General features: G+C 42.1%; 1 protein-coding gene across 2 annotated transcripts; it reads left to right on the top strand.

The window, feature by feature from the left end:
* Window positions 1-10,647: 10,647 nt before the first annotated feature.
* On the top strand, window positions 10,648-107,077 carry tdrd3 (tudor domain containing 3). 2 transcript variants are annotated; one of them, XM_084307591.1, is made up of 14 exons: window positions 10,648-10,816; window positions 22,130-22,214; window positions 26,830-26,895; window positions 42,004-42,164; window positions 46,032-46,173; window positions 52,108-52,179; window positions 56,312-56,461; window positions 59,042-59,203; window positions 66,150-66,327; window positions 69,416-69,541; window positions 72,114-73,543; window positions 100,669-100,794; window positions 105,285-105,444; window positions 106,803-107,077. In XM_084307591.1, exons 1-13 carry the CDS (start codon window positions 10,779-10,781, stop codon window positions 105,399-105,401), a joined length of 2,853 nt encoding a protein of 950 aa, XP_084163717.1. In that variant the 5' UTR covers window positions 10,648-10,778; the 3' UTR covers window positions 105,402-105,444; window positions 106,803-107,077. The 2 variants fall into 2 exon arrangements, with proteins under 2 accessions (XP_084163717.1, XP_084163718.1); XM_084307592.1 differs by lacking the exon at window positions 105,285-105,444.
* The last annotated feature ends 37,102 nt before the right edge of the window (window positions 107,078-144,179 follow it).

Raw genomic sequence — 144,179 nt, forward strand, 5'->3', positions numbered from 1 at the left:
TTTCGAGTGGGAGTTTATCCTGGCCGCTGTGTCAGTTCCTCTCCTGGGCGTGGACTTCCTGTGCGCGTTCAGGCTGCTAGTGGACATTACAAACTGTCGGCTAATCGATGCTGTCTCCTTTGCTACCTACCCGTGCACGCTGAGAGCGGCAGGGACACTAGGCCTGTCCAACATGCTTGCTGCCGGGGATGTATATCAGCGCCTCCTCATGGAGTTCCCTATCCTCACCACGCTTACATTTTCCTCAGCAGTCGCTAAGCATGGCGTGGAGCACTATATAGCCACTGTCGGTCCTCCGGTCTATGCACTCGCTCTGCGCCTTGACCCAGCTAAGCTCTCCATTGCCAGGGAGGAATTTGCAACCATAGAACGCCTCAGAATTGTGCGCCGTTCGGACAGTCAGTGGGCCTCCCCCCTGCATATGGTCACTAAGGCTGATGGTGGGTGGCGCCCCTGCGGCGATATCCGACACCTAAACAACACCACGACCCCGGACCGGTACCCCGTCCCGCATATACAGGACTTCTCCGCCCACCTGGCAGGGACCACCATCTTTTTTTAATTTTTTTGATCCACTTTTTCTTAGGGATGTCCGATATTATCGGCCTACCGATATAATCGGCCGATATTGGCATTAAAATGTGATATCGGAAAATATCGGTATCGGAAATTAAGAGTTGGACAATATCGGTATATCGGTATCGGTAAAAAAGCGTTTTTTTTTTACATTTCTATAACCTTTATTTACCCAGGCAAGCAAGTAAGAACAAATTCTGATTTTATTTATTGTCAAAAGTATGCATAATGTTATGTTAATTCCACAACAAGACATATGTAATGTTAATTACCTGAAATTATAACGTTTTTTGGGGGGGGGGAAACCCTGCATATATCGGTATCGGTTGATATCGGTTGATATCGGTATCGGAAATTAAGAGTTGGACAATATCGGTATATCGGTATCGGTAAAAAAGCCAATATCGAGCATCCCTACTTTTTCTCCTTATTTTCCATTTTTCTCCCATCCCAATTTCGCCTCGCCAATTCTCCCTTCAATTCTCCCCTCCCCTGTCTCGAACGTTGCTAGACTATTCCTCCCACTGGTCGGCTGCAGTGAGGACCAAGCCTTGCATCACGTGTCCCCTCTGGTACACGAGGAGGCAGCTGTCGCATCTTTTCACCTGAACAGCGCAATCTCTCAGTGGCGAGGAGTCAAGCGTGGGAGGCTCACGCTGTCCCCGATACTTCCTGATTCTGCTGTACAGGCGCACCAACCGACCTGTAGGAGTCACTGTCCACAACGTCCAATCCCCACCCACCGGCTTTCCCACCCTCTAACACTGCCAATTGTGTTAGTATGACGACTGGCCAAGCCAGTAGCAACGCAGAGAGCTGGGCTCGATACCAGCATCTCCTGCATTAGTGGCGAGCGCCTTGCCCACTGCGCCACTCAGCCGCCATGGACTATCTGACTCTTAATAATAAACACTGCATGGACTCTGGTGCAGTGTGCTACTAAGGTTTGGACCATGTATAGCCTACCATCATCACTATTACAGGGTGTAAAGTACTTGAGTAATTGTACTTCGTTACAATACTTAAGTACTGTTTTGGGGGATTTGTACTTTACTCAAGTATTATTATGTTTGTATACTTTGTACTTTTACTCCATTACATTTCAGAGAAAAAAAACATACTTTTTACTCCTTACATTTAAAATGCAGACCTACAAAGTCCAAATCTCACAGGTCCAACAATTTTAATTAGTATTTGAATTGTTTATCTGGCCGAACTAACGTTAATGTTATTAATCCAGGTAAACAGCCAATCAAATCCCCATCAATGGAAAATGAACCCGCCCATACCCATGCTGATTGGTCCTTGTGCAAGACTAGAAAGCGGGGATCTTTGATTAAACACCTGCTATCAGAAGAATAGACAGTCAGAGTGACAAGCCATAGAAGATGGCCACAATGAGTGATGAAGAGGACGAAACGGTCGGCGACGGCGTGGATGGACAAGACGAGCATCCATGGCCCTATCTACATAAACTGATCTCTTTTGCCGCAGTCAACACTGATTCTTATAAAATGAAGTGTCTCCTTTGCCTCCCCCGATCCCATGAAATCTCTGCCTTCAAAAATTCTCCATTGAATTTGAAGAAACATGTCGAGGCAAGTTTGCCAGTTAGCTAAAGTGTTTCCTGTTTTACGTTTTAACATTTTATTTTACTTTACTAATGTAGCTAGCACAGCACTAAGTTCGTTTTGCTAATGTAGACAACATTATCGATTCCAGTAATGTTAAAGTCATTAAGAAGATTAACTTGGCTAACCAGCTAAACTAATTCTAGCTAACGTTAGCTTACTTAGCAGGATGACACACATTTTCATGATTTGTCCTTGCTAATGTTAGCTAGTAACGTTGTCTAGTCCCTACTAGCCGCCCATATGATAATGACACATTAGCTAGCTAGCTAAGTACACTAATCTAATACTGTTGGGTTAACACACTCTCCCTCTTACTTTGTTGGATGCATTAATGATAATTTGTGAATCATTTAGCTAGTGAAGTTATATGTATGTAGCTATCTAAATTTAGAGGAGTTACATAACCCTTAGTTTAGGTTAATGGTTTTCTCAACTGATCAGTAACATTAGGTAGACCACATTAATTGTTTACTCACAATATATTGTTGAAAGAATTATGGTACAAACTGATTCAGTCTTAATCTATATGTCTCAACATGATTGAGACATTTATGGCTCGAATTATATTATGCACAAACATTTAGATGACACTGTTTTACAAGCATGCCTCTTTTTTACAGTTTCAGTGATATTACTGAACAGTCATAGCCTATAGCTACATTTAGTATCAAACGTATTTAATTTTGGGCAGAGTGTATGGATTGCAGCAGCTAATTTCACTAATTAGTGCACCTTCTTGGTTGTGGAGGTGAGCTAATTTGTGAAATCAGCTGGTGTATGGTATAGGTTGAAACACAAACCAGCATACACTCTGACCAAAAAAGAAGAAAAAAAAGCTAAGAAAACTAAATGTAATGTTTCTTTTTTCTTGGTCTGACCATTAAAGTAACTTTCATTTTTTGTATTTAATTTTTTTATTATTTTTTAAACAAACACATAAACAAACATGACAACACACGATAAGATATACAAGCATTAGTTGTCAGAGCACATCCAATGAAATCACATTATAGTTAATTGTCTTATATAAGATATACCCCTAATACCTGTTATCTAAAAACCTACACACATATGCTCCAGCTCGAACCCCCCCCTCCCGGACCCCACCTTGGGTAGTACCTCCATTATCCCTCGCACCTAACCAGACACTACCATTATAAGCTAGCTTTTATTCTCTCCACCACTTCTAACCACATTGACATTTTGGATTCATTGAGACCCAGAATTCTTGCTGTAGATATTTCTTGATAAATCACATCGAGTAACTTTCATTTAAAGTGTTTACATTTCTTTTTGGTTTTGCAGAGAAAACACCCACATCAGCTGGAGAATTATTCCAAACTGACTTCTGCTTCAAAAGAAAGCTGGAGACCAGTCACACCTCCAACAGCAAGCAACTGAAGATGGACAGCTTACCACCCATGTGTCTCAGGCCACTGTGGACAAATCTGTGTTAAGATACAACATAGTTCAAGGACTCCAACCTTATAGTGTTGTTGAGTTGCCATCATTCAAAAACCTGATAAATGGTTTGCGACCAAGCACTAACGTCATTACAAGGCCCACTGTCCGCTCGAAGATCAGCAAAGCTGCTCAAACCATGAAAGACAAAGTCACTACTGCTATGAGTGAAGTTAAATGGATCGCGACAACAACAGATTGCTGGACAGCCCGAAGAAGAAGTTTAATTTGGTTAACCGCTCACTGGATCGACACTGAAAGCTTTGAAATGCGTTCTGCTGCACTTGCCTGCAGAAGACTGAAGGGCTCCCATATGTTTTGGTCAGTGCCTTAATTAAACGACATTCACTTGGAGTACAAAATCCGCATTATGATGTGGTTAATATTGTGATATTATTCAGGGTACTCCAGTATTCTGTCTTTAATATTGTGATATTATTCAGGGTACTCCAGTATTCTGTCTTTCATTGAACGTCTTTTAAATCCCCCCCAGTCCTACAAGCAGTCGCTCGCTGCCACTAAAGATAAGTGTAATGAGTTTGCATCCTTTTTTGATAATAAAATTCTTAACATTCGTGCTAGTATTGTGAGTGATGCTCTTAGCACAAACTCTCAAACTACAAATGCCGCTAGTAGTGCTATATGCAACAGGATAAATCGCTCCAGGGGAAGTCTAGCATCGTTCTGTGAAATTGATGAAAAGGAACTCCGCAAAACCATATCGCAAATGTCATCATCCTCCTGTTCTTTGGATGCCATTCCCACCCCCTTCCTCAAAGAGGTTTTAGACAGTGTGGTTGGAGATATCCTTAAAATTGTAAACAGCTCTCTCAAATCAGGCATCTTTCCAGACTCACTAAAAATGGCTGTAGTTAGGCCCTTACTAAAGAAACACAACCTTGATCCCTCTGTGTTGAGTAACTATAGACCTATCTCTAATCTCCCTTTTTTGGGCAAGGTCTTAGAAAAGAAATTTTTTTATCAACTGGATGCGTTTTTACAGAAAAATAGGGTCCATAACAAATTCCAATCTGGTTTCCGGAGGGGCCATAGCACTGAGACAGCACTTGTAAAGGTAATTAACGACCTTAGGGTGTCTGCGGACAATAAAGAGGTATCCGTTCTTCTACTCCTAGATTTAACGGCTGCGTTTGACACAATTGACCACACAATTCTAATGCACCGCCTCGAGTATTGGATAGGTCTGTCAGGCACGGCCTTGTCCTGGTTTCATTCCTACTTAACAGGTAGAAGCTACTCTGTCAATCTAGCGAATTATGATTCCGACAAACACACCATCTGTTCTGGTATCCCGCAGGGATCCATTCTTGGCCCTTTATTGTTCTCCCTGTATATACTGCCGCTGGGTGGACTTATTACCAATCATAGAGTTAACTTCCATTTATATGCTGATGATACCCAGCTTTACCTCTCCGTAGCTCCAGACGAGCCCTGTGCTCTAGACCCATTGTTGACCTGTTTGTCCAGCATAAAAGGCTGGATGAGTGAGAATTTTCTCAAGCTAAATGAGGATAAGACAGAAGTTCTCATAGTGGGGTCTAGTGAGCAGAGAGAACTGATAAAAAGTAGACTGGGTAACCTGAACGTAGAAAATAACACTGCAGTAAAGAACCTGGGGGTTATTATTGATTCTGAATTGAATTTTAATACACACATTAATCATGTCACGAAGATTGCCTTCTTTCATCTTAGAAATATTGCACGAATTAGAGCCTATGTGTCCCTGGATGATGCAAAAACGCTAATCCACGCTTTTGTTTTCTCTCGGCTTGATTATTGTAATGCACTTTATTCTGGCCTTCCAAAGAAAACAACTGACAGATTACAACTTGTCCAAAATTCGGCAGCCAGAATTTTAACTAGAACTAAGATGAGGGAACATATTACTCCAGTTTTAGCTTCACTGCATTGGCTCCCGGTTGTCTTTAGGATTGATTTAAAAATTCTCCTGCTTGTTTTTAAAGCTCTTAATGGTCTGGCACCATCTTATCTCTGCGACTGCTTACATAGATATGTTCCAAACCGCCCCCTCAGGTCCTCTAGTGCGGACCTGCTCGAAGTGCCTACAATGAAATATAAAAAATATGGCGAAGCAGCCTTTTGTTTCTATGGGCCGACGGCGTGGAATAATCTCCCACTACATATAAAACAGGCACTGTGGATAGCTTTAAAGCACAGCTCAAGACATATTTTTATACTCTTGCTTTTAGCTGATTTTAAAATGCCTGTTGTCATTTATGCTTTTTAGCTATTTTCTTAATCATGTTTTGCTGGTCTTAAAATCCTGCTTTTCTTTTCCTTACTTTTTTTTTTTGCTTTATTGTAAAATGTTGTGTTTTTATTTCTTTGCTCTGTTAAGCACTTTGAGCTGCACTCCGTGTATGAAAGGTGCTATATAAATAAAGATTATTATTATTATTATTATTTAATATTGTGATATTATTTAGGGTACTCCACTATTCTGCCTTTAATATTGTGATATTATTCAGGATAATCCAGTATGCTGTGGTTAATATTGTGATATTATTCAGGATACACCATTCTGTTTTTAATATTGTCATATTATTCAGGATACTACAGTATTCTGTCTTTAATATTGTGATATTATTCATGCTGTGATGTGAATGCCGTCCATGTTAGTTTACCTTCAATGGAGAAGTGCATTAAATAATTTTTATGCAAAAAAAGTGTACTCTGTTCTTTCATTTCAGCATTGTCTATCGCAGAAACCATTCCATTGTGGGCAGAGTGTATGCTTGGTTTCATTCCAGCCTTGCCTAAACACCAGCTGATGATTTCACTAATTGGCTCACCTCTTCAACTAACTCACCTGGTGCAATGTATAGTTAAAATGAAAACTTGGGCGACGATGGAATGAGTTTGAGGTCTATCCCTTTAAAAAAAAATACTTTTACTTTTTAGTACTTAAGTACATTTAAAAGTAGGACTTTTTTACTTTTACTCAAGTGTGTTTTTAGCCAGATACTTTGACTTTTACTTGAGTCAGATTTTGAGACAGTACCCATACTTTCACTTAAGTATAATTTCTGGGTACTTTTTACACCCCTACTGTCTGATTGAATCCTGCCATTCACTACACTGTTCACTACTGTTATCACTATTATCACTATCATCATAATTACTTTGCACTTTTTTCTATGCTCTATAATAATAATAATAATAATAATTGTTAAAACTATTCTACTGTAACTAAGGAAGTTCAAAGTGAGTAAGAAGAATGAGAAGATCCTCAAGAACTTCTACTCATGCACAATAGAGAGCATCCTGACTGGTAACATCACCTCCTGGGCCCCGTTCCCCGTACGTGGCTAACTGAGTTAGCCGGATAATCTTCAGGATAACTTGACATAAGTCAGGCTTTTCGGTTCCACAAAGCAGGTTTGGCTAAATCACTATGGCAACAGATCGAAAAATTTGAACCTGCTCCAGCGCAGGTTTAGTTAAGTTAGCTGGATAAGCTGGCCACTCCCTCGGAACAAAATGGCAGCTCCCTTCCTCAGAGATTGATTGATTGATTGAAAACTTTATTAACAGATTGCAGAATGGGGTACAATACAGTACGGCTCAATACATACAATTGTTAAGGGGATGCAGACCCAGAGAAAGACTTTCGTCTTGTTTACATCAGGGTCCCCCATTTTCAATTCATAATGACATTTATGACATACACAACATGGGCGGCTACGTGGTGCAGTGGGCAAGGCGCTCACCACAAATACTGGAGACTGGGCTCGAACAGGTTCGCCTCCCTGTTCGAGCCCAGCGCTCCACATTGCTTTCAGTTTAGCTGGTCGTCCGCACTAATACACATTGGCAGTATTAGGGGGAGGGAAACTGATGGGTGGGGATCGGGCGTTGTGGACAGCGACTCCTACAGGTCGGTTGGTGCGCCTGCGCAGTAGAATCAGGAAGCGACGGGGGCGGGGCCCCTCCAAAGCCCAGACCCCTGACGCTGAAAGATCGAGCCGTGCAGGTGGAAACATGCGACTGCTGTTACCTCGAGTATCGGAGGGGACTCGTGCTATGTATGACTTAGTCCACATTGCAGCCGGCAAGATGATTTCCAGAATGTATTGATATATAATTTGTGAAATAGGCCTATAATTAAAAACAATTAAAATACGGGCGGTCAGGTGGCGTAGCGGAGATTGCGTTCGTCACCAACACCGGAGACGCTGGATTCGCCTGTTCGAATCCAGCTCACAGCTCCGGCGTTGTCACCAGCTTGGCTGGCCGTTCACACTAATACAATTGGCTGTATTAGAGGGTGGGAAAGCTGGCGGGGTGGGTCCAGGTCGTTGTAAACAGCGACTCCTACAGTTCGGTCGGGGCGCCTGCTCAGCGCGGATATGATCTAAGGGGGGTAGTGTGATCCTTCCACACGTTACACCCTCTCAGTGAGAGTCCGCGCTGCCAGGTGAAAAGAAGCGGTTGATTGGCTAGACGTGTGTCGGAGGAAGCACGTGATAGCCTCCACTCTCCCAGACCGACTGTGGGGGGTAAGTGGGCAGCGACCAGGAAGGGGATTGGGAATTGGCATAACGACTAACATTGGGATGGGAGAAAATCGGAGGAAAAAGGAGGGGGAAAAAGATTAAAAAAAAAGAAGAAAAAAAAAAGAAATTTTTTTTAAATACATTAAACTGGTCAAATAAATGCTTGAAATGTAAAATAATAGACCTAAAATGCTGATAATAAAATCATATTCAGCCTATGGATTTCCTACATACTGCACAACACCTAGTTTGAGCTGCGGGATGAGGCGCACTTGTTCCTGATGGAGAATGCGTGCCAGGCAACTGAGGGGGAATACGCACAGCTATCTGCCATTTGGATCTGCCTACCTGTTCGAAAAAACATTCTCTACACTGACTTATATAAAAAAATAAGTACAGATCACCTCTGAATGTGGAGGATGATCTCCGAGTTGCTGTCTCCAAAATTAAACCCAGACTGGACTTGTTGTGCTTCAAGCATAGTGCCCATCCATCTCATTAGGTGAGTTGAACATTAGCCTTGTAAATGAAACGCGCTATATGTATTCATTTTATGGTTGTTTGATTATTGTTATTTTGTGTAGTTATTGTGCGTGTTAAAAGCCTTCAATGCATATGTGTGCGTGTGAACATTTAAATGTTTCAACCACCTCCTATAATAGTGGGGGTTGCGGCTCTCTGACACCGTTATTTCGGGGGGTCGCGGCCCAAAAACGTTGGGAACCATGTATTTATATAGTACATGATACCTACACGTATACAGTACATATATCCTCATAAGTATCTATTCATTCGTATCAATTTGATACTCTTTGGGCTTGTTTTTATCTACTTATTCTGAAAGAGTTGAAGTAATTATTTTCGCTATAAGATCTCATTCGATTATTCATTCCATTAAGCCTACTGCCAGCAGGCACATTTAAAGAAATATAATCTGATTGATTGGGGTAATGAGGGACTTAAAATTAGCCTATAGATATGCATTTAACTTGTCGGCGAGGCTATTGAGCCATACTGTATTGTACCCATTCTGCAATCTGTTAATAAAGTTTTCAATCAATCAATCAATGCCGTTAGAAAATCAGGTTTTCGGCGATCGACATCTGCTGCCTTCTCAGGTGAGGCAGCCACGCGCAATTATCCTGAGTACTCAAGTCTGGTTCGAATTAACAAGTGTTTCAGCCTTCGAGGAACAGGGATAGCCTGGTTTCAATCATCGGGTTAATTGAATCTGGCTAATGGGACTTTTGATCGACTTAGTTGAACCAGGTACGAGGAATAGGGCCCTGGTTTGGGAATAGCACCGCAAATAGCACCGCAAACCAAACGCACAATTGGAGGTGGGCTTCCCACTCTCCAGGACATTTACACCAAGCGTTGCAGGGCCAAGGCTAAGAGAATAGCCAAAGACTCTAGCCTCTCAAACAACTGCCTCTCTGCACTGCTGCGGTCAGGCAAGTGCTACCGGAGTCTCAGAAGGAGCTTCTATCCCCAGGCCATCAGGATGATCAATGACTCTATGTAACATCAACCCATCCATCTACACTCATTGCACACACATCCACATGCACACACTCACTTTAAACAAACACTCACCTTAACACTCACTTTAAGTTTAAACACTTTAACACTACATCATATTTATCTATGTATTAAAGAGATTTGCACTACATCCATACCTCATTTGCATTTTGCACCTTGCCTTTAAATTTGTTTTTTTGTACTTCATTGTCTGCATTTTGTACCTTGTTGTCTGCATTTTTACTTCATTGTAGGTTGTAATTTAGTTTGTTTATTGTATTTTGTATGGTGTTGGGACTTTATGAAGCACATTCTCAGGGGTTCATACAGAACCAAGCATTTCACTGTAATGTACATGAACTTTATACGTGACAAATAAAAACTTGAAAACTTGATCATCCTTTTTACATATCTCTAGATACTATATCTATATATGTACATACTGTATCCCTTACATACTCCCATTTTCACTGCTGGCCAGTATGACTTACTACCATAGTATATAATACTTTTATCACTATATTAATATTACAACTCTGTACATACATCTGATTTGCACTATTACTCAGTAGTACTAATTTAGATATTTTATACCCAGTTTAATCACCTGTACATTGTATATTGATATAGCACTTTACTGATATATGTGCCAACATTATATAATATATAACATAACATTATTTTCATTGTGCTGTATAATGACAATACATTTTAATCTAATCTAAACATAATATAACACATACAATTCTTCCTAGGATCTGCCATCTCCTCCATGTCTACATTATTTGTAAATTCAGAGTTAACCAGTAGAGGGCAGCAATACAATAGGCCTCGACGCGCATGATCTGAGAGACAAACTCTGACCCGGTGACGTTTGGAACATGAGGTCATCATCATCATCGTTTGTTGCAGACAGATATAGCTAGGGTAGCAACCAGTGTTAAATCGAAAATATGCATTATTATATGAGCGCTGGATATTAGCAAATTATTGTGCATTTAATTGATAGGTGCCGTGTGGGTTTGCACGGTGTACAACTCTGGAGAAAATGACCGACTTGATAGCAGCTCTGACCAAAGAAGGCTGGTATGTAAAACTAGCTAGCTTTGTAGCTAACGTTACAGAGTTTGTTGTTGGCTAACGTTAGCTAGCCAGCTAGCCGCCGCCAAAGAGGTAATCCGGTCTGAGTCGTGGTCGCAGAGTCCGGTCACACAGGGACCGACCACTGTCGCCACGGTCAGAGAATCGGACCGCGGGTTTTGATTTGGACCAACTTGATTTAGATGTGGATTCACCACCGTGTTGCTAGTTTGTAGCGGGCTAAGTGAACGTTACTTAGCACGGTGTGGCCAGACAAGCGGCGCAGTCTCACACTGTTAATGTCATGCTTCTGACATTTTATTAGATTATAATCAAATGTAGTGTCATCATACAGCACAAGTACTAGTACAACGAAAATAATTTCGCCATCAAACCAGATTGCAAATGTAACAGTAAAGTGCGATAGTACAGTGTACACGTTTTAAACTGGGTATAAAATATATAAATTAGTACAACATGCAAATCAGATGTATCAGAGTTGTAGTATTAATAAATGATACAGGTACAAGACACTATGGTAGTAAGTCATACACTGGCCAGTGGTATAACTAGTAAGAATAGGCAAGGGATATTATATATATATATATATATATATATATGTGGTATACAGCATTAATACCATTGTTTTATGTTCCATCATACTGAATTATGTGATTATATGCAGGTGTATTCAGACAGATATGGAAATGTATAAGTAAATATATATTATGGTGTATACAAGTTTCAAGTTTCTTTAATAGTTGTCATACAGAAGTACAGAATACTTTCATACAAAATGCTTCTTACTGTTACGCTCCAGAGACTGTGCTAGACAAGATAGTATCAAATAACATAGTATAGCATGTAAATTAGAAGTAGAAAATGAGGTCACAGTGTTCAGTATAGACATAATTTATGTACAATGTTCGATGCAGAATAGACGTAACTGAGACGTAACTGAGTTACCATATAATATTATTGTACATGCTATCATACACAGTTAGGCTCTATGGGTATACTATAGTTCCAGCTAGCTAGTTATGATGCTTCTCTTGTAGAGATGTGAAAGCTGCAGTTTTACACTCTTAACTGGTCATTTCTGTCTGTGAGCTCCTTACTGACCTGTATCTACAACATGTAGGAGATGGTCTTGGAAAATTAATCCACTTGCTTTCTCTGTGACACGAGTAACGGGTCATCCATTGTTGTGTTTAACGTTACAGCTGTGAGTGCACTATATATGTGCTTCATCCACCAGTAACATAGACTCTTGCAGGGAAACTCCTATTTTTGCTAAACTGAGCATTTTTGGATGCAACGTTTAACAGTGCTCTCTTGTGATAATGGGACGACAACTCCTCTTCCTAATGAATCCACTTATCCACTTAGTGTGAATATGTGGGAAAAAACTACTAACCTTATTGTCTTTTACTATTATGTACTTTGCTACTATAGTCTACTCTACTATCTAGCGTGCCTGTTCTACTATACTATGCTAATATTTCTATACTACTATACTATGCACTCAAGACTAGCACTCAAGATTGACACCGTTTGACAAACAATATCAAGTCAGTCAAGTGTTCCTTGACTATCCAGGTAGGATAGGTAATAATAATAATAATAATAGAACATGGCTACCAGAACCCTTAGCTGCCAGAGTTGTACCCTTCCTGCTGACTTGTTGCACATTTTTAAGTTGCTTTGGATAAAAGTGTCTGCTAAATTACTACATTTAAATGAGTGTCGCTTTGAGTCTGATCTAATCTAAAATTACATGTTAATATTCTTTTGACAAAGTGCCCAGTTACCGGCTGGGTTGTGTTTTGAGTGATGATTGAGTAGCTCTTCTCTTGGGTAGAATTTAGGTCATGTGATGTGGGATTTCCCATGATTAATATTGAGCCAACACCAGTATTACCGGTGACACCGGACATTTTACAAAGTGTAGAGCATTTACTTTGATTTTCCAAAATGTGTTTCTAGACAGAGTTGACGTTAGGTTCTGAATGATTAATCGATTTTAAATCGAAATCGTGCTTTGGAATGATGCAATTATCAAATCGCAAAACATTTTAAATTTTATTTTAAATGTAAATTTTTTAAAATGTATTTAACCAGGAAGTCCCATTGAGATACAAGATCGGTTTTGTGAAGTTTAGACTTCAGAGAGGGAGAGTAAAGTACAGAAAAAAAAGGTACCGTTGGGTACCGGTATCGATTCCCAGGTAAAAAGAAACATTTTCAGGCTCAGTGTCCTGAAAAGACCCACCGCGTAGGCCAGATGCAAGCCGCATTTTACAATAAACCTCTGTGGGGCTGCTTAAAAAAATAATAATTATAATCGCAAATTTAATCGCAATCGCAATATCTGTCAGAAAAATCGCAATTAGATTATTTCCCAAAATCGTGCAGCCCTATAATAGGTTCTAATTAAAAACGGACCTTCCATCACTTTTCTATCTGTTCATTGATGCACGGACCAATGTAGCTGCAGCCTTTTTTTCATCTGAGCTTCTCTCCAGTCAAGCTTTCAGGGTTTAATCCGAATCCTTCGCTATCGTTGTGTAATATATGTCGTGTCGCTTTTAGAGCATTCTTTTTCTCCTTCACGTGAAGTTAAAACTAAGTGAAAGTGAAACCTAAAAAAGCTGCTGTCCACACGTTCAGTTTTATAAGGTTGTCTGATTTACCTGCTTGATAACACATTTAGCACCCTTAGAAAGAGGGACTAGCGACGTTTATGAAGTACTTAGAAAGAACGGAAGGGAGTGGGGAATGTGTGTGATGTCAGTGATGGAGCCGCTCCATACACCGGGGGGGGGGGGGGTCAAGTAATGTACTCGGTGGATGCCTGAACAGTGAACACTAGGGTTGGGTACCGAACTCTGTACTTTTAAGGGTACCGACGAGTGTTGTCACGATACTGGAATTTCGAACTTCGATACGATACCTTGAAAAGTATCGATATTCGATACCATTTTCAATACCACAGGGAAAAAGGTTCAATCTTAAAATGTAAAGAAAAAAAAGATAAATATATATATATTTTTTAAATACATTTTGCTTTTGTTGCTGGTTGATTCTCCTCAGCTTCTCTCTGGTACTATAAGAGAAGATAAATATAACACTTTTAAAACCCTTTGTTTATCTTTAGATCACACATAATCAATCAAAATAACTAAATGATATAATCTTAGAAATTAAGTAAAGTTAATAGTACTGCGTGTTAAGCATAACAAGTTGATTGATTGCAAATTGTATTAACAGATTGCAGAATGGGTACAATACAGTATGGCTCAATACATACAATTGTTAAGGGGATGCATACCAGAGAAAGATGTTTGTCTTTCATCATATGACATTTATTTAAATTTTTATCAAATTTAATTTATTACCTTTTTTCAACTGCAAAGTAAAACTGTCGACATATTTTATCTATAAAGTTCAGTCTGTTCATCCAAGAGGGGGTCCGGGAGGGGGGGGTTTGAGCTGGAGCATATGTGTGTAGGGTTTTAGAAAATAGGTATTAGGGGTATATTATATACTAACATTTATATAATTGTAACTTCGCTGGATATACACTGTATACGGTTAAAATGTTATTATTGACTATTTTTGTTTTATCCTGTTTCTGTACTTGCATATATTTTAACCACCTTTACTGAAAGTTTCATTATACATTGTGTGTTGAGTACTGACTTTTAATAAGTTTTGTTTTGCAATAATAAAAAAAATTAAAAAAAAAAAGAATTTCAGTCTGTTCATCTCACTTCAATCATTTTTATTGCAGAACATGGTATTTTCTCAAGCAGACAGATGTAAACACTGTAATCTGTGTTGCATGTACCTGACAAACTCACTGAACTGTTTGTATTACAGTCATATTCCAACTTAACTGAATGCACGTGTGTGTGTGGACTACTGTACTATTACAGGTATTGAAATGAACAATGCAACTTCCTTAAAATATATATTATGAATAATTAAATGTCGATATTGCCAGAAATGAGTATTGAAACCGTTTTAAATATTCAGAATCGATATGTATAGAAAAATCGATATTTTTGACAACACTAGTACCGACCGAATTACGAGTATCGATTCACGTTAGATCAATCGGTGCCACATTTCGGTACCTAAGACCCACCCAGTTAATTGTCATTTCATTATAGACACAGACCAGCACAGACCTTCAATGACATGTAATTGTCATTTCATAAGACACAGACCAGCGCGAGTAACGGATCCAATGTGTCTAAAATGCTTGGCATCCTCGCCATTCCTTCCACGCGCTAACTAAGCTAACTAACGTTACTGCACGACACCAGTGACTCCATGACACCAGTTCCATTAGTGAGGTTATATCGACGAGGCTTGACAACAGAGGTTCAAAGATAACTTCACATTTATTGGCTGTTCGTTTCTATATATCGCTTCATGCATCGGACTCCTTCAGGTTCCAACTCTGTGTGTTGACTGGGGGGGGGGGGGGGGGGGGCTCTGAGTCTCTCTCGCTCTCTCTACGTTCAATGATTTAAAGTAGCCAAACGTTACACTATAAATACTAATTGGATAGTTGATGATATAAACTTTTAATTTCATTATCTGAAATATTCTAAAATCATTAAGTCTGCTATAAGCCATTATCCCTTTCAGGGCTCTACGCTAACCTTTTTCACTAGGGGCACAGGTGCTCCTAAATGAAAAAATTTAGGAGCACACAAAGAAATTTAGGAGCACCCAAAAATATTTAGGAGCACAGTGAAAATATTTCAAGTAACAGAGTTTATTTTTTTTTTAAATAAATGTATATTTGTACTGTGCGTGCATGTGTGTAAATTAGCTCTTGCTACAACCCTGCATGTTTACATTTTGTATTTTGCACTTGATGTTCATTAACATGTGCTGTCCCTATCAAAAAAACTATCAAATCAAACTACTGCTACAAAAGGTTCAGTCACTTAACTTTAGCCCCTTTTATGCATACAATGCTTATGTTTTGGCTGTGTTGCTCTTCTAGAAAAATAATCCTTTCAGGGTTGCCTATTGAAATACTGTACACTTTCCTGATTAATTGAAAATGGGGGACCCTGATGTAAACAAGACGAAAGTCTTTCTCTGGTCTGCATCCCCTTAACAATTGTGTGTATTGAGCTGTACTGTATTGTACCCATTCTGCAATCTGTTAATAAAGTTGTCAATCAATCAATCAATCACACCTCCAGTACAGAAACATTGTTTGAGTTTGCGTGTCAGGTAGACCATTGATTGACAGTCGAGTCTGCCAATTACATCACATCGCTTGCACTCCGGCGCTGCAGCTGGACCCATTGCCCACCTCTGCTGTTGATAACGCTAGCCAAGTTATTATACACACAGATACACAGTGGGCCAGTGACTTTGGTGTAGGGGTGTAACAATGCATCGATCCTAAGGGGGAAATTCAACTGCATCGATTTGAAAATGTTAGAATAGATTATCGCAATTTTAATGTGTACACGTTATGTTATTGTCATGTCCGTTACAGCCAACACACCGACATACGCTACTGCATCAACGTTATGATTAACAAAGCAAGGCATTAGTTTTGTTGCATTAACGTTATATTACTATTGCTATCGATAAATCTAGGTGTTCTAAAATCTATTGCTATTGGTAAGAGAGAGACTATAATAAGTTGGTGTCTCGGAAAACGAGAGCCCTGATCGCGGAGTTTCAGGAAGTAAACAAGCAAAACGAGAGCTTCCGAATCTTGGTCATTTGCTTTATTTCCCATGAAACCAGTCACTTCACTCTACTGTGATTGGACCGTTGGCTTGAGTGCAATGTGGGACTTGTAGTTTTTTAACGATCTCGCAGCGGAGGAAAAAAAAGACGAGAGAGGCTATAATCTGTATTCGCACAGCGTGCGCGTAATTGATTTTTACGGTTCGCATACAAATATTTTTAGGGGCATATGCGAGCAATTTGGTCGCACTGTAGAGCCCTGCCTTTGTGTGTGTGCTAGTGTTGTCACGATACTGGAAGTTCGACTTTTTTTTAACAAATTTTGCTTTTGTTGCTGGTTGATTCTCCTCAGCTTCTCTCTGGTACTATACGAGAAGATGAATACACTTTTAAAACCCTTTGTTTATCTTTAGATCAGAGAGAGAGAGAGAGAGAGAGAGAGAGAAAGAGAGAGTGGCTGCTGGAGATTTGAGGTCTACTGAGCGCACCTTTCTAGTTATGACCCGAAAACGAGGGTACTTGAGAGAGAGAGAGAGGGAGATTTCTCCGGAGCTATGCTCGGAGCATTTATTAACGTTACATTTTCAACAACATTGCTGCTAATTGGACACTTCATGGAGGCGGGGTAACGTTGTGTCGAGTTCATGCGTGTACTAGTGTCGGATGGGCTCGGCTTGACGTTACTCCGTTTCCATGAAGTAATTATAAAGGTGGCCAGCTAGCTAGCATAAGCTAACGGAGGAACGACAGCTAACGTTAGCTAATAATAGCTTTGTTTACAAACTGAAGACAGGGCTGCCCGGCTGTGAGGGGGAGGAGGCTGCAGCAGCTTGTGTCTGTTGCCGGTCTCTGAGGAGGAGGAGGAGGAGGCGGAAGGGCAAGCGTGCTCTGGCAGCGCGTCTGTCTGTCAACAACTTGCGGGAGCAAGCCAGCTGGTATCGGTACTGCAGAAAGTATCGATACTTCGGGAAATGAGTATCGAAACCATTTTAAATATTCAGTATCGATATGTATCGATATTTCGATATTTTTGACAACACTAGTGCAGGGCTGTACGTTAACTTTTTTTGCACATAGCACTGGTGCTACAGAGGTTGATAGTTTTGTAGCACTGGCCAAAATCTTGTAGCACAAGTATAAAACGTGTTATATTTGTAACAGTTACAAATGTGCCTATTGTATTTGTGTTATTTAGTTGCAGTCAGGGAACAAACTTAACTTTTTGACTTACCAGCCATTTGGCTGGTAGATTTAAAAAAGGCAGATTTTTTACCAGCCAAAAATTATAAATAGCTTTTTAGTATATCGCCATGTGTTATTATTACTATAATACTCTCATATGCTATTTTCAATTAATATCATAAACAACATAAGGAATATTAGCATAATTTTGAGTGGACTGAAGGAATGAGTCAGCGTTAATAGTTTTAAATGCAAATAATTTATTGAAACATAGAAGTGGGGTCGGTTGGGACACACACACACACACAATGGGGGACCCTGATGTAAACAAGACGAAAGTCTTTCTCTGGTCTGCATCCCCTTAACAATTGTGTGTATTGAGCCGTACTGTATTGTACCCATTCTGCAATCTGTTAAATAAAGTTTTCATTCATTCACAGACCGCTGTTGCTGTAGCACGTGCAATATATATGTCGCACTGTACAGCCAGGGAGCGAAATTAACTTTTTGACTCACCGGCCAGTGGCGGGTAGATGGGAAGAGTCTACCCGCCAAGCATATTTCTTACCTGCCAACATTTTTTTGATTAAAAAAAAATATATATATATTTTATATAAAAAACATTTTTTTTAATAAAATATATATTATATAATCATACTTGTAGTTGTATTATCTGAGCTAAGCTAGCTAACGAGGGACCGGAGGTATTATGCACTCGAGTAGACTATTGCTGGAGCATTTGTTGATATCAGCAGCTATCAGTAGCTAGACTGGGTCATTGTTTAAACAGTAACGTTAGACTCTTGGAGGTCCGATATAGACTAGAGCAGATGGAAGTAAACAAGCCAAATGATAGCTTCCGATTGGTCATTTGCTTTTTTTCTCATGAAACCAGTCACGTCACTCTACTGTGATTGGACCTAGTGCGATGTGGGACTTGTAGTTTTTTAACGATCTCGCGGCGGAGAAAAAAAAGACGAGCGGCTATAATCTGTACTCGCACAAGAGTATCGTTATGAAGTTATGAACTACACGTCTACACGCCACACGGCGGGCAGCCCTCTAAAGGCGCTCCCATAGTCCAGCAGACTGTACACAGAGCAGACTCCGCGGAGGTCCGCGCGGACTCTTGAGCTTTGATCTGCTCTGTGTACAGTCTGCTGGACTATGGGAGCGCCTTAAGTGTCATGCGCCAAAGGTAAAAACAGCCCGCCCCTGGCGGGCGGCGGGCTTTAGTTTCGGTCCCTGTGTACAGCCCTGCACTAGTGTGTGCGCACATGTCCCATCTCTGGTCTTTGGAAAGACCAGATGAGGTCAGAGGATTTTGATAGTATTTACTGAGGATGGCCAGATAATGCTGATATTTAAACTTAAAAAATAATAATACATAATAAATGTAGAGGGAGGGATTTTAGTTTGTGTGGTGTGATAACTAGGGATGCACGATATTGCTTTTTTGACACCGATACCGATAACTTTATGCTCCTCAAGCCGATAACCGATATCGATAACCGATATTTATTGTATTATAATATTTTTTTAATGTATATTTTTTTTCAACATGAAACAAAACATATCACAATACAATAATAATACATAAAAAGACTTCCCAGGACAATAACTTAACACCAACTTAAATGTGACCTAACCAGACAACAGAAACAAACAAAGTGACCATATTTATTTTTCCAAATAAAAATTCACAATCCGTCAACAGCTTGTGGTGCATCCAACCTAAGACGCTCGAAGCTTTTTGTTCTTCTTTTTTCAAAGCGGAGCCTTGAAAAAGAGGCTTTGAGTGGACACATCACCACCTCACATCACCACCACAACAACGGGTCACCTGCGGCATCACCACCGCCACGGTGTTGGGGGTCGCGACAACGGCGCGAGCACGCTTGTACCTATTGACGAGTCGTTTGCTAAATTAAAGAAGTTTGAAAGCCGCTAGCTTTTAAGCAGTCCTTGGTGGTGCAAATTAACCTGGCTACTACGGAGCAATAAGTGACTGCGTATTCAACCAAGGGTTGCATCACAGCCACGAAAGGGGCTAGCTTTGCTTAGCTCCTCGCGTCGTCGTGGGCTTCTAAGTTAACACAATAACACACCGTCGTGGCGGTGGTGATGCCGCAGATGACCCGTCGGGCTGGATGTATTGCAAGTTGTTGCCCTTTTCCCTCCTTGTGGAACTTCTGCATTGCATTTATTACAAATAGCAAGCGAACTTTTTCCTCTGAAAATCCGAGTACCGACGCGGCCATCTTTGTTGTTAAAACGTCCGCGCTACATCCAGAAACTTGCGTGGTTACGTCACAGCCAAGAAAGGGAGCGCTGGATTTGTGTAAAATGCCCTGTTCCTAAACCACACGCTGTCAGTCGTACCACAGTACTGATACAACGGGAGGAGCCTACAGTCAAAACAAACGCACTTCATTCCAATTCACCCACACCGCATTTTTTTTTACCAAAAAATATATTATATTATCGGAGCTATTAATAACGTTATCGGGTTTATCGGGATGACGTCATAATTGCTGATATCGGCCCGATAATTATCGTGCATCCCTAGTGATAACAATGTTGAAATTGAGAAGTTTAGACTTTAGTTGAGTTTTACAACAGAAATAAATCGTTTGTTATAAGGAAAGTACCGAAAAAGGTACCGTCAGGTACCGGTATCAATTCTCAGGTACTGGTTCAAATGTGAACGGTACCCAACCCTACTGAACACAGAGTAACACCAGTATCACAGACTAGGGCTGGGCGATAAAACGATAACGATAACTATCGCGATAAATTTTTTCCTCGAAATAAACATGAAACGTGGTCGCAAAGTTTCGATATATCGATTTTCCAAGCTTGGATATGAGCACACGCACTAACAACCAATCAGTGAAGGAGATGGCCGACAGCGGAAGGAGACCCGGAATCTAGGACTCCAGTAGTCAACAGGCTGGCTAGGATAATTAGCTTGCACAGCGCTATTTTATAGTTTACCTGCCGAGTTGGTGTGTGTTTTGAATTCTGAGGGTAACTGTTATAGTAGTGTGGGCATACGGTGCACGTCGTTGCAATGTATTGGGGCGGAACAGAGTATTTTATGGTCATATTTAGTACATTGTCATGGAATACACCGCTTGGAAACGAGGCTGGCTAGGATAATTAGCTTGCACGGCGCTATTTTACAGTTTACCTGCCGAGTTGGTGTGTGTTTTGAATTCTGAGGGTAACTGTTATAGTAGTGTGGGGTATACGGTGGACGTCGTTGCAATGTATTGGGGCGGAACAGAGTATTTTAGGGTCATATTTAGTACATTGTCATGAGATACTCTGCTTGCTCTGGCTAACTGCTAACGTGTGCGGACTGATGACGACATCATCTCGACTCGAGACATTCGCAGCAGCAAAACAAGTCTATTAATAGCCCGTCCATCGGCGCCGGGCATAAAAAGTTAATTAAACTTGACAGACATTATATCGACGATAATTATCGATATCGAGTTATATGAAAATAATTTAATAATTTTATCGCAATAACGTTTTTGGCCATATCGCCCAGCCCTATCACAGACTACCGCGGCAAGTCTAGTAGAACTCTTGTTGATCTTCAGACTTGTTGATGGAAACGTGACCAGCTAGTAGGCCTGCTTGATTATGGCAAAAACCATAATCATCATGATTATTAGAGTTTCAAGCACGAAGAAATGCAAAAATTCCTGTGAGATGGTAAATGGTAGCAACATGAACTTTGACCCATTGATTGGAAGTTGTATGCAAATGCTCTCCAACAAATATGACCCCAATTGGCCTAAAGGGGGCGCTATAATTATAGGTCAAACTTTTGATCTTTGAAAGGTCAGACCTCCTACGCAGTGAGTCCGATTTACACAAAACTATCTTTGTTCTATCTTTCTCCTTTTATCTATCCCCACTCTAACAATTTGCCTCTAGGACCGCCATATTGGATTTTCCACCAGTTTGGATTTTATGTTTTTGATTGCTATTGAAATCACAATTATGAAATGATTATTCATTGATTTGAGAACATCATGTGATGACAATCAAATTTGTTTTACCTTTGGCTTTCTTCTTGACCAAAGGTTGTCTTTCTGTCATCTTCTTCAAGTTACCAAAGACGTTACTGGAAAAACGCGCCGTGGCTCCCTCCTCCCTCTCAACACGAGCAACGGGGCATGCTGCACAATAATCGTTTTATCTCGATTATCTTGTTTTCATGATCGTGGGAAGACTAAATCGATTAATCGCCCTGCCCTACCGACTAGGATTTCTGAGTGTAGGCTTATCGTACTGTATCGATACAACTCGGTATGATGTTTGGTAACCTAGTTACTGTTGTGTTTGACCTCTCTTCCTCCTCATCACATCTCCCTCTTGTTCGTCATACAGGTACCTCACTGATGAAGGGATTGAGGAACTGAAAGGCACTGTTGAGAAAGTAACACACAATGACATCATCCGCATCGCACTCAATGTAAGTTAGGTTGCCTCGCAGGAATCTTTTATACCCTGTCAGAGTTGTTCCTTGCCATTTTGTTGCCAAAGTTGTCCCTCTCACCCCATTAGGGCTGTCTTAAATACTTTGAAGCTTCGTTCGATGGGCATGGGATTCGAATATGAAAACAAAATTCGAATATATATATATATATATATATATTTTTTTTTATTTAACTAAAAAAAAAATTGTGTGTGCAAAATCAACTCTGCCTCTCTTTGTTAACTACAACAAGCAATGCTGTTTGTTATTTAAGATGAGGTCGGACTCTGCACTGACAGATTTGTGTTCATTGTGCTGCTTTTATAAAGCCTCAAATGACGGCTTACAATATTTCATGAAAGCAAAGTGTTTTAGTTTGTGTAAGATTTTAAAAGGTTTAAACTTTACAACACTGACAAAGTTGAACAAAGTGCTGTACAAGTCCCACAACATTAAAAAAAAAAAACTTTATAATATATATAAACTCCTCAAAAAAAAGTTCGGAAACGTTATTTCGGTCGATTATTCCTCCCCTTTAATAATACCAATTGGTATTGTATTTTATATCTTTGGAAAGGCTGATTATTCACCTTTACAACGAGGTACAACTTGTAAGGATTGTGAATTCGTGGAATGAGCAACACAGCTAACCGTGTGGGTAGCGGCCCAAAGAAATTTGCCAAAATCCCCTGCAATATTCTTCTGTTGGTATTCACTCTCGTTTTGAGCTTCAAGTGCTGGCAGGTGTATGCCAATCACAGCACATTTTTATCGTGTTAATTAGATGAATTAATTACACACCAAATTATCGCGTTATGAAAATTAACTCAAAATTAATTAAAACATTTTTATTTAATTTTCTTTTTAATTTTTATAATTTTGACTTTTTTTTTTATCTCATTCATTCCATTAAAACGTAGAATAAACATTTACAGGCTTTTATTTAAATGGTCCATTTGCATGTTCTTGGTATCTGAATCTATGGATCTCAGGGAATGTATTGTACTATTATACTGTGTCTGTTACTAGGCTTGAGTAAATTGTAATGAACCAAATGAGAATATCAATTAAATTATTTTTTTTTAAAAAAATTTTGACTGTGAATAACACCATGCTAAAATTTACCAGACCTGAAAAATCTAAGCAAATGAATAAAGGGAAGATGATTAAACTGAAGGTTTTGTAGATACAGTACTTAATTCTGCCATCCGGACACATGCAATTTGAAATATGATTATAGAATATAAAATATCAGGCCTAAAATGGTTATGCGATTAAAATGCGAATAATTAGATTAATTCATTAAAAATCCTGTAATTAATTAGATAAATTTTTTTAATCGCCTGACAGCACAATTTTCTTTTTTTATCTCGAAGCTTCGAATTAGAATCGAATCTCGGCCCCGAAGCTTCAAATTCCCCAAAAAAATTCTAATGTCAGCCCTACACCCCATGATTCTTTTTTAAAATGATTATTATAAAAATGTATTTATTTACAAACGTAACCACATAACGTACACCGGGACGTAACGGCTTGGGACTGCATTTTTGGCAGAATATAATATACCGTTCGAAAGATCTATTTGTTGCCATTCGAACGCCACCTCACTCGACCAAATCTCACTCGACCAAATCTCAATCTTGGGTTTAAGCGACCTTGGGTTTCTTGAAAGGCGCTATAAAAATGTGATTTATTATTATTGCTCCACTTCTACAAGGTCCATTTGCATGTTATTGGTATCTAGGGACATCTATGGACCTCAGGGAATGTATGTATTGTGTCTGTTACTATGCTTGAGTAAATTGTAATAAACCAAAGGAGAATATAATTTTTTTCCTCTTTGATGGTGAATAATAGGGGTGGGACGATACATCGATCCAGATCGATATATCGAACTATCAATGATCCAATAGGATCAATGCTAGGGATGGGTACCTTCACATTTGAACCGGTACCGGTACCTGTGAATCGATACCGGTACCCAACGGTACCTTTTTTCGGTACTTTAGTCTCAAGAAATTTAATTTACCTACCTCAGTCGTGAGAAAAGAAATCCAAACTTCAAATAACTACAATTTCGACAGTTTTCGGCTTGCCATTGCTCCGACTGCTTTGTTGTTGAATCGAGTCAAATCCTAGGTAAGCATATATTGTGCGTGTGAACATTGACATGAAAATAAAAAATAAAAAATGTCTCTCTCTCTCGGTATCTCACTTGATTCGATACTCGGTAGTACCGACGTGTTTCGGTTCGGTACCTCAAAAGTACCGAATTCGGTACCCATCCCTAATCAATGCAACATAAAAAGATTGGTTCATATTGCGATACTCTTATTTTGAAAATCCCGTGGTGAGTATCCGCCCAACAGCACAGCAGTAGCGTCTGAAGCGTCTATTTTGTGACCCGAAATACATTTTTGCTGTTTTATTCCACAACGGGTCAAATGCATTTAACATGCTTTGCATCCTCGCCATTCCTTTATGCCCGCGTCGCGCTAAAGACCGAAATTAACGTTACGTTAGCGTAAGCTAACAAGCTAACCCTGATCAGAGCAGCAGAGGTCCATTATTGGGGACTGTGGAAGGGGGAGGGGCATTCTCCCTTTCTGTGTGTGTGTGCGTGCGTTTGGAAAGACCAGATGAAGTCAGGAGTATATTATTGATAGTAAATTTGGACAATGTTGATATTTAAACATAAAAAATACAATACATAATAAATGTATTCATGATCATCATGCAACATAAAACAATTGTAGGAACGGTTTGGGAGAGGAATGGGTTTTAGGTTGCGTGTTGTGAGTTCCAAAAATATTTACTTAAAGGATAACTCCACTTTTTTTTTAAATTAGCTTATTTAACATCTTCCCTGGAGTTAGACAAGAAGATGCATACCTTTTTTGTCTCTGTGCGTGCATTTTAGCTTTGGGAATAGACGCTCCGTTAGCATAACTTAGCTTCATCACTGGAAGTGGGGGAGGACAGTAGCCTTACAGTGCCTTACAGTGTATTGCAAGGTCTGACATTGACCAAACTTGATATGCATGACCTTGGTGGGCTCTAGGTCAACTCCTGAAAAGGGGGTCAATGTCAGACTTTGCAATCAAAAGTTAGGGGGCTAATAACCCTTGCCATATTTTCAGTGCGCCCCTAACTTTTGATTGCAAGGTCTGACATTGACCCCCTTTTCAGGAGTTGACCTAGAGCCCACCAAGGTCATGCATATCAAGTTTGGTCAATGTCAGACCTTGCAATACACTGTAAGGCACTGTAAGGCTACTGTCCTCCCCCACTTCCAGTGATGAAGCTAAGCTATGCTAACGGAGCGTCTATTCCCAAAGCTAAAATGCACGCACGGAGACAAAAAAGGTATGCATCTTCTTGTCTAACTCCAGGGAAGATGTTAAATAAGCTAATTTAAAAAAAAAGTGGAGTTATCCTTTAAAGTTTAAAGCTCAATATATCCAAATGTGGCACTTTACAGTGAACGGGAGGTCTATTTGTAAATGTCTGGAAGAGCTCAAAAATAAAAATGTCAAATGATATTTCCGTTGCCTTTTTTGAGTTGATCTAAATGTTACTGATTCTGTTAAATGGGCATATAATATTGTCTCATATCGATCGCAGGCACCTGAATCAAATCGTATTGTATCGTGGCAGACTTTGTGATATCGGCAAATATCGTATTATTGTCCAAAGAATCGATATCGTATCGTGATGAAACTGGTGATTTCCACCCTAGTGAATAACGCCATGCTTACATTGACCAGACGTGGGAAATTGCCACTGAGCTTAGCTTATTCAGCACCTTCTTGAGATCAAGTGTACTAAAAATGTAAGCAAATGAATAAAGGGCAGAGGATTTACAGGGGGTTTTGTAGATACAGTACTGAATTTTGGCCTAGTCATACATCTATGGATCGGGCCAAATCTCCTCTTTCCAATGGCGGAGTTAAATCTGGATTTACTACCACCAGGCGCCCGTAACAGGGCAGCAAAGACTGTGAATGAAATCTACTGTAAGTACAGTTACTTTTTTATAATGTAAATAGTTCCACCATTTTTCATCAGATTGAGATGCAGTTTTTTTTCCTAGACATTCACAGAAAGGTAAAGAAACAAACTACATTTAATTTTATGGCAATAACATTCAGGTTTGTTCGACCCGTGAGATATCACAAAAAGAACGTCAGAATTTTTCGCTAATAATATTTTCAACAGCTTTGACAGAGGCTAGGTGTAGTTTTATTTTTTTGTCCATCGGACAAATCTCGATGTCCATCGAAAGCCTTGGGTCTGGGGACAACAACGTTTTCATGACACGTTACTTCCTCGCGTCTAATTAATCCGGTTTAGTGCCAAGATATTTATAAACTCATATTTCATTAATAACAATTAAAATCATTGGTAAACAAATGTAGTTCTGATTATACACTTTGACTGCTGTTTTAATAGGGTTAGGGTCTTTACTCTTGCCTACATTTGAAAAAGAAATGCAACATTAATTAATACGGACGGTATTGATCTATTTATGACGTGATATTAATTTTGTACCAGTACCAGACCCAGGTTCGGACTTTGATTTGCTGTTTGTTCTCTTGTCTCTCCTCTACAGAGTGATCTTAGGCCAATTGGCAGAAAATGTCTACCATCGGAAATCAACAGTGGACGGGTTGAGAAGGTGAGTGGTCCAGTATTTTGTAGGCTGTATGGCAATTTGTGTATGAACTGTGGCCTATTTATAAAATGTATTTACTAGGGTTCTGTTTATAACCTTTATTTACCAGGGTAGATTCTCTGAGCACAGATGCTCTTTTTCAGCAACGCAATGTTTCACGTTCACACAGTTGCATACATTGGTCCTCATTCTCGAACGTGTTCGTAAGTACCTTTGTAAATATCTTAGTAAAATTTTCGTACCAACAAATTTACAAAAATCCTCCTCCGGATTCCTGAACGTGTGAAACGGTCTCTGTAAGTGGCCAAAATCTTCGCAGCTGGGTCCCCATGAATGAAATACGTAAAAATTCTTAAACTGCAAAGCGCATTCTCGTTCACCTGAATTTGCATACAGACACGCCCCGCCAGCTCTTTTATAAGGCAAATGAGGCGTGTGCGGCAAGGTCCGTTTGCAAAACGGCGAAAGGTTCGGCATTGCATCTGCACCACTGCTGACCCATTCAACAGGTAGCAAGGAAGCGATTTGCAACTGATCTCAAAATTAGATTAGATAAAAATTAGGGGTGGAACGGTACGCATTCGAACCGTACACCGTTCGATACGACCTCCACAGTTCGGCGCATGTGTGTATTGTTCGGTTATAACGTAGCCGCAAGCTAGGCTAACGTTACGTTTGCCGCGAGCTAACTGGCATTAGCCGCGAGCTAACCGTGGAGTCACTTCGCTGTGTTGCATTAGTTCCATTAGTGGGGAAGGGGGAGTATATTGACGAGGCTTGACAAGAGCTTCAAAGATAACTTCACATTTATTGGCTGTTGGTTTATATTATATCATCAGGTCTTCTCCTTCCAATGCTGTGTGTTACTGTTGACTATTTACTTCCTCATGTCAGACGTCACTTCAAATACGGCTACCAGGACACTCAAATAGCAAAAGCGAGTCGATTAGGTACCATGCAGTGAAAAACGGCATACGAGAATACTTCATAATGTTTCATGCAATTTAAAAGTAAATATATATTTAGTACACATGATTTATTTATTTTAAATAACAGTGACTTTTCCTTTTTGATAAGAAAGTCTAGTGCTGGTTGAGCATATTCATACTTTATGTTGAAGGCCTTTGTCTATAATGTGGCCACAAAAATAGAAAGGGTTTAATTATTTTGTTTGTTTGCACTAAGTTAATACTTTGACAAATGTTGCCTATATTTTTCAGTCAGTTCGGTCTTTGTGTGCCAAACATTATTAAAGGTAAACCTTTTTTTTACCAAATAAATGAGAAGCATGTTTAAATCAGCAATGCTGATATCAATATCTTTAGGCTATATATCTTATGCTGATGTATATGTATATGTAAATCCTACATAAATCCTACAACGAATTTACAATACGAAGCAGTTCGAGAATGCAGAATAAGTACGTAAATCGAGTTACGAAGGAATTCCTTGGTAACTTTTACGTATGTCCATTCGAGAATGAGGACCATTGACACTTGGCAGCTGCCCAGTACAACCTGTCTGAGACTGTTGACCACTAGGAGCCACCCAGTACAACCAGTCTGTCACTGTTGACCACTAGGAGCTGCCCAGCAGTCTGACACTGTTGGCCACTAGGAGCAGCCCAGTACAACGACAGTCTGTCACTGTTGACCACTAGGAGCTGCCCAGTACAACCACAGTCTGACACTGTTGGCCACTAGGAGCAGCCCAGTACAACCACAGTCTGACACTGTTGGCCACTAGGAGCTGCCCAGTACAACCACAGTCTGACACTGTTGACCACTAGGAGCTGGCCAGTACAACCACAGTCTGACACTGACCACTAAGAGCTGCCCAGTACAACCACAGTCTGACACTGTTGACCACTAGGAGCTGGCCAGTACAACCACAGTCAGTCTGACACTGTTGACCACTAGGAGCTGGCCAGTACAACCACAGTCTGACACTGTTGGCCACTAGGAGCTGCCCAGTACAACCACAGTCTGACACTGACCACTAGGAGCTGCCCAGTACAACCACATTCTGACACTGACCACTAGGAGATGCCCAGTACAACCACAGTCTGACACTGACCACTAGGAGCTGCCCAGTACAACCACAGTCTGACACTGACCACTAGGAGCTGCCCAGTACAACCACAGTCTGATACTGACCACTAGGAGCTGCCCAGTACAACCACAGTCTGACACTGACCACTAGGAGCTGCCCAGGCCTAAAAAAAATAATGGTTTGTTTCCGGTTGCCGACCGACCCTGCCGGTTTAGGTGCGACCCAATATATTAAAAAATAAATAAAAAAAATAAAAAGTGTTCAATTTTTTTTTATTTTTTTTTAATAACGTTTCATAGAAATCTTAGTCAAACCTTTAGTATTATGGATATTAAACATGCTGGCAGAGTACATGCATCCATGTTGTTGTGAACATTTTAATTAAATAAAGAAATTCCCTATCCATAGTCGCCGTGGGAAAGAATAAAATAAAAAAATAAAATAAAATAAATTCCCTACCTACCCATGGCCTTAACTGACAACCAACAGGAAACAAACAATATTTTTTGTTATGACCCAGTACAACCACAGTCTGAGGGCGCGGATCCACCTGCCTCATATTTATGACTGCACGCGTCTTTTTTCAATGTATCCCAATGGGGAGAGAGCGCATGCGCCGCCTATAGGAAATGCGCTGCAGTCGGCTTCTTTTTTCAGCTTTTTTGTGCGGCCGAAAGTTGAAACTTTCTGTACTTTCAGAGCGATGTGCTGAGCTCATTTTCAGACAACCAATCGCAGCCATTCATATCTACCACTCTGTTTGTAACCTGACACCGGAGCTGCCTGCCTGTCTTGGCTGTCTCCCACAGTAGACGGGCCATTGAGATTTGCGACAAAACACAAATACACTAATAATAATAACTACACGAATACACTACTAAAAAGCTAATAAAAAGCAAAGGGCGAACTGTGGTGTCAGGCAATAACTATATATATAATTAATATACAATAAAGTTATTAAAATATGCTATAATATGTGCAAAACCGCGGCAGGAAAAAACGATAAAAGGATGGCTGTAGATTTCTTTCTGTCATCTACAAGATGCGCTTCATGCCAGCACTGCCGGCGCACTGCCAGTGTTTTTGTGAGATTGGTGGACGCGGGCCCTGACACTGTTGGCTACTGAGTAGCAGCGTGAACAGAGTCAGGAACCGGTTCACAAAAAAATTGGTAAGGACCCGCCTGGAGGCACTTAATCTCTACCAATCTTCTCCAAACTCACCATAGATGGTCCAAAGTCTCCTCTTCCCAAAAGTATTTTAGTCCATAATGAATTGTTTGTTCACTAGCTCAGTGTTGTCATAACCACACGCTTCTGATCAACTTGGCGCACATGCACTATGATGAAATAATGCACCTGGCAAAATCTGTGAAACGACCCAGGTGTTTTATTATTTTGTTGCAGTTTGCATTCTCCAAGTTGAGTTATTATACAATTAGAAGTGTGTGGTCACAAAAACGCAGAGCTGGTGAACAAACTATTCATTATGGACTAAAAACGCGACTATTTTTGGGAAGAGGAGGCATTGGACTGTCTGGTGAGTCTTTGGAGAATATTGGAAGAGATGAAGTGCCTCCAGGTGGGTCCTTACCCATCCAGGGACACACAGGGTTCACGCGGGGTTCACGCAGGGTTCACACAGCCAGCCACTGAGCAGCCCCACTGGGGCTCGTACGCAGTGGGTATCGAGGGAGGAGAGAGCGTTATTCATTCACTTAGACACGAGCCCACTTCTCTCACAGTGCTGTGAAACGTTTTCACCTCCTATTAATAATAACTTCATTTTATATAGTGCCTTTCAAGGGACCCAAGGTCGCTTTACATAGGGGGGGGGGGATAACAAAGTAACAGACAGTGGACAGACACAACATATACATATATATATAAAGTGAGAGATTAGGGGTTAAAGGCCAAGTTGAAGAGGTGGGTTTTGAGTAGTTTTTTTGAATGAGTCCAGAGTTGGGGCGGTGCAGAGTTCTGCGGGGAGGGAGTTCCAGAGGGTGGGAGCTGCCACACTGAAAGCTCTGTCCCCGAAGGTCCGCAGTCTGGTTCGGGGGATGGAGAGCTGACCAGTGTCCGTGGATCGTAGGGAGGTACTGAGGTGCCTGAGTGTGAAGGGATTTGTAGGTGAGCAGGAGGGTTTTGTAGGTGATGCAGGATTTGATGGGGAGCCAGTGGAGGTGGATGAGGGTGGGGCTGATGTAATTATAAAAAGAATGTCTTACGCCGGGAACAGACCTGGCTGTTCGCAGTAGAGCAGTAGTCTGGCTGTTCACGGCAGCAGTAGAGCAGTAGTCTGGCTGTTCACGGCAGCAGTCAGCAGTAGAGCAGTAGCCTGGCTGTTCACAGCAGCAGTAGAGCAGTAGTCTGGCTGTTCACGGCAGCAGTAGAGCAGTAGTCTGGCTGTTCACGGCAGCAGTAGAGCAGTAGTCTGGCTGTTCACGGCAGCAGCAGTAGAGCAGTAGCCTGGCTGTTCACGGCAGCAGTAGAGCAGTAGCCTGGCTGTTCACACCAGCAGTAGTCTGGCTGTTCACAGCAGCAGTAGAGCAGTAGCCTGGCTGTTCACGGCAGCAGTAGAGCAGTAGTCTGGCGGTTCACACCAGCAGCACTCTTTTATAATGACAGGTGGAGCTGTAGGTTAAATCAAAAGCTTGATAACTGTTGTACATTTTAAATCCATGATTTGAAACCATTCTGTCTCTGTTTGTACCTGTCTCTGACCTGAGAAAGAAAGTGTCTCTCTCTGTTGTATCTCTCTATCACCTTGTGCTGTTCCTCTCTTTTCTGTCTCTCCACTGAGTCCACTCGCTGTCCCACAACCCCTCCTCTCTGTGTGTGTGTGTCTTTCTCTGTAAAGCACATCCTACCCATCATCTGTACCTTCACTGATATACAATTAACATATTAAAACCGTAATAATGTATTTGGTTATCCAGTTTTGATGGTTTTCTAATCTGGTATATGTCCAATTCGCTCTGACTTAATCTAGATTTTGAATGTCAATGAAAAAATGGTCTTGTTTAAATTTGACTTTTGTTTTAAAAACACTTTAGTCTGGCTTTGCTTGATGTGCATAGGCAGGCTATTCCATATGGAGATTGATACCAGTGTAATTTTTTTTGTTTCTGGCCGTCTTACTCTTTACACCAGGAACACAGCAGGACATAATGCTGGCTCTTGTGTTATGGTGTTGTTTATTTCTTATACACATTTGAGGACATGTAATCTGGGTCTCTACCATTACTAAATACAAAATGAAATGCAATTCAGGCAACCTAATATGAGGTTTTGTTAAAATTTTCTTTAAATAATTTTTTTGTCCTCACTTTTTCTGTATTTTGTTCCCATCCCAATTTAGTTGTTACGGAGGCTGTAGAACTACCACATGCCTCCTCCGATACATGTGGAGTTAGCCAGCCGCTTCTTTTCACCTGACAGCGAGGACTCTCACTCGGGGAATGTAACGCGTGCGGAGGTTCACACTATTTCCCCCCGATCCCCTCCCTGCTGAACAGGCGCCCCAACCGACCAGTAGGAACCGCAGATTACAACGACCAGGACACATCCCCCACCGGCTTCCCACCCGCTAACACTGCCAATTGTGTTAGTAGGGACGACTGACCAAGCCGGAGGTACCGCTGACCGCTGGATTCGATCCCAGAGTCTCTGCGGTGGTAGGCGAGTGCATTCTCCACTGCGCTACCCAGCCGCCCCCAGGTTTTATTTTTTAAGTAAAATGAAAATTAAATTAAAGTACTAGCCTTCTGTTCTAAAATCAGTTAACCATCTCAAAGTGAAAAATAGAAGGTTTTAGCCTTGTTGATCACCATGATCTTAACATTAGAATAATATAAGTCCTCCTCGGGCCTTGGTTTACTAAGCCTATTTTTAACACTCTGTAAAGATTACAATGTGCCGGTAGATCATCTGACATTAACACTGCTGTCTCAGGAGCTGTAGAGTCCTCAGTTTATAAAGAAACTCCACCCCCAAAAATAAAAAAGCACATTTATTATACCCGTTAATCCCACACATTTGCCAAAACTACAAACTGTTTTGCACAAATTCATTCATCTTGAGTGTTTTAGTTAGAGTTGGAATGTGTGACATCATTATGATGTCACATATTCCAGGAGACCTCACACATTCCAAGAAGTGTTAAAAACAGTTTAGTGAAATAAAAAAAAATTAAATAAAAAAAGAACAAAAGCCTTTTCGCTCTTCCAATTAATCACTCACCAATGTATTGATGTATTCTTTTTTCATTTTCAGCATTTCACTGATTAATACTTACTGCAACATGACACTCTCCCAACTCTTTACTCAATAAATTGCATTGGGATATGTGTGTGATTAGGGGGGAAATAAATGCGCTTTACTTTATTTGTGTTGAGTGTGTTCATCCAAATATAAAAGACAATTTACCCAGAGTGCCATCTACCCATCAAGATATTTTCAGTATGGGGCGGCTAGGTGGTGCAGTGGGCAAGGCGCTCACCACCAATGCAGGAGACGCTGGGTTCGAGCCCAGCTCTCCGCATTGCTATCAGCTTGGCTGGTCGTTCATACTAATACAATTGGCAGTATTAGGGGGTGGGAAGCTGATGGGTGGGGATCGGACGTTGTGGACAGCGACTCCTACAGGTCGGTTGGTGCGCCTGCGCAGCAGAATCAGGAAGCGACGGCGGCGGCGTGCCCTCCAAACGCAGACCCCCGACGCTGAGAGATCGCGCTGTGCAGGTGAAAAGATGCGACGGCTGCTTCCTCGAGTACCGGAGGGGACACGTGATGTAAGGCTTCGTCCACATTGCAGCCGGCTTGTGGGAGGCATGGCCTAACAGCGTTCGAGACAGGGGAGGGTAGAATTGGACGATACGAAATTGGGATGGGAGAAAAATAGAAAATGGGACAAAAAGTAGATGCAAAAAATGCAAAAAAAAAAAAAATGTCAGTATGATTTGCGTAGTTTTGGAGATGTCTGCCATAGAGGTGTCTGCCGTAGAGGTGTCTGCTGTCAGCCTAATGCAATGGAGCCAACTTGGCAGTTGGGTGAAGTTGAACTGCCCCTTTTAGGCTTAGCACAATATTAAACTAGAGATTGTGAGGACTCCATAGATAACAACCATTTCATACTAGCCTACCGAGAAACTGACTAAATATCACTCCAAATGAAATCTTTCTTTCCTGCAACACCTCTCAATCTAGACCTTGAATACAACACGACCGCACTTTTTCGACTGCACTTTTTCAGCCAATACTGTAACTGAAAGATGAATATGATTTTATTGTCATCAAATTCTATTGTGCTAGTACTCGCATCTTGGAAGCCTTCACCGATACAGAGTGCAAGTATTTTAGCCTGGTATCAGACTGATATCTAATACCTCTCATCGTTTATTCTTCTTTCGAAAGTCAACTCCGGGTAAGTCATGTTATAAACCTCATGTACTTGTTTGATTCCTGAATTGATGAAGGCAAAAGGTGTCGGCAAAAAGTAAACTGCAGGATCTCTTTTCAAGGCTTTCCCTGACGGTACAGTCTTATTATATTATTATTATTACAGTCTTATATCTTGACATTATGGACAATGTGTTTAGCCTACCGTTGGTCTGTATGGATTTGACAGTCTCAATGGTTATTTAGAAGCTGGGAAATGATTAGATACACCCTGCCATTTGGCCAGGCTTTGAAGTCTTCAGACTAACACGCCTAAAACAAGCTGTTCAGAATTATCACAGTTTGTGATGTCAAAGGGGGGCGGGGAGGGGCACAAGCAGTGAATTAGCTTCGATGAATCAATTAGCTGTATTTTTTTGAGCCAGGCAGGAACACTGCCTACCTAATGTACTGCCCAGTTTGTAAAAGTAATACTCTTGGGTGTGAGGTAGCCAGGCAGGGAAGGAAATAATGAATTTGGTGTGAACTACACCCCAAAAATAAAAACCTAAAATAGAATAGTGCATTCAATACAGGGGAAGAAAAATCTGCTGGAAAATAAGTCATTTAAATTAGATTCAGACAAGTTTCTTTAAAAAAAACTTCTACAGATTCAAGGAAGTTGTATACAGGTGTTAAAAAGATACATACTATGTCTCCTTTTCTGTGGAACCACATTTCCTTTCAATATATTTTAACAGAAATTAGGAGCATTTCCATCACACAACAGCTGCCCTTCTGAAATTATTTTCTACCACAAGAACCTTTTGCAGATCCTGCTAATTTGAACCACTGAGATGCGATTCCCATGAATACCACTAGATGGCTCTAACATACTGACTAAAGACGGATGAGGACTCCACATCCTCTCACTTGTGGACCAGGCTTTTTGTAATTGAGTAGAGAGAGAAATGTCACAGATGATGGCAGAAGATACGGATTTAATTTGTATGTGAGCTTAATAACCCCCAGGTCCTCTTTGGCTCGGGAATGAAATATTGCATACTTCTGTCATGTAGGACTCTATATGTCTAGCATGGAGGGAGCCATTAAAGCTGCTAACTTAAGTCCACCATAAAGACAATAGTTCGTTTTGACTTTTCCCACCCTGAAGACTTGGATGCACTGTATTTACAAATTGAGTACCTTAGACGAAGAACTGTATAAGTCTGTTTGATGTTTTCTGAGGAACAATGTTCTCAAACTTTATTATCTGAAGGTGGTGAGTTTCGTTCATTCATAGTTAAAGACTGTAGAGGTACAGTCTGGTGATATTTCACACTCTAATATTTTATAACTGCAAATGCATGTGCTGTTAAAATAATTGATTAAAAACGGATCTATATGGTTCTTCAGTGCAAGGGTTCAATTATTAACCTCTTAACACTTTGACAACCGATGGGCTTAGTCTAATTAGTGGCTAGAGGACCGGGGAATGTAAACAGACATGTGGGTTTTCTAACAGCTATATCTATACTTTATAGTGTTGCTATCTGTCCATTCTCATTGTCAATTGAGTGCATAAACCGTCCCTTCAAAATGGCTTAAAGAAAAAAAGAATCCATCGGTAGGTTGTCATTTTATAGCGCCGTGAATATAAGCTTTATCGCAGATAAATAACAATGCACTCCTGATTGGAAAACGACCTATAAGATTCCCTCGATGGGAAAAGCAAGGCATACATACATTAGGAGATGTTTTCAACAAACAGGGTATTTGTAGTTATGATGAAATAGAAAAAAAAATGTATCTCACTGGTTCCACATATTATTTTTACGCACAATTATTGTTATGTTTGAAGGCTCACTGTGTTCCATTAAGGATACCAATTGCACACCACAGATACCACACATTATTCTATGAAAGAGAGACATCGAGAGGTTTTGTATCAGATTTTTATCATCAATTACTAACGGCCTCGTATGAAACCCTCCACCTAGACTCTATTTGGAGGAGGGATATACCAGACCTGGAAATAGATTTTGATTGGCAAGAAGCCTGGGCAAATGTTCGACTTGCATCAAGGAACCCGGACCATCAACAAATCAATCTTAACTATATTCATAGGACATACTTGACTCCTATAAGACTGAACAGAATGGGTCTTAAACAAGACTCCAAATGCTCATTATGTACAAATGGGGACGAGGGGACATTTATGCACATGTACTGGGACTGCCCAGCAGTTAAGATATTCTGGAAAGAAGTGACCCAGCAATTATCAAATCTCTTAATTCTGAATATACCTGTACACCCCTCTGTATTACTGCTGAATGATGTTTTTGAGTATGCAGTACCTATACAGCTAAAGATATTGGTTTTATCTGGTATTACAGTGGCTAAAAAACTGATAGCATCACGATGGATTCAACCGGAAAAAATTTGCCGAAAGGTCTGGATTCTTACATATCTCGATGTGATTTATCTAGAAATATCTACAGCAAGAATTTTGGGTCTCAATGAATCCAAATTGACAATGTGGTTAGAAGTGGTGGAGAGAATAAAAGATAGCATATAATGGTAGTGTCTGGTTAGGAGCGAATGATAATGGATGGATTACCCATTGGGGGGTCCAGGGTGGGGGGTGCGAGCAAGAGCATATGTGTGTAGGGGAATAGATAGCAGGTATTAGGGGCATATCTTGTATAAGACATTTATTTAAACTGATTTAATTTGATGTGCACTGTTAACAAATTTAACAATGCTTGTATATCTAATCGTGTGTTGTCATGTTTGTTTATGTGTTTGTTTAAAAAAATAATAAAAAAATAAAATACAAAAAAAGCTTTATCGCAGATTTAGTATCATCTATTTTCTGGAAAGCTAGTTATAGAGCTAAAGGCTACTAACGTTATATTCAACGGCATTTCCGTTTTATATATGCTAATGAAATAACACAAACTGCTTATGATCCGGACTATCCCAGAGCATCTATGGATGAAAGGGGGGCGGCGGGGGACGTCGATTAGTATTATTGATTACCAATACAGTGTCAATGTAAGTAGCCACATTCACAGATCGATTGCTTGCGTTGCACAGCAAGCTCAGATCCGGCTGTGAATTAGGTGATACATGTCTTACCGTCAGCCCGTGTGATACCCGGCAGCATTTCCCCGTTATCGATCGGCATCTGGTAGATCGATATGTCCATTGGTTGATTATAAATCCCCTTATTCCATGGTGAAATCTCCGCTTCGAAACGTGATACACGGTGCATGCTGTTGGTTTGGAATCAGAGTAATATGATACTCCGTTGGAGGGGGGAAAAAAATATTCCATTCGCCCACAATGATACTGCAGTGGAGCGATGGCGCCCCTAAGATGATCTGCCCGGTATTGCATGTTGCCGATTCCACAGAGGAGGGTAGATCTGCAGAGTCGATCGGGGATCTTTATCCGGTTATTAATATGGAATAAAACAATAACAACTTGCCACGGCTATATACGTGCCTCTGGTCCACAACGCATGGCACCGAAACACGTATATATACGTGGCTGGTCCTTAAAGTGAGCCCTAGTAATATTTTCAGAAAATCTGCCTAAAAATAGTAAATGGAAGATTGCGCCACTTCTACAAGGTCCATTTGCATCTTATTTGTATCTAGGGACATCTATGGATCTCAGGGAATGTATTCCCACCCAGTGAATATTGTGTGTTACTACTAGGCTTGAGTAAATTGTAATGAACCAAAGGAGAATATACATTTTCTTTTTTCCTTTTTTATCTTTTCATCTTTGACGGTGAATAACACCATGCTAACATTGACCAGATGTGAAAGACTGCCACTGAGCTCATTCAGCACCTTCTTGAGATCAGGTGTACAAAATATCTAAGCTAATTAATAAAGGGCAGATGATTTAGAGCAGACTCGATTTCATTGGCGACCCAAAGAAAAATTGCATGTGTGTGGTGCCGCCCATCGCATGTGTGTGTCACTGCATGTGCATGATGATTAAAGACTTATTCAAAAGTCCAGTTATAAATATACAATTTACAGGTTTTTTTGTAGATACAGTACTGAATTTTGCCATCCGGACACATGCAATTTGAAATATGAATATATAATATATAATATCAGGCCTATAAATGACCTTATTATGGTCAAATCACACATCTATGGATCGGGCCAAATCTCCCCTTTCCAATGGCAGAGTTCAATCTGGATTTAGTACCATAAGGCGCCCCTGACGGGGCAGCCAAAACCGTGAAAGAAATCTGTAAGTACAGTTACTTTTTTATAATGTAAATATCTCCAAATAACTACGTTCTATTTTATGGCAATAACGTTCAGGTTTGTTCGACCTGTGAGATATGATCCTAAAAATAACGATAAAAGAAAAAGCTTCGCGCTGGAAGTCAGATGGTTGACGGGGGCTGGCGTGAGCTGGGAAGTGTTGTTTTATTAAATTTGAAAGACTTCTTTTAAAAGACTACATGCATGTATGCCAGCTTCCTGTATGGCCGTTAACATAACATTATCATTAGGGATGCTCGATATTGGCTTTTTTACCGATACCGATATACCGATATTGTCCAACTCTTAATTTCCGATACCGATATCAACGATATATGCAAGGTTTCCCCCCCAATTTTTTTTAATAATTTCAGGTAATTAACATTACATATCTCTTGTTGTGGAATTAACACAACATTATGCATACTTTTGACAATAAATTAAATCAGAATTTGTTCTTACTTGCTTGCCTGGGTAAATAAAGGTTATAGAAATGTTTCTCCCATCCCAATTTCGCCTCGCCAATTCTCCCTTCAATTCTCCCCCAAATACAACACACAATTAACTTGTTAACTGTAAGCATTTCACACCTACTAATATGATGTGATAATAACATGTGCATTTTATCATTTATATTCCAATTTAATTTAAATGTGCGTAAGTTCAGCAGCTGATAACCCTAGACACCACATGGCCTCAGTCGGTTTCCATACGCCGTCACCATTCCACAGGAGGTCTTTTATTCCACGTTTTGCCAATCTCCTCTGCGCAGGTGGTCAGCCGAGGTTTAAATTGTGTTCTGTGCTGTAGTTGTCTGCTCTTCAGGTGGATGCTTTGCTGCATCTGCACATTTTGAATGGCAGCGAATGGTGTTACTCTGAAAAGTCCCATCGCCTCAGACAACCACCCCAGTGTCTGTTGAATGTATTCGGCAGTAATCCACCGGCAGTAATCCAAAAACATCCAAGACAAGATAGATGTGGTCATGAGTTTGAAAAATAAATAGTTTTTGCTTTTTTGGTGGCATGTTGAAGAGAGGAATGGGGCGATGGTCACATATATTGGTGCTTGTTGAAGATGAGGATTGTGTACCAAATAGTGCTTTGATGAACTTTGAAGCCCTACTGCCTTCACTGTCTTCAACTGCCTTACATTGTAATCATAAATACCTACCTCATCCTATAGTCTACCCATATAACTCTGTATGATAGCATATACAATAATACTATATACCGGTATATTTATTTATAATTACCACATATATACTGTATATCCTTGTGTCTGAATATACCTTTTAAGCATTTAATCCTTTCTATATACCTATTTATAGTACACCTGCATATAACTGTATGATAGGCTATAGCATGCACGTCGCACGACCATGCTGTATATACTGTGTACCGTAATTCCTCTAATAGTAACCGGGTCTCAAATACAAGCCGGGTCTCTATTAATGGCCGGGTGCGCTCTTGAGCTAAGCAATTATAAGCCGGCCTCCTAATACAAGCCGGGTTACTAATATACTGAGCTGCATACTGAGCTAGTTACTTGATTTCACTTTGAAAACGTTGAAATGACCAGTGACCACCTGTAATTGCACTGTTTACTATTTCATACAGTACTTGGTTTCAATAAATGAACCCAGTACATTTTACTGGGTTCAAACTGACACAAAATGTTGATTTATTCATTATGATCCGTTTGAAAATTTGAAATATAGGCCTCCCTCTTATACAGGCCTCCTCCTAATACAAGCCTGGTACCCGCTACAGTTGAAACAAATACAAGCCGGGGTTACTATTAGAGGAATTACGGTATATAATATATATATATACTTACTAATATATATATATATTTAGCCACATCTGTCTGTATATACCTACATACAATCCTTTTTACATATCTGTAGATACTATATCTATATCTGTACATATCCCTTACCTATTCTTATTAGTGATACAGCTGGCCAGTATGACTTACTACTAGGGGTGTAACGATGCATCGATTAATCGAAATGCATCGATTCTAATGTGATGATTCAACTGCATCGATTTGAAATTATGTTAGAATCGATTATAATCCAAATTAATAATTAAAAAAAAAAATGTTGTTGTGTGTATTGTTTTTATTTACCTATAGTCCATTCATGCTGAGTGAATCAGTTCCCCCAGCCACATTTGTCTATTAAAATTTTTTGGGGGAATTAACTGATAGAAAATGAATAGAAAATGAATCAAATGGAATCTAATCGAATCGTGGTCAAATGAAGAGATTTCATGATGCATTGAATCGTTGCCTGAATAATCGTAATTGAAATTAATCGTTGTGAGGTTGCATCGTTACACCCCTACTTAACTACCATATTGTCTTTATACCTGTTTCACTGTACATAATAATACTATAACACTGTACATGCATCTGATTATCACTATTACTGTAGTACTCATTTATATATTTTATATCCAGATTAATAACCTGTATATTGCTATTGCACTTTACTGTTACATTTACACTCTGGTTGGATGCCATGCCATTGTCATTCTACTGTACTTGTGCTATATCAGCGGTTCCCAAACTTTTTTGGCCGTGCACCCCCTGTCACCTCCCGACCTAGCTGACGCACCCCCCAATGGGTTTCTGTTAGAATTTCTTTTTGCTGGTCTCCGTGCACAGATGAAGCACACCTGTGTCAGACACGCCCGAGACATTATTGTTTATTATTATTATTAAAACTTACGTTTTTTATTAAAACGTTTCTTGAATTTCATGATTTACACAGTGAAAATCCCCATTTGAAATAATGTATATTAGTTATATTTATTAGGCATAAAAAATAATATTGTTTGGTTCCTGTTGGTTGTCAGTTAAGGCCATGAGTGGAATTTATTTTATTTTATTTTTTATTTTATCTCTTCCCACGACGACTATGGATAGGGAATTTCTTTATTTAATTAAAATGTTCACGACAACATGGATGCATGTACTCTGCCAGCATGTTTAATATGCATAATACTAAAGGTTTGACTAAGATTTTTATGAAAATTTATTGTAAAAAGAATTATATATATATTTTTTTTTACCACCATTAGCCTTTTCATGTCACGCACCAGCTAGAGGGCGCTCGCGCACCACAGTTTGGGAACCACTGTGCTATATGATGCCAATACATTTTAATCTAATGATTTATTTGTAGGACCTCATCAATACATTTTAAATGAGGACACGCAATCACAGCTGTGACGCATCATTGCCCAAATAACTAACTAATATGTATGTAAATCTGCTGCCAGACGAATGAAAATATTATACATGTATGTTCGTACGGCCGATGTTGGGCAAGGGTTTTCCAGACCCTTGTTCATCTGTTGTCTCTCTCCCACGGCCAGCTGGACGGCCCATGTGTTCTGCAGGTGCAGAAGGTGAGGAATATCTCGGCCCCCAAAGACCATGAGGAGTCCCAGTCCGCTCCCAGGATGCTGCGGCTGCAAATGACCGACGGACACACCATCTGCGTCGGCCTGGAGTTCAAACACCTGTCCAAGATCAGGTAACCTAACCGGCCACCATTTATGATTTAGGTTGGTTTTATCAAGCTTAAAAACGTAATGCCTAAGAAAACATATCTAGATTCAACAAGATCAATAATAGTTTTAATATCTCATTTAATTCCAAACCTTTATTTAAACTTGAAAGGTAACTGAGGCTTCCCTCGTTCAATCGAGTGTATATATAGTATAATAAGCATAAAAGCATAAATACAATCACACAGCATATAAAATCATAACAATGAGACTATAAGATAAAAGCTATAGGATAACAAATCAATTTAAAACATGTACAACTTGATTGACAAATGTTGGGAGTCAAGGTTTTAAACTGCAACAGAGGGGAGAATCTGAAGCTTTAAGGACTGTTGGAGTTAATTCCATGAGCATCATAGCAAAATGCAGATTTAGCCTGTTCCGAACAAACTCGAGGGACCTTAACACTTTGAGAGCCAGTCCGTGTTTTCCTTTTTACCCCCTTGAATGCCCACATCCACTCCAATGTTAACGTTAATATCGCCTAATCTATGTTTTAAATTATGGCGATGTGTCTAATCTGCCCGTCGCTTATCAAAGACTCATTTTCCAGTCAACATTGTCATGGCAGATTGTTTTTTTATCGCTTCATTTCCGTTTTCTAGCATTTTGAAAATCACTCGATTTCACGGAAAAAACAACACATCCCATGATAATCGCCTTTTACTGGAATATTCTAGAACATTGTCATTGTTCGGCCATGTCATGAATCGTTTTCAAATAAACGCTAGATGATCGATATATGTGTATGCACGCACGCTCTTGCGGCGAGCCGAAAATCGAGTCTCCTATTTCCTGACGGCGCGCAGAGTCAAACAGCCTATCACCATAATCACATAAAAGCTTATATCTCTGTGAAAACGAGTCTGATTATCCTAATACTGATAACATAGATTCCTTACCTGAGATCAGATGGTATCCAAATGGTTTATTCCAGTTCCCGATCGCCATTCGAAAAAATCGCTCATTTGATTGATCCATCATGTATACAGTAAAACACATATTTGCCGCGGCTCCGATGCTCCAGAGTGAACTCTGGTAGACCCCGGTTACATGAGTGAGAAGTAAAATGTGGAGTGCGGGTTTTTTTCCCCGTTCATTTTCATTGAGTCCAATCCAAAAGGGTGATTTACCATCTGGGCGACGATAGGGGCCGCTTTTTTCACATCTAAGCGCCTGGGGTGACTGGATCTCCAACGGTAGGGACGCTTGATGCAATATGATTTCAGATCGCTAATAAAAAAAAAACTAATAAAACGAATATTCTCGTGAGTGGGCATTCAACCCGCGGGGGGTAAACACGAGAATATTCGTCCGTGGCATTCAAAGTGTTAAGGACCAGCCAGTCACTAGAACGGGTTCCATAGGTTCCAAAATTCCATTCCAATAATGATGTAGTATAAGGAGGTAGCTTAGCAGTAATGATGTAGTATAAGGAGGTAGCTTACCAATAAGGGCCTTAAAAATGAACAAATACCAGTGTTGTCTGTTAGAGAGGGCCAACTAACCTTCTCATAAAGGACACAGTGAGGAGTGTCGTATCTATCACGTTGTTAGTTTAATGAATATATTTAATATCCCCACTTTTGAGAAGCGATGTCCTAGATAACATCTAAGATGAAAAACTGATAACGTTTTGGATTAGTGTGCTTCCTCCTTGTAGACTGTCCTATGTATTTTTCAAACCATGCCTACTCCTCCAGCCCCCCCCGCCAACCCCATCACCGCACCACATGTCTCCATTTTCCCCTTATCTGCAATATCCACTTGGTGGCAGCTGATCTTCCTCCCCCCCCCCCCCCCCCCCCCCCCACACACACACACAAACACACACACACACACACACACACACACACACACACACACACACACACACACACTTAACAATTCCCGGTCTTAATCACATCTCCATCCCGGATAACGGTGGCCGTGGTGACTGCTGCCATGGTGACCAGCCATGTCTGTACAGGTGGAGTAGCCAGCGTGCCGGGCCTAGACTTCCTGATGGGAAGAGAGGAGAGAACGGAACAAATCCCCTCTTTATGGGCGACACACACACAGAGAGACACACAGAGAGACACACACGTCACACACCCATGCTGCAGCTCCGCTAACACTGGTTAGTGTTTGTCTACAGGAACATCCATGAGTGAGTGACAAAGAGAGGAGGAGATGGATTACAGGCAGGATGGAGTTTGTGTCAGGGTTTGTGTGCGAGAGAGCGTGAGTAAATGAGAGAGAGCAAGAGGAACAATTAATTAGCAAGATTGAGCAGCGGGCAGGTGGTGTGTTTGTGGGAGTGCCTGTCAAGGTTATTACAACTAAAACTAGGAGTGATTTTTTATTTTTTTATTTTTAATAGAAACTTTAGAAAAAACTAACAAACTATAATGTGTACTTGTGTACAAAATTAACTAGAATATAATAATCTTTCTTTGTCAATGTGGTCAAAATCTATCAATACAGCAAGCATGAGGAGGCATTGGTGCATATGATCATTGAGTCAATTGCCTTCACAAAGTAATGTTTATATTACACAATACCTATTCTGAACACATTAAAATAAAGAAACAAAAATACTAAAACTGAAACTAATAAAAATTTGTTTTAAACAATAGAAACTAAACTGAAACTAGTAAACCCATGAACTGAAAGTAAACTGAATTGAACATTTTAATTGAAAAACACAACCATAATAACTCTGGTTGCGTGTTGGGAGAGCCCCTCATTTTCAACACTGCCCCATATCCCGCGTGCGCCCTGTCCAGCCCAGTGGGTTGGAGTCAAATCCCTAATTGCTGCTTTGGCATCCGGCATCAGTAGCTGGAAATCCCTCTTAAGTCCCAGCGCTTTCCTAATGAGAGAGGCAGGGGCCTGATCAGGCCTGATGAGATAGAAGGGCTTTTAATTTACCACGAGGACGGCTGAGCAGCTGGGATTATTCATAGTCCCTGCTAGCTTCGCCATCCATCCCCTGGCACCACTCCATGTCATTTTGAAAATGAGGAGGGATGGGATGTAAACTGGCCTTTTGACAAATTTTGGCTTTGTCACGGCTTGCTCGCTATGTCCATTTACTGTACAATGGAAATAGTTAACATTGCTGTGAAAGGTAATGGTCAATAATATTAAATACACACAACAGTATATGGTGAATAATATTACCATCACCTTTTATAGTAGTAAATAACAATACAATTCAGTTTATTCCAACATCTGTGGCTCCTACAGGTAGAAATATACTTTTGACACACTTAATTTACAAAGAATTATGCTTTTGAGTAGGGAAAAATTAATAATAATTAATTTATATATATATATAAAAGGTAGTACCGTAATTCCTCTAATAGTGACCCGGGCTTGTATTTGCTTAAACTGTAGCGGGTACCAGGCTTTTATTAGGAGGAGGCATGTATAAGAGAGAGGCCTATATTTCTATCAAACAGATCATAATGAATAAATCAACATTTTGTGTCAGTTTGAACCCAGTCAAATGTACTGGGTTCATTTATTGAAACCAAGTACTGTATGAAATAGTAAACAGTGCAATTACAGGTTGTCACTGGTCATTTCAACGTTTTCAAAGTGAAATCAAGTAACTTTACCTTAGCAGCTCAGTATGCAGCTCAGTATATTAGTAACCCGGCTTGTATTAGGAGGTCGGCTTATAATTGCTTAGCTCAAGAGCGCACCCGGCCATAGAGACCCGGGTAATTGAATACCGGTCACTATTAGAGGAATTACGGTATATAACTCAAATGTAACTCCTTCTCAGATCATTCTGTGTAACTTTTAACAATTCACAACAATTCATAAAATTTACCGTTTTTCAGTCTAAACACTCCTCCAGGAACCAAGGTAAAGCTGCTGGGAACCATCCCAGTTAAGAATGGTCTCCTGCTTCTGGAGGACTCTAAAATATCCGTCCTCGGAGGGGAAGTTGACCGCATGGTGGAGAAATGGGAATTGCAAAGGGTGAGTGGTTTTCATCTTCCAGTGTTCATATAGGGTGAGTGGTGTTCAATCTTCCAGTGTTCATATAGGGTGAGTGGTTTTCATCTGCCAGGGTTCATATAGGGCAGCGGTCTCAAACTCAATTTACCTGGAGGTAGAGTCTGGGTGAGGCTGGGCCGCATCAAATATTCCACAAAAAAAGGGTTTCAAGTATTCAAAAAAAAAGTACAACTGATCCAATCTTCTCAATCTTTAGCAATAACATTTCAGAACATGAACAGTTCTTCAGAACATGAACGGTTCTTCAGGCTTCTCAGTGGTGTCAGTGGACTCATCACAAAGCTGTTTATAAAAAATAGGTAAAAACCATATTATGCATCAATAAATAAATGCCCCAAATTTTTTTATAGATTGGGGGCCCCACATTTTTTAATAGATTGGGGGCCCACAAATTGATTCTTTCATGCGGCCCATAATCTCCAGCTACGCCCCTGGCTGGGACTCAGGATGAACGCATATTTTTCCATCCATTCACCTTTGAATTGCAGTCGACTTTTTTTTTTTTTTTTTTTAACTTTATTTTTTAGCGTTTATCGCTTTTCTGGTCAAGCATGACCGACAGTTGTAGGGTGAAACGGGAGAGAGAGCAGGGGGAGACATTCGGCAAATGACGGCGAGTCCGGGAATCGAACTCGGAGTCAACCAGATCCGTGACGCAGCACGGAGTCCCGCGACGCAGCGCGGTAACATGGTGTGCTACTGGAGCACCCCGTCGACTTTTCTTTTACTGACCATCTTTGAAAATGCCATATTTTTCTGCTGGCTGCCTGCTGGCGAAAATAGGCTAATAGCTACATTTATCTCACAGAGATAAAACTGGGAGCGAGTTTACTGTAGATGCGCTTTCAACTCTGCTCCGACTTGAACTGAAAGAGAGAGACGACGTGCAGTCCGTGAAGACCCGCCCTACTCCCCTACTCTGCCTCTGATTCGCAGACTGTGGGTGAGGGGGAAAAACGCTGACGGGACGCGTATGTGATTGGACCAGACTCGTACACAGACAGACAGTGGCAGTGCTGCCGGACATGCAGAGCACTGCTCGCAGAGGAGAGAGAGAGCGAGGATGCATTTGCTTCCACTTTACTTGATATCACTCCGGAATCACGTTTCAACCAAGTCACTAACATAACGTTGCTGTCATGAGCCTGCGCTATGGTAGCCCACAAGTGATAAAATAAATAAAACGTCCTCTCGCGCAACGACTCGGCAAACAGTAGTGCGCGGGCCGCATTAACACTACACTTTGATGTCCAGTAGGGGGCCGCGAGTTTGAGACCCCTGATATAGGGTGAGTGGTGTTCATCTTCCAGTGTTCATATAGGGTGAGTGGTGTTCATCTTCCAGTGTTCATATAGGGTGAGTGGTGTTCATCTTCCAGTGTTCATATAGGGTGAGTGGTCATCTTCCAGTGTTCATATAGGGTGAGTGGTGTTCATCTGCCAGTGTTCATATAGGGTGAGTGGTGTTCATCTTCCAGTGTTCATATAGGGTGAGTGGTGTTCATCTTCCAGTGTTCATATAGGGTGAGTGGTGTTCATCTGCCAGTGTTCATATAGGGTGAGTGGTGTTTAGTCTTCCAGTGTTCATATAGGGTGAGTGGTGTTCAGTCTTCCAGTGTTCATATAGGGTGAGTGGTGTTCATCTTCCAGTGTTCATATAGGGTGAGTGGTGTTCATCTTCCAGTGTTCATATAGGGGTAGTGGTGTTCAGTCTTCCAGTGTTCATATAGGGTGAGTGATAGGGGTGTACCGATGCATCAATTAATCGAAATGCATCGATTCTAATGTGTTCGTTTCGATGCATCGATTTGAATATGTTAGAATCGATTATAATCCAAATTAATTTAAAAAATATATATATATTCTTATTTTTGTGTATTGTTTTTATTTACCTATAGTCCATTCATGCTGAGTGAATCAGTTCCCCCAGCCACATTTGTGTATTCAATTTTCTTTTGGGGAATTAACTGATTCAAATGAAGAGATTTCATGATGCATTGAATCGTTGCCTGAAGAATTGTAATTGAATCGAATCTTGTGAGGTTGAATCGTTACACCCCTAGTGAGTGGTGTTCAATCTTCCAGTGTTTGAGTGGTGTTCAGTCTTCCAGTGTTCATATAGGGTGAGTGGTGTTCAGTCTTCCAGTGTTCATATAGGGTGAGTGGTGTTCAGTCTTCCAGTTTTTTATATAGGGTGAGTGGTGTTCAGTCTTACAGTGTTCATATAGGGTGAGTGGTGTTCAATCTTCCAGTGTTTGAGTGGTGTTCATCTTCCAGTGTTCATATAGGGTGAGTGGTGTTCAGTCTTCCAGTGTTCATACAGGGTGAGTGGTGTTCAGTCTTCCAGTGTTCTTATACCATATAACGCCTTCCCTGTTAGCTGAAGCTAGCTTGTGGAAACCGGAGGGTGGGGGCTACGCGTCACCTTCCCTTCCCCCACCCTCTAGCCCCTGAGGTCTCTCTGTCTGCGTGTCTACGCTTCGTTTCTTAGGCCCAGTCCACACGATCACGGGTATTAATGACACCGTTTTTTTTTTAATTATGCAAAAAAATAAAACTGTCCACACGAGTGACGTCATATACATGTAGTACAATGCTAAAGCAGTAGGTGGCGATGTTGTTCAGACATGAAGGCCATTTCAACCAACCAGAGGGGTTTATGGTTAATACCGGAAACTGACCTGACACAAACATCCCTCCTTGCTCACAGCCATTTAGCCAACGTAGCATTTATTTTTCAGCAAGAAAACAAAGTGCAATAAACAAAAACGGATACATTCACTTCACTGTGTGTTCTGCCTCTCATTTGTTGATGAAACAAAACCAACATCAACACAATTTACCACCAAGAGCGGATAGTTTAGTCTCACAAAAAGATCTCCGGTCTTGTTAGCTACATGCTAATGTGAATGGCATTCTCCATGTATAGTTAGCATCGAGGCTAGCTGAGGCTAGCATCGGCGATTTTGTTAGCTTACATGCTAACGTAATAATGTGGTAACGTTACCGCTAGTAGAATGAATGGATGCAAACGTTATTTAACACATTGCAGAATGGGTACAATACGGCTCAATACAAACAATTGTTAAGGGGATGCAGTCTGGACTGGGTTCCTTATAACAATAACTTGACAACACATGAGTTTAGTTTAGCCGTAGCTACAGGTTTACTCTGAGCGTCAGGTCAGGAATGTGACAACAGACATCATCAGTCGATCACAACTAGGGCTGGGCGATAAAACGATAACGATAACTATCGCGATAAATTATTTCCTCGAAATAAACATGAAACGTGGTCGTAAAGTTTCGATATATCGATTTTCCAAGCTTGGATATGAGCACACGCACTAACAACCAATCAGTGAAGGAGATGGCGACAGTGAAGGAGACCCCCGGTGCACCTCTGGGTAGTAAACAAGGCTGGCTAGGATAATTAGCTTGCACGCCGCTATTTTATAGTTTACGTGCCGAGTGGGTGTGTGGCGTGAATTCTGAGGCCACGGTTAGAGTAGTGTGGGGTATGCGGTGGACGTCGTTGCAATGTATTGGGGCGGAACAGAGTATTTTAGGGTGATTTTAGTACATTGGAAACAAGACTGGCTAGGATAATTAGCTTGCACGCCGCTATTTTATAGTTTACGTGCCGAGTGGGTGTGTGGCGTGAATTCTGAGGCCACGGTTAGAGTAGTGTGGGGTATGCGGTGGACGTCGTTGCAATGTATTGGGGCGGAACGAAGTATTTTAGGGTGATTTTAGTACATTGTCGTGGGATACACCGCTTGCTCTGGCTAACTGTGTTCCATTCTTTTTTTTTTTATCCACTTTTTTTCTATATTTTCTCCCATCCCAATTTCGTATCATCCAATTCAACCCTCCCCTGTCACGAACGCTGTTTCTTGCCTCCCACAAGCCGGCTGCAATGTGGACTAAGTCATACATAGCACAAGTCCCCTCCGGTACTTGAGGTAACAGCAGTCACATCTTTTCACCTGCGCAGCTCGATCTCTGTGTCGAGGAGTAACGCGTGGGAGGCTCACGCTGCCCCCGACACTTCCTGATTCTACTGCGCAGGCGCACCAACCGACCTGTAGGAGTCGCTGTCCACAACGCCCGATCCCCACCCATCAGTTTCCCACCCCCTAATACGGCCAATGTGTATTAGTATGAACGACCAGCTAAACTGAAAGCAATGTGGAGCGCTGGGCTCGAACAGGCGAGCCCAGCGTCTCTGCATTCGTGGCGAGCGCCTTGCCCACTACGCCACGTAGCCGCCACTGTGTTCCATTCTTATAATGCATATGATCCAGTGGTGGTAGGTTGCCCCCTGGTGGAATATAATAATCTATGCACTGGGGTAGAAGAACGTGCGCGGACTGATGACGACATCAACTCGAGACATTCGCAGCAGCAAAACAAGTCTATTAATAGCCCGTCCATCGGCGCCGGGCATAAGAAGTTAATTAAACTTGACAGAAATTATATCGACGATAATTATCGATATCGAGTTATATGAAAATAATTTTATAATTTTATCGCGATAACGTTTTTGGCCATATCGCCCAGCCCTAATCACAACACTCTTCAACACAGACGATACGTTTCGAACAAAAGTTTGTTACAATCATTTTCATATAACGCTACTTAGGACAGCTCTGCTGTAAACACTGGAAATAACCTCGGTTACTATGCCCACACGCAACCACTGCAACCGGGATGTGCGCAAAACTTCACCCTGGACTCTGGTTTTCAAAGACCACGGTTGCAGTGTAGCAAAACCCCGGTTGTGTGTGGGCGAACAGTGCAACTGCGCACATACAATCACGGTTACATTAAACCCAGCACTCGTGTAGACAGCCCCTTAGTCTGAGTCAAACCAGAAGAACTCCCAGCTATAAACTATAGTCCTTAGCAACGGCTGACCGCCCATAGCAACCGCGCAATGCATCTACGTCTCCTGTCAACCCACGACCCAAATCTCTCAGTCTCTCTCTCTCTCTCTACCCTGCCCCCATCACCTATAAGCGATGACCCGACTGCCACAGCGCTGCACTGGTGTCTGTGGCTGCTGACCTTGGCCCTATCTCTAAACACCCTGCCTGCTGCTCCCACTGTCTACCGTGCAAACACACACACTGGCTGCCGGCTACTTTTAAGATCTATAGATCCGTCTGAGTAGATGCTGTCCTCTACAGATATTTACATTATGTACACATTGAAAAACAGGGCTATTCTTTCACCTTGGAAATACATGAACATAAACTCATAATCTTAAGCAGTCTGGATCAGTTAAAGGGTTAAATCAGATTTTTATATTTCCTGTTTTTCCTCCCATTTTCACCGCAATTTAGTCGTTATGCCAATTCCCCGTGTGTGTGTCACGGTCCTGGTCGTTGTGCTAGCCTTCTGTCGTTCTGGGGAGGGTGTAGACGACCACACGCCTCCTCCGATACATGTGGAGTCAGCAGCCGCTTCTTTTCACCTGACAGCTAGGAGTTTAACTGGGAGAGTGCAAAATGGTAAATGGTGCATTAATTTATATAGCGCTTTTATCTCATTGGGAGCAATTAGGGGTTAAGTGTCTTGCTCAAGGACACTTCGACACACTGCCCCAGAGGAGCGGGAATCGAACCGGGAACCTTCCGATCACCAAGCGCTCCCTCTACCTCCTGAGCCACTGTCGCCCCGTAATGCTAATGGAGGTTTGAGTTATCTCCCCTAGATCCCCACCCTGCCTAACAGGTGCCCCGACCGACCAGTATGAGTCGCTGTTGCAACGACCAGTACTCGTACCCCACCGGTTTCCCACCCGTGAACACTGTGAATTAACAATAATGACATGATCAATGTGTTAATTGTACGTTCTTCATGTCTATTCTCTTTACCTGTTGAACGTCCAGAGCCTGGCCAAACACAGCAGGAGTAACATTGGCGCTGAAGGTGGACCCCCTCCCTTCGTGCCCTTTGGACAGGTGGGATGCATGTTGCTTATACACCTCTAGAAACTTTTGGACAGGTGGGATGCATGTTGCTTATACACCTCTAGAAAGTATAATTAAGATTGCACACACACAACACAAGAGGAAGCCTGAGAAATGTAGTCCCCTGTAAGCACAACAGGAAGACAGGTATTATCATTTAGATATAGAGGTGCAGTGGAGTGGAACAAACTACCACTCGATATCAAGGAAACCGAGCGTGCTGCAGTGTTCAAATCCAGGATAAGGGAGCAGCTGTTTAGTAACCTGCCACTGTAATGTTGGTGTGACTGTATTATGTGCTGAACTATGAGTATTGTCTCTATGCACTTTTTTGTTGAAAATAATTATTGCTTTTAATGCACCAATGTTTGAAACAACAGGGACAACGATGGAAATACCGTACTTTTCGCACTATAAGCCGCACCTGACTATAAGCCGCAGCAGCTAAATTGAATGATGTGTACATATATAAGCCGCACTGGACTATAAGCCGCAGGTGTTTTAATGTTTAATTACCATATGTAATTAGCATTGGGACACAATACTGTCGGACAAATAACAAGAATTAACTCATTTACAAGTTGTATTAAGTTTAGCAAATAAGGGAACAGATAAATAACATTTCAATGCAGTCAAAAAAGCAATATTTAGATTTTTACATTTTCGGGTTTGGTCACGTCGAGTCACATATAAGCTGCACCGTTATATAAGCCGCAGGGTCGAAAAATGGGTGAAAAAGCCGCGGCTTATAGTCCGAAAAGTACGGTAAGTCCTGGACTTTTCGTTCTATCCCTGACAAGGCAAATACACATGTTGATCTGTCAATGTTGTTATGTTTTTGTCAATAAATCAAATCAAATCAAAAGTATAATTTCTGAAAGTATACTTTAGTGTATATATTTTTTTTATGTATTCAGAAAGTATACTAAAGTTGTGTTAAATTGAAATTACTTATGTTGTACTTGGTGTGTTAAAAGTTGCACTTAAGTATTTTTAGTTACTTTTGCTTACTAAAATGGTACACTTTTAATATGTTTACTGAAGTACAACCTTAAGTTTGGTAAACATATATATTATTATATATATATTTTTTTATAATATAAAGTTTACTTAGATTGCACCATCATATGAAACATGTGCTTTGCATTAGTACATAAAACCACATAAGAAGTACCAAAGATACAGTCTATTACTTTCAAGGCACACATCAACATTATGGAAAATGTGCTTACCATCTTCTCCACAGTCTGACAAGAAGATGGATACCAATTTCCTCCTAGAAATCTATCTGGCTACAAACTAGCCTAGCTTAGCACAAATGAATGGAAGCAGATACACAGCCGGATAGCTCTCTACTGAACGTACATAGAGGAAATTGGTATCCATCTTCTTGTCTGACTCTGGAGAAGATGATGAGCACATTTCCCATAATGCTGGTATGTTCCTAAGCTACTGAGATGTCTAACCCAAGACTGGTTGACGGGTTTCACTCGTACTTCACTAGTTTGCTATTACCATTATGCTACTGTTTGCTGTGTGTTGTGTTCTGTACAGAATCTGCAGGCTGTTATTCGTTTGCAGAATAATAGTCCTTTTTTGTTTTTGCTGTGTCTAAATATAATTCAACTCAAGTCTATTTGATTCCCAGTTTCCATCGATGAACCAAACATACAACTTACTGCATGATAAGCACACTTTTATTCGCAGCACAGTGGTCAAAAACAGTGACTTTTCTTACCTATATGCCTGCGCCCTAGATACCTAATATGACTTGGCACCGCCTTGTTAACCCTGACGGGCCCGGTACTGGCCAGAGACTAATATCTCGTTATAAATCGATCAATACAGTCTGTATTAATTAATGTTGCGTTTCTTTTTCAAATGTAGCCAAGAGTAAATACTCTAACCCTATCGAAACAGCAGTCAAAGTGTATATTTTCAGCACTACGTTTGTTGTACCAATGATTTTAAGTGTTATTAGCTAAATATGAGTTTAAAGAATTCTCCATGCATTGCATCGGAAACCGGCGGATATTGACGCAAGGAAATTACGCCATCATTCGTGTTTGTAGTCCTATGAAAGAGGAGACCCAGAGCTTTTTAATTTCATAAAACTACACTACCCAGCTCACACCAGCCCCTCTCAAACGTGAAACCTATTTTTTTACGTTATTTTTGTGATTATATCACATGTCGAACAAACTGAACGTTATTGCCATAAATACAATGTACAGTACCTTTCTGTGAACGTCTAGGAAAAAAACGTGTCTCAATGCATTTTATATTCTATATTCAGATTTCATATTGCATGTGTCCAGATGGCAAAATTCAGTACTGTATCTACAAAAACCCCTGTAAATGATCTTCCCTTTGTTTATTTGCTTAGATATTTACTATACTTGATCTCGAGAAGTAGCTGAAAAGCTCAGTGGCATCTTTTAGCTTTTGGTCATTGTCAGCATGGTGTTGTTCACCGTCAAAGATGAAGAATTTATAATACCTAATAATAATAATCATTTATATTCTCCTTTGGTTCGTTACAATTTACTCAAGCATAGTAACAGACACAATAATTCCCTGAGGTCCATAGATGTCCCTAGATACCAATAACCAACCTTCTGCAAATGGACATTGTAGAAGTGGAGCAATCTTCCATTTACTTTGGTATGTACTTTTAGGCAAATCTTCTGAAAATATGGCTAGGGCTTAAAAGGTTAAGGACCTCAGAAAATGCCAAAATGTTGCATAATTCCGAAATGGCTCGAAATTGAGATATTGGCAATTTTGAGTGCTTTTAAATCTTCTATCGGTCTCCTTATTTACAAAACTTAATCCAACTTGTAAATATTATTATTTATATTATGTAAAATTATTATTATTTCCCATGCTGTGTGAAGAAATAACAGTTTTGTCGGAGGGGAGTGGCTAAGTACTTTCGGTCTCAAGTTTTGATGGCGGAGACGGGCAGAAATGACAGCTGCCACCAAAATCCGCTCCGAAGAAGAGACAACGGGGATGGACCCAGTACTTTGTTGGCAGTGTGAAAATATGCCGGCAAACATTCAATATCTTTGGAACTGTTAAATTGTATCTGAATTGGGAGATTATCTTCTCTCGGTCAAAATTGAAAGTCTATCTCTCCGTCGCATAAAGGCTGGCTGGCAGGGCACACAGAATAAGGCATAGATTATTGATCTCTAACAAACGCATTTATTTCTATCTACTCCACTGTGTGCTCCGCAGATTCAGTCGCCGGACACGCTGCTGTGCTGAGGATAGAGTGAGGCGCTTGTGGAGAGCACTATTATGATTGAGGGGCCTTTTGTGTGTGTGTGGAGGAGGGAGGGTAACTTGCAGGGAGATATTGGTCCAAATATGAAGTCAACATCAAAATGTATTTATTCTCTCTCCCCCTCTCCCTCTGTGTGTGTGTGTGAGTTTTTATAGTTGAAACTCATCAAATAGACAAAGTCAAGGTATGACATAGAACACCAAATCCAAGTTCTTCATATTAGGATCGAACATCCCAATAGGCCTCTTTATTTACGGTTTGATCATCACACATGTTTAATACCCACACAGTTTAAAACTGGACAGTCACAGTTTAAAACCTGTAATAAAAGAGTAAAATAGAATAGACGGAGTAAAATAATGCAGTTCTGAATGACTGTCTTTCCTCCTGTTTGATACCCACTTTGTTCCCTGTTTGATATCTACTTTTGTCATTGTTAGCTCTTTGTTATATGTATGTGAACTGTAAGACTGTCTCACATCATAATAACAAAGCCACAGGTGGGGGAGTGGTTATATATACTTTTGACACTTAATATACACTATATATTTTTTTGGGACTGTTGCACATTATAAATGAACTACATTTCATTTTTGTCAGTTGTTGATATTAGCAATTACTGCAACTGAAGATAAATCCCTAGCAAGGCAATTCCACTGAAACCGTGTATAGACCACGTCACAAATGCACTTGAAAAATACCATGTTTGGAGTGCTGGATCTTGGGGTTAGATGGGTTAGTCAGTGGTAATTTGTATTTGTAAAATGAATTGCCCATTGCAAGATTTGTGGATGTCTGTTGACATGACATGTCTCTCCCTGCTCCCCGTAGAAGTGTGTGAGGAAGGAGGAGGTAGACAGCAGAGATCTGGACCAGAGAAAGACCCTGCAGAATCAGAGTGTGGCCAGAACTGCTGATGAGAACGATGAGTTTGAGAAGCAGCGGATTGCAGCCATTGCTGAAGTGGCCAAGACCAAAGAGGTGTGTGGTTCTGGGCCGAATCATTTGGCTTTGTCACGGCAGGCTCACTATGTCCATTTACTGTACAATGGAAACATGGAAGACAGTTAACATTGCTGTCAAAGGTGATGGTCAATTATATTAAATACACACTACAGTTTATATATAATATGTTAAATCATATTAAATACACACAACAGTTTATATATATTAATAATGCAAAATTATTTTAACGCCACTATTTGTTTTAACGCGAGATTAACATTAAAAAAAAATATATATATTTTTTTTTATTAGACTTCACAGTATTATTCATACTCTGACATTCATAACATTGATACTACCGGTATGTTTGTTTCTGACTCAAAGTGTGTGTGTTTGTGTGTGAGAGTGAGGAATGGGAAAGAGCTGAGAGAGAGCGTGCGTGCGTGTGTGTGTGTGTGTGTGTGTGAGAGAGATGGGGCAGGGGGGTGAGTCCTCAGCCCTTGTGTGGGTGAATGTGACAAGTTCCTAACTTTTTCTTTCCCCTGTTATTTCATGCACACTTTATTCATTGTTTTAAATTATTATTTTCTTTTAAGTTATTTTGTGCATCACTTTCTTTGTATTGAATTTGATGCAAATTTACAATGCATGAGGGTTGTCCTTTTGTGTTAAATGGCTGCTTAAACAAAAAAAATGGGGATGAATAGTTCAAGTGTAAAGTTCAACCACTACTGTGTTAGTAACCATTACTATGTAATGTTACAGTTAGTACATTGGTATGTCCATCTGTTATTTTTTTGTTGGGCTTTTAAATATATATATTTTTTTTAACAATGCAGTTTGCACATCTTAGCTACTTGAAGATTCTGGACAGTATTTCTCATTGTGGCAATAAATAAACATGCATTTTTTGCATAAAGCAAGCATTTGTCGACTCATGTTGATGAGAGTATTAAAACTTGAAAAAGATCCGTTTAAGGTAGATTTAGAACAGATACAAAATATGCGATTAATCACGATTAACTCATTCAGCACCAGGGATTAGCCGGGTCCCGTTGTAGCTATGCCACGCTTTAAAGATAGGAGTGCGTCACCTTGTTTGTTGAGCTATATCTCTATTCTATATTATAGCTATGGGGACATACATTTGACACTGACTTTCTTCCGTCCAAGATGCAAAAAAGAGATAATTTTTTTATCCAGTGGTGAATATAAGTATAATTTCAGAGTGATCCTGGATAATTCCTGGGAAGCGAGTAATAGGGCGCAGCGTGAATTCTACTATAAGCGTTGGCGTTTCTTGCCTGGACACGCTACTATTTCAAAATCAAATGTATATAATGGGTATTATGTTTCATCATGAATGCATTTTTTCATGAATGCGTTTTTTTATGCTTTGATGGCCAGTAACGGCATTCGTGTTGAACACTACAGAAGCCAATCAGCTGGATGGATATGAAAACATTGTTGGATCAAGCTGAAATTGATGTCAGATAGTCCTTACCTGTGGTCGGTGGTATTCCAAAAAGAATATTCCAATTGTCTAATTGCGATTTCCAGTATTGGTGTCCATCTGGTCCCGGACATAATTTGGCACAATTTATGGATCCAGTGTGCCAGATGCGTTTCGAAGTGCCGGATGAAGCGACTTACTCGACTCCGTCTAAATATAGCGCCTGGAGACATTTGAGTGTAACACAGAGTTAGATATAAGGTTTCAAAGGGTGGGCGACACTGCCATCTGGCTGGATGCGGCCGGTATTGCACTTTGGCGATCTCAAAATCCCTTCCTATGGCAACACCGAGGTCAATGGATGAATAATAAATAAAAATTGTGAATAAAAGAAAACAACCAAAACCCGAGATATCTCTGGTCTGGCGTCCAACGCATGGCGAGTTAACCCGAGATATCTCCGGTCTGGCAATTAAAGAGTTAACTATGGACAATCATGCGATGAAGCAGATTAAATATTTTAATAGATTGACATCCTTAATATATATATTAGGGATGCTCGATATTAGCTTTTATACCGATATTGTCCAACTCTTAATTTCCGATACCGATATCAACCGATACTGATATATGCAGGGTTTCCCCCCCCAAAAAACTGAATAATTTCAGGTAATTAACATTACATATGTCTTGTTGTGGAATTAACATAACATTATGCATACTTTTGACAATAAATAAAATCTGAATTTGTTCTTACTTGCTTGCCTGGGTAAATAAAGGTTATAGAAATGTAAAAAAAATTATAATAATAATTTGAATACCGATATTTTCCGATATCACATTTTAATGCCAATATCGGCCGATAATATCGGACACCCTAATATATATATATATATGGTCAATAATATTAAATACACACAACAGTTTATATAGTATATACATTGTCAAAGTGTGCAATTAATAAAGACTTCTTCAAAGTCCAGTTTAATTCTTCATACAGTCCATGACTAAAGTATTGAGACGGTGGAGCCAAATTTTATCATCTTGCAGTAACTTAAACTGATTGAACATTATCTGCTGTAAAAGGTTTGCATTTATCTTCACAGCAATCCACACACTATTGGCTCATCTGTTTTGACCCTCATGTTCTTCCATTCCTCAAGGCTCCTCGTACGTTTGGAGGTGGAGGTAATGCAGGCAGTAATCTAAGCAGTGCTGGCTCTTCATATCGTGGACGAGAATCATACCAACAGCGTAAACGAGAGGAGAGAGACGAGAGAGAGGAGAGGCCTGAAAGCAGACAGGGTGGAAACTATCGAGAGCTGGTGAGAAGAGAGACTTGACCAGAACTTGGAACTTAATTGTATATATTTTGGTCATGCTTTAGTAATTAAAAACTAATTCATTAGGAGCTAATGGAACAAATGAAGAACTATGCATAATTGTTAAGTGTTTATTGACACTTGACAGTAAATTACTGTTGTGCTTTGGAATGAAAAAGAAGTGTATTCTTTATCTTGTTACTCAGTTTGTTGTTAACAGTTCTTTATTTGCTCCTAAGCACTTTATAACAACTGATAGTTAATAAGTGTGCTAGGCAGCACTTTATAATAACTGATTATTAACACATTCTGCGCCAGAGGTCGCTGTGGGCCGTATGGCAGTGTGTGCCAGCGCTTTAATGAATGGGGATACATGCCGGTGTTTGCAGGGCTAAAACTATATTAAATATCATAGCTATGGATATAAAACGATTGCCCATTTGACATTGAGTATTTATCGTTCAATTTGCGAAAAATAAATAATTGTCTCATACATACATTCCCGTTTTATACTGTGGCGAATATGAGTATAGTTTTACAGTAATTCTGTGTAATCCCAGGAAACGCCGCTAAGCAGCATTTAGTGCATTCACTAGAAACCGTGCCATTCCTCGGCTGGTTCAACAATCAATCTGAAATCAACGCTATATTATCAGTATTATGTTTCATCTATGCTTCGATCGTCACCAACGGAATACGTTACACAGTACATTACAGACACACGCTCCAATCACGGGGAAGGAATTATTGGATCAACGCAAGATTGATAGCATATAGCTAGTGATGCACGATATATCGGCCGCCGATATAATATCGGCCGATATGGCAGTTTTTTTACACATCGGTATCGGTCAGATATCAAGATAGGGCCGATATAAATATAATTATTTTTTCTTTTTACATGTTTTGGCCTTAAATAGTTTCAAAATATCAGTCATTTCTAAAAATAAGTTACAAAAGTAAAAAAAAAAATTATGCGTTTTGGAAAATAGCTCTTTATTTGATCATCATAAAAAAGTGTTTTCTATACAGAGATATCGACATCGGTAAATATCGGTATCGGCCAGAACAGCAATATTAATATCGGTATCGGCCACAATTTTCACATCGGTGCATCACTACATATAGCCCTTACCTTGACTATGATGTACTGCAAACAGAATATTCCAATTATATGATCGCCATTCCAAGTATTGATGTCGATCGTGGTGCCAACATAATCCACCAAAGAACATGAATTGGCGGTGGTTGATTCTCCCCAATCCATGTGTTATAAACGTTACTCATGCCCGACAAGGAAAACCCGGACCGGACTTTTTAGATCGACGTACAGGCTGAGCCAGAGAGATTCCAAGGATGTGCAATACCGGCCGCAAGGCGTTAGGCGGCGGTATTGGACGTTTGCGATCTCAGACCCATTCCCAATGATAACATCAAGCTCCCTCGATCGATTATGAATGGAAACAGCGAATAAAAGAAATAACGACCAAAACCCGACTTTTCTCTGGTTTGGCGCTCAAACAATGGCGAGTTAACCCGACTTATCTCGGGTCTGGCGTCAAATGTGTTAAGTGTGCCAGCAGCACTTTATAATAACTGATAGTTAATAAGTGTGCCAGGCAGCACTTTATAATAACTGATAGTTAAGTGTGCCAGCAGCACTTTATGATAACTGATAGTTAAGTGTGCCAGGCAGCACTTTACGACCAAGAACACACATACATGAAGAATTTGGCGAGCCTTTCTTGGTCGCAAACATTAGTAGTTTACTTTCTACATTACCTCGGGGAGATGAGCTGGCCTTTACTCCATCACGCACAGCCTCTCTCTCCTTGTCTTTTCCTCAGTGCAACTTATTATTGCCGTTTACTGAGCTAGGTCAGGGGGAGGACAAGAGATGGTAATGACAAGATTGCGCAACTGAAGCCTTACAATCATAAAACCATAAACCAAGTTTATGACCACAGAAGTTCAAATGTTTGTCTACTAAGCAACTTCATAGGACATCAAACAACGTATTAGCATTTCCGACCCCCTATTAAATGGTTGTCTTATCATATCATTAGTTTGTTCTTATTCATTATTTGTGCCCACAAAAGTAAAATATATTAGTAATTAAACATTTATATTAATTGTTGTTAATAATAATGATGCTGATGATGATAATAAAATGTATTATGCTGATAATGATAATAATGATGATGATAATAATATTAATAATAATAAAACAAAATTAGAAAAGGACATCACGTCTTTGGGTACTTCTATATTTGACCTACCGGCAACTTTCTATTAGGGGTGCACCGATGTATCGGTCGGGTATCGGTATCGGCCGATAAGTGCCTTGTTGACTGCAATCGGCCTATCGGCCGATAAGCTCGAATGTGCCGATGGCAGTAGCCGATAAATATCCATCAATTTGTGTCGCGTCAAAAGGCAAAAAAAAGTTCAGTCGCATTGCGACCTGCACAACGCCGCCCCCGGCCCACACACACACAAGCTACTGCATCAAAGTTACTACTTATGATTAACAAATGCATTCGTTTTGTGGCATTAACGTTATATAGTTAGTGTTACACGTTCAATAACATCAGCATATTATTTACCCAACGTAGCAAGCATTCATACTAGCTCAGTTCCTTCTGTTGCTCATAGAGCCCTGAGTTTTACCCATTCTGCAATCTGTTAATAAAGTTTTCAATCAGACACATGTATAGAAAGGCTTTGTTTTATTATAACATTCGTTGCAGTAAAATCATTATGCCTCATTTAGTCATCCTGCGGTGCTAAAAGCTAAACGTCGGCCGCGCTTTGTTGTTGTTGTAGAAAACCTCTCGTCAAAATCAATGGCGGACAAAAGCGGAAGTAAAAAATGTATACGCCGTGCTTGCCGATTGGTGGTAACAGCAGAGGCGGGTGCAAGCGGTGTGTGACGTAATTGGCAGAATCGACTCAATCAAAATTTCATTGGTTGAGAGCTCTGGTTGAGACGATAGTATCCAGCTGCAGCCCGGTACCATACTGGGAGAAGTAAGTAAATTTAAAGTAAGTAAAGAGGCCTATGTTCATATCGGTGAGCACAATTTGTAACACAAATATAAAAAAAAATATTACAAAAAAAATATATTACAAAAAAAAAAAAATGTAAATGTTTGCCACAAATATCGGTATCGGCTGATTGTGTTAGTTGAACAATCGGTATCGGTGCCAAATCTTCATATCGGTGCATCCCTACTTTCTATCTGTGATTTTCTCAAATCACATGCATCTTACCCCCCATTAGAACCTGGGTACCTGGCAACCTGGTCCCCAAGCGGGAATCGAACCGAGGACCTTCTTGCTTTGAGGCGACAGTGTTAACAACTACACCACTGTGCCGCCATAAAGATATGGGATGGGAAAATTAATGCGTTACTAAAGTAGCTTTGTCTGTGTTTCACACAGTGTGTCCTTGTGGGGGCGTTCCAGTGCGTCCTTGTAGTGGGGGCGTTCCAGTGCGTCCTTGTAGTCGGGGCGCTCCAGTGCGTCCTTGTAGTGGGGGCGTTCCAGTGCGTCCTTGTAGTCGGGGCGCTCCAGTGCGTCCTTGTAGTGGGGGCGTTCCAGTGCATCCTTGTAGTGGGGGCGTTCCAGTGCATCCTTGTAGTGGGGGGCGTAACGAAATTGCAACATCCGGTCATTTAATGTTAGCAATGTGGCTCCGTTAACAATGTGCTATAGATAACATTGAACCACTAGAGCAGTGCTTCTCAAACTTTTTCTGTCAGGCCCCCCTTTGGCGGACCAAAATATCTTGGGCCCCCCCCCCCCCCAACAAAATAGTCATGAAATGGGCCATGTTTAAATTGATTGAAATAACACCAATATCGTGACCTTTCAAATTGGCAACACCTTCCCTCGCGAGAGCCACCTTGCCTCGCTGTGAAACAGCACTGCAGAATGGTCAGCTTCCATCTCCTCACACAGCGCAGAGAATAGGCGTGCTTTCAGGGCTCGGGTTTTGATGAAATTTACCACGTTTATAACTTCTGTCAAAACCTCATTCAGCTCAGGGCTAAGCTGTCTTGACGCTGGCGCCTCTCTGTGAATTTACAGTGCGTCCATTGCGCGTTTGGCGAGACCCCCTTGATGAGCGCCTATAGCCTCCTCCTTTTCCCTGCCATGGCCTGCGCACCGTCAGAGCAAAAGCCCACACAGTTCTCCCATTTCAGTCCATGTTCTGTCAGGTAACTGTCAATAATTTTGAAGAGCTCATCAGCTGTCGCTGTTTTTGACATATTTGCAAAACAGCAGATCTTCACTCAGTGACTGGGAATTTACAAAGCGAACATAGGAAATAAGCAAACAGTCTTTATTGCTGTCAGTCTTTGACAAGGCAACACGCATGTCATCCTCAAGGCTCAACTTGGCCCTATATTTTGTTTTCAGAGCTGTCATGGATGAAAAGCCAGCTTCACACAGATATGTGGTGCTGAATGGTATCAACACCTTAACTGCTGCATCATGAGATACTTGGTACTCAGCGCCACACTCTGAAACTAGCTCTCCAGGTGGTATCAGATGAGATTTCAATGAGTTCTTCCAAGAGTTTGGATGGAGATGTGTCAGGAAGCTTTGTCTCAATGTTGTCTGTAAAGTTTTTTTTTATCCAGAGTAATTTGGTGATCCTTTTCTGTGTTTTATTAAATAATGATTTTCAGATTTTGAGAAATGGTAAAACTTATCCAAATATGGTATTTTCATGGAGAACAGTGCAGCTGCAACAGATAGCACTTTAGTGATAATTGTCTGTAATCCATTTTTTTTTTTTTTTTTTTTTTTTTTTTTTAAATAAATCTCAGGGCCCCCCCTGTCATGCCTCCGTGCCCCCCCTGGGGGGTGCGCCCCCCACTTTTAGAAACACTGCACTAGAGCACTAGCAGCATGTTTATGCAATCTGGTGCATTCCCACATGGGGAAATGGGAAGTAGGAAGAGGATATAGAGGATTTAAAAAAAATACAATAAAAAAAGTTAATTAAATTAGTCTACATACTCTATATCTATAGCACATTTAAATTTAGGCTAATTATCAAAACATATAATCCTCCTGTAAAACGTCACTTCACTATCTCTCACCCCACATGCAGTTTAGACAAAATAACCACCACAGGCAAAAAAAAGGAACCATAGCTTTTAGGGGTGGAACGGTATGCATTCGAACCGTGTACCGAACAATACACGCATGCCCGAACCGTGGAGGTCGTACCGAACGGTACGCATTCGGGGCATGTGTGTATTGTTCGGTTATATAACCTAAAACCGTGATATGAACCGAACCGTCGATTTTGTGAACCGTTCCACCCCTAATAGCATTGCATTTTTGTGTCAAAATGAGAACATTTAAGGTCTACAAGTCAACTACTGGGGTTTAGATTCAGGGATAATAATATATAATAATAATAAGCTCATAGTGAAGCTTCTTTAGCATTAATTCCGCCATGGTACAAGAAACTCTTATGGATTCCTTTGTTTGGTGTTTGGTGTAGCCTAGAGATCAGCTCCCTGGTGTTAGATCCTGATCAATCTGGCCAGTATCACGTCTTCTCGTGTTATCCTCTCTCCATCCAATTCCTCTGCGTTGTGTACTTTTAATGGTCCTGACGTCTCCGATACTGGTAGATAAGATCCTTATCTCTCCCCGTTAGTACAATCCGCAAACCATAATAATTCTCCACCTCCGTAAGAATCCGACAACGTGAAATACCTTACAAGGAAAAGCGTGGTTTTATTTGATAAACAGAAACCTCAGCTCAGATGTTAACAGATTGTATTGTCCTTGAAGAGTATTCTAATGATCTTTCGGTGTGTTCAGTCTATCTAATGATCTTTCAGTCCGATCTATTGTCCCTCTGTTATTCAGTCCAACAGTGGTCAGGCCTGTTCGTTAGCCAAGACCATCCTCGTGGTAGCCGAAGCTAATGATGATGTGGCATTCTCCCTTCCCCCCCTCCTCCGTGGTGGAGGAGAGAGAGTCTCTCCTGGTTCCTTCCCTCTTAGTCTCAGTCAGATTTTAGTCCTACTCGCTCTTGGTCAGTTTCTAGTCTGCCCTACACCCGGAAACACCGTTCGACTTATAGATCCTCGCCGTAGCAACGATAGCCCACCCCTTTCTGGTTGTCATGTGCCGCGTTGTCATTACAACTGCGTTAATAACCTTTCACACCATTAAAATGCAGTTTTCTACTGTTTCATTAACCCCTCTCCCTCGCTCTCGCTATCAGTTTGTTCTTACAAGGAATTCAAAACATTCTCTCACTGGCAGTGTGCCTCACAACAATCACCCTGCTCTACTGAACCACCGTCTCCTGCTTCCATGCACATTTCGATCTCCCCGTTTTAGCTGTGGTCCCCCCAATCTATACATCACATACATTGAAAAAGCACCCCAAATCCTTCACTGGAAACACACACACTACACACACAGATACACAGACATAGTTCATTCCACCTTGGCAGCAACACTGGCTACTTCTGCAGAAGCCACAGCGAGGGTGCCTGTGAGGTTTTGAGTAATTTGGCCTCATGGTGGCACTGTTCTCGCAAAACTAAAAACATGAACAGGAAGTGATACATTACTTGTGAAAGCTTTGTCTGATTTGCACCAAACCTGATGAAACGTGCTTGTCTTTATTTACAGTGAGGCGCCCTGTGGAGCTTTGAGTGATTTGGCCTCATTTGGCCTGTACTGTAGGTCGGTTGAGACTGACATTTAGGCAACTCTCATCTATGTCAATTACTGGGTAAAATGTTGAGTGTGTAAGAAAAGTGGAGAGACCGTTGAGACTTGCCTGAGGTCTGCACTCTACTGCATTCTTTTGTTCACCTCATTCCCGCTGTTAATCATCCTCCCCTGGAGTTCCTGCCAATGCCATTTACCCCCCCCCCCCTGCCTCCTGCCTTCCTGTGTGCAGGTAGATGAGCGCGCTCTGAGAGACATCATGGAGATGGGTTTTCACAGAGAAGAGGCGCGGCAGGCTCTGATGGACAGCCACAACAACCTAGAGGCGGCTCTCAACAGCCTGCTGACTGGAGCCTGTAGCTCCTCCCCCAGCCCCGCCCCGGTTGAACCCAGCAGACCCCCGCCCAGAGGTACGCAGGCACACGTTGACCCTCACTCTAGGCTGTGGTTACGTCCATTTGATAACGTTTTATCTCATTCAATCTTTATTTAGTCTTGAAAGATCATTGAGAGCGAGCTCTCATTTACAATGGCATCGAGAGTTACAATACATAATACAACAAAACAATATGGAAACAGAAACGTCAATTAATTAAACAATTTGAATGAATTAAAACAACTGAGGTGAAATGGTTCGATCGGATTGGTTAACACATTGAGTGCCACGCAGAGCATGTGAGCGGAGCGGGTGGATTTTGAAGTGAGCGTGGAATGGGCTTTAAAATGGGTCAGAGTGACTCCGGAGCGAGAGCTCTCCTCTGCTCTGAGCCTCTCCCAGCCGCTCAGTGCACACGATCACACAGTGGTTTAAACTGATGTAATATACATGTAGTACAATGCCAAAGCAATAGGTGGCGATGTAGTTCAAACATGAAGGCCATTTTCAACCAATCAGAAGGGTGAAGGCGTCACTAGTCACTACACATCCTGCTAAGTCAAAACAGAAATCCGCCATCTTTAAATCACCTCGGGAACTATTTAGCAACATTTATTTTCAGCGAGAAACAAACAAAGTGCAATACAAAAAAAAGGATACATTCACTGTGTTCTGCCTCATTTATTGATGAAACGAAACCAACATCAACACAATGTACCACCAAGAGCGGAGAGTTTAGTCTCACAAAAAGAGCGCTGATGTTGTTAGCTTACATGCTAACGTGAATGGGATCTGCCAGTATAAACACTTAGCAGCGTACATTAGCATAGTAAAGCTAGTAGATTTAACAGATTGCAGAATGGGTACAATACAATACGGCTCAATACAAACAATTGTTAAGGGGCCCAGGGGGTGCAGACTGTTGTAGTTTGGTCAAATCAAGCTAATTTACATCATGCTCCAAAAAAATCATTTTTTTCTGCTGAGCGGGCAGGAGCGCGGAGCGCTTGATGCGCAAATGAAGGTGAGCGCTGAGCGAGCGTAGAGCGGCTTGGGGGGGGGGGCCAACATGAGCGAATGAGAGCGGAACTAAGCCGTCCAGAGCGAAGAGCGGATTTCTCTGCCGCTCCGCGCCGCTCACATGCTCTGGTGCCACGCCCCTTCCCGGAAGTGACCTGGCCTTGCCGTCCATTAACCCCATGTAAACGTAGTTGTACTTTGTAGAGCTAAACCTATATTTTATAGTATAGCTATGGGTCTAATAACGCCGTCAAGTCTCATTGAGCTGCTTCTGGTCAACGTGCAAAAAACAGATTCTTTTTTCATCCGTACATTTCCGTTTTATACCGTTTTGAATATGAACATAGTCCAGCCGCTTCTGAGCAATTCCAGGGAAAATACAGTGTTTTTGTGTAATTCAATAAACACGTTGTAATTTTTCGCCTGATTATCGGATCTTCCTGAAATCAACTCTAGACCATTACTATTATCCTTTGTCGTGCACACATGCAATGTGATTTAGACCGGCGTGTTCCCCCCCCCCCCCCCCCTCCTGCAACCCAACGGCACACAGTCATACACATAAAACACAGATAGCTTCAATAGCTGTAGAAATAAATATCAGATCAACGCAAGCTTTCATATATGGTGTCCTTACCTGGTCTCTGAAGTAATGCAAAAAAAAGAATCCAATAATCTCATCGCCATTCCAGTTATCCACAGCGATTCTGTCCCTGACGTTGTTGGGCATTGCACTTCAACGGGCGGGCGTGGTCAGTAGTCCAAACCATCTCTACAAGCGTGTGTTTTGCCGGAGTGTTTAGGACCCGCCCCCATGCTGCAGCTCGTTAGAGTAAATAAACGAACCCGTTTCTAACGGGGTGCAATAATGCCGGAAGGCATTAGAGGGTGGTATAAGACCGTCTGCCAGCTCAGACACACTCAGAACAGTATGCACAAGGTGTCCCGCTGAATTATGAATGGCAATAGATAATAAAAGAAATACCGTGACAGAAACGTAGATCTACGTTTCCGGCACTCGACGATCGGGCGACAGAAACGTAGCTCTACGTGAACGGCAATCAAAGTGTTAATGGTCAAAGTCTATATTTTCAGGATAAGTAATGGATCAGATTGGTGCTTATATCAGCCAATACTTTAAAGGTGTTTCAGTGTCAGATGTGAAAAAGTGGTATGGGTGTATCTAGGGCTGGGCGATATGGCCAAAAACGTTATCGCGATAAAATTATAAAATTATTTTCATATACCGGTAACTCGATATCGATAATTATCGTCGATATAATGTCTGTCAAGTTTAATTAACTTCTTATGCCCGGCGCCGATGGACGAGCTATTAATAGACTTGTTTTGCTGTTGCGAATGTCTCGAGTTGATGTCGTCATCAGTCCGCGCACGTTAGCAGTTAGCCAGAGCAAGCGGTGTATTCCATGACAATGTACTAAATATGACCCTAAAATACTCCGTTCCGCCCCAATACATTGCAACGACGTCCACCGTATACCCCACACTACTCTAACCGTTACCCTCAGAATTCACGCCACACACCCACTCTGCACGTAAATTATAAAATAGCGCCGTGCAAGCTAATTATCCTAGCCAGCCTGTTGTTTCCAAGCGGTGTATTCCATGACAATGTACTAAATATGACCCTAAAATACTCCGTTCCGCCCCAATACATTGCAACGACGTCCACTGTATACCCCACACTACTATAAACGTGGCCTCAGAATTCACGCCACACACCCACTCGGCACGTAAATTATAAAATAGCGCCGTGCAAGCTAATTATCCTAGCCAGCCTTGTTGACTACTGGAGTCCTACCTCTGGGTCTCCTTCCGGGTCTCCTTCCGCTGTCGGCCATCTCCTTCACTGATTGGTTGTTAGTGCGTGTGCTCATATCCAAGCTTGGAAAATCGATATATCGAAACTTTGCGACTACGTTTCATGTTTATTTCGAGGAAATAATTTATCGCGATAGTTATCGTTATCGTTTTATCGCCCAGCCCTAGGTGTATCCCAACCTGTAGGTACACACACAGCAAGCAATTAGAGTGGTCAAAATATAGTATTCATGTCATTCATGTTCTGTTGTTCTTTCCAGGAAGAGGGAGGGGAAGAGGTAGGTCCAGGAATGACGATGAAGAGGAGGGTGCAGGAGGAAGACCCTCTGGACCGAGCACTCTCTTTGACTTCCTGGAATCCAAGATGGGAGCTTTCTCTGTCAATGGTGGGTGATGTTCATTTATTTATTATCTGCCTTGGTAACTTAATTTATTTAGAATCAAAACACATGCAGTGCCCCGTCTTAAAGGGTAAGGGTAACTTGCATTCCTCTGTCAAACATCTCTGCCCAAAGAGGAAGTAATTTTTTTTTTTAAATAAGTCTCTGCACACCTTGGATGTGTGATGGGCACGCTGGAGAAAGGTGCAACTCGAAAACAACGGGAAGAACTCTCCGCACTCGCTTACTGCTGAAATATTTATTAATTACATCGTTTTGGTCTGTCCGACCTTCATCAGGTATATCGGCAGACCAAAGCGTAATCTGTAAATATTTCAGCAGTAAGCAAGACAGTGTGCAGGAGTTCTTTCCATTGTTTTCAAGTCGTACTTAGGTAATGCATAAAACATGGATTTCTACTCTGGGTCTGCTGAGACTGGCAATATCGTCAACTCTTGTTTCTGTCATCTACCCAGTAAAATGTTGCATGTGAAATGAATGGCCAAGTGGGAACATTGTTAGGCCTGAGTGGAGGTCTTTCTAGTTTGCAATTTATCATTTTTCTAATTTGCAATCACTATTATAAGCAGGATACACACACTTATCAATCCCAGTTAGTAGTTTTTTTTTTTTTTTTTTATAATTTTTATTTTAGTTTTCACTTGGAAGATATCGGATACAAAGTGGGAAAAAGTATTTATTTTTACACAGCAATACTAAATGGAGGTATTTGTCATTTATTTTTCTCTGGCTCATGATGTGGCCTGCTTCTATTGTAAAATGCCACCCATCAAAATGCTTTTAAGATTCCTAAAATAGATGGTGTTGAGGTAAAGTACTCTAAGTGGTCTTTAAACAAAAATATTCTGTGTTTATATGCTGGGCTCTTTGAACCCTGTGACACCTGCTTCTCCAGTTCTCTCCCTTTTTCTACATGCCCTTTGTCAAGAATTTGTACAGCAACCCCCTCGTTGTCAATTATTTGATTAATCGGTCCGTTTTGGTTGACGAGACTTCGCTAGTTGATTTGTACATTTTAATGCTTTTTTACCTTCTGAATGAGTTATTTCCTTAAAAATTATCAGCACATCTCCGGTAAGCATTACATTTCAAATGATCAGCATATCTCTGGTAAGCACTACATTTAAAATGATCAGAATATTTTTTTTATTTTATTTATCCTTTATTTATCCAGGAATGTCCCATTGAGATACAAGATCTCTTCTTCCAGGGAGTCATGACCAACATGGCACACAACAAGTTTCAACATAAAAACAAGGGCATTAACACATTAACTGCCACGGAGTTTGCCCGTCTCATACCACTCTCTGCCACCACTCTAAGCCTATGGAGATGTTCGCCTTCTTTGCAGGGCTATAACTTTTTTAATTGACATTACTATGGCCCATTCAACATCCGTCTAGAATATAAATATGTTTTTATCGTTTTCGGCAGTGAGTTATAGGCATAAACGCATATATAGATTATCAACTGCCGTTTGTTGCCGATACACGCTATATTAAAAATTTCAACTGTACATGATCCTAAACATTATGACTCATCATGCGCGGATGAACGGGGGGGGGGGGGTGGGGGGTCGTTTATAATTCCGTGATCGTCAGTAAATGCTTTATGTAGTATGGGTGATATATTGATCAGAGCAGTTTGCATTAATAATAATAAACAAACACGCTGAAAGTAACGTTACTGTCCTCTTACTGTTCGCCGATGAGACTGGAGGAAAAAGATCCCACTTATTTGACGTGGATCGATTAGATCCATTTTCGGTTTGTATGGCGAAATAAACGCCCAAATCATATCGATTATTGAGTTATGGCAGCGATCCATATACACGTATGTGTGTCTAGAGTCCCGCAACAATATGTGACTGCCGGACACATTTCCCAGATGCACGGAGATCGACTATCCATTTCCGGTTTGGTAACTCGCCCGATCATCCACCTGGCGGCGGTATTGAAGCGTTGCACTGTTGTGCAGGCTCCCACTGTATCAGACCAGGTTCGGTGAGGGAATTATGAATACCATGGCGAATTTTTTTTATATGATTTCAATAACGTCGTACGCCGTGGAATGGCGGAATTCGCATGACCTTGAAACACGTTGTAAGCCGTTTCCGGCGGTGGATGTGTTAACAAAGTTTTTTTTTTTTTTTAATAGATTCGAATTTTATTTTCATATTCGAATCCCATGCCCATCGAACGAAGCTTCGAAGTGTTTAAGACAGCCCTACTGTCAATCGATTAAAATATTTAATCTGATTAATCGCATGATTGTCCATAGTTAACTCGTGATTAATCGCAAATTAATCACATATTTTTTATGTTCTAAATCTACCTTAAACTGATCTTTTTCTAGTTTTAATGTCTTATCAACATGAGAGTCGACAAATGCTTGCTTTATGCAAACAATGCATGTTTATTTATTGCCACAATGAGAAATAATGTCCAGAACTAAGTAACTAATTCACTAATTCACTACTAATTCACCTTTCACAATCTTGTTAGATGTTCTATAGCTGCTGATGACTCATCCCCCCTTCTTTTGTGTTGTTCCCCAGAGCCAAAGAACCAACCCCCGCAGAGACACCAGGACGCTAGAGTGAGTTACTCCAACTCGGACTACTACTCCAAAGACCCGTCGCAGACCAAGTACCCCTCGCATAACGACGGCAGGCAACAGAGGAACGACCGGCCGCCCCGCTTCCACAGGGACACAGACTTCCCCAAACCCGGCCAGAAGCCTGCGTCTCCTACCCCGGCTCCCCAAGCCCCGGCCCAACGGCAGCAGTGGAAGGGGCAGGACCGAGGGCCACGTGGAGGAACGGACACTAGGTGGCAGAACGACAGCAGAGAGACACGAGCAGAGCAACCCTCCTCCTTGTCATTCTCCTCCGCCACATTCCCACGGGCTAAAGAACCAGAAACGTTCCACCAGCGGTCCAGGGATGGGGCTAAAGAACCTGTTGAAACGTTCCACCAGCGGTCCAGGGATGGGGCTAAAGAACCTACTGAAACATTCCACCAGCGGTCCAGGGATGGGCCTAAAGAACCTGTTGAAACGTTCCACCAGCGGTCCAGGGATGGGGCTAAAGAACCTACTGAAACTTTCCACCAGCGGTCCAGGGATGGGGCTAAAGAACCTGTTGAAACGTTCCACCAGCGGTCCAGGGATGGGGCTAAAGAACCTACTGAAACTTTCCACCAGCGGTCCAGGGATGCGGCTAAAGAACCTGTTGAAACGTTCCACCAGCGGTCCAGGGATGGGGCTAAAGAACCTACTGAAACTTTCCACCAGCGGTCCAGGGATGCGGCTAAAGAACCTGTTGAAACGTTCCACCAGCGGTCCAGGGATGGGGATGGGGGGGGGTTTCACCAAGCTGCGAGAGAGAACTCTGTGCCTGAACTGTCCAACAGGAGAGGACCAAAAGACAACACACCCGTATCTAAACCACCCGAGTTTGTTAGCAGTGTAGCAGATGGCAGAGGAGGCTACAAGCGGGGTGACAACAGGAACGACAGGAACGACAGGAACGACAGGAATGACAGGAACGACAGGAACGACAGGAATGAAGAACTCAACAGCAACAGGAGACGAGGAAAGAGTGACAGGCCCAACTCTGACCACTTTGAACGTCAAAGGGATGGCGGGCTTTTGAACACGTGGGGAGGTAAGGATCCCACCGCCACCCAGGACGGGGGGATGTCCCGGGACCCTAGGGCCGCCAGGGGAGACCTCGCTCCCCTCCAAAACGGAGACTCTGAGCACAAAAGAACTGGGCCAATCAAACAACCAAACCCACCCAGCCTTCTGGCCCACAGGGAGGAACTCCACAACAAGAGCACCTTTCAGAACACAGGGCCTAAGAAGAGGACGGCACAGGGCAAAGGTCCAGGTCCAAGTCCCAAAGGGCCAGAGAGAGGTCATTTGATGGAGCCGTCTTGGAAACCTGGAGACCAGTGTCTGGCACTCTACTGGGAGGACAGCAAGGTAAAGTAGACTGATGCTAAGCTGTTAAAATACATGAAATGAAAGATGATACATGTTATTCCAATGATGATACAGTTCAGTCAATATTGATACATGTTGTGAACAACTGTTTCCCAATGCTAGAATAATAATAATAATAATAAAAATTATTTGTATAGCATCTTTCATACAAGAATTGCAGCCCAAAGTGCTTCACAGCAGTAAAATAGACATACAATAGACAGAATAAAAGCAATGCAGAGAATAAGAAAAGGGGTAAAAGCAATGCAGGTAATAACCATACAAATATTGACTCAACACTAGGCCTGCCACGATAACACATTTTGCTGGGCGATTAATTGCCCCCGAAAATATCGCGATAAGCGATATTATTGCGACCGGTTAGAGCATTTTTTTTGGAGAAATTTATTTCCCAAAAGTTCTCAATTTTCTTTAAAAAATTCACTAATATAATGATAATAGCATAATAATGCAAGTACACCGTTTCAAAGTGCAATAAACTTTTATTTAACATTGGAAGACATTTTAAATATCCTAAATAAAAAAAAATTCTCAGTTTGATTGTTTATTATAAAACAAACTGAAACTGGAAACAAGCCCTCTGTCTGGCTTTTTGTGTCATCCTATATCTATTGTTCAGGGTGTAGCAACGTTATACTTTTTCATTCACATATTCATACTAAAATACGGTCTAAAGTATAAGTATGTTTTTATCGTTTTCTGCAGCTTTCTCCAGAACGTGATTTATAGCCCCAAATGCATTATATTGATGATGAAATACAGTTTGATAGGAATCTGCGCGAGATAAAAAATGTCAAATGGACGTGCTTCTAGAAGTTACTACTGATCATCTGATGTTGACCGGATAGGGGGGGGGGGGGGGGTCGTTTATAATTCCGTGGCCAACGTTAGATGATTCATCTAGTGTGGGTGATATGATCATTAGAGCAGTTAGTATCGAACACGCTAAAAAATAACGCTGAATCTTACCGTAGCTTCCTCATAGCGTTGGGCGATGAGCGTGGAACAGAAATATTCCTATTATGGGATGTAGAAATATGCGATCCATTTCCAGGTTGTATAATAGTATACGTCCAAATCATGTTGTTTATCGAGTTATTGGTAACGGATTGCTATCCGCTGTGTCTAGCTCGAGTCCACCGATCGGCCACCAGATGGCGCTCTTGAACCGTTGGAGAGTTGAGAGGGGCTCAACAGTAGATCTCAAGTCTCCGGGGGAGAAATATGATTTCGATCACAGATTTTTGAAATATTGATATCAAAGACGTGGTACGGCGTCTTTGGCAGAATGAGCATGGCGGGGAAAGACGTCCTACGGCGGTTTTGGCGATTAAAGTGTTAATTATCGCGCCGATTAATCGATTTATTGCTTATCGCGGAAGGCCTACTCAACACAGTTTAAAACCTGCGCCTTTCTTACTGTTTGATACCGACACAGTTTCAAACCTGACATTCTTTCTTCCTGTTTGATACCCACACAGTTTAAAACCTGACAGTCTTTCTTCCTGTTTGATACCCACACAGTTTATTTTACAATAAGTGCTATTATAATAAACTAGGGTTGCAAATTGTAAGCACGTTCCTTACTCTATCATTGATAATGTTAACGATCAATTAATCGAACAATTGTAACAAAATACCCAATTTACCAAACAATAACAAATGTATTTGTTTCCTCAATCAAAAGGTTTATTTCCGCAGCAGTGACATATTGCATTCTTGCAACATTGCATGGCATATAGAAATATAGAGGCCTAGACATATTAAAACACATTTGTATCTACTTTAACTCATTGACTGCCACGCTGTTTTCCCATCTTTACTCCCTGGCGCCAGCGTTTCAGACCGTTTTGACGATGACATATCGTATATTCTATATTATAGCTATCAGGGCTGCAACTAACGATTATTTTGGTAGTCGACTAATCTGTCGATTATTTTTTCGATTAGTCGACTAATCTAACGATTATTTTTGTCACACCCTCCATCTCTGCTTCCTGTGGGCGCGGCTCCTTTTCCTGGCTCTTAGCAGACTTCTTAGCTTAACATAACAGACCGACAGTAAGTTTGGGGGAACTAATGGGATAACTGGGGTTGCAACAAAAGTGCAACTAGGGCTAAAAACACAATGAAATTTAATAATAATAATAATAAATAATATATCCTTCTTAGCAGACTTCTTAGCTTAACATCCCAGGGAACTAATGGGATAACTGGGGATGTTGTTTGCTCCTGACAAGTGTCTCAAAGTCTGGGGTGATGGTAGACAAAGCAACTCTGAGGTCATGCTCAATGTCCAATCTGTTCCTCTGCTTTGTCTTCAGCTAGACCAGAGCTGAGAAGCCACTTTCACAAAGATAGGTAGTGCCAAAAAAAATATATAATAAAAAAATATATATTTATTTTCTTTTTTTTTATACGACGCATCGACGCAAAAATTCGGCGTCGACAAGTTTTTATGATCGTCGTCGTCGTTTATGTCGACTAATCGTTGCATCCCTAATAGCTATGGAGACATACTATGGCTCATTTGAAATGCTTACGGTATATTTATACTCCCAACAGGGAAGAAACCGTTTATTTCTACTAGGGCTCGGCGATTAATCGATTGTATCGATTAATTCGAATGAATGATTTAGGACAATTTTGAAAAATGTAATCGATTTTCAATATATATTTTTTTTAAGTCACCTTTTATTTTACAAAAAGTGATGTTTGGTGAAAGTTAGATTTGCACTTTATTAATCCCAATAGGGAAATTCATTCTTGTTTGATGATCAAGAGGCACCTTTTATTTAAGTTTGGTGAAAAAGCAAGTTATTGCACTATTAATCCCAATAGGGACATTCATCTTTGTTTGATCAAGAGTAACCTTTTATATATATATATATATATATATATATATATATATATATATATATATATATATATATATATTCTTTTTTTAAGTGAAGATTGGTGAAAGTTAGGTTTGCACTTCAATCCCAATAGGGAAATTCATCTTGGTTTGATAATTTCTTGTCAAATAAAAACAAAGGTTATTTGAATGATTTCCTTGGCGTTTCTAATTTTCAAGAGAAAAAAATATCGATTAAAATCGGAAATCGATTTTTTTTTTTTTTTTTTAGATTTTTTTTTATGCCTAATTTCTACATACATCCGTTCCTGCGCAATCCCAGAAATGGCCAGTTTACCAAAAATCCATGCTCATTTTCTAGTAAGAGATATTGCGTCTTTTGTGAAGCATGCGCAGTTCGTGCTTGTTGCTCGACACTTATACATTTCCAGGTCAAAGGGCTCTTGCCTCATATTGATAGATATTATTGTTCTATTCACAAAACCATGTATGGGTAATTTTACCTGCTTCTCGACTTGGCATCCATTCCGCCTCATCTGGGTCTGACTCTGTAATCTCACTGTCTGTGTCACTATCGCTGAACATTTCAGTGAAATATTCGGGCTCTGGACGTGCTGTTGCGACTACTGCGGTGCGGTGAGACGCTTTGAACAGATAACGTTACATCCTCGGCCGGATTGTCATTTCATTAGACACAGACCAGCTCGGACCTTCAATGACATGCAATTGAATTGAATTGACGCAACCAACTGGCTAACGTTAGCTGCTAAGCTAACTAACGTTAGCTGCTAAGCTAACTAACGTTAGCCGCTAAGCTAACTAACGTTCTAATGTGACTCCGCGACACCAGTTCCATTAGTGAGGAAAGGGGGGGGGGGGGGGGGGGGGGTTATATTGACGAGGCTTGACAACAGAGGTTCAAAGATGACTTCACATTTATTCGCTATTTGTTTCTTTATATCGCTTTATGCAGCTTCCTCCAGGTTCCAACCATAGTATATATGGTTCCAACTCTGTGTGTTGACAATGACATCCTGGTGTGACATCATCAACTACGGCAACTTAGGACACTCAAACCTCAAATTCAAACTTAATACATCACGCTCTCTCTCTCTCTCTCTACATTCAATGATTTAAAGTAGCCAAACGTTACAATATAAATACTAACTGGATAGTTGATGATAAATACTTAATTTCATTATCTGAAATATTCTAAAATCATTAAGTCTGCTATAAGCCATTATCCCTTTGTGTGAGATTATTATTTTCTCACAGTAGTGTGTATGTTGTGAAGGGCCAGATTAAACTGAGAATATATATTTATCGTTTGATATACTTTGTATATTATTTATATATATACACGGAATATCCCTTTACCTGCGTTCATACCAGAGTAATATTCGCTCTCCTATTGGACAGCGCCCCCAGGCGCCAGCGCGCAAGCCCCCAACGGCAAGTTCAAAGACAACTGTGCCAGCCTGATGTGAATACCCATGATGCTCAACTAGTGCTCAACTATTGCTACACCACTAGTCCGGTAGGATTGAACTGAACGAGACTACAAGGACTTCCAAGGGAGGCAATCCCGTTCATCTTATGTTATTTTGATATTGTATTTTGTATTTGAATTGATTTAACTGGATATATGGATACAGATATTCCCCTATAAGAGTTAGAGGGTAAATGCTACCATTGTATGATGTTATAATAGAACCTTCTACACCGTTTGTGGTGATGTCATAATAGACCATTCTAGATGACACATCGATTATCGCCGAATCACTTCCTGGTTTAAAGAGTTTAAAGGGCCAATTCACCTAATAAGGTATTTGCATTCCCTGATAAACTAATATAGAGTTACCGATGATAACCTCAGAGACGTCTGAACGAACCCCAATGTGTTGATCCAATCGACCTAGGCCTTGATATCGACCTAACCCTCCCGCAAGGAGAGGTTACTGACCTAATCTAAAAGGGATCCTTCAAAGCATAAGTTATACTTTACGTACGTATGTATTATTACTGTTTATCTAGCGCGCTTTTAATTAAAACACCGGTTATTGTTATAACTCTGCCTCTGGTCTACTATTCTTTTAATTGTGTATATTACTCCTTGTCGCATTCGGACCTAGAACTGTGCCCGTGGCAAACAGCTGTTACTGGTATTAACACAAGTGCTACACAGGCATGTCAGAACATGCCCGGAGTCAGCGTAGTAATACGAGACAAGGACTGAGGTTGGGACTAGATATTCACTTAAGTATAAATACGGCGCAGGTGTAAACAGCAGTAGTTCATTGTGTTCGTCTAAGTAGCTGTTCATCAAGTTCGGTGAAACAGTGAAGTGAGCAACCTTGCGTCTAAACAGAGCATTGAGAACCGCGTGCGAATAGAATGGTAAAAGTGTCAGAGTGTAATGAAGTAACGTTGAGTTCGACTTAATCTAATGTGAAGTAAATAGTCGATCATTTATTGTATATCGTGCGGCCACAGTTATTTCGTGTGTAGCATTACCCAGCGGTTCGTCGTGTCTTTAGCTAGTGTACTTAACCAGGCTGTGTGGCCTAAATATGTCGCCCACACCCGAGGAGTCCTAGGCGGAGAACCGTTGGACATGTACACAGGAGAATCGGCGTCGGCGATTGCAGAACCATTCCTGGTTGGATTATATTGATTTGGGACGTGACTACCGGAGAAGAGCATCGTTGATTTCCACTATCGTTTGGGATTTAACCTCGTGAGGATTACAACTCGGGCCTGCCTCGTGGACGGGGCTGGCTAGCTGTCATCAATGCTGTCGGGCATTTGGATTACAACTACCGTACTTTTCGCACTATAAGCCGCACCTGACTATAAGCCGCAGCAGCTAAATTGAATGATGTGTACATTAGGGCTGGGCGATATGACGATATTATATAAATATCGGGTACAGTTCATTAACGATACACTTTTTCAACGTATCGTGGATATCGTGATGTTTTGCCCAAGAGGATTGTGTCGCGTCAATCTGTCCACACGTTACTCGTTCATATCTCAGCCTGTGCTGAGATATGCCCATTCCGCGGTCTGTTAATAAAGTTTTCAATCAGACAGATGTATGGAAAGGCTTTTATTATAACATTCGTTGTAGTAAAATCATTATGCCTCATTTAGTCATCCTGTGAAGCACTGGTCTCCTACTCGACGGCTGCGGGGAGCTAACGTTAGTAGCTTTGTTGATGTTCAGCACACGGGACATTCAGGAAGTCAAAAACTAATAACGCTTGCCGATTGGTGCTAAGAACAGCAGGGCGGGTGCAAGCGGTGTGACGTCATTGGCAGACTCGACTGTCAATCAAAATGATTATGTTTCCGTCAGAATGAATGAATGAAAACTGTATTAAAAGGTTGCAGAATGGGTACAATACAGTACAGGAGGATGAAGACCAGAAAAAGACTTTCGGCTTTTTTACATAAGGGTCCTCCATTTTCAATTCATCAAAACATTTAGAGACATACATATATACAGTAGTTTCATAAAAATGCTAAAATGCTATTTATTTATTTATTTATTGATTGATTGATTTAAAACTTTAACATATTGCAGAATGGGTACAGTACAGCTCAATACATACAATTGTTAAGGGGATGCAGACCAGAGAAAGACTTTAGTCTTGTTTACATCAGGGTCCCCCATTTTCAATTCATCATATTTCATATCTAAATCATATAATATCTCATATGCAATATATAATCTAATAATCTAAATCTAATATAAAAATGCTAAATGCATGGGTATTTTATTTTGTCTTTAATGTTAGCTTGCAAACTCAAATACTGTCTTGGTAAGCCTCATAATGAATTGTTTGGGGTAAAAAAGAAAAACATCGTGATGTGTATCGTGTATCGCCGAAAGGTCAGAAAATATCGTGATATCATATTTAGGCCATATCGCCCAGCCCTAGTGTACATATATAAGCCGCACTGGACTATAAGCCGCATGTGTTTTAATGTTTAATTACCATATGTAAGGAGTGGAGCCTGTGGCTTAATTTGACTCAACACGGGAAACCTCACGCGGCCCGGACACGGAAAGGATTGATAGATTGATTGCTCTTTCTCGATTCTGTGAGTGGTGGTGCATGGCCGTTCTTATATTGAGCTTTAAGTTCCCACCTCTACAGAGAATGACTCCCATTGGGACACAATACTGTCGGACAAATAACATTAACTCATTTACAAGTTGTATTAAGTTTAGCAAATAAGGGAACAGATAAATAACATTTCAATGCAGTAAAAAAAGCAATATTTCGATTTTCGGGTTTTGTCCACATATAAGCTGCACCGTTATATAAACCGCAGGGTCGAAAAATGGGGAAAAAAGCCGTGGCTTATAGTCCGAAAAGTACGGTATTGCTTTTGGCTGCTGATCAAGGGAGTTTACAGGGACCGACTCCTGTACCTGGAGTCTCTTTATTCCTCATTGAATCAGACGGAGTACCCGAACATTCCTCTACCCTCCAGGCCTTACACCCCGGAGGGAACCCATTGTCTCCAGTCGGTACCAGTGTTGCCCTATATAATTGCTACTATACAACAGGTGGCGTCAGCTTAGACCCATCGTAGGATTCCTGCTATTCTTAGTGACTTATGCTCTTGACTGACTTTACGTATATTCTTCGCCATACAAGCGCGACCCTAATTCTCATTCTGTAACCTAACGTTGCCTAATAATAATAAATTACCCTCCAATAGTATTTCTGTGTCAATGCCGTGTTCTTGTGGGTGTTGACCATCTATATTTGATGTACTGTCTGGCCAGTAATTAAAGTACATAACTAGCAGTGGTTTAATCTATCACAATCTTTAATACAGTCAGGGTTTTGTAACCCCTCAGTTACAGTGTATATATAAAGTGTGTGTGTGTTTTTAGCTAAAGTGGATAGAAAAGTCTTAGGCACCCAAGAGTTATGTAAATTGTCTTACACTAGATTTTTTTTATATTTTTATAAATTTTATTTATATATTTTTTTATTAGTGTGTCAGTAGACTACTCTTAGTACATTTTTTTTTTACTTATTTTTTAGCATTTTTACAGCTTTATTGGCCACGCAGGACCGACAGAGGAGAGGGCGAACGGGAGGAGAGGTGGGGAGGACATGCGACAAATAACGACGGGAGCTGGGATCGAACCCGGGTCGGCCGCGTAGGTGCGCAAGGCACTATGGTATGCGCCACGAGGGCGCCCCCTCTTAGTACATTTTTAGAAACTTTTCATTTAATAATTTTTTAAAGCATCTTCATGGTTTAATACAAACATATGTTGCAGGGACTATTATAATTATCATATTGGCGTGACTGTATGCATCAAATGGTTAAATCAAGCATTTTAAGTGCTTTAGAGGAAATGTCAAAATATCGCGATATATATCGTGTATCGTGATATAGCCAAATAATATCGCAATATCCTTTTAGAGGCCATATTGCCCAGCCCTACGTCTGGATAGTCTGACACCTTGTTTTTCCTTCGCTACACACGGATCACTATTGCAGACTCTCTCACAAATAGTTTGCTGTTCAGAGTTTATGTGGGGGTCAGGAAACTGACCCAGATGTACTCAAAAGGTAGGCGACACTGCCACCTATCGGGATTCGATCGTTATCACAGTGTTACCACATCCATACACAAGGTGCGGGAGAGTGTCTAGTATCATATATATATATATATTAAGGCTGTCAAATATATCGCGTTAATATCGCGTTAACTCCCGATTCTATTAATGCCACTAATTTTTTTAACTCAAGATTAACTAAATTTTATTTTTTTTTTTTTTTATTTTTTTTTTTTTTTTACTAGACTTCACTCAGGTGTATTATTGATGCTCTCATTGATACTATGTTTGTTTCTGAAGTGTGTGTGTGTGTGTGTGTGTGTGTGTGTGTGTGTGTGTGTGAGATATAGAGAGAGAGGGGGGTGAGAGAGATGAGGAAGGGGCAAAAGAGAAAAAGAGCTGGGAGAGTGTGTGTGTGAGGGAGAGAGGGGGGTGTGTGATTAATCAGCCCTTGTGTGTGTGAATGTAACAAGTTCCTAACGTTTTCTTTCCCCTATTATTTCATGCACACTTTATTCATTGTTTTAAATTATTATTTTTTTTTAACACTTTGGTTGCCTTGGGTTAAATTAATGATATACCATAGATTGCCAGCGCTATTTGTCTATGGAGAAAGTCCCCTTCTTTGCAGGGCTATAACTTTTTAAATTCTATTGCTACATTGCCATTATTAGGGCCCATTCAAATTCCTATATGTATTGTTCATTGTGTAGCAACGTTAAACTTTTTCATTCACATATTCATAGTAAAGTATGGTCTAATGTATAAGTATGTTTTCATCTCTTTCTGCAACTTTCTCCAGAACGTGATATATAGCCCCAAATGCATTATATTGATGATGAAATACAGTTTGATGGCAATCAGCGCGATATAAAAAATTCCAACTAGACGTACTTCTAGAAGTTACTACACGTCATCTGATGTTGACCGGATGGGCGAGGGGGCGTTTATAATTCCGTGGGCAGCGTTATACCAATCATCTAATGTGGGTCAAATGTTGATAAAAGCAGTTAGTATCGAAGATGGTAACGTTACACGCTGAAACTCACCCCAGTCTCCGCGCGCCGTTGGGCGATCATCGTCGAGTAGAAATTTTATCATTATGGGATATATTATTACCCGGTCCATCTCCAGCTTGTATAATGGTATATACGTCCAAATCATGTTGTTTATCGAGTTATTGGCAATCGATCGCTATGTAGAGTGACGAGCTAGAGTGCCGGAACCTATCCCGAGTGGCCGGAAGCAATACGGACATCTAGCACAACCTCTACTGCGCTTCCTGTTAAGCGCTTGCGCCGATCGGCCACCAGATGGCGCTCCTGAACCGCCAGAGAGCTCAGTGGGTCCTGCTGGTGAATCTCAGGCCAGCGGAGGGGGAATATGAATCCGATTCCAGATTTTTGAAATATTGATATAAGGACGCTGTACAGCGTCCCCCGGCAACTTTAGCATGGCCAGCAATGACGCTGTAAAGCGTTTTTAGGCAGTCAAAGTGTTAAGTTATTTTGTGCATCACTCTGTTTTGAATTTGATGCAAATTTGCAATGCATGAGGGTCATCCTTTTGTGTTAAATGGCTGCACAAAGCAAGCATTTGTTGACTCGCATGTTGATAAGAGTATTAAAACTTGGAACTTGAAAAAGATCTGTTTAAGGTAAAAAAATAAATAAATAAAAATGCGATTAATTTGCGATTAATCGCGAGTTAACTATGGACAATCATGCGATTAATCGAGTTAAATATTTTAATCGTTTGACAGCACTAATATATATATATATATATATATATATATATAATTAAAAAAAACATAAAGCGAATATACTAGTTTTTGGCGTTCCACGCATGGGTGCAAAAAACTAATATACTCGTTATTGGCAGTCAATGAGTTAAGCGGGCGAGCTGCATATGTGGCAAAAAAAGTCACTCACCACTTCAAAAAATTAAAAGCATGTATTTAACTCATTCAAAAATGTTCTAAACATGGTTTTATACTTAATAAATAAACAAAAGCGAAAAATCTACTTATGCCCAATATGCCTAACTAAATTACACTCATAAAACGCTGAAAACAACCCAACTGTACTAACAAAGCCAACAGCGGAACACCGTCAAACAAGGGCGGGCCGTCGGAACATTAACTCATTGGGGGCCAAACGCGTAATATTACGTGTTTCACCGCCAACGCTTGAGCGCCAAACACGTAATAATTAAGGCTGTCAAAGTTAATGCAGTATTAACGCGTTATCGCACGATTATATTAACACCACTATTTTTTTAAACTCACGATTAACTTTTAAGAAAAAAAAAGATTTAAAACTTTTAACATTTTTTTTTTTTTTTTACTAGACTTCACTCTGGTGTATTATTGATGCTCTCATTGATACTACCGTAATTCCTCTAATAGTGACACAGGCTTGTATTTGTTTCAACTGTAGCGAGTACCAGGCTTTTATTAGGAGGAGGCATGTATAAGAGAGAGGCCTATATTTCAAATTTTCAAACGGATCATAATGAATAAATCAACATTTTGTGTCAGTTTGAACCCAGTAAAATGTACTGGGTTCATTTATTGAAACCAAGTACTGTATCAAATAGTAAACAGTGCAATTACAGGTGGTCACTGGTCATTTCAACGTTTTCAAAGTGAAATCAAGTAACTTTACCTTAGCAGCTCCGGGTACAGTAGGTAGCAACGTTAGCTCTCATAACGTTAGCCAGTTAGCAGCTCCGGGTACAGTAGGTAGCAACGTTAGCTCTCATAACGTTAGCCAGTTAGCAGCTCCGGGAACAGTAGGTAGCAACGTTAGCTCTCATAACGTTAGCCAGTTAGCAGCTCCGGGAACAGTAGGTAGCAACGTTAGCTCTCATAACGTTAGCCAGTTAGCAGCTCCGGGAACAGTAGGTAGCAACGTTAGCTCTCATAACGTTAGCCAGTTAGCATCTCCGGGAACAGTAGGTAGCAATGTTAGCTCTCATAACGTTAGCCAGTTAGCAGCTCCGGGAACAGTAGGTAGCAACGTTAGCTCTCATAACGTTAGCCAGTTAGCAGCTCCGGGAACAGTAGGTAGCAACGTTAGCTCTCATAACGTTTCCACTCGGAAAGTAGTGTCTCCATCTCCTCGCTCACTTTTTTGTCCCTCCTCCAGTTATGCGTACCTCAAAACTTCCTCTTTAAACTTAACGTCAAACTTTTGTCTCTGTTTAGTACCGGTAGCCATGCTTGCTCTGTTGTTGTTGTGTTACGTGCTGCGCGCGACCCGTGTTCCATATGGAAGTAAGGAGCGCAGGGCTGTACGCTAAGCTTTTTCACTAGGGGGCAAAAAAAAAAATTTAGGGGCACATTTTTAAATAACAATTATACCATTATTTAGATCGATTGTTTTTGATTTAAAAAAAAAAGAAAAAAATCTATTTTATATAATTTTTTTTTAATAAAATATATATATTATATAATCATACTTGTAGTTGTATTATCTGCGAGACATCGCCACCACGCAACAAGTCTAAATGCTCGCTATATGCAACCAGCTCCACTGTCTGTGTGTACTCGAGTAGCCTCCAGCTACGGCCAGGATTCCCCGGAGCTGCAGCTGGACCCTATACTGTAGCCTCCAGCTACGGCCAGGATTCTCCGGCGCTGCAGCTGGACCCTATTGACTATATTCAGCGTGCCCTCAGCTCGAATACGCATCGACTCAGTGTTATAAGACATTGATATCAGGAGCTATCTGAACTATTTAGTTTAATGGGACGTTTCATTTTGAACAGTAAGCTAACGCGAGCTATCATGCACTACTAGACTTACTGGAGCATTTGTTGATAGCTATCAGTAGCTAGCCGGCTGGCAGGCTCACCGAGGTCCCAGTGTCCCACTAGAGACTAGTGTTTACAACAGCCACGGGTGCGGGAGGGAGGAGGAGCAGCAGACGCCGCAGCTCTCTCCGTGTGTCTGAGTTCAGTTCAGTTCGGCTCACTATAGGAGGTCGAACGCGTCGAAAATATGAAGCAATACTAACTTTACTTTTCTTCATAGCTAAATCAGACAGTCAGCCAGTCTATCAGAGTGAGTGCTCAGTCGATTGTTCCCGCTGATCATACCTGCTGAGTGCTCACTGCTCAGCTCGCGTGAGTGACGTCATCGCGTCATCACACGCCTTGGATAATTTAGGAGTGAAATGCGAATGCAAAGCTTGAAAGCACTACTCGCAAGCCCGCCCCCAGATAATATTTACCAATCGCAACGGCCAATTAAAGGGGCAATTCGCGACGATATCATCGCAGTGTACAGCCCTGGAGCGGTTCGCTCACGCGTATATTAGTAACCCGGTTTGTATTAGGAGGTCGGCTTATAATAGCTTAGCTCAACAGCGCACCCGGTCATTAATAGAGAGTCGGTTTTTAATTGAATACAGGTCACTATTAGAGGAATTACGGTATGTTTGTTTCTGAAGTGTGTGTGTGTGTGCGTGTGTGTGAGATATATAGAGAGAGAGAGGGGGGGTGAGAGAGATGAGGAAGGGGCAAGAGAGAAAGAGAGATGGGAGAGTGTGTGAGAGAGAGGGGGGGGGGGTGATTACTCAGCCCTTGTGTGGGTGAATGTAACAAGTTCCTAACGTTTTCTTTCCCCTATTATTTCATGCACACTTTATTCATTGTTTTAAATTATTATTGTCTTTTAAGTTATTTTGTGCATCACTCTGTTTTGAATTTGATGCAAATTTGCAATGCATGAGGGTCATCCTTTTGTGTTAAATGGCTGCATAAAGCAAGCATTTGTTGACTCGCATGTTGATAAGAGTATTAAAACTTGGAACTTAAAAAGATCTGTTTAACACTTTGTATGCCACTCACAGCTTTTCTCGGGTTTACGCCCCGACCGTTGAATGCCACGGTCACGATTATTCTCGGGTATTTATTTTAAATTTTTTATTAGCGATCTGAAATCATATTGCATCACGCGAGCCTACCGTTGGAGATCCAGGGACTGCCGGCGCTCAGATGTGAAAAAAGTGCCCCCTATCGTCTCCCAGATGGTAAATCACCCTTTTGAATGGACTCAATGAAAGTGAATGGGAGAACGGATTTCTGACTCCACATTTTACTTCTCACTGATGCAGCCGGGGTCTACCAGAGTTCATTCTGGAGCCTCTGAGCCGCGCGGATCATGTGTTATACTGTACACACGATGGATCAATACATTTATCGATTTTTCCGAATGGCGATGGGAAATTGGAATAAACCATTTGGATACCATCTGACCTCAGGTAAGGAATCTATGTTATCAGTGTTAGGATAATCAGACTCGTTTTCACGGATATATAAGCGTTTATGTGATATGGCTGTTTTGACTGTAAAAGCCATGAGGAAATAAGAGCAGCAATTATCAGCGCACGGCACGAGCGTGCATGCGCACACGTATACTATCGATCATCTAGCGTTTATTTGAAAACGATTCATAAATAGGCCGACAAATGACAACGTTCTGGAATATTCCAGTAAAAGGCGATTATCATAGGCATGGGTTGTTTTTTCCCCGAAAACGGGTGATTTTCAAAATGCTATCAAACGGAAATTAAGCGATAAAAATACAATCTGCCTTGACAATGTTGACTGGAAAATGATTCTTTGATAAGCGACGGGCAGATTAGACACATAGCCATAATTTAAAACATAGTTTCAAGTTTCTTTAATAGTTGTCATACAGAAGTACAGAATACTTTTGTACAAAATGCTTCTTACTGTTGCGCTCCAGAGACTGTGCATGACAAGATAAGTATGAAATAAAAACATAGTAAAAATTAGAAGTAAAAAAAGAGGTCACAGTGTTCAGTTTAGACATATGTACAATGTTCGTAGACGTAGTTACCATACAATATACAATACTGTGCAGTGTACTAATATACAATACTATATAGTGCAAGGCATAAATGGACGAGGTGCAGTTTAGGTACAATTCACAGTAGGTGTACGAGTTGTAGTGCAAATCCTTTATCAATAAATATAAAGTGTAAGTGTGTTTGTGTGATCTAAAGTGTGGAGAGTGGGTGCTGCAGTGTGTTGTTTGTTTGAGTGAGTGTGTGCGTGTGGGTGTGTGTGCTGTGTGCATTTGATGGTTGTTGCATAGTGATTATTGTTCGTTTAGCGATTATTGTTCGTTTAGCAGCCTGATGGCCTGGGGATAGAAGCTCCTTCTGAGTCTTTCTGTGCTCGCCTTAAGACTCCGGTATCGCTTGCCTGACGGCAGCAGTTCAAAGAGGCAGTTGTTCGGGTGGCTCGAGTCCTTAATAATTCTCTTAGCCTTCCCCTTGCACCGCTTGTTGTAAATGTTCTGGAGGGTGGGAAGCCCCCCTCTAATTGTGCGTTCGGCTGAACGTGTCACTCTTTGTAGTCTGCTACGGTCTTGTGCAGTGCTATTCCCAAACCAGGAGGTGATGTTGCCGGTCAGGATGCTCTCTATTGTACATGAGTAGAAGTTCCTAAGGATCTTCTGACTGACTTGGAACTTCCTTAGGCGCCTGAGGAAGTAGAGGCGTTGTCGTGCCTTCTTCACAACACTGTCAATGTGTGTGGTCCATGTCAAGTCCTCGGATATGTGGGCTCCGTGCGTAGATTAGGCGATATTAACGTTAACATTGGCCGTGGATGGTGGCATTCAACAGGGTAAAAAGGAAAACACGGCCGGCACTGAAAGTGCGATTAATTTGCGATTAATGGTGAGTTAACTATGGACAATCATGCGATTAATCGAGTTAAATATTTTTATCGATTGACAGCACTAGTAATAATACATTTTTAGATCCTTTGATATTTTTCCTTTGATCCCCGTTCATCCGGATCACTCTAGCCGTCCCTGGCTCGTTTGCCTACGTTGGAATTGCAATGTCAAATCAAATCAAATCAAATTTATTTGTAAGGCCCGACAACACACGTTAATGTCCCTATGGGCCGGACATGTTTTCTTTAACACTTTGACTGCCCAAGTTTAATTCCTTATTAGTCCCTTGAATGCCCAAGGCCACTTCAATGTTAACGTTAATATCGCCTAATCTATGTTTTAAATTATGGCTATGTGTCTAATCTGCCCGTCGCATTATCAATGACTTATTTCCAGTCAACATTGTCAAAGCAGATTGTTTTTTTATCGGTTCATTTCCGTTTCATAGCATTTAGAAAACCCCTCGTTTTCACAGAGAAAAAAAATGTTTCCATGATAATCGCCTTTTACTGGAATATTCTAGAACGTTGTCATTGTTCTGCCTATTTATGAATCGTTTTCAAATAAACGCTAGATTATCGATAGTATATGTACGCATGCACGATCGTGGCGCACGCTGAAAATCGCTTCTCCTATTTCCTGACTGCGCGCATAGTCAAACAGCATTATCACATAATCACATAAAAGCTTATATATCCGTGAAAACGAGTTTGATTATCCTTAGACTTGTAACATAGATTCCTTACCTGAGATCAGATGGTATCCAAATGGATTATTCCAATTCCTGATCGCCATTAGAAAAAATCAATCTTTTTATTGATTCACCCTGTATACAGTAAAACACACATTCCCCGCGGCTCCGAGAGTCCAGCATGAAGCTGGTAGATGCCGGCTGCGTGAGTGAGAAGTAAAATGTGGAGTGCGGGTTTTTTTTTCTCATTCATTTTCATTGAGTTCAATCCAAAAGGGTGAATTACCACCTGGGAGACTATAGGGGGCGCTTTTTTCACATCTGAGTGCCTGAGGTAGCTGAATTTCCAACGGTAGACTTGGTTGATGAAATATGATTTCAGATAGCTAAAAGAAATAAATACGAGAATTCTCGTGAGTGGACATTCAACCCGCGGGGGGTAAACCCGAGAAATCTCGGGGCGTGGCATGCAAAGTGTTAAACAAGTCAAGAAGAAACATAACAATAAGTCAAGAACAAAACAAGAACACCATAAGGTCCAACAAATTTAAAATAAATGCAAATAAATGAATGAATGCAAACACTCCCAGACATACCCCACGCGAAGGTAAGGAAAAACTCACTAAAACAATAGGGAAAAATGCACCACAGGCAGTGTGGAGGAGAGAAACCTTAGAAGGGCCATTCAAGGGGGGATCTCCCTTCTTAGATGTCGGTGATAGTGTTGCACACTGACAGTTGGTAAGCATGCACTCATGTGTGTAGTGAAACACAGATGAGTGCATGCAATAGCAACTGAACATTTTGAAAAATTTAAGATAGAGCTGATAGCGATAGCAACTGAACATTTTGAAAGATTAAAGATAGAGCTGATAGTGATCTATTTGAGGCACAGGGGCGGCGCAAAGAGGGTCTCATTCTCCCCGTCTTAATCACGGGACGTTCAACACTCCGGTCATCGCTCCGAGACAGCCGGAGACAGGGAGATAGGGGGCGGCGCAGAGAGGGTCGCAACCTCCCTGTCATCATCGCGGGACGTTCAGCACTCCGGTCACCACTACGAGACCGCCGGAGACGGGGATCAATCTCACCAGGTGGCAGTATCGCCTACCTTTTTAACTCTGATAGAAAGGGATCAGTAGAGACGATGAATGAACTGGACTATCAAGACTCTCTCTGAGGGGGAGGAGCTCTTGCAAAGCAATCACTAGCAGATCTGCTCGCCTAGTCAAAACCTATAGTTTCCCGTAAACACGTGTAATTACGTATAAGCGAGTAATCGCGATCGCCGATGGGATCATTTGAATTATTCTTTCTGGAGTACCTTCTGGCTAAGGTAAGGACCCCCTATATCTATTACCAAACCTGAAACATGTTTCTGTAACGATCACAGTGTATTACTTTACCGGACATAAACCAAGCGTTTTGTAACGGTCGTATTTTCGGGATAAGACTACCCCCCCCCCCCCCCCCGATGATCTTGTGAAGGCACATGTGTACATGGTATATACCTTTGATTTGGGGGTTCAGGGGATCAACCAGAACGATTTGGGCTTATTGCATATTACATGTTTTATCTCGCGATCTATGGAAAAAGACTGGACTATTTCGGAAATGGGCGATGTTTAGCATGTAATAAACTACAAACTACAGTGTGTAGAAACAAACTCTTTTTTACATGTTGGACTAGAAATAGTGTCTGTCAAATGAGCCATACTATTGTCTCCATAGCTATACTATAGAATATACAATAGCTCCGCAAAGATCGTGAAATATCGTGAAAATGGTCAAGAAAAGCTGGCGCTAGACAGTGAAGGATGGGGGAAGCTTGTGGCGCTTAATGACTTAAGAGGTTAAAAACAATCAAAAGCATGTATTTAACAAACAACAATGTTCTAAACACGGTTTTATATTAACTTAATAAATAAACTAAAACGAAAAATCTACTTATGTCGACGAACATTTCCAATAGGCCTAACTAAATAACAGATTATGTGCATAAAACGCTGAAAACAACCAACTGTTAACACAATGTCTGCCACGCAGTTTGACCATCTTATAGCGCTCACTGCCAGCACTGTAAGCCTATGGAGTCACTCACCTTGTTTGCAGGGCTATAATTTTTTAAATATTATAGCTATATCGACATTACTATGGCCCATTCAACATCGGGTATCTATCGTTCCGGATGTGGGAACGTTATATTTTTCCATTCATACATTGTCGTGTTAATACCGTCGTGAATATAAGTATGTTTTTAGAGTGGTCTGCAGTAATTCCTAGAACGCGAGTTATAGGCCCGATGCATATTATACAAAATCGATTGGCGTTTCGTTCCTATACAGGCTACATAAAAGAATTCAAATGCATATGATCGGTATACATTATGCTCCATCATGCGTGAATGAAAGGGGGGGGGGGTCGTTTATGATTCCTTGATTGTCCGTAACGGCTTTCTTTAGTACGACATCATACGTTGATTGCAATGAAATAAATGGACAATCGAGCTGGAATTAATGTTAGATTACTCTTACCTGTGGCCGATGAGTCTGGAGAAAAAATATTCCAATTATTTGATTTCCATCTGCTAGATCCGTTTTCAGTTTGTACGACGCAATAAACGGCGAAAGCATATTGATTATTGCGTCTCGAAAGCGATCCAATGCACTAGAGCAGGGGTTCCCAACCTTTTTTCCCCCAGGGACCCCCAAACATCTCTGATGAAATTCCTGGACCCCCCTCCTAATAAAATACCATAAAATACTTTTTTTTGTCATTTTAATACTTTTCTTTGTCATTTTAATGACAAACTGCTTATACACAGGCATATGCATCATAATTAGACCCACTATGCTTCTTTGACTTGTGCCTTCAATCAACAAATCTCATCTTGCACATATGTATTTCAAAATGTTGGCCAATATTCAAATCCTGTATTCATCCTCTCAAATCAGGCCCTAATGGTGAACGGTTTGCATTTATGTTGAATGAAGTAAGAATCCACTGCAGTAAAAATATCCTCACCTCGAGTGGTGGTAGTAACGTTGACTGACATGAGAATGTCCTGCTTCAGATCCTCATTTTCGATATACTGCACATAAACGATGAGCACAGCCTCGTCTGCGACAGTTGTAGTTTCATCAAGTTGTATGGCAAAGGGACCCTTTCTAAGCTTTTCTGACAGCTGCTGCTCGCAATCACTTGACATCTTATCAATTCGGTCTTTCACTACATTGTTCGAGAGTGGTACTGATTTTAGTTTATCCGCCACCTGTGGGCCGCACAGTTTCTAAACCATTTTGATGCAGGCTGGTTCTAAAACCATTTTGATGCAGGCGGTGTTTGATGAGCTCGCCAATATTGTGCGTTTCTTTGCTTTTGCAATTAAAAGCGAACACTCAAAGGAGGCTTCGGTAGCCTTCTGTAAATCACTGCCACTAGAGCTGCCGCGGTATTGATATTTCCTTACCGCACGAATTGCGCCAATATTTCCTACCGCCGCGGTAATTACCGCACAGTGCGCACAAAAAAAAAAAAAAAGTTTGAATGCATTTTTTTTTTTTTAGTAGTCTACTCTTATAGCCTGCCTCTAGTCTAATGGCGCTTTCCACTGCATATTACCTACTCGACTCGACCCGCTTTAGGCACCTGGTACTTCGTTCCTTTTCCACTGCAGCCAGGTACTACTCCGTTTGGGGAATGGGGATGCAGGCGGGGCCGCCGCCGCTCTGTTGTGTACACTGAAAGCTCCGTGGGCATAGATGTCCGAGGGCTTGCAGCAAGCCAGTGTTTAACACAGTTTCAATCAATCAATCAATAACAAACATTAACCAGACTCTCGTTGCGTCTATTCTGCCAAAGCTAACGTTACCTCTCATTGTGTATTCTACCAAGCAAACCCGGTTTAACGTTGTTACCTCTCGTGTATCGGCTGACTGTAGTATTAGGCTAATCACAACAACAAACTTAACACATCAGCAATCTTGTGTGAACCTAAACTCTCCGCTCTGTGTAAATTGGGTGATGTCGGTTTTGTTTCATCATAATAAGGCTGAACACACAGTGAATCCATTCTTTTTGTGTTATGGCACTTGGTTCTGGGTCGCAAACAAATCCTGAATGAAATGCATCCTTAGCGAGCGAGGCAGTAAAGATGGCGGCGCGGCGTTCTTTTTTCGTTCAGAGGCTACAAAGTGTGACGCGTCGAGTAGGGGGTATCTGCAGAGCCGCAGAGCCAGGCTTGGACCAATAGGGTCGCTTGGAACCGAGTAGGGTATATCTGCAGAGCCGCAAGCCGCAAGCCAAACTTTATTATTATGATAAAAAAACAGCGGTGACTCGGTATTCAGCCTAACTCTGCGGTGAGCGTGATGCAACAGCGATACCGCGGTAATGCGGTTATCGCGGCAGCTGGGCCACCCCTGCTCCACGCTACTCTAAACATCAACAGCTTGTTCTCCTTGAGAGACTGTTTCTTCCTCCGAAAAAAGTCCGGATCCTTCCCAACGGTTTCTGGGTGCTTAGACGCCTGATGTCTCTTCAGCTTGCTGGGCTTCAGGCTCGAGTTTGCCAACTTTTCTCCACAAATCACACTCTCAGTCGTTTGTCTGGTCCCTCAGTGAAGCCCATGGTGATGTAATTTTCGCGATTGCTGTAGGTCCTAACTTTTTTTGCAGATTAGCTGCCGTCATCCCTTTCGTTTGTCACACATTTTCGCCTCTGGCGCGGAATGCAGATGAGCCGAGAAAGTTAACTAGCGTGCTAGGCTAACTACGGAAAGTGATAGTCAACTGATTCGCGTTTTAGCGGCCTACCAGGTAGCCTACTGTTAACCCTTAGGAGTCACGCTGGAGCTTTTGAACCCGTCGGCGGACAACAAAAGAAATTCGAATCCCTATAAATGCTCAAAAAGGACATCTTTTCAGAAATCGATAAAAATAGAAAAATGCCATTTCTAGTGCTTTACATGTAAGGTATAGGTCCCCCAACTTGCTAAACCTAATACGACTTGTAAATACGTTTAATTCTGCTAGATGGTATGCTTGTAATAATCTCCATTTGCATAAAAACTACAATCGCGCGTCACATGCTGACGCGCGCACACACCAACAGCGCATAGGTGTTAATCGCTGAGTGATCTAATATGCATATTCTTCAGCGCGAGAGGGGGGGGTTGTGTTTCTCCTCTGTCTGTCGTTGATAAAATGATATAATCTGGTCCTGCATTATTATTATTATTATTCTCTCTCGAGAATACACAGGACCAGACGGACCGTTAATTTATGTATAAAGTAGCTTATGCTTTTCATCCTCGCCCGTGTTATACCCACGTCGCGCTAAAACAACATAACTACTGTATGGCAGACAGAGTGCGTGTGTGTACGAGTTAGAGTATCTCGCAGTTCATTCAAGCGCGCATCACGGTCATGACAGCTCTCTAGAGTAGAACGGTGCGCTCACAGGGGCGTAGCTGGAGATTCTGGCCCCATGAAGAAACAATTGTGGGCCCCCAATTATAAAAATGTGGGGCCCCAATCTATAAAAAATTGGGGCATTTGCTGGCCCATTGGAATCATCCTAACCCCCCCACCCCCCCAGCTACTCCCCTGCACACACACACACACACCACTCTCCCACCTCTCTCTCTCTCTCTCTCAAACAGAGAAATCAAAAGAAATCAGTACATTACAGAAGGAATTTCTTGTACAGTCTAGTACAGTGGTAGACAATATTGTCCACAGGAAAGATGAATGGATTGATGTTGTAGTCTGAAAAAATGCCAGGAAATGCTCAGAGAATTGTGCATATAGAACACAAATGTAGTACATCTTTCTTTCTTTCTTTCTTTCTTTCTTTCTTTCTTTCTTTCTTTCTTTTCTTTCTTTCTTTCTTTTCTTTCTTTCTTTCTCTCTCTCTCTCTCTCTCTCTCTCTCTCTCTCTCTCTCTCTCTCTCTCTCTCTCTCTCTCTCTCTCTCTCTCTCTCTCTCTCTCCTCTCTCTTCTCTCTCTCTCTCTCTCTCTCTCTCTCTCTCTCTCTCTCTCTCTCACAAACAGAGAATCAAAAGAAATCAGTACATTACAGAAGGAATTTCTTGTACAGTCTAGTACAGTGGTAGACATATTGTCACAAGGAAAGATGAATGGATTGATGTTGTAGTCTGAAAAAAAATGCCAGGAAATGCTCAGAATTGCCCCCGCACAGAGGTGAATGCTCTCAAAAAGAAGGATGCTAGGGGCACCATCAGGTGGCTACGTGATGGCCCACTGGTCTTTGTGAAGTGGATGGACACACGTGAAGTCTCTGTTTGCTCCACAATCCACGAGTCATTCGCTGGAAAAACTGTGCTGAGGAGAATAAAAAAACAAGCGCAGTGAGACCTGGTCCATTGAGAACATTGCATGCCCAACACCTGTCCTGGAGTACAACAAGTACATGGGAGGCGTTGATTTGTCTGACCAACTCATCCAGTACTACTCTGCACACCACAAGACCATGCGATGGTACAGGACTTTGCTCTATCATTATCTGGACATTGCCGCCACTAACTCCTACCTTCTTCACATGGAGCTCTGCAGAGAGCAGCAGGTGCAGCCGATGACCCACCTGGTCTTCCAGCAGGAGCTGGTAGCTGAGCTGTGTGGCATCACAGTTGTACAGGTGCCAGTGGACAATCTACCCACAGCACCAGTGGACCGCCTACCAAGGAACCATTCACCTGTTGCGATCACGCAACAGGCAGATAAATCCCAGAAGGCCACGGCTGGCCGCCTGTTTTGCGTACATTGTAAGATGAAGACCCCCTGGAAGTGCGGTGAATGTGGTGTGGCCCTCTGTCTCATTCCAGACAGGAACTGCTTTTTCACATATCACTTAGTGTGATACAGAACAGGCAGATACAACCATGAGGAGACACCTATTTTTTGTTTATACATGTGCATAATTTAATTTGTTTGGAGATTTTGCCTAAATTCATTGTGGTCGCGCTCTCTGCCAAATATCATATGAGGCACCTTGTATTACTATTGTAATCCAAAAGTGATATATAGGGTTGTTCATTGTACAATACAATTGATACAGTTGATGTTTCTTGTTGATTATTATTCTCTATGTGTTTTTAATAAAATTGTGTGATATTCTATTCCAGTTGTCTTTGGTCTTGTTTTCTCTGGTTATGATCATGTTATTAGTGTGTGTGTGTAAAAAAACGAATTAATAATATAATTATTATAAATGTCGCTCTCTCTCTCTCTCTCTCTCTTGAAATCTACAGTACACATTGCTGTATTTAGTGAGGTAAATGAGTACAAGACATGTTTCACAGACACACACACACACATACACACATACACAGACAGACAGACACACACACACATTTACATTTACACATTTACACATTACATTTACATCTAGTCTAGTTTGCTTATTTTTTTTTGATATGGTACAGTACTGTAAATACAGACACAGACACACACACACACAGAAACACACACACACAGGCTAGGCCTCCTGCTGGGTCCATTCACTGGGATAACAAAGGAATGACTGGGCCTTTGCTCCAGGTGTGAAATGGTTCTAGTGACAATGATCACATTGAATTCTGGGAGTGTAGTTCTCTCATCAGATAGCTGAATGAACTTGGATCTACTTCAAGTCCTATACTGAAAAGGTGTTAGGATTTTACCAGAATGTTTGATAGGACATTGATTGAAAACTATCGTCTCAAATTTGACAATTGATGGCTTATTTTGAAGGTATGAATCTGTAATTTTATATTATGTAACAAAAAAAGGGGGGACATTCTCAGGAGGAGGAGCTCTTTAGGTTAGACTCCTAAGGACGTTCAAAAATCATGTCTAGATGTTTATTTATTTATCTTTATTTTTTATTGTAGTGGAGAGACTATTCATGCTTCTGATGATAAAAATATGCTAATTAAATATTTCTCTTAAAAAAAAAAAAAAAAAAAAAAGGACCTCAAATCATCTGTGGTCTGGCGGACCCCCTGCACCCCCTGGCGGACCCCAGGTTGGGAATCACTGCACTAGAGTGTTTGTCTGGATCCACATAACAAGAGAGCTCTGCCCGGAACATTTTCACCGATGCACAGAACGCACCATCCGGTTTAGAGTGAGTGCAACATCGCCCGAAATCCACCAGGCGGCGGTATTGAGCCGTTGCAATATCAGACAGAGTCCAGAGTCTCCCGGAGCCTTGCTGGATGAATTATGAATGGCAATAGCGAATAAAGGAAATAATGATCATAGAAACTAGTAAACTTGTTATTGGCACAATTCGATTGGCGGGCAATAACGAGTAAACTCGTTCTTGGCGCAGAAGAAGTTATGAAGCAACAATAGTATTTTTAACACTTTGGTCGCCAGGCTTATATTCTTAATATACCATCCTCTGCCAGCTCTATTTGTCTATGGGGATGTTTACCTTCTTTGCAGGGCTATAACTTTTTAAATTGTATTGCTAAATTGACATTACTATGGCCCATTCAACGTCAAGTATCTATTGTTCAGGGTGTAGCAACGTTATACTTTTTTATTCACATATTCATACTAAAATACGGTCTAAAGTATAAGTATGTTTTTATCGTTTTCTGCAGCTTTCTCCAAAACGTGATTTATAGCCCCAAATGCATTATATTGATGATCACATACAGTTTGATAGCAATCTGCGCGAGATAAAGAATTTCAAATGGACGTGCTTCTAGAAGTTACTACTGATCATCTGATGTTGACCGGATGGTGGGGGGGGGTCGTTTATAATTCCGTGGCCAACGTTGGATGATTCATCTAGTGTGGGTGATATGATCATTAGAGCAGTTAGTATCGAACACGTTAAAAAATAACGCTGAATCTTACCGTAGCTTCCTCATAGCGTTGGGCGATGAGCGTGGAACAGAAATATTCCTATTATGGGATGTAGAAATATGCGATCCATTTCCAGGTTGTATAATAGTATATACGTCCAAATCATGTTGTTTATCGAGTTATTGGTAACGGATTGCTATCCGTTGTGTCTAGCTCGAGTCCTGGGACTATTACCGAGTGATCGGACCGAATTGAAATGAGCACCAGCTTCCATTTCCTGTTTCCGCTCTGGGCGATCCGCCGATCGGCCACCAGATGGCGCTCTTGAACCGTTGGAGAGTTGAGAGGGGATCAAGAGTAGATCTCAAGTCTCCGGGGGAGAAATATGATTTCGATCACAGATTTTTGAAATATTGATATCAAAGACGTGGTACGGCGTCTTTGGCAGAATGAGCATGGCGGGGAAAGACGTCCTACGGCGTTTTTGGCGACCATAGTGTTAATGAGGCTATTATTATTATTATTATTATTATTATTATTATTATTATTATTATTATTATTATTATTATTATTATTATTATTATTATTATTATTATTATTATTATTATTATTATTTTGCAACAAGATAGCCTACATAAATAGCCTGTCTCACATGCATGGTCCCGATTCCAGCATATCGACATGGTCAGACAGGAATGCATGCAGCCTGCATCACAATCAGTCCAAAAACATGGGTATATAGAAGTACTGGGGTGCCAGCTTTGCCAGCCTGGGGAATCTCCCTGCATTGACTTTCCACCAGTCAGTCGGATTTGTATCCACGGATGGAGAATGGCTTCTTTTAACTGTTACACGAGGTGGTCTGCCATATGCCGACCCGGTAAACTGCTAACGTTAGTTAGCAACACCGCAGTGGTGACTCACCAGTCCTCGTGATGTAGTAACAAGTGATGGTAACATAGCTTTCGGTCGTTAGGGCAGTCCAGCTGTCTGTCGTCAATGCAACCTTGCGAGCACTGGTAACGTTCCGCGAGCAACTCCTAACTTTGCATCGGTCTCGATGCACAAGGTGGTTGTGCCTCAGGATGGGTATGGCACGCTGGCTCAAGCAGGTGTATCATTTGCAGAAATCCTTCGCCGTCAACCATATCGATCATGCCGTTTTCGATAAATGCGCAGACTTATTTTTTCAAAATCAACGCTTCTCTTAGTCTGCTTAATTTTGCAAGTTTCCTTCTCACGTTTTTTTCTCTTGCTTATTTTCCAGACACAGAGGTAGTCGCTTCCTCTTCATTATCGTTATATTGCACCCTCTATCTGTTCATTGAAACATGCTTTGAAAATACACCATTCTACTGACGGCTACAATGCAATAAGAGACAACATTGTAACATATCATTGTTTGTTTGAGTAAATCCTTAACAATCTATCAATCGATCTTCGATTAATTGTTAACATCCCTATAATAAACATAATAAATCATTTTTTTTATCCACTTTTTCTCCCATTTTTCTATTTTTCTCCCATCCCAATTTTCATATCGTCCAATTCAACCCTCCCCTGTCTTCGAACGTTGTTTCTTGCCTCCCACAAGCCGGCTGCAATGTGGACTAAGTCATACATACTGTAGCACGAGTCCCCTCCGATACTCGAGGTAACAGCCGTCGCATCTTTTCACCTGCGCGGCTCGATCTTTCAGTGTCGGGGGTCTGGGCTTTGGAGGGGCCCCGCCCCCGTCGCTTCTTGATTCTACTGCGCAGGCGCACCAACCGACCTGTAGGAGTCGCTGTCCACAACGCCCGATTCCCACCCTTCAGTTTCCCTCCCCGTAATACGGCCAATGTGTATTACTGTGGACGACCAGCTAAACTGAAAGCAATGTGGAGAGCGGGGCTCGAACAGGAGGCATCCTGTTCGAGTCCAGCATTCGTTGCGAGCGCCTTGCCCACTGCGCCACGTAGCCGCCCAATAAACATAATAAATCATAACTTCATCAAGGGATTTTGGCAGCTTTTGTAACCAGCAAAATCCCTACAAAATCACCCTGGTTTCTGTCATTGTTGCTGCTGTTGATATTGATATAGTATCTACATATATGTACAAATTATTATTTGCAGGTATTTACAAATACGGTAAGAATATATATATATATATATATATATATATACATACAGCATTATTGTACATTCTATCATACAGAGTTATATGGGTTATATTAATTTGTGTAAGTAGGTAAGAATAATTATATACAGGGGAAAGGTATGATGTGTTGGTGCACAGAGAATTCAGATTCAGAAAACGCACAGACAGACGTGCAAAGATGCAAAATACAGAGTTTATTATGTAAAAAAACGAATTGCAGTGGGGATGAAGGATCATCATAATCAAATGAATTGACATCTCTCCCTCTCTGTGTTTGCCCACACAGTTCTACCGCGCGAGGATAGATGCTGTGCACCCGTCAGGCACCACAGCCGTGGTGGTGTTCAGCGACTACGGCACTTGTGAGGAGGTCCTGTTGAACAACATCAAACCCCTGACTGCTGACTCCTGGGTAAGAGACAGGAAGCCGTCAATCAAACCTTTTGAGACTTTGCCAGGTTCCTAGTTTTTCATCTCCGCAGTCTGTCTCGACTTTTATCACAAGGTCAGACTATATTGAAATGATGTCTCGAAGGTTATATCTGTGATACTATACGAATATGATATGATTTAATATTTATTACATTTGGATATAATTTACATACTTCAGTGTAATTCCAAAACATGCATTGTGCATTGACTGGCTCGGAAGTCCCAACTGGTGTTCTAGAGAGAATGAGCATAGACTTAGAGTTAGTATTAGTATAGACTAGGGATGCTCGATATTGGCTTTTTTACCGATACCGATATACCGATATTGTCCAACTCTTAATTTCCGATACCGATATCAACCGATACCGATATATGCAGGGTTCCCCCCCCCCCCCCCCCAAAAACGGAATAATTTCAGGTAATTAACATTACATATCTCTTGTTGTGGAATTAACACAACATTATGCATACTTTTGTCAATAAATAAAATCAGAATTTGTTCTTACTTGCTTGCCTGGGTAAATAAAGGTTAAAAAAAAATTCCGATATCACATTTGAATGCCAATATTGGCCGATAATATCGGACATCCCTAGTATAGACATGTATCAACTATAGTGATCCTTTTCTAACATGACAACATAACTATTCTAAATTGGCCCAAGTTTATCTCAGTGTTTGCTAGTACAACAGCTGACAGGAAATACACTGGGGCTTAAGCTGTTCCCCTAGCAACAGAATTCTCCTGAAAATATCTATTCAAGGTATTCCCAACACAATTTACAGTTTACCACCTCACAGATCTGATTACAGAACAACAACAACCACCACCTGTATTTACAGTATAGAACCGTTTTCAAAAGCAAGTTACAAAATGCTATTGCAACAGAGAAACATTGCAGGATCCAAATCATTAACTCCAAAGTACTTGACCTACTGTAAGATAACGGAGGAAACACTAAAGACTAGTCTACATTAAAAGTACTTGACCAAGATAACTGAGGAAAGGCTAGTCTACATTAAAAGTACTTGACTAAGATAACTGAAGGAAACACTAATAGTAGTCTACATTAATAAGACTAGTCTACATTAACCTCTTAACTCATTCTCTGCCACGCTGTTTCCGGGATATGGCTATGTGCTGCCACACATTAAACCAATGGAGTCAGTCGCCTTGTTTGCAGGGCTATAACTATATTCTATATTATAGCTATGGATCGAGTATCTATCGTTCAAGATGTGAAAAATAAATAATTTTTCCATCCATACATTCCCGTTTTATACCGTGGTGAATATAAGTATGGTTTTAGAGCGGTTTAGGGTAATTCCTGGGAGGCTAGTAATAGCCCACGACGTGTATTATATATTATCCATTGGCATTTCGTCCCTACACACGCTACAATAAAAAATTCAAATGCATATGATATGATCGGTATTATGTTCCATAATGAATGCATGAAAGGGGGTGGGGGGGGGGCTCGTTTCTGATTAATTGATTGTCAATAACGGCATTCGTTAGTACAACAACATACGCTGATCAGGGCGAAGGCACAATCAAGCTGAAATTGACGTTAAATTCCTCTTACCTGTGGCCGGTGGAATTCCAAAAAGAATATTCCAATTATTTAATTGCCATCTGGTAGATCGTATGTCAATTTGGCCCACGACATAACCCACCACAGCATAATGAATCGGGGGGTCCTGTGCGATCGGGTGAAGCCCTAGCTTCAGGTTACTAGAAAAGTCCGCCCGGACCAATATAATCGACTCACAGGCCAATACATAGAGTTTCAAAGGATGTGCAATACCGGCTGCATCCCACCAGGCGGCGGGATTAGACTTTTGCAATCTCAGACTCATTCCCTATGGTAACACCAAGGTCCCTGGATGAATATTGAAAAAAAGGAAAGACGATCAAATAACGTATATATACGTGGTTGGCGTTCAACGATTGGCGGACAAACACGTATATAATCGTACATGAACGAGCTCATTGGCAGTTTTTCATGTCTGGTCATTTTTAGCATGGTGTTATTCACTGTCAAAGATGCAAAGAAAAATCATAATTCATATTCTCTTTTGTTTCATCACAATTTAAGCAAGCCTAATAATAGACACAATATTTCTGACACTGGGAATACATTCACTGAGGTCTAGGTGTCCCTAGATACCAATAACATGCAAATGGACCTTGTAGAATCGGAGCAATATTCCGGGTAGCGCAGCGCACTAAGCGTCTGTCTACCACCACAGAGCCAGTGGGATCGAATCCGGCTGTGGTGCCTCCGGCTTGGCCGACCGTCCATACTAACACAATTGGCAGTGTTAGCGGGTGGGAAGCCGGCGTGGGTGGGTCCTGGTCGTTGTAAACAGCGACTCCTACAGTTCGGTCGGGGTGCCTGCACAGCAAGGGAAGGATCTGGGAGAGGTAGTGTGACCTTCCACATGTTACACTCTCCCAGTGAGAGTCCGCGCTGCCAGGTGAAAAGAAGCGGTCGGCTGGCTACACATGTGTCAGAGGAAGCATGTGATACTATCATGATACACACATTGTGATAGTCTCCGCCCTCCCAGACCGACGGTAGGGGGTAGAGTGCGCAACGACCAGGAAGAGGAGTGGGAATTGGCATAACGACTAACATTGGGATGGGACAAATAATAATAAAAAAAAAGTACTTGAATAACATAACTGAGGAAACACTAAATCCAAGTCTACATTAAAAGTACTTGACTAAGATAACGGAGGAAACACTAAAGCATTGTGGAAAGTGTTTTGCTGTGTTGTTTTTAATATTCCGTCTCTCTGAACTGTTGCTGTTTTGCTGTTATTTCCACTGGGTCTGTCACACACACGCCATTCATACCTGCTGTATTTATGTATGTATTTAATGTGTTTGTGTGCGTATCCTGCAAAAACACGCCTGATTCTCATACAGCCCCACGGTTGCCAATACCTTGCTCTCCTTGTTTCAAGCTTTAGAAAGCGTGGCTTACGGAGACAGTATGGACAGAATGACATGTTACTGTAGGTGTGCCAGGTTTTAATTAGGGATAAGTAATGTTTTCCCAGATCGAGTACTTGCATGAATTACTCGAGTAGTGTTTGAAAAATTGTTTAGGGAAATACATTTTTAGAAGGCGTCTTAAAGAGCATGGCAGCAGCAATAACAATGCACAGCAATATACCCAATGCTTAATGCATATTGTCAGTCAGTTGCCATTTATAATAATTGCATTACCTCCTCTCTGTCTGCAGAAGGTCTCTGCGCTCATGGAACGGCATATTTCTTCCGTATCAATAGTCTATGAACGCTGCGCAAAGTGAGAATCGAGTTGTTGGCACGATTTGGAAATGCACAAACATGAACCAAGGCTTTCTGCACCATGCCCTCGCTCTACCTATGTGCCGCGCCTAAACCAAGCACAGTATTTCCATATGTCCGAACACGTCTGACACAGAGCATGCTGTGTGCTACATGTCCGAAAAGGCAACATGTCCGATAACCTCACCCGATTCTCAGCGTCCCGATTGCATGTCCGAAAAGGGCTTTAGATAACGCTAAGCGGACTGTCCATAGAATCCTCCTTCCCGCTCTCATGCTCCACAGCTTCCAGTGTTTCTTCCGGGAACAACTCACACTTTGCAGGATTTCAGAGTGACATTTCTGCTTCAGTGGCACCACTTTTGGTGGATGTACTTAATGGTAACAAAAGAAAAAAAAAATCAAATAGAGTTCCCTCAAAAACCACTCAAGTTCAGTTGAAACGGCGAGTAATTGATTACTCCCGCCCATCCCTATTTTTAATTGGGGCCAATGTAATCTACTAGAAACAAGCTATGCCCAGCTGGCTCAGATCTGTGGAATGTCTGGACAAAGACACGTGCCGTAGAGCATTGGTTCTCAACCTGGGCTTCCAGATACCCCAGGGGATCGGCAGATGATTTTGTAGGCGTCACAGGAAGATTAAAAGTATTCAAGAATATATTGGAAATCACTGTTGAGAGCCACTGCTGTAGAGAACACACGACCACGTGGAGAAAAGCAGGCTTGGAATGTTTTATAATTAAAAAATAAATAAATGTATACAACGTGATCTCATTTGTGGGTGATTTCTGAGCGTTTATTATGTATATAGGAAGTAGCAGGACTGCAAGAAGAACTAGACCAAGACAATTTTCAATTAATTACAATTATACCCTGTCCGAAAATCCATCATATTAAGTTTCCTTCTTATACATGTAATTCCACGACCAAATTCCCCCTCCAGAATTACAGTATCCGAAGAGCAGGTCATGAGACTTCAGGGGGCATTCTGTGAATTGTCTATTCCCAGTAGAGAGCTTCTCTGGACACCCTTTAGTAACTACACCATTACATGTGCTCACTAGAGTTCATTACATGTGTGCTGACAGGAGGAAGATGATGCTTACTATGACAGCTCACTAGAGTTCATTACATGTGTGCTGGCAGGAGGAAGATGATGCTTACTATGACAGCACACTAGAGTTCCGCGGCGGGGGAGACGGGCAGCCGCGACGCACACGACCAACACGGGAGTATTACCAGCCGCCCAGGGCACGAGATTGAGTCACCAGCGCATATACCCGCCAGCTTAATATGAACTAAAATGGTAAAATACAGAAGTTTTTCCTCTAAATACGTAGTCAGTATTTGTAGATTGACAGCAGTGCTAGAGGGATACTAAAAAAACAATTATACAAATCAATAATTTAACCATTGTTTACTTTTGTTTGTATTTCTCTACATTGGGTTTATCCAAGGTCCTTGTCAAAAGGCTCCTGGATTCAAACACTTGAATCCGGTCTGAGATGGATCAGGCTAGTGCCTCTTATTTTCTGCTATGTAAACTCTGAGACGGTGATTGCGTGCTACACCGCCGTTGTTGAAGGAGAGGGTGTAATTATTGTGCTTCGTCTAAGACCCGCTTTGCTTCAAGCTTGCAGACATGCTTTTACTTCTAGTCTAGGACTGTGTATTACTTGGCCTGTGACTAATGTCACTATTTCAGTTGCCCCAAAATCCTCTCACTGTAATGGAACATTGTGCAGGTAATTTATAGGCCCGATATTCTATATTCATATTTAAAATGGCATGTATCCGGATGGCAACATTGTGTACTGTATCTACAAAAAAACCTGTAAATCATCTCTCCTTTATTCATTTGCTTAGATCTTTTGTACACTTGATCTCAAGAAGGTGCTGAAGGAGCTCGGTGGCATTTTTTTTTGTCACCTTTCTACTTGGCCTGTGGCCTGACTGAGACTAATGTCACTATTTCAGTTGCCCCAAAATCCTCTCACTGGAATGGAATATTATGCAGGAGAGAGAACCGTTGCGTTCAACACTTAAAGTTGAGATGTCCAAGATGAATCCAGGTTATCACTTATCAGCTGTCAGTGTTTGAAACATGCTAGGTATGGAGGATAAGGGAGGATTATGTTCAATAATTGAGCCGCTGTACTCGCCTAATTGCGAGTGCGTGATGAGAAGGATGTAGCTGGTTGTTCAAAACACATATGTAAGCAGAGACTGCCATCTGATATCTTCTATTAGCCCTGCTTGTGAACTGCAAAACAAATTAGAACACACGCTACATGAAATAAACTGCAATAACAACAATAAAAACAAGCAGCAATAATTTTTTTCTTTTTTTATAGAAACAACATACAGTTTACTGCATACTAGACGTGATCATATACAGTGAAATTGCTGTATGATACCCTTGGAAATTATTGAGAGAACAGGTATTTTAAGTCATATATTGAAATAACCTTTGAGATGCCACAGTGTTGGTACCACTGGTTAGACTAGTCCCTGGAAATGGATAATCTATGTGTCACAGACATCAAGGAAGGAAGGTTTCTTCAGATGGAACCAAGGTAACATTTTTAATACCTGGTTTAATAATTAATTCTCTCTATTTCTCTTTCTTCCCCCCCCCCCCCCCCCCCCCCCTCTCTTCCAAAGGACCAAGGCAGACCTGGGCGTAATAGTTTCTGCTAACCAGTCACGGCAGAAAGGACAACTCTCTTCTTTTTTTCCTTCCCATCAATCCACAGTTCTTCCTGAGCGTTGAAGTGTCCATATCAAGACATACAGAACTTTATAAAGGGCTCGTTGCACAAGATGCATAAACTGACATGGACTCCTGTTCATTTTGTTATGGGCGTAGATACTGTAAATGCTGTTAAGAGATGTAAAATAGTTGCATTGTCATGGTAATAAATGATGATTCTAATATGTATCCGATTTGTTATTGTCACTCTTTATTAGTATATTGTTCACATTTCCTTTAAACATTTTTTTATAAATAGCTGATGCTTTTATCTGAAGCAACTTAGTAGCTCAGCAGGAAGGGTACAACCCTAGTAATATAGGGACAGTAGATTACTTAGTGGCAAAGTGCATAATAGTAAAAGGTTACAACGGTTAGTATTAGTAACGTCTTCTTGGTGGCTTCTTATGTCAGCTGATCACCGCTGTGTCATACCTCCTCTCCTCCTGAATAGGCACAGGCACTAATACTCCCAGGCAAGCAACTCAAGCTCATTTGTAGCGCTCCCTGGTGCGCGTCCGAAGGGTAAGACAATCTCATCTGCCTGTAATAGAGACGGTAACACGGGAGAGATATCACTTTGCAGGAAACAAAAGGGACAATCGCTAGCTTTTCAGGCATGGCGCATGCACCACCAGGCTAGCTATTTGCCGACCCCATGCTGTGCGAGAGACACATTTCACACATCAGGAAATGATCTCCGCCTCTGCTTTAATTCCGCGCTCACCCACCGCAGGGGTTGGAGTGGACAAAGGCTGTAGGGTTCAGTTGAGAGGTCACCTCGCTATACTATACCGCAAGTCTGAGGGATTTGCTTTATTTTCCTACCGAGGCGCCTCCATGGGAGCATGGATGAATAATTGACAGGCGGTAATATGAAAACCTATCCAGCAGGGAGCAACTGAAAGTGAAACTACTAAGAGCTTCCTAACGGGGCTCGACTGCTGCCTGGCCACAAGATCAACTGATCAATTCGGGTCAAACCTTTATTTAAGGGGAGACACTGCAGGTGAATAGGGTAAACAAATTAACTAATAGATATCACAATGAAACTTCCCCCGTTGATTACTTATATTAAGACAAGACTTTTTTGTATTACAAGTTTTCTGAAATTGTATGTTTAAATATGCAAATGAGGCATGATCTACTTAAATATGCACTAATTTGCATATAATTCCAGGACAGAAATCTGAACATTGGATAAAGCCATTTTCAAAATTATAGTTTCATTTTGTTGACATATTAGAGCCAAAGGTTATTAAAGAGGGAATTTTGGATATCTCTTTTTATCACTCCATAAATCAGAAAATACTCCATTCAGTCCATTTTTATGGTAAAATTCCATATTTCGCCATGTTTTTAGGAATAAAATGTGATATAAATCAGGGTATGAATGCGATATCAACAAACCCTTCTGTAAATACCTTCAGAACATAGATATGAATAGAACTGGAAGATTTGGTGTATGTGAGTGCTACTGAAGTGGAGATTTCTGGCTCAGAGTATGAGGAAAAACTCTTAAAACTAATTTTTGGGAAAACGCCTTCAAAGTTCTGTATTGTAAAATGCCATACTTTTTTTTTTAAACAGATATTTACAAACGCAATACCCAATCAAACCATTAGTAATAGACAACCTAAACACATGCCTGATAACTGAATAATAATAATAATGATGTTATTGAACTGAACAGAACTACACACAGGCTACAAACAGTGTAGTACAGCAGTGGTTCCCAAAGTCGGGGTCGCGACCCAAAGGTGGGCCGCGAGCAGCCACGGGTGGGCCGCGAGATGATTTAAAAAAAAATAATAAAAAAAAAAAAAAATTATTATTATTTTTTTAATTTTTTTACTTTTTTTATTTTAATTTTTTTTTGTCAGGCCACTGAACTTAGAAGCAGGCCAGGACAGTGTTTCTAGTTGTATTCTAAAATTCTATTCTATTGTATTCTAAAATGTGACTATATGGTTTTATATTAACTTAATAAATAAACAAAAACGAAAAATCTACTTATTTCAACGAACATTTCAAACTAAATAACAGATTATGCACATAAAACGCTGAAAACAACCTAAGCAACAATAGTATTTTAATGAGGCTATTATTATTATCATTATTATTTTGCAACAAGTTAGCCCTCTCATAAATAGCACATATAAATGAATAACTAACTTGAACTAACTTAATAGGATTGAAGTGATATTTGGCTTAAAAAATCGGTCACCTGACAAAAAAAAAAAAAAAAGCCAGACGATGTGCATTGGGCCGCGGCTCTCTGACGCCTTATTTTCTGGGCCCCGGCCTGAAAAGTTTGGGAACCCCTGTAGTACAGTGTAGTACCCCCTAATAGGCAAAAAATATTTGAATAGATATCACTATGAAACTTTCCCAATTTGTTATGTAAATTTTACATATAAACTAAGAAAAAATATATTGCAAGTTTTCTGAAATGTATGTTTATATATGCAAATGAGGCACTTCCCCATTAAATATGTGCACATTTATGGATGCAATAAGGCAAAATGATGTAAAATAAACAACTAAATGTGTGTTATTGACGTTTTATTGTCACTAGTTTCATAGAAGACATGTTTAGGAATCAAAATATAACAAAATCTCAAAATCAACAAAAAAAAGTATATTTGACTTCACCTGCAGTGTCTCGCCTTAAACTCAGAACTCTCATTTACAATGATAAGTTATAGACGACAAGTTAAAATAAATGGGACAAAACAAGGACATAGGACAAATCTGTTATTTATGTATTTATTTGTTTATTCTTCAGGGACAATGAAAAAGAAAACATTGTAGCAGGTTACAATAACAAGATACAGAAGCGTTGCATGTAGGATTTCTAGCTATGGCTTATTTGCGACCCCTGGTTTGGCTTTTTACTTAAAAGTGGTAGAATAATCATCCCGAGGGAAATTTGGCACTACAAATCGCTCACAGTAAACATTTAGGTTGACAAACATCACGAATAAGAATAACAAAAGATTGCCTAAGAATAAAGAATAAAATAAGCCTAAGAATAATAATAATGAGATAAAATTATTACATACATACATTTACACCTGTTGAAATTAGCACATAATAAATAGTAACATTCTTTACATAATCATACAATAATTACATCACATTATAGTAATTTTTACATGTGTTGTGTATGTTTTCCCTGATTCATGGCAGTGTATGTGCATAATGTTTATAGGTACATGTGTCCATGTGCATACATGCATGTACTATAGTCTTATGTAGTAGTATGTATGTACACATTGAAGCAGGGTGGTTTGTTTGTGATCATGGTTGTGTGGTGGAACCGGAGAAGTTAATCATGCACATGGTCAGATCTTCATGGTTGATAAGAATTCATTAAAGCAGGGGTCGGCAACCTGTGGCTCTTTAGCCAATCAGCTGCGGCTCCCTGGCCCAAAAAAGAAATGTACTAATTTCTTTTTTGTTCTCTTATTTTGGAGCTCGATGTCATACTGTGACACTGAAATGAAAAAATATTTCATCAACTAAAATATACAGTACGTCACACACCCCGTGCCTCTCCCTGCCGTCTGCAAGTGGCTAATCTTGAGTTTCCGACCCCCCAGTAAGCTAACCATGGATAAATCCAAAAAAAGGAAAGTGAGGAAAATACAGGGTTTAATTCAGCGTGGACAGATTAATTTGCTTTCACGACTAACGATGCAGGCTTACCTGTATGCCTGATATGTGGTGCCAAATTTGCGAACAGCGAAAAATTTACTTTTTATTTTATAAATTTTCCACAAATAAGGGAAGGACTCAAATAGAGCTGCATAGTTCAGGGTTTTATTTCAAAGTAGGTCTACAGATGCCAGTGTTTTTTCTCCTTTTCTGTGTTTTATTTCAAAGTAGGTCTACACATGGTAGTCTTTTTTCAAAGTTGACTACTTTTTATTTTATAAATGTTCCACAAATAAGGGAAGGACTCAAATATACCTGAATAGTTCAGGGTTTTATTTCAAAGTCCGTCTACAGACACCAGTGTTTTGTCTCCTCTTCTGTGTTTTATTTAAAAATAGGTCTACACAGCCAGTCTTTTTTCTCCTCTTCATAAGAGTTTGAGGTTTTCCTTTGTTATAACAGGTAAAAACCAATAAAAAGTAAAAAAAAAAAAAAAAATTGTTGCTTTATAATTCCATTAAACTGTGCTATAAGTATAAAGTATAATAAATCGCAAATTACTTTGGGTATGCAATATATTCGTGGAGCTATTTCTATATTCTATATTATGGCTATGTGTCTAATGCGCCCGTCGCTTATCAATGACTTGCTTGCAGTCAACATGTACGAAACGTATTGTTTTTTCATCTGCACATTTCCGTTTTATACCGTTTTGAAAAACTGACGTTTTTGGACATTTCTAGAAAAAAAAAAAGATTCCACAGGAATCGCCCTTTAGTGTAATACACACAACACGTTGTCATTTTCCGGCTGATTTATGAATCGTTTTCAAATAAACTCTAGTCTAGATTATCGATAGTATATGTGTACTTATGCACGCTAGAGAAGCGGGCTGAAAATCGATTATGACCTGGTCAGCGCCAACGTCATATACACACATAGGGGACACGTGAAATATGTGAAAAAAAACATCTGATTACCCCAAGACTGGTAACATAGATTCCTTACCTCACATCAGATGTTCTGCAAAAAGATTATTCCAATTCCTGATATGCCATTCCAAATATCGTTTGCGTTTATTGATCCAACATTATGTACTCGAAACACATATTCCACGCTGCTCTGAGGGTCCCCAATGAATGCAGTAGTCTCGGGTTACATTGCCTGAGAAGTTAAATGTGGAATCCGGGTTTTTTACCCCCCATGCATTTCCAGAGTCCAATCCAATGGGTGCAATACCATCCGGGAGACGATAGGGGGCGGTATTTGCCCTTTTCCAGGTCAGAGCCAGTCCCAATGATAACGTGAGGCTGGATTGATGAAAAATGAATGGATATCGCTAATAAAAGCAATAACGATTAAATAACGATTTCTCGTCATTGGCACTCAACGCATGGCGGCCAACAACGAGATTTCTCGTCGTTGCCACTCAAAGTGTTAAAACAACAGTCAAGGCCCAGGAGATATGACATTTGGCCTTGTCTCCAGTCTTGTGTGAGACACTACAAAACCCCTAAACCCATCTTTGTTTTAATTGATCTCATCTTTGTTTTCATTTGTCATTCCCAGCTGGTACTTAATTGTAAGTCTGACCAGAGCTCTTTCTCACTTTCTGGTCAGACGCTTGTGTGTACACATTTGTCTCTGGTTGTAAACTGAGGATACTCTTTCTGTGGCCACAGAAACAGAAATAAACTATGTTCTATTTTTTATACAATTTGACTCATCTGAATTTCTACAGTTTCACTGTTTGGCTCATTTAAAATATTCCACAACAGATTGGCGACGAGGTTATGGGATACAGAGGTTGACCACCAGAGGACTAAAGTGGTTGGTGATTGCATTAGACTAATTCCTATATATATGCTTTTAACTAAATAAGCCCAACCTACTTTAAAACGTCATTTCCCTATGCCATGTATGGACCCCACACTCTGACACACACAGACTGTATACCAGGGGTCAGCAACCTTTTTGACATGGAGTGCCTGTTTGAAATATAGTTGTAACTAGTGTGCCCCAACAATATTCCATGCATCGTAATTTTTTTTCTCATAATCAGGTAGTTTTGATGATAATTTTTACATTATTACATCATTATTGTTATTATTAACAATATTATTATGATGGTTGTATCAACCCTAAATCTGAGTTTGGGGGGAATGCAATGCAGACAAACAGCTGCATACAGTGCGACCATTTCACTCACATTTGCCCATTCATTTTTGGACACATCACACACCATCGGTTTGTGTACTGTACGTGTGCTGTCATAGCTCCACCTACAGGCCTAATGGAGAACACCAGGAGAACACCAGGATGTGAATGGAGGGTGAATGTGAGGTATATCGTGTAAATAAATTTTGATTGATTGCAAGACTACATTGTAAAAAAAATTATAATAATAAGTTACCAGAACTTAAAAAGTTGAGTTCAGGTTTTCAGTTTTCAATCCATAATAAGTTAACAGAAAAATAAGTACACAACCACATTATTTCAACCTAATAAAACTATTTTTATTGTCATTGTTTTAAGAACACAAGTTGACTTGGTAATACTCACATTTTGAGTAAAAAAAAAATGGCTTTTAACATGTGCAATGTTCAATGAAATAGAAAAATAAATAATAAAATTTGTTGATTAATCCCACTGGTCACAATGGTGACCGTAATAATGTTTTTGTTATAAGGCTCTGCAAATGTTACTGAATTGAAATAATAAACAAATAAAGGGTCTCAATTAAATATGTGGTAGTAAAAAGAACCTGTGGGAGGATTTCAACAAGATAAATGCGACAACAGTGAAAAATATTTCACTATAATATTTCAAAGCAAAAAAAAAAAAAAAAATTATATATATATATATATATATATTTTTACTGCTGCCCCCTGTGCCTATGCAAATGCCCCCGCGTGCCTATGCAGGCACGCGTGCCTAGGGTTGCCTACCCCTGCTGTATACACTAATTATACCTAGTGGGAAGCGTGAAAACTGCATGGGGTTCAAATGCAACACATGGCGGTATACAGGGCTGAAGCTATTTCAGACCTGTACACAGGCAGGGGGTTACTGAGTATACCATTAGAGCATACCAGGGCAGCATCATTTTTCCAGAGGTAATCAATCCTCCTTCAGCAGAGCTGTCACCAACCTCACTGAGGTAACCAATCCTCCTTCAGCAGAGCTGTCACCAACCTCACTGAGGTAACCAATCCTCCTTCAGCAGAGCTGTCACCAACCTCACTGAGGTAACCAATCCTCCTTCAACAGAGCTGTCACCAACCTCACTGAGGTAACCAATCCTCCTTCAGCAGAGCTGTCACCAACCTCACTGATGTAACCAATCCTCCTTCAGCAGAGCTGTCACCAACCTCACTGAGGACCAATCCTCCTTCAGCAGAGCTGTCACCAACCTCACTGAGGACCAATCCTCCTTCAGCAGAGGAAAAGACAGTTTCCAGCAACCTCATCGACGGAGTGTTTCTGCGACCAAGCCTGTTTCAGTTGTGAGGATGGTGAAACAAACCAAGACGAGAACAATGCTAAAGAAGAAAACCATGTGGGGCGACAAAGGCAACGACCGAGAGGAACCATCAGAATGGGCAGCCCGGGTATTTTGGATGGCAGAGAGAGGGAGGCGCACCACCTGACATTCCCATCACCATCCGAGGGGATGAGGTGGAGGTGGTGGAGTCATATAAGTTCCTTGGGGTACACCTGAACAATAAACTGGACTGGTCGGACAACACAGAGGCCCTCTACATCTACAGGAAGGGACGGGGACATTTTTATCATTGCAAGGACAGTCTTTATTTAATATATATATATAATTAATGTGATTATTAGGTCGACTTAAAGGATTTTGGTTTCTGCAAAAGTAAGTGACCACCGATTTAGAATTAGAATTAGTAGAATTGCCCATATATTTAATCTTTCTATCACAACAGCCATATTATAGAGAGGGCAAAGACAAATACAGGAGGAAGTTGGAAGGGCAGCTGGAGAACAATAACATCATGGCGTTAGCACAACAATAGCTACCAAGCTAAGCTACGTTAGCTTCTAACGGTGTATACACAATATGTACAACAACACAATGATTTACATTATTACATATCGGTAACGTGGTTGTGGCGTTTACAAATAGTGGTTAGCTTTAGAGATGGATGGCTATGATCACGGAGCAATAGTGCTGTTAGGTGAAACAGATACAGCTTCATTCATCACTCGGCTAGTAGTAGCAAGGCTCTCTGCCTGCCGCTAGCTGTGTGTGACTCTCAGGCGTAAGCGGGGTAAGGGGGGCGTGCTAGCGTAGGGTCACGTGGGCTTAGTGGCCAATCGGGCGAACCCGCAGCTAAATGTGGCGAAGACCAAGGAACTGGTTGTGGAGCTGGGGAGGAGGAGGAGTGCACCTGTGACCCCCGTTTCCATCAGGGGAGTTGATGTGGACATGGTTGAGGTGTACAAATACCTTGGTGTGCACATCGACAACAAACTGAATGGGTCAAAACATGCAGAGGCACTATACAAGAAGGGCCAGAGCCGACTCTACTTCCTCAGAAGGCTGAGATCCTTCAATGTCTGTACAAGGATGTTGAGGATGTTCTATGAGTCGGTGGTGGCGGGCGCCTTCTTGTACGCTGTGACCTGCTGGGGCAGCGGACTGAGAGCAGTGGACACAACCAGGCTGGATAAGCTGGTCAGGAAGGCCAGCAGCGTGGTTGGGGTGGAGCTGGACTCTCTAGCGAGGGTGGCGAAGAGGAGGAGCCTTGCTAAGCTCCAGGCCATCAGGGAAAACCCCACCCACCCACTATACACAGACTTGGCTGACAGGAGGAGCATGTTCAGTGCTAGGCTCACACTACCCAAATGCAGCACTGAACGGCACAGGAAGTCCTTCATTCCAACAGCCATCAGACTATATAATGCATCACTGTGCCTCACTACATCACTGAGCACAGAGCGGCAGCTCAATAGCGGCAGGAGGCCGTGACTAGCGGCCTCCAGGCTCCACAACAGGGGGCAGCGACGGCTGCCAGACATTGACCTAGGTCTTATAGGAACCCAAGGAGGACAATACACTACCTGAAGCATACTGCACCTTGTGACACTGTGAATACTGGAATATATATTTCATTTAGTTAGATTTAAATTATAATTATATTGACCAAATTGTTTACACTGCTTCCCCCATGCTCAGTATATTTTTACTGTATTTATTTCTGTATATTTTATTTCATTTTATTCTATTTTACTCTACTCTTATCCTAGGCAACTTGATTTGATCTGTGTTATTATTCTAATTTGTGACCCGTCCTGTCTAAATGTTTAAATGTTGAGCGATTTGCAGTGTCATATTTCCCACGGGATAATAAAAGTATTTCTATTCTATTCTATATATATATTAGCAATTTATTTATAATGCCAAGTTCAAGTAATTGTCTTGTCACTTTGATCATACTGTACATGGAAGTGGAGCTTAAACTTTTCATTTACACATTTCTTTTCATGAATTAAATCTCATTCACATTTACATTAATATTACTTACATTTCATAGAACATTGCAAAAAGTACGTCATCAGTGTTAATGCTACACAAAACATTTTTATTTTTAAACAATGCACTGACTGTTTGCATTTCTTCCTTGAGGTCGCTGGAGGAAGTGCAGTGGACAAAAGCACATGGTAAATCATATGTCTTACTTAATTTGGTTAAAATGTCAATGTCATGATTTATTTTAGAATTTTACACAAAGCTTTTAACAAGTCATTTGTGTTACTCGTTTCATAGCCGTGGGGTGTGAACATGTATAAATAAAATGGATTTGTTAAATTAGTTTTTCCCCCTCCAAATCATCACTGGTGTTACTCCACTGAGTAACACCAGTGACATTCCTGTATAAATGAGCCACATAGAATTGGCACAGCCATTTAGCTTTACTTCAAGCTTAGAACAATAGATGAACAATAGAACATCCTAGATGACAGTACAGAACTTCAAAGTGAGTTTGACAAGCTTCCATCTGGAAGGCGCTATAGAGTTCCCCTAGCCCCCCAAAACACATGTAAGAAGCCTTTCATCCCACATGTCATTCATTGCTCTGATGAATTCTTAGCTTTTCAATTTAACCATGGTACTGGTTAAGTGCCTGAAGCTCAATACAAATATCTATCTATCTATCTCTATCTCTCTATCTCTATATCTCTCTATCTCTATATCTCTATATCTCTATACAGTATCTCTATCTCTTGAACAGTAGGAGGCCTTCTATCAGACTGGTATAAACTCTCTCCTGAGACACCCTGGCTGACGCCGGACCCCCACTGTTTCCTAATTAAAAAACAGTCTGTGGCTGGCTTTCTTACAGATAAAATCAGCATTGTCTGTGAGGCTCGATTTATCATCAGTGTTTGAATGATTAAGGAACAATTAATATGTATAAATCTTTCAGATTTCAAAAGAAAACATCCCCAGACAATGCAATTATTACAAGGACACTGTAATCATCGTGCCTTCCAGATGCTTTGTTTGAACACAAAGTGTCACACATGTGAGACGCCACTAGGGGCAGTGTGGCTTACAATGAGTGAATGAATCACTTGTAAAAAAAAAAAAAAAATCTAACCCTAACTAACCTTACTGTCATGCACTTGTCCTAATAAACTAACCTACACTGTAGCACTCAACACTTTGATGAACATTGTTATGATGAATTGAAAATGGGGGACCCTGATGTAAACAAGTCGAAAGTCTTTCTCTGGTCTGCATCCCCTTAACAATTGTATGTATTGAGCTGTACTGTACTGTACCCATTCTGCAATCTGTTAATAAACTTTTCAATCAATCAATCAATCACTCAGCTGATAGAGTTGTGCCCTTCCTGATGACTTGTCGTACAGAACTTGTAAGTCGCTTTGGATAAAAGCGTCAGCTAAATGTAAATGGTTGAGTGAGTGACATTGTCAGTCTATGAGGTGCAGGTGCTTCATATAATAGTATAATCTGTCACTAGTATTGATTGTTTATTTATGTTTAATGAAACCTAAATAATATGTTTCATGAAAGTATGACCAAAGCTACCATAAGAGTTGGCGATGGTAGACTTGTTAGCACATCCGATTTACGATTTTATTCTCGTAAAAACTAGAAGCGCAAAGGAAATCGTTCAAATAAGCTTTGTTTTTATTTTACACAAAAAGATTATCAAACCAAGATGAATTTCCCTATTGCGATTGAAGTGCAAACTAAACGTTCACCAATCTTCACTTAAAACATATAAAAGGTGCCTATTGATCATCAAACAAGAATACATTTTATAAAGTACAAATCTAACTTTCACCAAACATCACTTTTTGTAAAATAAAAGGTGACTCACATTTATTTATTTCTTTTTTTTAAATCGATTCTCATTAAAAAAAATCTTCCTAAATCATGAATTCGAATTAATCGATAAAATCGATTAATCGCCCAGCCCTAACTTTGGGCTGCAATTCTTGTATGAAAGGTGCTAAACAACTAACAGGACACATCTGTTCTGTGACTTTAACATTGATTTCCCCTCTCTTGTATCTGTCATTCCGTACACTAAATGATTGCTGGGAATAAACACGAATATAATGTCTCACGGTGAGCTGTAACGTTAAGCCTATAGACCCCGTCTTTTGTGTATGTGTGCACACGCTGGAAGGAGGGTTTGGAGACCTGAAAAGAGGCTCTTGTAGCCGCTGCCTTGCCTTTCCCAGGCCTGCCCTCTCTCACAGTCCCTCTCACTCCCCTGCAACCTGATAAGCTTTAGTAATAGAAGGAGGAATGCTTTTCTGTTCTTGAGAGGGAACAAGCTCCCTCCCCGCTCCGACATCCCCTCTGCTCTGCCCCCTCACCTCGCCTCCCACCTGCCTTCCCTCCCTGGTGTCCCCCCCTGTACGCGGCTGTCGCACTGTGGCACCTTTGTGGAGATGACATCTGAACCCTGTGATCTTGTTAAGGGTGTCCTTTCTTACATAATCCTTTGCTCCTTGCTACATCGGGCCCCCGACAAACCTCCGTCCTCTCCCTGCTGCGTGGATAGATCGAGGTGGCATGGCGTATTGTGTTGAGTTTGTGTTGTATTTACGAAATTAAAAGATGGGGAATTATATATTGAAATTCTTTATTCGGAATAACCCCTTGAGATGTAGCATCTCGTTTTCGAGGGGAAAAGGAATTGCAGTCCTTATTGGGAAGTTGTTAGTGATGATAATACAACTATTCCTACAAATAGCATCTCAGAAAATAAAATCTTACTTTGTTGTACAAAGAGCTTACATTTACTCTTAGTATATATTCATATTCACATTTATTTTTAATGTATTGCCTATATTTACAAGATAAGATAGTTCTTTATTGTCTGTACAGAAATGTGTTGTCTCAGAACACACAATACTGTGTTATAAGAAAAGATAAGACAACCATGTTACAGCATAGACATAGACAAGACATCACCCATCCAACCAACGTCATTCATTTGATGTGGCACAGTCCTTTTCTATTGCACTGTCCCATGTAGGTTGCGACCACATTTCTATCCTACTTGTAGGCTTATTGAATGTGGAAAATTCTTTTTTTTATGTTTTCAGTTTCCACTTGGAGCATCTGAAGCACCTATGTGAGGGTAGCACTTCGTATTCTGTCTTTCTTCTATTACCCTGCCCATACCTGTACCTCCCCTCCCCCCTCCCCCATGCTGCTTCTGACGCCTGAATTTTCCCCAAGGGGATCAATAAAGGAATATCTTATGTTAATTTTGACAGGCTCAATATCCGGGTTGAAGATACAGGAGGACAGCGAACGTTGAAATATTCAACTTTCACGGCAGTTGCATTTTGCCGTTGCTGTCACCGTCTGCGCTGACAGATTTCACCGTCATCTCGCATTGAAAAACAATGATATATGGCTCGCCGTCTACCCTCTACATCTAAACGAGGCATCAAGGTAGGAAGAACTGTGACATAAACCTTGTCTGGGTGGTGCTGAGCAAACTGCCCTGCTGTTAGATTCAATACCCGTTGTGGTGGAGAAGAGAGGTATAGGAGTTGTGGAAATACAACAGCATGTCACAGGGACTCAGGAAAGATTATTTTATTGTCAATGTACACAAGGCAATTTAAATTTGTCTTTTCGCATATTCCTCCTAGTTACACATACACACAGTCCACATATCCCTCCTAGTTACACATACACACAGTCCACATATCCCTCCTAGTTACACATACACACCGTCCTCATATCCTTTCTAGTTACACATACACAGTCCTCATATCCCTCCTAGTTACACATACACACAGTCCTCATATCCCTCCTAGTTACACATACACACAGTCCACATATCCCTCCTAGTTACACATACACACAGTCCTCATATCCCTTCTAGTTACACATACACAGTCCTCATATCCCTCCTAGTTACACATACACACAGTCCTCATATCCCTCCTAGTCACACATACACACAGTCGGTCCTCATATCCCTCCTGGTTACACATACAGTCCTCATATCCTTCCTAGTTACACATACACACAGTCCTCATATCCCTCCTAGATACACATAGTCCTCATATCCCTCCTAGTTACACATACACACAGTCCTCATATCCCTCCTAGTTACACATACACACAGTCCTCATATCCCTCCTAGTTACACATACACACAGTCCTCATATCCCTCCTAGTTACACATACAGTCCTCATATCCCTCCTAGTTACACTTACACACTGTCCTCATATCCCTCCTAGTTACACATACACACAGTCCTCATATCCCTCCTAGTTACACATACACACAGTCCTCATATCCCTCCTAGTTACACATACAGTCCTCATATCCCTCCTAGTTACACATACACACAGTCCTCATATCCCTCCTAGTCACACATACACACAGTCGGTCCTCATATCCCTCCTGGTTACACATACAGTCCTCATATCCTTCCTAGTTACACATACACACAGTCCTCATATCCCTCCTAGATACACATAGTCCTCATATCCCTCCTAGTTACACATACACACAGTCCTCATATCCCTCCTAGTTACACATACACACAGTCCTCATATCGCTCCTAGTTACACATACACACTGTCCTCATATCCCTCCTAGTTACACATACACACAGTCGCCATATCCCTCCTAGTTACACGTACACAGTCCTCATATTCCTCCTAGTTACACATACACAGTCCTCATATCCCTCCTAGTTACACACAGTCCCCCACACATATGCATTTCAAGAGTGCAGGGTTGCCTGCAGTGCAGCACCCCTGGACCAGTTTTGGGGTTCAGTGCCTTGCTCAAGGGCACTTAGGCAGGATGGTGGGCACCATAGATGTATTACCAGCCACTGTTCAGTCACCACCTCACAGCTGGAATACACCCTCCTGTCAGTGGCGGGGACCAAAGCAGCGACCTTTTGGTTACTGGCTGGCCTCTTACCTGTAGGCCATCCTAGAGAGAGATTTTTTACCAGTATGCCGGCCTACAGTACGAGTGCATGCAGATATGGCTCAGCACGCCAACTAGATGAATCCGGGGCTTTTACCTCCTCCAAGTCTCCTCTCATTTCAAACCATGTCTGCCTCGATTCTGGTGCCAAAGAGCCGGGTTGAGGAAATGGGAGCATTAGCTGCTCTTAAAAAGATTACACGGAATTATCAACACAGGAAATTGAGAGGCCTTCCGATCTCCAGAGCGGTCTGTTTGCACAGCGCCGGGTGTTCGCGTTTCACGCTCCCTCTTCTTAGCCGTGTAAGAGGCGGCATAAGGGGTTGTTTGCGTGCAAAATTGAAAAGATCCCAAAGACAAACACAATAAGCGGCATGTGGAGCATGACCGAGCCACTAACATGAAGAAGGGAAGGCCTTGGTGTGCCAATACGTGCATTTTGTTTTCACAGGATTTCTATGCAAATGTCAACATTTGTCTCGTTTTCCTTTTGAAAGCAAGTGCGCAATGTGTTTCTGCATTAAAAGGTATGATGGTTATAAGCTTGAACATTTTATAATTCCCAGAGTGTAAAGGAGTGTAATCTCTTGACCCGTACCGTCATGGAAGTTATACCCAGAGATACAGCTTTTCAACAAATTTGCCAAAAGGATCGATGAAGTCTGCTGTTTCCCTATTGCCCTTAACACTTTCCGTGCCACTGGTCCGGTGCCCCGGAACCCTGTTGCGTGCCACCACCCACTTCAATGATAGAGCTCTCATATTTGCGAACGCATAAACTATATCTTAAATTATGGCTATGTGTATAATATGGCCGTCGCTTATCAATGACTTGTTTGCAGTCAACATTGTCGAAACGGATTGTTTTTTAATCGGTTCATTTCCGTTTTATACCATTTTGAAAAACGCTCGTTTTATGAAAGTTCCAGAACATTTCAGAAGATTCTGTGATAATCGCCCTTTACTGGAATATATTGGAATACACACTGTCATTTTTCTGCCTATTTATGAATCGTTTTCAAATCAACGCTAGATTATCGATAGTATGTGTACTTATGCATGCTATAGAAGCGGGCTGAAAAATCGATTATCCATTTCCTGATCAGCACACACACACACACACGCACACACACACTTAGGGCCCAAGTTGATATATAGGTGAAAAAAGCTCTGATTATCCCAAGACTGGTAAAATAGATTCCTTACCTCAGATCAGATGTTCTCCAAAAAGATTATTCTAATTCCTGATCGCCATTCCAAATATCGATCGCGTTTATTGATCCAACGCTGGGTACTGTAAACACACATTCTCCGCTGTTCTGCGGAGACAGGGTTGCCCTCTTAGTCCCGGACTGTTTGCTCTATCTCTAGAACCTCTGGCACAGTATATAAGACAATCCCAATCCATAGAGCCGATCTCAATTAAGGGCACACAGCATCATATCAGTTTATATGCGGACGATGTAATAATGTTCATGCAAAACCCTACCACCTCACTACCTTATCTTCTCAAGGTAATAGATGATTTTGGCAATCTATCGGAATTTAAGATAAACTGGCCAAAATCGGCCTTCCTTCGACTTAATGTGACTGCAAAGACTACCTCACTCCCAGTAAATATACCAATGGTAGAACACTTTAGATGTCTTGGAGTTGAAATATTTCCCACTATCTGCCAAACGGTAAAGCATAATTATACCGGATTCCTAGATAGGATCACAAACGACTTCAGCAGGTGGTCAAAACAAAAAAACTCAGTACAGGCCCGAGCATCAATAGTTAAGATGGATGTTTTGCCTAGAATCAACTTTTTCAGTTCAATGTTGCCGTTACCCCCCCCCCCCCCCCCTGCTGGTTACTGGCAAAAATTACAATCCGCCGCATATAAATTTATTTGGAACAATAAACCTCCACGAATAAAAAGATCCACTGCACAAAGAAATAAAGCCGACGGGGGTTTAGCATTCCCAGATTTCAGCTACTATTTTAAAGCGTTCTCTTTAAGACCACTGATCACCTGGTTTGATTCTCAAGCATCTGTATCCTGGAGACCATTAGAGGAGAACATAGTGGCACCACATAGACTGCAGGATATAGTATACACCAACTTATCAATTAAGCAATGCAACTTGAAATTTGGCCCTCTTATTACACATGTGATTCGGATATGGCGTGACACACAGAACAAATTTACTAACCAATATAAATGGCAGATTCATTCTCCCCTATTTAATAACAACTCACTCCTTATTGCACGACAACCTATCAGATTTACCAAATGGGAAAAGAAGGGCATACATATATTGGGGGATGTTTTCAACAAACAGGGTTTTTGCAGCTTTAAAGCTATATCTAACAAATTTAACCTCACCAAATCCTTTTTATTTCTATCTACAATTAAGAGCAGCTTTAAGGGCTCATGGAGTTCCATTAAAGGTGCCACTTGAGCACCACAGATATCACAAATTCTTTTACGGAAAGGAGACATCGAGAGGCTTCGTCTCTGATTTTTATCGACACTTACTTACATCCTCATATGAGGTCCTTCCTCTAGACTTAGTCTGGAGGAAGGATATACCAAACTTGGAAGTAGATTTTGATTGGGATGAAGTTTGGGCAAACGTTCGGCTCTCATCACACAACCCGGATCATCAACAGATTAATCTTAATTTTATTCATAGGACTTACTTAACCCCTAGACGTTTGCACCTAATGGGGCTTAAACAAGACTCTCGATGCTCCTTATGTTTAAACGGTGATATTGGTACATTTATGCATATGTATTGGGTATGCCCTCCTGTTAAGAAATTCTGGGAAGAAATAACCACGCAATTATCAGAATTTTTATTTCTGACCATACCTGTACTGCCTTCTGTATTGTTGTTGAATGATGTTTCTCAGTTAGCAGCCTCTATACAGGTAAAGAGACTAATTTTGTCCGGTTTTACAGCAGCTAAAAAGGTGATAGCATCACGCTGGATTCAACCGGATAAAATGTGCTGGAAAGTATGGGTTCTTACCTATCTCGATGTGATTTATCTAGAGATATCTACCGCAAGAATTTTAGGTGTTAAGTAAGCCAGCATAGCAATCTGGTTAGATATTGTGGAGAGAATAAAGGTTAGTATATGAATGTGTAATTCCTGGTGTTAAGCGTAATAATGGATGGTTTGTCCAAGAGGGGGTCCTGAGGGGGGGGGGGGGGGGGAGCGAGCAAGAGCATAGTATTGTATTGTTTTTATTATGGGTAAATCTTTTAATCTACATTTATTCTGATTTAAGTACTGGACTGTCATTATCTGTTATTATTATGTCAATCATAGTCCTGTGATTTATTGTGGATTTCTACTGTTTATGTATTGTGTGTCTGGTTTTATGTAAAAAAAGGGAAATAAAAAAACATTTGTTCAAAAAAAAGAAACATATCCAGACTCCGACCATCACTTTCCGACTCCACAGCTGAGACCCTCATCCATGCCTTTGTAACCTCCCGCCTGGCCTACTGCAACGGGGTCCTGTCCGGGGTCCCAAGCAAAACCCTGGACAGGCTCCAGTATATTCAAAATTCAGCTGCCAGGGTTCTAACCCGCACCAAACCCTGGCAGCACATCACCCCCACCCTCATCCACCTCCACTGGCTCCCCATCAAATCCCGCATCACCTACAAAACCCTCCTGCTCACCTACAAATCCCTTCACGCTCTGGCAGTTCAGATAAATAAAAAACACTACTAAAAACTTTTGCTACTGCAGAGCTATTTAAATAGTTGATGGGCCAAAGCAACGTGACATGGTGAACAGGAATAGTCTAGAAAGATGGAAACATAGGTCCACCTGCATGGTCTGGATTTTTTTTCGCCATCTGTTTTTTCTTAATCCTTGAAGTGTTTATTTTAAGATTTTAACAGGTAACAGGTTGAAATAATGTCCCATGGGGTTTATTTTTAACCATTTATTACACCTATCCTGAATGAAAACCTGAAAAAGAAAACAGCATAACTTTTGAAGTTAACAACATATAGAGACAAATTAAAACATTTCCCCAAACAATATTCACCCAAGGAATTCAGTAAAATTTTTGTTTTTAAGATTCAAACACATCTTGATTCTATTTCAGGACAAGAAAATTTAAAAAAAAGCTGAAAATGTTTAGATCACATCTATATTTTCCCACTTTACTCAAATGTAGTCCATCAGATGAGATCAATTTGAGGTTAATATTGGAAATACAATGTTAATAAAGATTGTATCATGCTGTTATGCCCTAAATATTGTAGATTTTGTGTAAACAAGGCCAAAAGTGGAAGACTAATGTGAAAAGACTAATTCGTCCTACATAGACAAATTAACACATTTTCCTATACAATTTGAAATCCAGTGAAATATGTTTTGTTAAGGTTCAAACAAAGTACTATTACAGTACATCTTCTCTGTTGGCACAACATTTAAACCTAAACTACTAATGTTATTGTTGTTATCGCTAGCGGAACAACTTGTTTGATTGATTGATTGAAAACTTTATTAACAGATTGCAGAATGGGTACAATACAGTATGGCTCAATACACACAATTGTTAAGGGGATGCAGACTAGAGAAAGACTTTCGTCTTGTTTACATCAGGGTCCCCCATTTTCAATTCATCGTAACATTTATGACATATACGACATACAGATAAACAGTACTGTTACATCCAGACATTTATGACATACAAGGTAATACATACAGTACCTTAGAACAGGCTGTCATCCCCACCTGCCTGAAGAAGTCCACTATTATCCCTGTACCCAAAAAATCCAAGCCTGCTTGCCTCAACGACTACCGCCCTGTAGCTCTCACCTCCATAGCCATGAAGTGCTTTGAGAAGCTAGTAAAGGGCTACATCTGCTCCTCCCTCCCCATCAACATGGACCCCCTGCAATTTGCATACCGCCCCAACAGGTCCACGGAGGACGCCATAGCCCATGTGCTGCACACAGCAGCATCACACCTGGACAAGAGGCAGGGGAACTATGTGAGAATGCTATTCATCGACTACAGCTCGGCATTCAATACCATAGTCCCCTCCATACTCATAGCCAAGCTCAGGGACCTGGGCTTGGGCTATGACCTCTGCCAGTGGGTCTTGGACTTCCTGACTGGCAGACCCCAGGTGGTGAGAGCAGGCAACTGCACCTCCTCATCCATCACCCTCAACATAGGGGCCCCCCAGGGCTGTGTTCTGAGTCCCCTCCTCTACTCCCTGTACACACACGACTGTGTGGCTCAGCGGAGTAGCAATACAATCATCAAATTTGCTGACGACACAGTGGTGGTGGGCCTGATCTCTGCCAACGACGAGAGGGCCTACCTGGAAGAGGTCAAGGTCCTGGCGGGATGGTGCCAGGAAAACAGCCTCTCCCTGAACGTCAGCAAAACAAAGGAGATGATTGTGGACTTCAGGAGGTCGGGGGTCAAGGACTACAGCCCCCTCAGCATCGACGGGGCACCGGTTGAGAGAGTCAACAGCTTTAAGTACCTCGGAGCCTACATATCCGAGGACTTGACATGGACCACACACATTGACAGTGTTGTGAAGAAGGCACGACAACGCCTCTACTTCCTCAGGCGCCTAAGGAAGTCCCAAGTCAGCCAGAAGATCCTTAAGAACTTCTACTCATGTACAATAGAGAGCATCTTGACCGGCAACATCACCTCCTGGTTTGGGAATAGCACTGCACAAGACCGAAGCAGACTACAAAGAGTGACACGTTCAGCCGAACGCACAATTGGAGGGGGGCTCCCCACCCTCCAGAACATTTACTACAAGCGTTGCAAGGGCAAGGCTAAGAGAATCATTAAAGACTCCAGTCACCCGAACAACTGCCTCTTTGAACTGCTGCGGTCAGGCAAGCGATACCGGAGTCTCAAGGCGAGCACAGAAAGACTCAGAAGAAGCTTCTATCCCCAGGCCATCAGGCTGCTAAACGAACAATGAATGAACACTACACAACAACAACCACCAAACGCACATAGCACACACATCCACACGCACACACTCACTTTAAACAAACACACTGTAGCACCCACTCCACACACTTTATAGCACACACCCACTTTAAACAAACACACTGTAGCACCCACTCCCCACACTTTATATTTATGGATGAAGGATTGCACTACAACTCGTACACCTTACTGTAAATTGTACCTAAAATTGTACCTCATCCCATTTCTGCTTTGCACTAGATAGTACTGTACATTAGTACACTGCATAGTATTGTGTATTGTATATTATATGGTAACTCAGAACATTGTACATATGTCTATACCGAACACTGTGACCTCATTTTTCTTCTTCTAAATTCATGCTATATTATGTTATTATGTTATTTGATACTATCTTGTCTAGCACAGTCTCTGGAGCGTAACAGTAAGAAGCATTTTGTATGAAAGTATTCTGTACTTCTGTATGACAACTATTAAAGAACTTGAACTACTGTTTAATTCAATCAGCGCCAGAGGGCGCTGTGTACTGTGTTGGTTAAAAGGCCACCGCTTTAAAGTATAGGAATACATGGCGGTGGCGGCTGGGTGGCGCAGCGGTCTAAGCGCTCGTCACCAATGCAAGATCAAATCCGGCTGTCAGCGCTGCCTCCGGCTTGGCCGGCCGTCATACTGGCTCAAGTCAGCAGAGTCAGCGGGAGGGAAGCCGGTGGGGTGGTATTCTGGTCGTTGTAAACAGCGACTCCTACAGGTCGGTCAGGGCGCCTGCACAGCAAAGAATGGATATGGTGAAGGTAGTGTGACCTCCCACGCGTTACACTTCACCAATGAGAGTCCGCGCTGGCAGGTGAAAAGAGGTTGCTGGCTGTCTCCTATGTGACGGAGGAAGCATCTGATAGACTTCAGGACTCCCTAGACCGACCAGTGGGGGGCACATGCGAGCAACGACCAGGAAGGGGAGGGGGAAATTGGCATAACGACTAAATTGGGATGGGAGAAAATCAGAGAAAAACGGGAGGAGAAAAAGTGGATAAAAAAAAAATTAATACATGGCGGTGTAGTGGGCACTTACATGGGCACTTACCTGGACGGGACATAATCCACCTACACTGTCACTTTAAGGACACGGGGCATCCGGGGTATCTAGAGCGGCCATATTAACGCTTCACTTGGTTTGTTGTGGTATCCATGGTTATGCTATTAAATGATGCACACTGATGTGTGGTCAAAGAAACTTCACTCTCTTTGGTCGTGATTTCCCGTCTCCTACATTGGTGAACCTGACGTTCTTGGACGCTTTCAAGGACGATTGAACAATGGAAGAGGCAGTCGCGCTGAAGTTTATGCAAGCAGCAGTCGCGCTGAAATTGCCAGAGTTCTGGGAAACGCAAGCTACTGCATGGTTTGTGCAGGCGGAGGCGCAGTTTGCAATAAAGAAAATAACGGAGGATGACACTAAGTACTATCACGTTGTCGCTGTGCTGGGGACTAACACGGCAGCCAGAGTGGTGAGTCTACTCACAAACCCTCCGGCGCATGACAAATATGGCACGCTGAAGGCACACTTGTTGAAGTGTTTTGAACTGTCTGAGGTGGAACGAGCTAACCGGCTGTTTTCATTGCAAGGTCTGGGCGACAGTAAACCGTCTGAGCTTATGGATAGGATGCTGGCGTTGATGGGAGAGCATGAGCCCAACCATTTTCTCTTCCGACAGCTGTTCTTGCGCCAGTTACCAGCTCAGGTAAGGGCCGCCTTGGCAAACACAACAATAAATGACTGCCGTATGTTAGCCGCGGAGGCGGATAAGTTCTTTTTGGCCAGCCAGCAGCAACACTGTACGGCCGTGTTCTATCATGACCAACCCTCTACCTCTCACCATGGGGATTATACCGTCGCTGCTGCGGTGGCAGCCCCTCGCCAGCGAGGGAGAGACGGGCATGGACTCCCTATGGAAGCTGCCAATGGTACTACGATCCGCACGTATGGCAGTAGGCTAGTGGAGTTGTGTTTTGGTGAGCGGCGGTTTAGCTGGAACTTCATTACTGCTGATGTGTCTGTGCCCCTGCTGGGTGCTGATTTTCTGTGTGCCTATGGATTGTTGGTGGATGTCAGGAACAATCGATTGATCGACGCCACCACCTTTTGTTCATTTGAATGTACTGTCGGGGCAGCGCCTCCTGTGGGTTTGTCTAACATGTTGTCTGTTACAGATGAGTTTCACCAGCTGCTAGCCGAGTTCCCTGTCCTTACCCAGCCCACTTTCTCGTCCTCCACCAGTAAGCACGGTGTGGAGCATCACATCGCTACGGCAGGTGCGCCAGTCTACTCCCGGGCTCGGCGCCTAGATCCTGCCAAGCTGGCCGTGGCCAAGGCAGAGTTTTCCAACATGGAGAACCTGGGTATTATCCGTCGTTCTGACAGCCCATGGGCCTCACCCCTTCACATTGTCCCCAAGGCTGCCGGCGGGTGGCGCCCGTGTGGCGATTACCGCCGCCTTAACGAGGTAACCACACCGGACCGATACCCGGTTCCACATATTCAGGATTTTTCCACCCACCTGGCCCGGAAGCTCATATTTTCAAAAATAGATTTAGTTCGAGGTTACCACCAGGTGCCGGTCCACCCAGCGGACATCCCTAAGACGGCGGTGATTACTCCCTTTGGTTTGTTTGAGTTCTTGCGCATGCCATTTGGGCTTAAAAACGCAGCACAGACATTCCAGCGCTTGATGGACTCTGTGTTACGGGACCTGCCTTTTTTGTTTGTCTACCTAGATGACATCTTAGTCGCCAGTACCACCAAGGCAGAGCACTTGTCCCATCTCAGGACCCTTTTCCACCGACTCAGTCAGCATGGGCTCATAATTAACTCAGCTAAATGTCAGTTTGGGCTGTCTAGGATCGATTTCCTCGGGCACCACGTCACCAAAGATGGGGCAGTTCCCCTCCCATCTAAGGTTGACGCCATAGCAAATTTTCCACTGCCACCCACCATCAAGGCTCTGCAAGAGTTCCTTGGCATGGTAAATTTTTACCATCGGTTTGTCCCCCGGGCTGCTCAGCTAATGCGACCTCTTTACGAGGCTCTCAGGGGTAAAATCGCCAAACATGTGGTGGACTGGACGGACGAGAGACGCAAGGCGTTTGTCGATACTAAAACCGCCCTGGCCAATGCAACCAGGCTGGCACACCCACTTCCCAACGCCCCTGTTGCCATCACCACTGATGCTTCAGACTATGCTGTTGGAGCGGTATACGAGCAGTGGGTGAGTGGGGCTTGGCAGCCACTGGCGTTTTTTAGCCGACAGCTTCGTCCTAATGAGTGCAAATATAGCACTTTTGATAGGGAGCTCCTCGCCCTCTATCTGGCCGTGCGGCATTTCCGTTCCCTGCTGGAGGCTCGTTCGTTCACGGCATTTGTAGACCACAAGCCACTCACTTTTGCTATGGCTAAAGTAAGTGAGCCATGGTCTGCCCGTCAGCAGAGGCACCTGTCATATATCTCAGAGTTTACCACGGATATTCAGCATGTCGCAGGCAGGGACAATCTAGTGGCAGACTGTCTCTCTCGGGCCTTGATCGGGGCCGTCCATGTTGGTTTGGATTATGCACGCATGGCCTCAGACCAGGTTTCCGACCTGGACGTTCAGGCCTACAGGACGGCCATCACAGCACTGGTGAGGCTGGAGGATGTGGCATTTAATGAGGCTAACAGCACACTCCTGTGCGACGTTTCCACGGAGCGGCCGCGACCGGTGGTGCCCAGCAGTTGGAGACGTCATGTTTTTGACATCATACATGGTCTCTCTCACCCCGGTAACAGGGCGTCTCAAAAGCAGGTGGCAGCCAAGTTCATTTGGCACGGGCTGAAAAAGGATGTGAGCGGGTGGGTTAAGACCTGTGTGATGTGCCAGCGCGCTAAGGTACACCGCCACATTAAAGCTCCTTTGGCCCAGTTCTCCGTGCCCGAAAGGAGGTTTGACCACGTGAATGTGGACCTGGTGGGTCCATTACCCCCATCGCATGGTTTCACATACCTCCTCACGATGGTGGACAGAACCACTCGGTGGCCAGAGGCCGTTCCGCTGTCATCCACAACGTCCACTGATGTGGCTCGGGCGTTTATATATACGTGGGTGGCCCGGTTTGGTGCTCCGTCTGACCTTTCGTCGGACCGCGGACCTCAGTTCACCTCTGAGCTTTGGTCCGAGATTGCCAGAAACTTAGGCATGAGACTGCACCGCACTACCGCTTATCACCCGCAGGCTAACGGTTTGTGTGAGCGGTTTCACCGGTCCATGAAGGCTTCTCTCCGAGCTACCCTTAGCGATGGTAGTTGGGTCGACAGGCTCCCGTGGGTCATGTTGGGTCTCAGGACCGCCCCCAAGGATGATCTCCAGTCATCGTCGGCTGAGCTGGTCTATGGCCAACCGCTGCGGGTCCCCGGGGAGTTTTTACCTGACACCACAGACCCCTGGTCTGCGACCCAGCAGCGCGTTTCAAACTTGGAGAACGCTAGGGCATTTGTGCCGGTCCCCACCTCGCAGCATGGTTTGCCACAGACTCGTGTTCCACCCGGCCTCCAGGCGACGGAATACGTGTTCATACGGCACGATGCCCACCGCGGGTCCTTTCAACCCCCCTACGATGGCCCGTTTCGGGTCCTACAGACGGGAAGTAAGACCTTCGTGGTGGACATTGGCGGTAAACCGGAACAGGTCTCGGTGGACAGGCTTAAGCCAGCTCACTTGGATGTGGATCACCCCGTGGCACTCGCTCAGCCCCCGCGGCGGGGGCGACCTCCCCGTGTTAAACCTCGTCACCATAGGTCGCTTTTTGAAAATATGAGTCCCTCACCGCCCATTAGGCACCTTGCCCCTTGCCCTCCCCACCACTGCAAGGCCCCAGGGGGTCCCACGGTAGCTCATATGCCGGCTCCAGTTGTTCGGAGCCGTTATGGTCGGGAGGTCCGTCTACCGACCCGTTTTGTGAGTTAGTAGGGTGAATTCTGGGGGGACATATGTAGTGGGCACTTACATGGGCACTTACCTGGACGGGACATAATCCACCTACACTGTCACTTTAAGGACACGGGGCATCCGGGGTATCTAGAGCGGCCATATTAACGCTTCACTTGGTTTGTTGTGGTATCCATGGTTATGCTATTAAATGATGCACACTGATGTGTGGTCAAAGAAACTTCACTCTCTTTGGTCGTGATTTCCCGTCTCCTACAGCGGTGTAGTTTTAGAGTAATCCTGTCTAATCCCAGAAAACTACGCTATGCAGCAATACGTGCATTTCACTAAAAACTTGCTGTTTCTCGCCTGGACATAGGAGGTAGCTTACCAGTAAGGGCCTTAAAAATGAACAAATACCAGTGTTTGTTGCGCCTTTCTGTCAGAGAGGGCCGACCAACCTTCTCTTAACACTATTGGGACCGGCCACGTATAAATACGTGTTTTGAATCCATGCGTTGTGGACCAGAGGCACGTATATAGCCGTGGCAAGTTGTTATTGTTTTATTCCATATTAATAACCGGATCAAGATCCCCGATCGACTCCCCGATCAACTCTGCAGATCTACCCTCGGCAACATGCAATACCGGCCAGATCCTCTTAGGGGCACCATCGCTCCACTGCAGTATCGTTGTGGGCGAATGGAAATCTTTTCTTTTTTTACCCTCCAACGAGTATCATATTACTCTGATCCCAAACGAACAGCATGCACCGTGTATCACGTTTCGAATCGCAGATCTCACCATGGAATAAGGGGATTTATCATCAACCAATGGACATATAGATCTACCAGATGCCGATCGATAACGGGGAAATGCTGTAGGGTATCCCACGGGCTGACGGTAAGACCTTATTCACCTAAATTACAGCCGGATCAGACATTGTTGTGAGACGCAAGCATTCGATCAGTGAATGTGGCTACTTACACGGACACTGTATTGGTAATCAATAATACTAATCGACGTTCCCCGCCGCCCCCCTTTCATCCATAGATGCTATGGGATAGTCCGGATCATAAGCAGTTTGTGTTATTTCATTAGCATATATACAACGGAAATGCCGTTGAATATAACGTTAGTAGCCTTTAGCTCTATAACTAGCCTCCCAGAAAATATATGAGACAAAATCTGCGATAAAGCTTATATTCACGGCGCTATAAAATGACAACCTATTGATGGATTTTTTTTTCTTTAAGCCATTTTGAAGGAACGGTTTATGAACTCAAGTGACAATGAGAATGTACAGATAGCAATACTATAAAGTATAGATATAGTTAAAACAAAACCTACATGTTTGTTTACATTCCCCGGTCCTCTAGGCACTAATTAGACTAAGCCCATCGGTCGTCAAAGTGTTAAAGGACGCTTCTCGGGGCGCCCCAGTGGCGAACCACATAGCGCGCTCAGCCGCGACACGGCCGACCCGGGTTCGACTCCCGAACCCGTCGTTATTTGCCGAATGTCTTCCCCCCACTCTGTCTCCCATTCCTCATCTGTCTCTCCCTACTGGACTGCCCAGTAGAAATAAAGCGATAAAACGCCAAAAAATAAATCTTAAAGAAAGGAAAAAAAAGACGCTTCTCATATGCATCAATAACACTGCTGGCAAGTACAGTATTCCATGCCACTTAATTAAAAAATAAATACAAACTATCCCTTTAAGACTGTAAGAGGAATGCTGTGGGACCTTATTGGATTTATTGGATGGTTACTTGACACAACAAATGGCTCTTTGTTGTCTTTTGGGATTGGACAAAGGTTAGCATTTTCCCATTCATTGGGGAATGTTTCCTGGCTCAGTGAATTCATTAATTAAATTACATACATATTTAAAGAGGTGCTTTGACATTTTGCATCTGCTATTTTTGTCCACCGGGCAGTTATCTACATATCTACACATTCGTCCTTCAGTTTTCATAAAATGGAATGCTCATATTGTTAGCATTCCTCACTGAAACCATAGCTGAAACCTTTGAGCTAGCTGTGCCCCATCGGGGTTATATGCAGGTATATTCAGCATGGATGGTGCTGAGAAAGATCTCTACTGATCATAATTGGTAAACAAGAAATAGAGCTAGGGTTCCAAAAATCACAATTATCCCTTCGAGCCTTAATTGGAGATTGCCCAATTTATCTCACTTCTCTGTCGGAGTGGACGTCTGGACCCTTTGGTACACGTTCCAATGACTGGCTCTCACTTAAAACACCTAGAGTTTGTACTGAACTCGGGGATTCTGCTTTTAGCTTCTGTGCTGCTGACACGTAGAACATCAGACAACAAACTCTAAAACTTTGGTATCCTTTTGTCAGTTTAACTCCTTGATCACCAACCATTCCACCATAATCTGTAATTGTTTTAATAGATTGTAGTAGAAAAAAGCAGGAAGCCGGACCAGCACTCTCAGGTTTTGACAATTTTTAATCGCAGCCGAATACAACAGACATGTTTCGGAACAGGTGTTCCTTCTTCAGTGTTAATGGCTAGAAAATATTAGTTTGAAAAGATGGTGGCTATATACATATATGCTGTATTGATGTCACTTCCTGCCCACCTTGTACTGTATATAGCCACCATCTTTTCAAACTAATATTGCTAGCCATTAACACTGAAGAAGGAACACCTGTTCCGAAACATGTCTGTTGTATTCGGCTGCGATTAGAAAATTGTCGAAACCTGAGAGTGCTGGTCCGGCTTCCTGCTTTTTTCTACTTAAATCTTCGGGATTGCAGCACCCAGTGTCAATTATTGAGAGCGTGGTCTAACTTGACTTTAATAGATTGTACACATTCTATTCTGATACTGTTTACTGTACATTTATTGTATTTATCATGTATTTATTATGTTTGTATGCTTGACGTAATTTGAAATGTGGGCATGCCCTCAATCAATTGAGTTGAAATAAAGATTGAATGAATGAATGAATGGATGAATGAATGAACTCAGACACAGAGTGGACCCGAGGAGACTGACAGGTGGGATAAGCCAATCCGAAACCGGAGTTGCCCCTTTGACACGGGCCCACACAGCTCTTAATCATATTAGGGGAGGATTCAGTCGTGTTTAAAGGGGAACGACAGCTCCAGAACTCAGTGCACAACAGAACACGTCTTGCCGTACTATCATGCATGAACTGTTTGGTGATGCACCGCTGTGATGAAGGAGCAGAGCAGTCTTTTTGACGTGTGGTTTCAAGCCTTTCTTGCCTCGATACCAAAATCAAGGTGCTCTTCTGTTTTGCATAATCGTTTGCCGTTATGGTAAAATAAAGGTGACGTTTTTCTTTGTCGCTTCACTGTGGCCCGCGTCGGCTTCCATTGTATCTGAGAATGTGTCTTAAACACAGCAGGACCTGAAGAAAGTCACCATGTTGGACTAGAATTCCATGCTACTGTAACATCTTAGGTGTCACTTGTGTCTGAAATGTTTTGCTGTTGTGATGTAAGACAGTATCATTGTGATGTAAGACAGTATCATTGTGATGTATGTACAGTATCATTGTGATGTAAGACAGTATCATTGTGATGTAAAACAGTATCAAGTCAAGTCAAGTCAAGAGTTTTAATTGTCACGGCATACAAGTATACAATGAAATGCGGGTGGTCTTGCCCGCAACGATGTGCAATACAGTGGTACAACATATAATAGAATCCAATAAAAAACAACATTGTGCAATAAACAGGTAACAGGTAACATGGTGTGACATCTCGGTATCTGTACATACCATACTTTTCGCACTATAAGCCGCACCTGACTATAAGCCGCAGCAGCTAAATTGAATGATGTGTACATATATAAGCCGCACTGGACTATAAGCCGCATGTGTTTTAATGTTTAATTACCATATGTAAGGAGTGGAGCCTGCGGCTTAATTTGACTCAACACGGGAAACCTCACCCGGCCCGGACACGGAAAGGATTGACAGATTGATTGCTCTCTCGATTCTGTGGGTGGTGGTGCATGGCCGTTCTTATATTGAGCTTTAAGTTCCCACCTCTACAGAGAATGACTCCCATTGGGACACAATACTGTCGGACAAATAACAAGAATTAACTCATTTACAAATTGTATTAAGTAAATAAGGGAACAGATAAATAACATTTCAATGCAGTAAAAAAAAGCAATATTTCGATTTTCGGGTTTTGTCCACATATAAGCCGCACCGTTATATAAGCCGCAGGGTCGAAAAATGGGGGAAAAAGCCGCGGCTTATAGTCCGAAAAGTACGGTAGTTATTTACAGAGCATATAGGACATGCTAGGTAGCTTTGGTAGTGCAATACACTGTTCCTGTTATTCTAATTTAAAGTTGCCTTTCCTTTTGGCCATAAGTGTGCGTGTGTGCGGCATGAGTGTGTGCCCGCTCATGTTAAAGTGTTAAGTGGCTGCTAGTGTGTGAGCGTGCACAGCGTGCGTGTCGTGTGTGTGTTCATGTGTGCTTGTGTGTGGATAGTTCAGTGTTCTGTGGCACTCAATGTTCATTGTTCAGGGCTCTGATGGCCTGGGGGAAGAAGCTGAGCCTAAGCCGCTCTGTCCTAGTAGCTGGGGTTCGCAGGCGTCTGCCTGACCTCAGCAGCTGGAACAGGCTGTTATTGTGATGTAATACAGTATCTGTTATGGTTTGTAAACAACCCCAACAGCACGACACAGACAGGTAGTTCAGAGTTAGCCAAAAACTAAGGGCGTATTTATTCACAAACAGAAAGAGCGAAAAAACAACATAAAGCATTCAGGGGGAATGTCCTTGAGCAGAGTAGGCTCTGCGGCTCTGCAGCTCGGCCCAGAGCAGAGTTGGCTCTGTGGCGCAGCAGCCTCTGGCTCTGCGGCTCTGCAGCTTACGGTCTATCCACTCGGAGAGGAACAGAGAAACAGAGGAATGTCAATAACCGAACACAGGGATTACGAGGCAGTCCAGTAATATAGCTGAATCCAGAAATAACAAAAGGCGATACCTCTTCAGTGTTAACGAAACACACAAAAAACAGAAATGTCTTGAGTCCAGGAAAAACGAGGAAAAACAGAGCATCAAAAATATACTTCCAAACTCACCAAGGGGCAAAGTGAGAAACGGGGCGTGGGTCCAGTGAGATACGGGGCGCAGGTCCACGGGAGCAGAGAAGAGCAACAGCGGCGAACTCCAAGGCGTACTGGAGAAACAAATGGAGAACAACACGGGAGGAACAAGCTGCAGGCGGAGGTAAGCAAAACGACCCGACAATGAACCTTCAGAAACCCCGAGTATATAAGGGCTCCCTTCGAGCTGATTCGAAACTCCCTTCAGGTGTGTGGAGGTAATTGGTACCTGGAAGCGTGTGGTAATGGACCAATCCTCACTGTACCCCCCCCTCCACGGGAGCCACCCGGCGACCTGCCCGGCCTCGGCTTCCCCGGATGGGACCGATGGAAGTCGGTGATCAGGGCGGGATCCATGATGAGCTGGTGGGAGACCCAGCTCCGTTCCTCCGGACCGCATCCCTCCCAGTCCACCAGATACTGGAACCCCCGTCCTCGCCGTCGGACGTCCATGAGCTGGCGGACCTTCCACTGGGGGTGTCCGTCCACCATCTCGGGAGGAGGCGGATCTGGAGCAGGAGGCATCAGGGGACTGAGAGAGACAGGCTTCACTCGGGACACATGAAAAACAGGATGAATGCGCATGGACGCAGGAAGCTTAAGACTCACCGCCGTGGGACTGAGCACCTTCTGGATCTAAAAAGGGCCGACGAACCGGGGGTTAAGCTTCTTGGCGGAGGATCGAAGCGGGAGATCCTTGGAGGACAACCATACCCTCTGCCCAGGTTGGTATGTTGGCGCAGGGATCCGGCGTCGGTTAGCTCCCCGACTGGCGCGCTCCGATGCCCGGAGCAGCGCAGTCCTGGTGATCTCCCAGACTTGCCGACACCGGTCGAGATGATCCTGCACGGAGGGAACTGCCACTTCCGACTCCTGTGCAGAGAAAAGAGGGGGTTGGTAGCCCAGGGATACCTCGAACGGCGAGAGGCCGGTGGCGGAACTGACCAGGGAGTTGATGGCGTACTCGACCCAGGGGAGGAACCGGCTCCAGGAAGCAGGTCTCTTGGCGGCAACACAACAGAGAGCAGACTCCACGCTCTGGTTCATTCTCTCTGTTTGTCCGTTAGTCTGTGGATGGTAACCAGACGAAAGACTAACAGTAGCCCCCAATCCCTTGCAAAAGGCCCGCCATACCTGGGAAGTGAACTGGGGACCCCGGTCCGAGACGACGTCCTGGGGGAAACCATGGAGGCGGAACACGTGGCTTGTCAGGAGGTCCGCTGTCTTGGAAGCCTTGCTGCGGGCGCAGACCGTGCAGGCCAGAACAAACTCCTTGACGTCGTTCCTCATGGTGGGCCACCAGAATCGACGAGCCAGGAAGGAGAAGGTGCGGTGAACGCCGGGGTGGCAGGCAAACCGGCTGGTATGGCCCCATTGGAGAACCCGGGACCGGACTGAGTCGGGGACGAAGAGGCGACAAAAAGGTACGTTGCTGGGAGCGGGATGGAAACGTAGGGCACGGATGTACGTCAAGTTCTTATGGTCCGTCCAAATGGTGAACGGTTCCTCGGCCCCCTCCAGCCAATGACGCCACTCCTCCAAGGCAGCTACTACCGCCAGCAGCTCCCGATTGCCAATGTCATAGTTCCTCTCAGCAGGAAGGAAACGACGAGAGTAGAAGGCGCACGGATGGACCTTCTGGTCCGTCGCCGACCGCTGAGACAAGATAGCCCCTAGTCCAGTATCCGAGGCGTCCACCTCCACAATAAACTGCTTCTTGGGGTCTGGGTGGAGCAAGACCGGGGCGGTGGTGAACCTCTTCTTGAGGGAACGGAACGCAGCGCAGGCCGCTGGAGACCAGTCAAACGGCAGGGAGGGAGAGGTCAGCCTGGTAAGCGGTTCCGCCACTTGGCTGTAGTTCCGGATGAACCTCCGCTAAAAGTTTGCGAAACCGAGGAATCTCTGTAGCTCCTTCCGAGAAGAGGGTTCCGGCCACTCCTCCACAGCCTGGATCTTGCGAGGGTCGGCTCGGGTCAGGCCACTCTCCACGATGAAGCCAAGGTAATCGACGGAGTCGGAGTGGAAACGGCACTTCTCTGCCTTAACGAAGAGCCGGTTGTGGAGGAGGCGCTCCAGTACTCGGCGGACATGCTGGACATGTTCCTCGAGAGTCTTGGAGAAGATGAGGATGTCGTCAAGGTATACCACCACAAACTTCTCGAGCATGTCACGGAGGACGTCGTTCATGAGCGCCTGGAATACCGCCGGAGCGTTGGTGAGGCCGAACGGCATCACCAGATACTCGTAATGACCCCTGGGAGTCTTGAAGGCGGTCTTCCATTCATCGCCCTCTCGGATACGGACCAGATGGTAGGCACTCCGGAGGTCCAGTTTGGTGAAGACGGTAGCCTGGGTGAGGGGCTCGAAGGTGGAGTTCATGAGAGGAAGAGGATACTTGTTCTTAATGGTGATCTCGTTGAGTTGGCGATAGTCAATGCAGGGCCGAAGATCTCCGTCCTTCTTCCCAACAAAAAAGAAGCCGGCCGCCACCGGGGAGGACGAGGGCCGAATAAGGCCTGCTGCCAAGGACTCAGAGATGTACTTATCCATCGCTGCCTTCTCAGGGACGGTCAGACTGCAGAGGCGGCTGCCGGGAAGGGGAGCCCCAGAGCGGAGGTCGATGGCACAGTCGTAAGGCCGATGAGGAGGAAGGGCCTGAGCCCGGGACTTGCTGAAAACCTCCCCGAGGTCGTGGTACTCGGGGGAAATAGTTGAGAGGTCCGAGGGCGGCACACAAGGGGAACTCCGGGGCGAAGGACTGGACGCCGCCTGAAGACACTGGGCGTGACAGGAGGAGCTCCACCCCATGATGGTGCCGGAGGACCAGGCGATGTAGGGCTCATGCAGCGCGAGCCAGGGCCGACCCAGGACTACTGGGACAAGAGGGGATCTGGTAATAAAGAACTGGAGTCTCTCAACGTGGTTACCAGCAATGGTGACGAGGACAGGACAGGTGCGTTGAGTGATGTCAGCCAGGCGGTGCTGATCCAACGCGAAAACCTCCAAGGGCCTCTCGAGGTTCTCAAGTGGAATGTTGGCCTGGGTGGCAAACAACGTCCAGGAAACTCTCATCAGCACCCGAGTCAACGAGTGCACCCACCGTCGCCCGCTGGTCCGCCCAGGCCAGGGTGACGCTCATCAGATGGTTAGGAGGTGCATGGGTGTGGGAACAGGAAAAACGGCTCACCAGGATCTCCCGGGGTCCCAGCAAGCCTAGTCTTTTGGCCGGGTAGGACAATTGAAGATACGGTGTCCATCCCGGCCGCAGTAGAGACAAAGGCTGGACCTGAGCCTGGATTCCCGTTCGGCCGGGCTAAGGTGTGTGGGTTCCTCCTTGGTCACAGATCGGGAGGGAAAGAGACCACCAGTCGAGGAGGAGGCAGGACGGTCAGCAGTCCAGTCACGAGTACGGGGGGTCTGGGGAACGTCTGGGGGTCCCAGTCGGGCTCTCTCACGCCTTCTCTCCCGGAGGCGTCCGTCGATGCGAATGGCGAGGCTGATTAGGGCCTCGAGTGAATCGGGCTCCTCCCGGGTCGCGAGCTGGTCCCTTACAGCGTCATTGAGCCCCTTCAGAAAGGTGATATGAAGCGCCCGATCATTCCAACCACTCTCGGTTGCGGCCAGTCTGAACTCCAGCGCGTAGTCGGTGACACTGCCACTGCCCTGCCGGAAGGTGCCCAACCGAGCTCCCGGGTCCTGGCCACGAGCTGGGTGGTGGAAAACCCTTCGGAGCTCTGCCACGAAGTCTGGGTATGAAAAACAAAAATCAGCCCTCATTGACCAGGAAGCAGTAACCCACAGTGCTGCTCGGCCTGTGAGCAGGTTAGTCATGTAAGCTACTCGGGCTCCCTCTGTCGTAAATCGGCTGGGTTGATGAATGAAAACCAACTCACATTGCATGATGAACGTGGCACAGTCCTCGAAGTTACCGTCGAACAATCGTGGGTTGGAGAGATGGGGCTCCCGAGGAGCGAGGTTGGGAGGTGCAGGGTCTGTCGTGGCGGCGGGTGGTGATCTGGCTGGGACTCCTGCCACAGGTGGGGTTAAAAGCAGGGCGTTCAAATCTGCACAGAGAGCCTGTAGCTGGTGCAGAATATCAGCCTGCTGATTACCCTGGGTAGTCTGCTGGGTGGTTAGAGTGTCAAGAGAATTCTGAATAGGCTGGACCTGGGCCCGGAGGTCCTGCACAGCAGCCGCAGCCGCACCTAACTGTTGGGTGTGGTCGTTGGTCAGCTGGATCTGGACCGCCAAAGCTGCTCTAACACTGTCTGTGTCGGCTGGGGTCGACATGGTCGGGTCGTAATGTTATGGTTTGTAAACAACCCCAACAGCACGACACAGACAGGTAGTTCAGAGTTAGCCAAAAACTAAGGGCGTATTTATTCACAAACAGAAAGAGCGAAAAAACAACATAAAGCATTCAGGGGGAATGTCCTTGAGCAGAGTAGGCTCTGCGGATCTGCAGCTCGGCCCAGAGCAGAGTTGGCTCTGTGGTGCAGCGGCCTCTGGCTCTGCGGCTCTGCAGCTTACTGTCTATCCACTCGGAGAGGAACAGAGAAACAGAGGAATGTCAATAACCTCTTCAGTGTTAACGAAACACACAAAAAACAGAAAGGTCTTGAGTCCAGGAAAAACGAGGAAAAACAGAGCATCAAAAATATACTTCCAAACTCATCAAGGGGCAAAGTGAGAAACGGGGCGCGGGTCCAGTGAGATACGGGGCGCGGGTCCACGGGAGCAGAGAAGAGCAACAGCGGCGAACTCCAAGGCGTACTGGAGAAAAAAATGGAGAACAACACGGGAGGAACAAGCTGCAGGCGGAGGTAAGCAAAACGACCCGACAATGAACCTTCAGAAACCCCGAGTATATAAGGGCTCCCTTCGAGCTGATTCGAAACTCCCTTCAGGTGTGTGGAGGTAATTGGTACCTGGAAGCGTGTGGTAATGGACCAATCCTCACAGTATCATTGTGATGTAATACAGTATCATTGTGGTGTAATACAGTACCATTGTGGTGTAAGACAGTAACATTGTGATGTAATACAGTATCATTGTGATGTAATACAGTATCATTGTGGTGTAATACAGTATCATTGTGATGTAATACAGTATCATTGTGATGTAATACAGTACCGTTGTGGTGTAATACAGTATCATTGTGATGTAATACAGTATACTGTGATGTAATACCGTATTGTTGTGATGTAATACAGTATCGTTGTGATGTAATACAGTATTACAGTTCCTTTTTAGACACTGTATTAAGGCACAATAAAGGAACTTTTCAAGGGGGGAAACAAAACCCTTTCAGGAAAACAAGCAGCTCAGATGTGGTGACTTTCATGGTTAATGTGTTTAAGACACATTTGCAAATACAATGGAAGCCTATCACAGTGGAGAATTGGCAGAAAATAACTTGACATATATACAATTCTTTATCTTCTACTTACGAATGATATCAATAAGATAAAATACTTGTATAGGTTACACGAGACAGTGCCTTTGGCGTGCTGTGTGACAAGTGTTGTTTTCCCCTCATATTAGATTGGATTCAAATTGTACAGTACAATGAAAATAAATGTGGCATCTAACCAGAGTGCAAATGTAATAGTAAAGTGCAATAGCAATATACAATGTACAGGTGATTAAACTGGATATAAAATATATAAAGAGTACTACTGAGTAGGGCTGTCCCCGACTAATAAAATAAATAAAATAAAAAATAAAAAAAATTATAAATATATATATATATTTTTTTATATATTCGACTAAGAGGTTGGCCAGTCGACTACGGCTCCTTTCGACCGATTAGTCGACTAATCGACTAATAGGGGTCAGCCCTACTACTGAGTAATAGTGCTAATCAGATGTATGTACAGTGTTATAGTATTATTATGTACAGTGACAAAGGTATAACTTTGTATAATAAGACACTTTGGTAGTAAGTCATACTTACCAGCGGTATAACTAGTAAGAGTAGGTCAGGGATATGTACAGATAGATATAGTATCTACAGATCAGCCCCTTGATATTTTGGAATAATTTTGGATGACAACAGCACTATGGGTAGGACCATTTAACTGAATATACTGTCTACATCATTGTGAAGTGTGTAACTTTAGGAATTGTGTTCTGTAAATCTTAATCAACTAGTTTCACCCCAGCTGACTAGACTGGAGAAGTGGCCATCTGCATGGGCCTTTTGTGGCAGGTGTCAGACCTCAGTAATTAGTGATAGTGATTTATTTTAAAGGCTTGCTGGTTTAGCGTCAGCGAAGCGTCACAGACAAAGAGGAGTTTTCCTAGGAGGAATCCAAGTGCTAAGTAGACCATCCTTGAATCATTTTGCTTTACCTCCCTCTTTGACATTACTCTATCTCTCTTCCCTCCCCCCTCACCTGAGAAACTCACCTTTCCTCCTGCTACTCACACCTATCCCCTTCAACAATGTGTTTCCTACCCATCCCAACAATTTCTTCCACCAGGCCAGCTTCAAGCCACCCTCGCCAATTTGGGAGAAACCCTGCAAATCTCTTCTAACCCCCCCCCCCCCCCCCCCCCGCCCCCACAGCCACAAATATACCTATCGCTATACATGGAGGCTTATGGTCGCTTTGGATAAAAGCGTCAGCTAAATGACTAAATGTAAATGTAAATGTTATGGAATTGTCAATCAGCTGTCAGGAAAGCAGACTTCATTACTGCCCAGTGCCCATAGTCAAAACCTCCAGCTTCTAGCTCTAACTGAGACCTGGATTACACCAGCTAATTCAACAACACCGGCAGCCTTATCTACTAACTATAACTTCTCTCACACAGCTCGACCCTCCAGACGCGGGGGAGGCACCAGTCTTCTGACCTCTCCCTCATGGTCCACAAACGCAATATAACTTCCAACTCTGTCACTCTCCTCTCTCGAATATCATGCAGTATCTGTCTCTAATCCATTCGAACTCACCATTGTTACTTTCTATCGCCTACCAGGCCCGCTCGATCATTTCCCAGATGAGCTGGACATGCTTCTAAGCTCTCTACCAGAAGACGGCACCCCCCTCCTTCTAATGGGCGATTTCAACCTGCAA

This window comes from Notolepis coatsorum (assembly GCF_963971535.1).
Source record: "Notolepis coatsorum genome assembly, chromosome: 2".
Lineage (NCBI taxonomy): Eukaryota > Metazoa > Chordata > Actinopteri > Aulopiformes > Paralepididae > Notolepis > Notolepis coatsorum.

Bases quoted from the DNA above. Each gene is read 5' to 3' on its own strand.
- tdrd3 (XM_084307591.1), top strand. From the start codon at position 10,779: ATGACCGACTTGATAGCAGCTCTGACCAAAGAAGGCTG. The intron at 69,542-72,113 runs GTGGGTGATGTT...GTTGTTCCCCAG, and splicing joins GGGAGCTTTCTCTGTCAATG to AGCCAAAGAACCAACCCCCG. The intron at 73,544-100,668 runs GTAAAGTAGACT...TTGCCCACACAG, and splicing joins TCTACTGGGAGGACAGCAAG to TTCTACCGCGCGAGGATAGA.